Genomic DNA, 131,855 nt, shown 5'->3' with positions numbered 1-131,855 from the left:
TGTTGAAAGTCTTCTGATTCACATCTTATAGTCAAATCACACAGGTTAAAGGAGAATCTATAAACTTTGTTTTGAGTATAGCAACAAACTGGTAGGAAAAGTGAGTGTGCCTGGTTCTTCCAAGATCACTTTTCCACTATTAGAAGAGATAATAGCATACCATTTATTAAAGAAAGCTCTTCTATGTCTTTGAACATGTAAAATAATGTTATATTCACAATGTTCCTGGGTTTTAGTTACAAGGGGCTAAGTAGTTGGCATACATGGATTTGGAGGAAACTTTTTTCAAGTTTTCCCTCATTTTTCAAATAGGAAGGGCTTAGTGAAACATTTCCAAAAGCAAATGTTTGCCACTAGTAATTTTAGTGATCACTTTTCCATTTACTTGACTTTTTCCCATACTTACTTACTTGACTATTATTAATTTGTCATGCTCTAGAGATACAGGGATTAGATACAGACCTACCTGCCTCTTGGAGTTCCTAGAATCTAGCTGAAGGAGGCAACTGTATTAGCAGATAACATTAGAAGAAGAGCTAGTATTGAGTATAGCCAGAACATTGAAATAGTGAGTTACTTAAGAGGCTGGTTAAGGAGGTCCGATTCTACACAAATCCCAAAGAGGAGACAACAAAAAGCTTCAGGTAATTGTGGTTTTTTTGTTTCATTTGTTATGCTCATTTATTTTCCTCTTCACTGGAGGAAAACCTGTCAAAACACATAATTTCAGTTTTCTTTTCAGTTTGACAAATTTACTTAATAAGACCAACCATTTCTAATTTGCACCACATTGCTAAAAAGAAAGAAATGTAAGAAATTGCTTACTTGAAGATGAAAGCATTTCTAAAGAGATGTTTTCTAAAGTAATACTCATGTGGCTGCATAATTATATTGAGTTCCATACTTGTGTGCTTCTGTACATAACTATTTGCAAAAAGAAGCTTATCTATTGATCTACTGGCCTGTAACAAAGGGAAAGCTTTAATAAAAATCACTTTAATGGACAATCAAGATGCAGCAAAGCCTGTGAGCTTATCTTACAGGCTATCTGTATCTGTTAAGATACAAGCTTATCTTACAGAAGTTCTCTTCACATTAGTAGAGCTTATTAGATCCCTAAAACCTAGTCTCCAAAGTTAAGAAACTGATTTCTCACCTGTGGTGGGTCATATCTCTACCTGCCTGTGGGAAATTCGTGTAAGCATAAATGGTAGACTCGTTGGCCCTGACATTCAGACCTGAGTAAAGGCAATTTTAAGGTTGAACATGGGTATTCGTCCAGCATGATACCCAGTTCCTGAGCAGTTGATTTATACCATGCACAGATATCTAAGTTGTCTTGGAGTACTGACTCGACTAGAGATAGGAACAAGTTCACAGGCCTTAGGCTTCCCTAAGTTCAGGGAGATCTCACTCCGTGAATGCTACCAGGTCAGCAAGCTTGGCAACCTCTCTGAGAGAGGCAAGGGAATCCTGCACCCCCCCACCCACCCACATCAGGTCTCGTTTATGCCCTTTGCACTGCTTCTTTGCTGTTGGGGAAATAAACGCAAGTACTGGCACCCTGAATTATGTCCAAATCACTTCGACACTTACCCCGCAACTCGGAGCAGCTTCTTTAGCCTGGCTTTGCACCTACTTACTATATAGCTTTCTCTCAAAGTAAACATTCCAGACTGCTCAAGCAGCATATTTTCTTCAGATAACTTTGTTTCTTTAATTTAAAAATAATTATTGTTTAAATAAAAAGGAATTTGACAGTTTATAGAATGAGGAAAAATAAGACTGGACTTGTGGCTAAAAAAAAAAAAAAAAAAAAAAGCAGCCGGGCGCGGTGGCTCACGCCTGTAATCCCAGCACTTTGGGAGGCTGAGGTGGGTGGATCACGAGGTCAAGAGATCGAGACCATCCTGGTCAACATGGTGAAACCCCATCTCTACTAAAAATACAAAAAATTAGCTGGGCGTGGTGGCATGTGCCTGTAATCCCAGCTACTCAGGAGGCTGAGGCAGGAGAATTGCCTGAACCCAGGAGGCGGAGGTTGCGGTGAGCCGAGATCACGCCATTGCACTCCTGGCCTGGGTCACAAGAGCGAAACTCCTCCTCAAAAAAAAACCAAAAAGCTAGGATTTCACCACTGGGTCGCCTTTCTCCTGGTCACAAAGTAGCGGCATGTCCTAGCTTGTCCTGCTGTTTAATGCAGCCATGGAACCAGATTCTAGCCAAAGGTATATGAGCAGACAAACATATGTCACTTCTCTGTCCTACATCTCTTTCTCTCCCATCACCTGCTGGCTGGGTGCAGCATGTCCAGAGAGAGGCTCGGGCCTTAGGATTTGGAAGAACCCCAAGAGGGGTTGCCACTTGAAGGAGAAGTGTCTTCTGAGTTGCCACTTGAAGGAGAAATGCCCAAAAGAGCCATGGAATGCCTAGTTGGCCTCCACATTAGCAAAAACTACAACTTGTACAGTTAAGTCACTAAATTTGAGTCTGCTTGTTTGTTATGTCAGTTAGCCTACTTTGACCTTTCCAAGTATGCATATGACTAATTTATCCTCATAAGCATGGTTTCTACCTTTTCACTTTTTCCTATTTTTCTTTTCCTTGACCTTTTACCAAAATGTATATGTAATATACTATGTAATATTCTTTCCCAAGGTAAAAATCTGGTCTCCAATCAGTAATACAAATTTATTTTATTTTATTTTATTTTATTTTATTTTATTTTAGAGATAAAGTCTCATGTTGTTACCTAGGCTGGAGTACACTCATGTAATCATGGATCACTGCAGCCTCTACCTCTTGGACTCAAGAGATCCTCCCAACTCAGCCTGCTGAGTATCTGGGACAACAGGCACATGCCACCACACCTGGCTAATTATTTAGTAGAGACAGGGTCCCGCTACATTGCCCAGGCTGGTCTCAAACTTCTGGGCTCAAGCCATTCTCCTACCTCAAACTTCCAAAATGTTACTTACAGCCATGAGCCACTGCACCAGGCCCAAATTTACTTTAATTCTTGATCTTTATGAAGCTGATCTCATTTAACATTGTTGAATAATGGAGAGTAAGTCCTAAGAAGGATTTTCAAGCCCTGGCATCTTAAGTGGCCCCTTGCATAGCCCCTGTAGGTCAACTGACGGGTATTGTTAAGGTTTTTACTACCTCCCTGTTTCTGACTCTGAAAACCAAATACCTGAAACAGCCTTTTGCTTCCTGGACAAGTCTGCCCCAGGATTCTGCATCTCTTTTGTCCAATTGCCTCTCTTTGAGGAGCTCTGGACTGCAGTGAAGAAGAGACATGACTGACAGCCTCCAACACCCTCAGGCTGAGGCTGCTAAATATATTGAAGACACATAAACTCATATCTCTTCCCAGATCTGAGATACTAAGAAAAGTAGATAGGCTTATAAGAGGATAGCCTATCAATGAATGTGTACTTATTCATTAATTCATTCACCATTTAATAAGTATCTACCAGGATCTGTGAAGGCATAGGAAAGCAAGTGAGCCTAAGTCTCTACCTTCAGAGAATTTACACTCCAGTGGAAGGGGGTGGGAGGGAGAGACAGATGTGTATGTGGACAGCTAGAATCTTAATGAGAGTTGTGTTGCTGGAGGGATGCTAAAGGTGGGTATTTGCCAAAATTAATTGAGCTGTGCAAATTGAGAGTTTGTGCATCCTATTGTATGTAATATAAAACATTCCCAAAGTACGGTTTAAAAAGAAACCCATTAAACCTTTTTATTTTAATGGCATTTATTAGCCAGGTGCAGTGAATGGGGAGCACCTGTAGTCCCAGCTACTTGGGAGGCTAGGTGAGAGATCACTTAAGCCTAGGAGATCGAGTTCAGTCTGGGCAACATAGCGAGGCCCTTTCCCTTAAAAAAAAAAATAGCATTTGTTAATAGCCTTCCTCTTCCTCTTCTGTTGCAGGCAAAACTTTTCCTTTTGAGACGTTGCTTTGCTCTTGTTGCCAAGGTGCAATGGCGGGATCTCGGCTCTCCGCGACCTCCGCCTCCCAGGTTTCAGCGATTCTTCTGCCTTAGCATCCTAAATAGCTGGGATTGCAGGCATGTGTCACCACGCCTGGCTAATTTTGTATTTTCAATAGAGACGGGGTTCCTCCATGTTTGTCAGGCTGGTCCCAAACTCTCGATCTCAGGTGATCCACCTGCCTCGGCCTCCCAAAGTGCTGGGTTTACAGGTGTGAGCCACCGCGCCTGGTGGAACCCGTTTCTTTTTCATGCTGCATTTATTTAAATATTTGTACCTGTTATTTCTGATTTTTAGTTTGGGTCTTTCTTTCGGAAAATCAAGATGTTTACAGATCCTTTATAAACTAACCTAGTTTTGGGGTATTTTTGGCATTCTTATTTTACAAGCATAACACAAATTAAAATAGCCCTAAAATACTCTGAAAATATGAAGTACCATAGAAGTTCTAAATTATATCAGTGAAGGTGAGGGAAGAATTGCAGACAAATTTACCAATTTTGTGTACATTTTTCCTCCTGGGAGACAAACTAAGTTCCAGTTATTCATTTTAAGAACTTAGTTCTGAAAATAAGTTTCAAAATCAAACAGAACAGATAAAACTCCAATACCCCAAATGTCAAACAAAACCAAAGAAAAAAAAAGCAACAGTCTAAAACAAACTACCTACTCCAAATACTATAAATGGCAATAATGAAAACAGAACAATTTTAAATGAAAGTACAGAAAAATAAGCTATCAAATATGATCTTTGAAATCAACATTTGGAAGTGGTTTTCAAAAAGAAATAGTTCTAATTTTTAAGTGTCAAAATTCTGACACACTCAGTAAATACTTAATATGGTTTGGCTGTGTCCTCACCCAAAATCTCATCTTGAATTGTAATCCATATTACCCATAATCCCCACGTGTTAAGGGCAGGACCAGGTGGAGATTGGATCATGGGGTCAGTTTTCTGCATGCTGTTCTCATGATAGTGCGGGTCTTACAAGAGCTGATGCTTTCATAAGCATCTGGCATTTTTCCTGCTTGCAATAACTCCATCCAGTCACCCTGTGAAGTAGATGCCTTGCTTTCCCTTTGCCTTCTGCCATGATTATAAGTTTCCTGAGGCCTCCTCAGCCCTGCTGAACTGTGAGTCAATTAAACCTCTTTCCTTTATAAATTGCGCAGTCTTGGGTATTTCTTTATAGCAACATGAGAACGGACTAATACAATTTTAAGAGTAACATATGTAGTAGTAATTTATCTGGTGTTATGGCTGTCTGTAAGACATTCCTTAACAGTTTTAAAAATGGGAAGAAATATAATCAATGATTCCTTCAGCAGTGACTGTGCAGCTTCAGCCCTGACCAAGATAGCTTTTTATTGACTATGTTAAAGAAAGAATGGCTGAATAACCATAGTTTGTAATTGGCATAAGTCCCAGGAATAGCAATATAAACACTACAGAAGCTTAACCTGTGCACATTTCAGCAACAGAATAGCTATCTCAGTGGACAGTATTTATATTTCTGACTAGCCCTTAGAGATCTCCTCCCATGTCTCATTTATTCTAAGGCAATGCAGGTACAATTGCTTCAGCTAGAAGCCCCTCCTCATTCCACAAATAATCATTTGTTTACCCTTAATGAGAACCTAGTTGGACCTTCTCTTTTACAATTGAGGAAACTAAGACCCAAAGAGGTGTAGCTCTGGCCCAACATAACCCCATCGCCTCCATTGAAAAATGAAGCAACTGAAGCTCAAAGCAGTTGTATGTTGTGCTCAGGGTCACACAGCTAAAATTTAAGTCCTGGCGATTCTTCAGAGCCAGCGTTCTTAATCGCTACACTAAACTGCATGTTAGCTGTGGTGCTACAGAACACAAGGCTCGGTACTACCAAGAATTGTCAGCAGAGTTATTATTCAGTAACGTCAGCACATTAGTTTTTATGGCAAAACCTGCAATTACTTTTGCACCAACTTAGTACAATTAATTTGTCACATTTTAGGCACTCAAAAATATTGCTGAGCAAATCACTGAATGAAAACTCAATGCATGGAACATAATCCTCACAAACTGATCTGCAAACAATTTTCAGCAGCACATTTAAAAGAATGACTCCAACCATACAGTAGTTAGACATCAGTTTCACTTCCTTTCCAAATCACCTCACCATATAAATCACCATTTTAACAGAAAATAAAATATGACAGTTATGAGGGGAAATGTACATCACCTACAAAAAGGTTGTAACTTGAAAACAGAACATGGATGAATGACATATGTGTGTATATTGAAAAAATCAGAATAAGTATAAAGAGAAAATAACCAATGATAAAAACCATAACGTTCTTAAAAGAGTCAATACAATATCAACCTTTTGAAATGTATAGTGAAAGGATGATATATATGATCTGTATATACACATATGTTGTATATATATTTCCCTAAATGAGGGGTGATTATAAACCATTATATTGCTATCTGGTACTCTGTTAAGGTCTTCTTGTCATCTAGTAGGTATTGAGTAAGGGGTCAGCAAGGCAGACAAGAATCTACCATAATTTACCAAAACCAAATCTCACATTTTCTAGAATAATACTCACATAATGAATGTATTCTGCCCACAGTATTCATTATAAAACACTCTGAAATTTTATTATAAAACATTCTGAAATGTTCACATTTGACACCAATATGCCTTCTCCCAGATTTTCTCTCAAAGCCCCAAATGAATACATTCAACATCAGTTTATTTAACAAATATATACTGGCTGTCTATTATTTGCTAGACCCCTGGGATAAATGAGCATCAGTCCCACCTCTGGGTTCAAAAAAATAAGTAACTTTATGTCAACTTGATGGCAAATTGCACATTAATATTCAGTTGACCTTTAAACAAGGCGAAAACTGTCTCTTTCTGCTGGATATGTGATTACCAAGGAAACCTCCATTACAAACAGGTAAAAATAGCTTTTCATGCTTTATTTTAAATTCTTTTTAGTCTTTCAGACAGTAAAGGGTTTTTTAAAATGAGAGATAAAATAATTATAAGTTATGAGTTCTAAACAGAGTTCATGTCTATATAAAAAGAACTTACCCACGAATATTTGCATTTTAGTGTCAAAGTCAAATAATTCCTATAAGATACAGCATTCAGATATATTACTTGAATCCCATCATTTTTATCACCAACCCAATAATGTCCATAATTTTTGAAAAGTAATATTGACTCACTATATAAAATTTGAACTAAACATCCATCAAAACAGAGATGAATTAATAAATTATCACAGATTTGCACAATAGAACACTGTAATCAGTTAAAAAGAATAAACTAGAGTTTCAGGGATTAATGTAAATAAAATCTCAAAAATAGTATTGAGCAAAAAATAAAGATATGTATTTGCTTTAAAAATATTTTACTATTTATACATTATTTCTGTCTTAGTTGGGGCAGCCATAACTAAGTACCATAGATTAGGTGGTGTGTGTGTGTGTGTGTGTATATATATATATATATATATATATATATATATATATATACATACACACATGTATAGATGATGTGTGTGTACATGTGTGTGTGTGTATATATACATATATATGTATATATACACACATATATACACACATATATATACACACACATATATGCACACATGTATATATATGTGTATATGTGTGTACATGAGTGTGTGTGTATATATATACACACATACATATGCACACATATATATACACACACATACCACCTAATCTATGGTAGTTAGTTATGGTGACCCCAACTAAGTCAGAAATAATATGTAGATAGTAAAAGCATTTTTTTACAATATACATACACACACACAATATATATATATACACACACACATGTATAGTGTGTGATACCATTTTTATAAAAGTACTTTTTTAATAAAGTTATCATTTTTAAGATACTATTTATAAGATATCATTTATAAGATGCCATTTTTATAAAAGTACTTTTATGGACTGTTTGTGTTCCTCTGTCCATTCATATGTTTAAATTTTAACTCCGAGTGTGATGATATTAGGAGGTGGGGCCTTTGGGAGGTGACTAGTTCATGAAGGGGGAACCCTCATTAACAGGGTTAATGCCCTTATAAAAAGAACCGCAGAGAGCTTACTTTCTCTCCACCACATGAAGCTACAACAAGAATATGGAAGTCTGCAACCTGGAAGAGGGCCCTCGCCAGAAGCAACCATCCTCATTTTGGACTTCTAGCCTCCAAAACTATGAGAAATAAATTCTTGCAGTTTGTAAGTCACCTAATCTATGGTAGTTTGTTATGGCAGCCCCAGCTGACTAAGATAGAAATAATGTATAGATCTTAAAATTATTTTTAAAACTGTGTGGGTTGATTAAAAAAAACATACAGGAGAGTGGAGATGGAGAAAAAGACTAGAAATTGAATCAAGAAAGGGTATTCAAGGGAGGAAGATGTCAAATGTGTCTGTATCGCAGTCCGACAGTGATCGCCAGGCAGAAAGTACAGGTGATTCTAGTATTCACCTGCCTTTTCTAAAGATTCACAGTGCTAACAATCTTAGTCCAATGTCAGAAAATAATTGTTTCCTATAATTCAGCATTTTTAAAGTTAAGGTAAGAAAGTAACTACTGATTCTCTTACTTCCTTATGAAATGCAAATCTTACTGTACTCTTTTAATTTTGAAAAATAACCAATAAAAAAGGAAAAAGAAAAAATTCTGAAATTAACAGTAAATGTTGTTGATATTGGGCACTGTTGAGTTTTCAGTTCTGGGATATTTCTCATATTATACTTTATACATTTCTGTATTTTTAAATTATTTCACAATTTTAAAAGTCAATTTTTAAAAGTAGAAATAAGAAAAAATTAAAATTCTGACAAGCCAAAAAGAGAAAAAAATTCTCATTATTCTGCCACTCAGAAATAACCGCTTCTGTATTTCTTGTGTATTTTACAGTCGTATGGGGGAATATGAGATGATATTTCCTCTAACCATATTTAACAATTGTATTCTAAATATATTTTCATAATATTAAACATTTATCTTCACATATTTCCCAAATGAAATTTCATTTTACACCTGTAACATATTTTATTCAATTGTTCCTCCCTTCCTTGAATTTCTTAAAATATAGCCTATAAACTTTCAGGATCAAAAATTTTATGTAGTTTTTTTAGGTTTAAAGTATGTTTTGAAATTGCCAAATTTCAAATACTATAATCCAAAAAGATTACAGTAAATTCTACCAACAAAATATAAGAGAGCCCATACTTCAGAGTAGCATCTATTATTTAAAAAAATCTTTGGTAATTATACAAAATATATTCTTGCTTCATTTTTGGAAATTTCTCTTTCATGCCTTCCCCTGTATCTTAACTAGCTCTTTATCTTTTTTGTTTTTAACAATTCTTTAACATTTTTATACTAAGTATGTTAACTTTTTCTTAAGTATTGTGAATATTTCTTCTGGGTTCTGGTTTGCCTTTAAATTTAGTTTAGGATGTTTTTAATGTACTGAATTTTAAAAAATTAAATCTATTAACATTTTCTGCTTATATGTATAATCACTTATACATTCTTTAGCATTTCTCTTTCATTTTACATTTGGATATTCAACCCATATGGAGTTTATTTTTGTATATTTGGACATATGGTTCTAGAAACCTAATTTCATTTTTATTATGAATTATTACAAATAGTTGATCAGCTGTTTCAAAGGTGTTTATTGAATAATCCATAGAACCTATTACATTAATTTTTTTTCAACATTTAACTTTAAAAATATTTAGACTGACATATGACAACTGTAATATTATGTTTCCGTACATGTATTGTGTAATGATCAAAATGGTAATTAACATGTCTATCATCTTAAACGTTTAATATTTCTTTGTCATGAGAAGATTCTAAAACTTCTCTTCTAGGCTGGGCATGATGGCTCATACTTGTAACTTCAGCACTTTGGGAGGTCAAGTCAGGGTCACTTGAGACCAGGAGTTCAAGACCAGCAGGCCAGGAGTTTGAGACACAAAGTAAAACCTTGCCCCCCCCAATCAAAAACAAAACAAACAAACAAAAAACACCTGGGCATGGTGGCGCATGCCTGTAGTCCCTGTTCCTGCTACTCTGGAGGCTGAGGCAGGAGGATTGCTTGAGCCCAGGAGTTCAAGGTTACAGTGAGCTATGATGGCACCACTGCACTCCAGCCTGGACAACCCTATCTCCCAAAAATCAAACAAACAAGAAGCAAGACAAGCAGACAAAAACAAAACTTCTCACAACTATTTTGTAATAGACAGTATATTATTGTTAACTAGAAGTCATAGTACTATTCAATAATTAAAAAAATGCTTATTTTGATCTAAGTGAGGCTTCATACCCTTTGATTCATTTCTCACCATCTCCCCTTTCCTTACCCACCACATCCTCTGGTAAACACTATTCTACTCTCTATTTTTATGAGGACACTTTTTATATTCCACTTGTGAATGTGATCATATGGTATTTGCTTGGCTTATTTTACTTTACTTAATGTCCTCCACATTTATCGGCATCGTCACAAATGACAGCATTTCATTCTTTTTTATGGCCGAATAGTATTCCATTGTGTATTATGCTACATTTTCTTTCTTCATCTGTTGATAAATATTTAGAATGATTCCGTATCTTGGCTATTGTAAATAGTGCTGCAATAAACAGAGGCAGATATTTATTGAATGCACATTTTTCCCCACTTTGGATATATACTCAAAGGAATACTTGGATAGCCAGATTATATGGTTGTACTATTTTTAGTTTTTTAGGAAATATTCATACTGCTTTTTATAATAGATATACTAATTTGCATTCCCACCAGCAGTGTTTAAGGGTTCTCTTTTCTCCACAACCTCATCAACGCTAGTTATAATTTGATTTTTTTTATAGCAACCATTCTGACTGGAGTAAGGTGGTATCTCACTGTAATTTTGATTTGCATTTTCCTGATGATTCGTGATGTTGAGCATTTTTTCATAGACCTCTTGGTCATTTCTCTGTCTTCTTTTGAGAAATGTCTGTTCAGGTCCTTTTTAATTTTTCAAGTGGGTTGTTTTTTATTGTTATACAATAGTTTAAGTTTCTTATAGATTTTGGATATTGTTTACAAATATTCTATTCTCTTTCTAAACTCAAAAGAATTTTTCTACAAAAGTATATTTCTAGTACATTTTTAATAGATTTTAAGAATAAGTTTTCCTAGAGTTTACATTGTACTAAAAATTTCAATGCAATCTAATATGAGCTGTTGATTTTTCTTATTTTTGCTGCTCTTGAAATCCTAATCTACTTATGCCTAGTGAAGAAAAGCATCCTGGGACATGATATATTAATTCCTGTCATTTAAAATTATTTTACTCACAATTCTAGGAATTTGAATTTATAAGCAAAATAATTACATTATACCATGCACAAAGACTTAGCCAAATCTCACTGTTTGCTGGTTAAAATCTTAACAGGAAACCATGAGGCTGGAATGCATTATTTTTGACTTAAGCATCCAAGTTATTAAAATGTCAGTTTCATGTCTACATGTCTTATTCCTTCTTGGGTCAGTGAAAATGAATAAAAATTCAACAAAATCATAACTTATTCTTAGCCTCTTTCTCACCTATGTACAATGAATACTTGCATTTCTTACATCTCCTGTTCTCAAATTGCATGAAAAAACACTATTACTGCCATAGGAGAAAGGATATATGTAACATATGTCTTTATTAGATAAACCTCCTTTAGTCTTAAGACCTGCATTTGTAGCATTATTTAATTAATTGGGCTGTAAATATATGCAATACGAAGCTAATAGAAATTTATGGGTGATTTCGTTTAATTTTCCCCAAATAACATGTTTCAGCCCCTATCTTTTTAAGTCTTTAGAAAACTTAACAGCAACTTCACATTATAGGAATTATAATATGCACAAACGTGGAGAGAATAGTAGTAATGAACTAGCATGTGTCTATTGCTAACTTTCACTTACTATAATTATCCACATTTTACTGTCTTTGTCTCATCTCAATAGCCTTTGACGTGGTGGTCTCTTTACTTTTCTTCTGATAACACATTCTTCTTCTTAGTTTGCTTACTACCCTCTGTAGTCTCCTGTCTTTAAATTGTCATTTTCCCCTGGAACTCAACCACTGCCATGGCTTTATCTGCCATCTTTGGCCAACTTCTAAATCCACATGTACTGCTCAGATAGCTTTCCTGAGGAATATTAACCTCAATATGACCAAACAAGAATACATTATCTTTCATACTCTCTTCAACCCAGCTCCTCTTTCAGTATATCAAGAAATGGTCTATCATTCAATTTTTTATAGAGAAATAGCCACATGATCCTTGATGATCCTGTATTTCACAATAAATCATCAAATTAGTCAATTTAGTGTTCTAAACCCTTTTAAAATGTGCCTACTTCCTTCCATCTGTATTGTCAAACTCTGTATCAGCATTGTCCAATAAATATGATCTATACATGAGAGTAGCACATATAATCTTAAAGTTTCCAATAATTACATTTTAAAAAGTAACAAACAGGTAAAATCAAATTGAATAAGATATCTTATTAAGATATCAGTATATCCAAAATATGGTCATTTTAACACATTATCAATAAAAAAAGTAATTGGAGATTATACTTTTTTTCTTACTAAATCTTTGGAATCTGGTATGTATTTTGTACTTAAAGCACCACTTTATTTGGACAGGACACATTTTAAGGACTCAATAGCCACCCGTAGCAGTGTCTACCATATTGGACAGAGCGGCTCTAGTCCAAGTTGCAACCACCTCTTCTTGCTGTGTGTCTGTTAATGGGTTTCACACATGAACACCTGGTCCAGTTTCAATTCATTCTTCACAGACAGCTAGAGTAAATTTTTTTTTCTAATCCCAATGTGCTCTAATGGCTACCAGCTAAAATCTTTCAGTGATTTTTCACTTTTCTCTTTGGCTAAAGTCTGCACGTAACCTCTAACACCTTTCATGAGGTACTGCACTGTATCTCTCCAGTTTGTGTAATACACAAGGCTTATTCTCATATCACAGCTTTTGTACAAGCTTAAAATATTTTTGCTCCTGTCTATCCTTATTCTTAGCTTAAGTATCACTTAAAGAAATGCTTCCTTGAGATCCATTTCCACTTTTCTATCCCAGAGCAGGTTAGGATTCCAATTCCTTAGTATTACTGCATAGACTGCTTTTACTTTATAGGAGAAATTATTTGAGTTATTAATTATTTAATGTGGGCTTACCATTCCAGACTATATCACTCTTGTTCATTTGCACGGAGTACAGTGTTTGATAATAAATATTTACTGAATGTATAAATTTGGTCCTTTCAACATTATTCACATGAGAAAAAGCTAAGGTTACCAAGACAGGCATAGACCAATCATGAGTCATGGGACTGGGCTAGGCAGGGGACTCTATCTGTAAGCAAAAGCTACCTCATTCTTTAACAAAATTAATATTTTATTGGCAAGAAACATGGGGAAGAGGTGGCTATTGTGTAGGCCACTGATATTGTCTGCCAGTATTTCCAATTTATTATTGTGGTAGACTGCTTATCTCCTTTGACTTACATGAGCACCAAGAAAAGCAAGCCAGAGCCATCTGGAAATACACTTGTGGATGAAGGGAGTTTTGTTTTTAACTTTAAAAGTAAAGGAGAGGAAACATTATTAACCAAGATTCACAAACACTCCTATATCAACTCATTTGGTTCTCCCAAGAATTCTGGACAACCTCAATAAGTTGGTGTTATTATCATCACTCAAAATCAACAAAGGAGAAATCACATGGTTAAGTGATTTTGTCCAAAGGCACTTGGTAATCATATGTTAGGATTTGCAGAAGGACATACATGCGTTCTGATTTCCAAATCTAAACTCTTTTCCCTTCATAAGTGGTACTTAAAAGTATCAGCATCTGCCGGGTGCGGTGGCTCAAGCCTGTAATCCCAGCACTTTGGGAGGCCGAGGTGGGTGGATCATGAGGTCAACAGATCGAGAGCATCCTGGTCAACATGGTGAAATCCCGTCTCTACTAAAAATACAAAAAAATTAGCTGGGCATGGTGGCACGTGCCTGTAATCCCAGCTACTCAGGAGGCTGAGGCAGGAGAATTGCCTAAACCCAGGAGGCGGAGGTTGCAGTGAGCTGAGATCCCACCATTGCACTCCAGCCTGGGTAACGAGAGCAAAACTTCATCTCAAAAAAAAAAAAAAAAAAAGCAGTATCAGCATCACCTGGGAACTTGTTAGAGAAAAACAAACAATCTTAAATATATATGCACCCAATACAGGAGTACCTAGGTTCATAAGTTCTTAATGACCTCAAAGAGACTCAGACTCCCACACAATAATAGTGGGAGACTTTAACACTCCACTGTCAATATTAGACAGATCAGCAAGATAGAAAATTAACAAGGATATCCAGGACTTGAACCCAGATCTGGACCAAGCAGACCTAATAGACATCTACAGAAATCTCCACCCCAAATCCACAGAATATACATTCTTTTCAGCATCGCATGGTACCTACTTTAAAATTGACCACATAACTGGAAGTAAATCACTCCTCACTGAATGCAAAAGAACAGAAATCATAACATTCTTTCAGACCACAGTACAATCAAATTAGAACTCAGAATTCAGAAACTAACTCAGAACCGCACAACTTTATCGAAACTGAACAACTGGCTCCTGAATGTCAACTGATGAACAATGAAATGAAGGCAGAAGTAAAGATGTTCTTCAAAACCAACGAGAATGAAGAGACAATATACCAGAATCTCTGGGACACATTTAAAGCAGTGTCTAAGGGGAAATTTATAGCAATAAATGCCCACCAGAGAAGCAAGAAAAGATCGCAAATCGACACCCTATCATCAAAACTGAAAGAGCTAGAAGAGCAAGATCAAAAAAACTCAAAAGCTAGCAGAAGACAAGAAATAACTAAGATCAGAGCAGAACTGAAGGAGACAGAGACAGAAAAAAAATCCTTTGAAAAAAATTAACAAATCCAGGAGCTGGTTTTTTGAAATGATCAAAGAAATAGACTGCTAGCCAGATTAATAAAAAAGAAAAGAGAGAAGAATCGAATCGATGCAATAAAAAATGATAAATGGGATATCACCACTGATTCCACAGAAATACAAAGTACAATCAGAGACTACTACAAACAACTCTGTGCGCATAAACCAGTAAATCTGAAAGAAATGGACAAATTCCTGGACACTTGTACCCTTCCAAGCCTAAACCAGGAAGAAGTTGAAACCTTGAACAGACCAATAACAAGTGCTGAAGTTGAGGCTGCAATTAATAGCTTACCAACCAAAAAAAGTCCAGGTCCAGACAGGTTCACAGCTGAATTCTACCAGACGTACAAAGAGGAGCTGGTACCATTCGTTCTGAAACTATTCCAAACAACCCAAGAAGAGGGAATCCTTCCCAAATCATTTTATGAGACCAACATCATCCTGATACCAAAACCCAGCAGAGACTCAACAAAAAAAGAAAACTTCAGGTCAATATCCATGATGAACATAGATGCAAAAATCTTTAATAAAATACTGGCAAACCAATTGCAACAGCACATCAAAAGCTTATCCATCATGATCAAGTAGGATTCATTCTGGGGATGCCGGGCTGTTTCAACATATGCAAGTCTATAAACATAACAACAAACAATGGGGAAAGGATTTCTGTTTAATAAACAGTGTTGGGATAACTGACTAACCAGGTGCAGAAAGCAGAAACTGGACTTAAGCAAAAAGAACAAAGCTGGAGGCATCATGCCACCTGACTTTAAACTATACTACAAGGCTGCAGTAATCAAAACAGCATGGTACTGGTACCAAAACAGAGATACAGACCAATGGAACAGAACAGAGGCCTTGGAAGTAATGTCACACGTTCACAACCATCTGCTCTTTGACAAACCTGACAAAAACAAGCAATGGGGAAAGGTTTCCCTGTTTAATAAATGGTGTTGGGAAAACTGGCTAGCAGTGTGCAGAAGGCAGAAACTGGACCCTTTCCTGACACCTTACACTAAATTAACTCGAGATGGATTAAAGATTTAAACCTAACTAACCTAAGGATTAAAGATAAGACCTAACATGATAAAAACCCTAGAAGAAAGTCTAGGCAAAACCATTCAGGACATAGGCATAGGCAAGGACTTCATGACTAAAACACCAAAAGCATTGGCAACAAAAGCCAAAATAGAAAAATGGGACCTAATTAAACTCCAGAGCCTCTGTACAGCAAAAGAAACAATCATTTGAGTGAACCAGCAACCAACAGAATGGGAATAAATTTTTGCAATCTACCCATCTGACAAAGGGCTAATATCCAGAATCTACAAAGAACTAAAGCAGATTTATAAGAAACAAACAAACATGCCCATCCAAAAGTGGGAGATGGATATGAACACTTTTCAAAAGAAGACATATATGAGGCCAACAAACATATGGAAAAATGCTCATCATCACTGATTATTAGAGAAATGCCAATCAAAACCACATTGAGATACCATCTCACACCAGTTAGAATGGCAATCATTAAAAAATCTAAAGACAACAGATGCTGGAGAGGATGTGGAGAAATAGGAACACTTTTACACTGTTGGTAGGAGTGTAAACTAGTTTAACCATTGTGGAAGACAGTGTGGCACTTCCTCAAGGACCTAGAAATAGAAATTCCATTTGACCCAGCAATCCCATTACTGGGTATATACCCAAAGGATTATAAATCATTCTATTATAAGGACACATGCACGCATATATTCACAGTGGCACTGTTTATAATTGCAAAGACCTGAAACCAACCCAAATGCCCACTGAAGATAGACTGGACAAGGTAAATGTGGCACATATACACCATGGAATACTATGCAGCCATAAGAAACAAAGAGTTTGTGTCCTTTGTAGGGACATGGATGAATCTGGAAACCATCATTCTCAGCAAACTGACACAGAACAGAAAATCAAACACTGCATGTTCTCACTCATAGGTGGGTGTTGAACAATGAGAACACATGGACACAGGGACGGGAGCATCACACATGGGGTCTGATGGCAGGCGGCAAGGGAGGAACAGCCTGGGGGGCGGTGGGGAGGTTGGGGAGGGATAACATGGGGAGAAATACCAGACGTGGGTGATGAGGTAATGGAGGTAGCAAACCACATTGCCATGTATGTACCTATGCAACAATCCTGCATGATCTGCACATGTGCCCCAGAACTTAAAGTACAATTAAACAAAAGAAAAGAAAAGAAAAGAAAATTCTCAGGCACCACCTCACACTTAATAGATTAGACTCTCTGGGAGTTTGCACAGTAACCCGTATTTAGCAAGCTCTCTAGGTGATTCTTTTGCACACTAAAGCTTGAGAACTACTGCAATACACAGTCCTACCCACACTGCTTTTTGCTGAATTGATCACTTTTTTTTTCCTGGTTGTTATAATTCTGATTCAGCAGAAAAAGAAAAGTACTACATTTTGCTGAAGTTCAACTCAGGAGTCTCTTTTGGCCATTCGGGAACATTGTAAAAAGTCAAGGTTGTCTTTGCCTTACTTCCAGATTCAACGGGCTCTTGAATTTAGGGATCCATGCATTGGGCCCCATTTTAAGGTTACATTCTTGAATCAAATGAGCAGTGGCCAGTTACTCCTCTACACAGCCTGAGTACACAAAGGGAGAGAGGGTGAGTCTGCAACTCAAAGATCTATTTTCAAATACTTAACAATGAGTCCCACTGTACTGTCTCCTCTGCCAAAATGAGAGCCTTTTACACTCTATTTCTCATACACTTCTGTGATCCAAATGTTTTACTACAAAACCTTCGGTATTTTCTCCTTTCCGAACAAAGAAACAAAAATTTTAGTGACTAATAAACATCTCTGACAAAGATGCTCTCATTTTTAGCATAAAAATTTGTCTTCTTTCAAATGCGATTCTTTTACTACATTTTCAGTTCTACAATAATTCTAACCCATAAATAATGGGCCTATCCCTGCATACTGTCTATTTCCCACATTTCTGCCATCTTTGTGAGAATGAAAGGATTAATAGACTCAGGGTTCATTTCAGGCTGATACATCAGCAACATCTGTCTCTGCCAGTTTTGGGAACCTGGTGTTCTCAGTCAGGAACCATCTGGATAACCACAGGTGTTTGCTGCTTCTTGGTTTTCTCAGAGTTCGATAGTTACACTTTACCATATTGTTGCCCCCCCCCCCCAGCACATCTTACATTGGACACATTATTTCCTATTGAAATTTGCTTGCACAAAAGGAGGAAGCATTGTGCTGACTTTGAGGTCAGGCCAAACTCTATGGCTGATGACCTGAGCAAGCTGCTTACTGCTCTATTCAGTTCCCCAACTATAAAACAGGTATAATTCAGTGGCTGTCAAATTCTAGGGTGCATTGGCATTATTACCTGGAGATTAGGTAAAAAAAAAAAAAAGAAAGAAAGAAAGCAGACTGCTGGGCCCTCCCCAGAATTTCTGATTCAATGGGTCTATGGTGTGACCCAATAATTTGCATTTCTAGAAAGGTCTCAGGTGATGGCAGATGCTGCTTGTTTAGAGACCACATATTGAGAATTACTGACATAATGTTATTAGGATTAGAAACTCTATCTGCAACATTCCCAATTCGAAGTGTCCACCTAATAAATATTAGTCCTCTGTTATCCACTTCTATACCATGTCTCCTCAAGGGAAAGGAAATACGTGACAAAAATAAATTGATGACATTGGATTTAAATGTGACTGAGCTAAATGTAATTATAGTTGGACAAGACTTTCTGGAAGTAAACCAAAAAATATTTCTGAAGAAGTAAATGAAAGAAAATATTTTAGGTAAATGAACATTTAGAAGCTAATGACTGGTACTAGTAAAGGCATTAGGCAAAGGGAAGGTTTATATACGGTTACTAGAAAAATAAACACATACATCATTTTGGAGAGCAATTTGGTAGTACCCACCAAAATGTGACCCAGCAATTTCACTTCTAGAACTAGATTTTTGAGAAATAAACACAAATAAACAGGGATCTAGTACAACATATTTGCAAAGCATCTCCTAAACTCAAGATGTAAGAAATGTATAAGTCATAAGTTCATAAGTCAACTTGATTTATATGTATTTCAAGCCCATTGCACCAGGTGGTAAAAATAAATCTCATTTATTTCAGGATTCGTTCCCTGATATTTTTCTGCAGTTGCATCTGAAAACCAGTAGGCATATACAGAGCAGAGGGTGTGTGTGTGTGTGTGTGTGTGTGTGTGTGTGTGTATGCTCACGTATAGAGTGTTTGGCCTTATGTCTAATCCATTCATGCTGTCATCTACTGATTTGGCCATCATTCCATTGGTACTTGATAGATTTTATATGCAGATTGCTGCTGCCTCATTGCCTGATTTTTTCCTCGCAGTCCCATCCTGTCTGCTTCATCTTCATCATCTGCTGCTTCTATTGTCCCCATACTATCGTAGGCTGCCAGATACTATGGGAGGCTGAGACTCTGATTCATTTGACACTTTCAGATGCTCAGGATTATTCTGCCGTTTCCATGTCTTGTAAATTCTGAGCTTGTATGAAACGCTAATCAACGACATACATATTTATTTTAGTCCCACTAATAGGGCAGATCAATAAAGTTCAACTACTAGCTTTGAAAGTGTCACAGATTTCCATTTGGAACTTGTATTACTTTAGTTTTTATCAGATACTGAAGAAAAGAAAATAACCATTTTGATGGCAAAAAAAGTCCTGTTTTCAAGACAAGTCCCAGATGTAAGCTACTTCTTAATCAGTGACTCAGTGATTATAACTTAGCAACATGCAAGTCTGTGTTCACTATATATAGCGCTATTTTTGTATGCATTAAAATGAGCCTCTGATGGTCAAAATAGTTTTTTTTAATTTTCAAAATGATAGCAGCTGTTTATTCTTAATTTTGAGAATAATTTGGGGAGCTATGTACTTCACTTTTTGCCCAAAAAACAGAAATGACTTCATTGTTTAGATACAGGAAGAAATATGTTAAATCATCTAACCAATGCTGCTTGGAATAGGCTTCTTTAAAACATATTTTGATTGTGTAACTGTTCTGAACTAAACTTGGCTTCCTAAGTCTCTGGATGTTATGTAACCTCAGGGAAAATACAAAAATAAGAAATAAAGACAAAATTACACAAAAGACAATGAGGTTGAGGCATTTCAGTGTTCATTTTTTTTAAGAACCCATAATGTACCAGGTGTTGTGAATACAAAGATAGATGGGGCACAGCTCCTGTTGAGGTCTCCAGCAAGGTGGGGAGATAATCAAATAAAAGTGACAATGGCAAACACAAAGTACAGAGCCAGAGAGCATTTATTCTACCCAAAGAAAGGATTCATGGTGGAGGTAACATTAACCTGTGGTGAAAAGGGAAAGGAAACATATTCAAGATTCAGGGACAGAATTTACCATGAGACCCTGTTCATTAGACTATAAGCTTGGTGATAGAAGGAAGAATGTCCAATTGACCTTCTATGCACTTAGTGCCTAAAAGAATGCCTGATACATAAGAGGTAATAAATATATATTTGCTGAATGAGTGAAAGCATGATTTCAGGTAAAGGTGGGCAGTTCAAGGTTATTCTATCTGACTAAAACACGGAAAGATTGGGATTAACAGATGAGGAATGGTAGAAAGGTAAATAATGACCAAGTGCCATGACTGTTACCTTCTAAGAAATTAGGATTTTGTCTTGCAGTCTGTGGCATGTAATTAATAGCATTTGAATAGGGCAGAGACCCAGGTGAGTATTTAGTAAAATGTTCAGTGGATCTTTCCAAGTGCTTGGAACTAGGGTTTATAGGTAAAGACCAATGATAAGTACCTCATATTATGAAGAAAACACTCAATTATAAGGTCACAGGTTTTACCTTCACTTCCTCTGGACTCCCCCCACTGCCCTACACACACGCGCACGCGCGCGCGCGCACGCACACACACACACACACACACACACACACGGAGCCCTGTGGAATTATAAGATTCTTGGTGAGGTGAAATGTTCCTTCATTTAGCCAGGATGCCAGAACAACCCTGTAGCCTCTGCTCCCTAATCTCAATACCAATTCACAGGGAGCCATGTGTGTCAAAGTGGTCCTCTTCTTTTTTCCCTGAGGGCCACAGAACGTAGTGTGATCATTCCTCTCCCTCCCTTTGGCTTTTATTCACAGGCAAATTACAGAACAGTCCCTTTTGCTGGGCAAACTATTACAGCAAACCACCTGCCTTCATACTTTCCTAGAATAGAAGAAAGGACCAGTCTCCATGTTCCAGTTCAATAGCAACCTACAAGGTACACACATCAAGCATTCCCAATGATTCTCTCATCACACTCTCCACTGCAATTTCAAGCAGTGTGGTTCCAAGATTTTGCAACCTATCAAGCATTCATCCAGGGATAGAACCAAAATGCATCGCTTCCCCTCTTGCAGGGATCCTCAAGCTCCTGTTCCTGATCCCTAACCTTCAGGCGTCATCACTGGGCATGGTGGTGAATAGAAAGTAAACACAGATGAGTGAGCAGGAAAGCCTCTCTCCACAAACATTGTCCTGAAAAGTTATTGTTTTTTTGAATTAGGGATTGTAGATAGAATAATTCCTTACCTCTTAGTTTAGAGAGGTGGTAACCAAATCGCTGGCTGCCCTCTTTGGAATGTGGAGACAATGAGCACTTCTTATCTTCATCTATAGATCTGAGAAGTCAATTTCAGGGCAAAAAAAAATTTTTTTTCTCAACATTCAATATTGGTTTCCAACAGAAATAGAATGTTTGCCACATTATGCAATTAATTCCACATTATTTAGCAGCCACATTAAATAGGGTAAAATGAATCATGTAGAATTAATTTTAAAATATCCTTCAACCCAATGTAGCCAACTACATTTTAAGTAGTGATCAATATAAACATTATAAATGAGATAATTATGTTCTTTTTTGACACTAAATCTTCAAAATCTAGTATGTATTTTATACTCACAGCACATCTCAATTTGGACCAGCCTCATTTTAAGTGCTTAATAGATTTTTTTTTTTTTATAATAAAGAGGTAGACTAACTTGTGACCAAAGCTAGCAATGGTTCCTTACTGATCACAGGATACGTTTAAATTTCTATTAGAAATATATTTGTGTTTTAGTGGGTTGTCTTCAAGGGTGGTGGGGAGGTCACCTAATGCAGGTCTCTTCTTGTCATAGAAGACCACCCTATTTAATATGGCCTTATTTTCTAATTGATTATTTAGAAACTTGTTTTTAAAACTCTGAAAGGAAGATTTTTCCTGACTCAGGTCACTGCCTTATTAAATACAGACGAAATTATAGAATAACTTTTCTTTGAACTTTGCATCACCACTTTTTTAAACTGATGAAATTTTTCCTCTTAAAACACAAATCAAACTTCCCTTCCACAAAGGCAGTTCAACACAGCGCTTTGCAGATGGATGGGTCTACTTCAATGGCCTGATAACTGAACACTGGCTGGACGTGCCCCATCTGCTCTGTCTCAGATTTTTTTCTCCAGACTGAGCAAGAAAGAATCAAGATAGAATATATAGAATAAAAGAGTAGTCATCACTTTTAAATTTATTTATGATTTTTTTGGTTTGGCAAGTTGCCTCATTCCACTTATGAGGTGCTTATGTCTTATTTTTTGAAGGTGAGGTCTGTGATCTAATCTGTATTGCACGGGTTACTTAGCACATTGAGAATGCCCAATAAATATTAACCAGGAAGAGTTTATCAAACCACTAAACACCATACACTTCCTGGTTTATCTATTGTGCCAACTTCCAGTGCAGAACCATCATGAACAGACGAGTGGTTGGATAGATTAATGAGTGAATTTATTTGATAGTTTACTGCCAAAATATTGGTACTTATAATTAAATAATATTTCCTGATCTTCTCCTATGAATCCAAGGAAAATAGTCTCACATTAGAAACAATTGTGAGTTTAAACAAATATATGGTATCCATTTGTCTCTGGAAATTTTAAAGCAGAGGTTAAAGTCCAGTAGACCCTATTATCATCAATGCATAAAAGTAGAACCCCAAAATAACTTTCTGGCACCTAAAAATCAAAAAACTTTAATAATACCAGAATATGTAATAGTCATAATATTAACTCAGAATTATTCAAAATTGAACCATATTCAATACTATTTTAGTGCTAACTAGGTTTTGTTTCTTCAAAGCTATTCATTTATCAGAATCAATCATTTAAAAAGAAATTGAGTACAGTATAGAGCACCTACTACTTTCTAGGCTTTGGAAAACAGAAAAAAATGGAGCCTACATTCTATTGGAGTATTTATTTCAATAGTTACTCAAACAAAATATTTAATACATTTAATGTAATCAAATATTTTACTTTAATTCAAGCATTGAGTTTAATTCCATTTCTGTTTGATAGAAAATCCACAAAGTAGGTGTCGGAACTACAGCGCCCATCAAGGTCTTTTGATTATGAAATTTATGTTCTTTTCATAGTGGTGTGACAAGTACTTGTCTTTCAATTCAATTTGTTCAGGGTTAGTTTAGGAAAGCCACAAGATCCCTTCTAGCTCTAAAACTTTCTTCTTTCTGTTTTTGTAATATAATGTTCTAATCCAAAGATAACCTCTAGAAAATTGAGTCTCAATATGAAAATGAAGATAATAAGGCTAAAGATAGTACTGACAATGTAACTCTTTCCTAAAGAGCTCTACAAGGAAGGTTTATGAAAATCTTGAGAATAAAGATGCAGAATAATCATATCTTTATAGATGGTATCAAGATGAAGAAATTGTATGGTGAGTTGTTCTACTTGATATTCAAATATATTAACTGCCATTCTTTCAGACTTGCTCTGAAATACGTTTCTCAGGGTAATTAAGAGCTGCTTGTTAAAGGGCAGAACAGTGGTTATCAGCGGCTGGGGCGGGTGTTGAGGATATATTCGTTGAAGCATAACAAATTTCAGTTAGATAGGAAGACAGGCATGGAGATTATAGTTAGTAACAATGTGTTGTATTTTTGAAAATTGCTGAGAGCAGATTTTAAATATTCTTACCACAAAAAAGAGAAGTATGTAAAGTAATGTTTATGTTAATGAGCCCTATTTAGCCATTCCACAATGTATACATATTTCAGAACAACATGTACATGATAAATACATGCAATTTTTGTCAATTAAAAGCTTAAAAATAACTGCTTGTTTTCTTATAAGTTCCATATCATATATCTATATTATAAAAGCATTTTAACCTCATCAAATGATATGGTTTCCTTTCCCCTGGAAGCCTCTCACAGCGAAATTGCTTCATACATCTCTTGAATGCCAATTACTAATATATATATATATATATATATATATATATATATATATATATATAATGTTGACTAAAAGGGTGGTAAAGAGGGCATGTAATCTAGAAGAGAGGAAAGGGTCTGGGTGAAACAATCCCTTAAATCACTGGAAGCCATCCATTATTTTAAAAATTATTTGTTATAAAACTTCTAAACGAAATTTTATTGTTCCAGCTCCCTGCCCCATTTAAATAAAGGCTAGCTTCTAGCATGAATTTATCTTTGAAATTTGTATCATAACTTTTAAAAATTAATTAAATCCATCATCTCTTAAATCACCAATCAAGTTTGCTGTCTACTGAGGCAAGTCAAGGAGGCCCACTTGCAGGTGAAAGTGAGTACTCTCCAGGCCACAACATTCAGAGCCCCTAGGCCATCTTCTCAGTTGTACTCCACCTTTATAATTGCTTCCTAAATGTTGGTTTTTTCAGGAAGCTGCTGGTGCCTCAGAACCAAAATGATACCTACCAGTTCCCTTTCTGAACTTCCTGTGTCTCTTGATTACATACATTTCAGTAACATTTATTAAATAATTTTATGTGCCAGGTAGCCGGGTGCAGTGGCTCACACCTGTAATCCTAGCACTTGATGTCAAGAGTTCGAGACCAGCCTGGCCAACATGGTGAAACCCTGTCTCTACCAAAAATAGAAAAATTAGCCTGGAGTTGTGGTGGGCGCCTCTAATCCCAGCTACTCGGGAGGCTGAGGCACGAGCATCACTTGAACCTGGGAGGTAGAGGTTGCAGTGAGCCAAGATCACCCCACTGTACTCCAGCCTGGGCAACAGAGGGAGACTCATTCTCCAAAACAAACAAAAAAACAAAAATTATGTTCTAGGTGCCATTTCCCAGAAATGTAAAAACGAGTGTTATTGCCTGCTCTATATTTACTCACAATATATCAAAGAAGAGAGATACAAGAAAGAATGGGGTTGTTTACTGTGATAGAGACATGCATAGAGGCTAACAGAAGCATCCTAAAAGGATCTCTAACCCAGACTGAGAACTCAGAGCTTTCCTGGTGGATGTGCTACCCAAGACAATTCTAAAGAGAAATTTGGATTCCTCAGAGAGGGTGCAATGTGAAGGCAAATTGTCTCTTGTCTTTTCCTGGAATGCGTACCTATCATGAAGCTAATCAATTTTTTTTTTTTTTTTGAGACGGAGTTTCGCTCTTGTTACGCAGGCTGGAGTGCAATGGCGCGATTTCGGCTCACCACAACCTTTTTCGCCTCCTGGGTTCAGGCAATTCTCCTGCCTCAGCCTCCTGAGTAGCTGGGATTACAGGCACACGCCACCATGCCCCGCTAATTTTTTGTATTTTTAGTAGAGATGGGGTTTCACCATGTTGACCAGGATGGTCTCGATCTCTTGACCTCGTGATCCACCCGCCTTGGCCTCCCAAAGTGCTGGGATTACAGGCTTGAGCCACTGCGCCCGGCGAAGCTCATCATTATTATACCATATCCCATATACTTCATAGCTCCCATTCTAGATAGTGAATTCTGTAAGTCGAGGCCCATTTTTGATACAAATTTCTCTTTTGCACAGGATCTAGAAACTCTGAGTCAAGCAGGCTCCTTCTGCAAAATGCAGGTGACTTGGGATCAAGAGACCTACAAGTCTAGCATAAAAGTTTTTTCTAATTACACCAGAAATACATCATGCAAGAACTGAAATTTTTCTCATATTGAAGCAGATAAAGACATCTGCAACCTTTTAAGGAGTAGCTGAAAAACTCTCAACTTTTATTTGCTTACTAAAGCAAAGGCCATGAACAGCTCAAAGGGAATCATTTCCATTTTGTTCATCATGTGCATTTGTCAAACTTCACAAAGAACAGCGTAGATAACACAAGTGAATACTGAATGGTGCTAAAGAGGATAACTTTTCATACTGTATATCAAAGTGATAGCATTGAAAATTGGTGCAGGACAAAGCAATTTCAAGAGACTACATGGACTGAATTGTAGCTTCCTTTATCCCTCTCCTCCCGCCTCCGAGCTTAGTTTTAAGAGTTCACAGCAGTAATTTAAAAATATTGATAACGGCCGGGTGTGGTGGCTCAAGCCTGTAACCCTGGAACTTTGGGAGTCTGAGGCAAGTGAATCACGAGGTCAGGAGTTCAAAACCAGCCTGGCCAAGGTAGTGGAACCCCGTCTCTACTAAAAATATAAAAATTAGCTGGGCGTGATGGCGGGTGCTTGTAATCTCAGCTACTCAGGAGGCTGAGGCAGAGAATTGCTCGAACCTGGGAGGTGGAGATGGCAGTGAGCTAAGATTGCATCACTGCACTCCAGCCTGGGTGATAGAGTGAGACACTGCCTCAAAAACAAATTTGCAATACTCAGCGCTGGTATGTATGGAAAGACATGTACTCTAAAATACAGCTTGTAGAGGTATAAATTGATGTAACTTTTTAGAACAACATGAATATTACATATAATCCTAAAAATACATTTCTTTAATCCAGCAATTCTACTTCTAAAAACCTATATAAATATTAAAATTTTTATCATACAAATCTACAGTATTGGTATAAAAATACATCTAGAATACATTGCTATTTTTAAAAATCTGGGTTACACACAGGATATATCATATGACTCTATTTTTAGTAATTAATAAATGCACTGAAAATTCTGGTAAAATGTAGTCCTAAATGCTTATAGCAATTATATCTGATAAGAAATTTAAAAATATCACTTCTTTATTGCTTTTCTAAGCGTCCTCACGTAATAACTCTACCTCCTCATCCTCAAAAATCACCCAACTCTCCATACTACTTTCAAATATTTTGGAATAAATATGCATGACATTGATAATCAGAAGATCCGTTACACTATTAAAGTTCTAATTCTAGTCTTTCTCATGCTGTGTATGTGATGTGTGTCCTGGTGTGTCCTGCAAGTTTCTCTACACTCCCATTTGTCACATGTAGGGCATCCTCGTGACAAATTTTAGCTATAAAAGAAAGAGGATATTTGAAATTAGAATTGCTGGGAAAGGCATCTTGTAGTTTATTTGCACACAAGTACTTGCTGATATCTTTTTTTTATTACCACACCCACATTCTCTGAAAAGCCTGACTTTATGTGGAAATGTCTAAGCCACACAATTTGCATGCAGGCTTCCCAGCAAGCAATAGCTTCTCCTTTCTTTGACCTTCAAGTTAGGCAAAACAACCGTTACATAATATACAATTTTCTCTAGTTTGTGAATGTTACTTTAGACCATAAACTCTTTAAGAGAGGGCCTTTTTTTTGTACCCCCACAGAGATCAGACTGAAGCTGGTGAAGCAAAACACCCCATTTACTTCCTCAGTTGTGTGACAGAAAGCTGAGTACCCTGGGGAATTTGAAAATACTGTATTTTAAAAGATACCTTCTAAGTTCTTTTAAAAAATGGTCTAACAAAGCGTGTACATACAGTAGACATTTGGAAATCTTCATCACGATGAATGTGGTATTCATCAACCTATACTTCATCGTAAACAAAATGGTGATTAAGCATTTGCTGTTAATGTTGAAATTATGTCATAGAAACATAATAGACTATGTCTAAAACACAGAAATGTAAGAAAAGAAACAAAAATGCCCCTTCCTGAGTAGTTAATTTCAGCATTTTTGGTAAATCTTGGCTTGCTTACAAAGAATTGTTTCCTTTGGTGAAGTGAGAGGAACAATGTGTATTGTTTATCTGACAGGTCACTGTCTTGCAGGAAACAGAGCTACTGTAAGGCTGGATTTCCTAATGAATTTAAAAGATGATGCCATGACGTTTTGTAAGATGAGAGTTAATTAGTTCAGTGTCCTGAAAAGAATAAACCCATCAAGAGCAAGTCCTCACTTGCTCTCCTTGCTTTACAGCTGAATGGCATTGACATTACATTCTTCAAACAGCCGAGCCTCAAAGAACCTTGAGAACAAAGAAGTTAGAACCAGATTCCAAGCTCCAGGCATGGATGAAACAAACCAGGTGTGTCAACAGCAATTCTCGGTCCTATATACAGATGAAATGTTAAAGGAGTGTTCACTTTTCCAGAAACTTAAACCTAAGAAAAAGGCAAGGACTGACAGAACCACACAGCACTCAAAGATTTCAGCTTGAACACGCTTTTCTACCCTCTTGTGGCCTAGCTCTGACTGGGGCAGAAAGAAAACGGCAGTGCTTCTCAAATTTGAGTGTGTGCACCCATCACCTGGGGCTTGTCTCCCAGGGGATGCTGACACTGCTGGTTTTAGGACTGAGTAGCAAGTTTCAGAAGTACCATAGGCACCACGTTGTGTATTGAATCCGTAGTGGGAGTATCCAATCTTTTGGCTTCCCTGGGCTACAGTGGAAGAATCATCATCATCTTGGGCCACACATAAATGCACTAACACTAATAATAGCTGTTGAGCTTTAAAAAAAAAAAGAGAGAGAAAAAGAAAAAAAATCACAAAAAAATCCCATAATATTTTAAGAAAGTTTATCAATTTGTGTTGGGCCACATTAAAAGATATCCTGGGCTGCTTGATTCACAGGCCACAGGTTGAACAAGCTTGAATAGGGCTTCAAAGTATTGGGAAAAAATCCCTGTGCTGCTTCAGCTTTTTAAATTGGTAAAAGATGAGCAGGGTGTCAGCAGCCCCTGAGGTGGAGGGAAGTAAAAGGTGGCTTCAGGCCCGAATTAGGGCTCCATCCTCTTTGTGGGTATCTGGCACATGCTTGGGCCACATTTGATACAAGCGATGCTCAAAAAGAGGGCAGCTCTATCCCTTCTGTGGCTGAAGGCCAAGAGTTCCCAGAAGCACAGCTCAGATGGTGGAGCTCGAATTCATACCTTCCTGGCATAGCATCATGACCTATAAAGACTGTGTTCTTGCTTCAGGGAGAGCAAGGGGGAGAACAGGAGGGAGTCCTAACACCTTGCTTTTGTGGTTTCCTAGCATCTAACTCTCTACAAGACATCTGTTCCTTCCATTCCCACCTTCCTGTAGAAGGACAGATCAGACCCCTGACCATTGCCTCAGTTCATCATTGCATCTTTTGGATAGCTTTCCTAAGCATCCACCTGGGCCCAGAAAGGAAGCAGCTTCTGACCTGCAGTCTTTGACTATCCCCATCCCCATGCTATTTATGGCCTGACTGCACCTTTGTGCAAATTGGGAAAAGGTGACCCTTCTTGTGGGGATGGAGGACAAGGACAAACAGGGCATGATCTGGCCAGTGAAGGGGGACTGGACTGGCTCCTGGTGGGCTTTGGCAAGGTGTAACCTGCACCTTGCTAGTGAGCCATCACCTTGCTGAGAATCACTGAGCCTGGAGCTCCACTTTTGGCTGGGGATACTTCTTCCAGATCCCTGCCTATCCACCTGCAAGGCTTTCAGGAAGCCTAGAGAAGAACCAGGAAGGAGGCTGATGCTCCTACCTGTTTATGAGCAGCCAGTGTAGTAGGCTGATGCCTGAGAGTTTCTACCTTCTTCTGCATTCCTGGCTGAGAATCTACCCATGAGCCCCACAGAGCAAGAGCAGCCTGATTAATGCTCCTGCCTATGACATGGAAATTGTCAAAAATAGACCTGAATCCTTGCCTTGCCTCCCCATGATTTCTGTGTAGTGTGGCCTTAAATATAATAGATAAGTCAGAAACCTAAAATAGCTCAGCTCTTGGAATAACAGAATTTGGTCCCCTCTTGCTTCTGTAAGTTGAATTCTTAATTGCTAAATTTCAGGCTTTTTTGTTGTTTATAAAAGAATTTCAAGGCCACAGCTCCATATTTGAAGTAAAGTGCTCATAAAATCAGTTGCAAGGTAATTTGCCATTAATAAATACTCTGATTTCTACTTTGATCTAGTGGTTGTTAAGAAGAGTGGCTTTGGTTTTTTATTCACGATTTTGGTGTTGATTCCTACTTTTATTTGCTGTACTGGAGAAAATGATTTCTGTGGGCCTTTTTGAGGTATAGCACATGACTCACAGTCATATATGCTCTTATAACATAAGAAAATGACACATTCTCTGTTAGTAGAATACAAATACTTAAAATATATATGTTTTTAAATATTTGAAAAGGGGTCTTCTGATCCCATTATTAATGCATTGCATTCTCACTTGGTTAAATTACCTTTGTTCCGGGAGGATTTTGATATATATATATATTTGATGCTGCGTCCCTGCTGAATAAAATTATAAACTCCTTGGACTGCGGCTTTTATCAAGCATTTGTTGTACATTTTTATTCATCTTACATATGTTGATATTGTCAGTCCTCCTTACTTTTTAAAATTTGCATTTGACTTTATAATTCTGCACATCCTTTTCAACATTTGCCTTCATTTTTCAAGTGTGTCTCTTATAGACAGCACATCTACATTTTTTAAAAATCCAATTTGATATTCCTTGTTTCATAATAGGAAAATTTGGTTCATTTGAATTCATTGTGAAGATTAATATTTTGGTGGTATTCTCATTTTATTTGCTACTACTACTTTTTTTCTATTTTTACCTCATATTCTTGCTAATAATATTAAGCTTTCTAAGACTTAGAAATTCTCTAATAAAATAATAATAATATTAAGCTTTTTGCTAGTCCTGTCGTTTCTCTTTTTATCCCCTCATCCTGGTTTCTGAATTAACGTTATTTTATGATTTCCCATTGCCCTAACTATAAACTTGTTCTAACAATATAAACTATTCTAAGAATTATAATTTGTCTTTATAAACACATAAAAATTAATAAGTGTAGCCACTCAAGTATTTTATTTGCCCCTTTAAAAGGAGACATTCCCTCCATCCTGAGCAAACTCCCCACCTCCGCAGTAACCAACACTTGGGTTTACAGGAGTGGTTTTAGATTTTCAATGTTGCATATCCTGACTCACCTTTTTGAGATAATAATTTCTTCTTTTTAGCAATAAGTTCTTAAAATTTAAATATTTCCAGTCATAGCATTTTATTAATTCATTTTTTCCTCTATATCTTAAAATTGATGGCATCTCATGGTTCAACATTAGGAAATCCATCACCATGATTCAGTAAGTAAACAAATTCAAGGTGGCACATCATATTGCCTTTTTATGCTTTTGATTTTAGTAATATCCTTCCACATTCATAATGCACATAGAGAGATAAGCAAGATTTTATCCACCAACCCTCTTCTTTATTGCTCTTACAAATGGAAAAACGTAGCTGCCATTTTAGTCATCAGTTAAACTTTATTATAGAATATTTTTATGCCTTTTCTGCTAAAGTTACCTGCAACTCACATAGTGATGCTCAAATCCCATTTGGGAATTCGGTGAACTAGAGAAGGATATTCTAAAAGACTTGGATATTGATGTGTCCACACTTTCCATGTGAACTGACATTAAATACTTCACAAATACTATAACTTCCAGGAATTCACATTTTCTTTATTGAATGTAGAATTGTGAAATCTTTAAAAAATAAATGAATTATTATTTCTTGACTGTCTCCTGCCTGTTAAAGCAGAACTATGAAATAGCTAAGGGAATCAGTGAAAGATTGGTGTCCATTGTATTTAATAGCCTGCGTGTGTCCAAATCACAGATGAAAGAATGTGGGAAAATATAAATTAAAATTGAATGTTGCAGAAATGGCTGAAGAACTTCACCAAAATATATTAATGTACAAACAGAAAACTAATGAAAGCCAAGAGTTTGATCCTATATGCTTTAAAGGATAGGAGTAGTTTTATGGACATTTCTTCATTTTTCTCTTTCTGCTTTTCCAGACATCTAAAGAAAGATTTGCTAGGAGAAATAAAAAGATGTATAAATTTCAGTGATGCTGAAGGTGTGTGCGGACAAATTCTCCTTATTAATGATAAAGGTATACATTGGTATGGATTTTCTAGAAGACAATTTTTTTTTTTTGAGACGGAGTTTCGCTCTTGTTACCTAGACTGGAGTGCAATGGCGCGATCTCGGCTCACCACAACCTCCGCCTCCTGGGTTCAGGCAATTCTCCTGCCTCAGCCTCCAGAGTAACTAGGACTACAGGCACGCGCCACCATGCCCAGCTAATTTTTTGTATTTTTAGTAGAGACGGGGTTTCACCATGTTGACAAGGATGGTCTCGATCTCTTGACCTCGTGATCCACCCGCCTCGGCCTCCCAAAGTGCTGGGATAGAAAACAATTTAAAGGTACACACAGCAGGGCGCGGTGGCTCAAGCCTGTAATCCCAGCACTTTGGGAGGCCGAGGCGGGTGGATCACGAGGTCAAAAGATCGAGACCATCCTGGTCAACATGGTGAAACCCCGCTTCTACTAAAAATACAAAAAAAAAAAAAAAAAAAAAAATCAGCTGGGCATGGTGGCGCGTGCCTGTAATCCCAGCTACTCAGGAGGCTGAGGCAGGAGAATTGCCTGAACCCGGGAGGTGGAGGTTGCGGTGAGCCGAGATCGCGCCATTGCACTCCAACCTGGGTAACAAGAGCGAAACTCCGTCTCAAAAAAAAAAAAAAAGGTACACACTTGGTTTCTAAAAAATACATGTACTTTTAAATAATCTTTCAAGCCCAATTAATTTACAATTTATTTTAAGAAAATAGTTATGTAATTAGGCAAAGATGTATGTAAAGTAAGTTCACTAATTGTCCTCAATACAAAAAAGGGATAAAATTCCATAAACATCTATTAAGAAAGACCTGGTTAAATAATTTATTGTACTTCCATATGTTCTGTCATTAAAAATGGTCACTCAAATCTCTAGTGTGTTGACATCAAATAATGTCAACAATAAATTGAAAAAGCACAAACATATAGAAAAATATCCCTATGTCTACATAAGAATGTCTACAACATATCTGCTTATAAATACCTGGAAACACATCTGCAAGGATATGGTCTAAGACCAGATCGGTAGTGTTTCTTTGCAGTAGTGTGAAATTAATACAGTAGAAATATTTAACTCCTTCCAGTAAATAGGAAGGAGAGGAAGAGCTCACAAAAACAGAAAGCAAATATTTTGAAATTGTAAATGTAATCTCTTTTCTTCATTTTTCTGGCTATATACTGATTCAACACATATTAATAAGCAGGATGTTATATTCAATTAAAAAACTTCCATAATTTTCTGCATTGTTCCAATTTATTTATATAGAAACTATTCATTGTATCTCTATTAAACTAACATTTAGGATGTAAAACAGTTTTATTCTTGATATTAATAAATTAAAATATTAGTGACAAATATGAACTCTTGAGCTTTACAATAAGTTAACGATAAAGAAGACAGACAATATCAGATGGAGAAATGCTTCATCAAACCCACAGGTTAGAGAAAAATTGTTAGGCATTTAATACCTGATAGATCCTCAATATTTTGCTGCACAAAAACCAAAAGTGAAACCTCTTTTCAATGCATGTTCTCAGCATGCATTTCAAATCTCATTTTTGAAGTTTGTTAATTTATGATTACACAGGGGAAGAAGAAAATTCTTTGTTTTTCTATGTCTTAGGTCTGCTGCCTGGGGCTCTGCAATTGAGACTGACAAAAGGCAGATTAAACAAGAGAAAAAAAAAGGAAAGTTTATTAACATAGGCACAATACCTAAGAAAGGGAACTCTCACTAACAAACGACTCAGATGAGTGCTTAGACCTTAGGGTTATATAACAGTCTTAACAAGGAATAATAAATATGTTGAGAAGTGTCAGGACAAAGGAAAGGAGCTTTGGGCTTCTAGGGGTAGCAAACTGTGGGAAGGTAAATTTTGAGGAAAATAATGGAAGACGCTGGGCATGGTGTCTCACGCCTGTAATACCAGCACTTTGGGAGGCCGAGGGGGGTGGATCACCTGAGATCAGGAGCTCAAGACCACCCCAGCCAACATGGTGAAAGCCTGTCTCTATTAAAAGTACAAAATATTAACCAGACATGGTGGCATGCACCTGTATACTAGCTACTCCGGAGGCTGAGGCAGGAGAATTGCCTGAGAGGCAGAGGTTGCAGTGAGCCAACATCATACCACTGCACTCCAGCCTGGGTGACAGAGTGAGACTCTGTCTCAAAAAAAAAAAAAAAAAAAAAAGAAAGAAAGTTAACGGAAGATGAGGGCTAGTAGATAGTAGATTTGTTATATATGTTACATAGAGTCCTCTGGTGCCTTGCTTGGGCTGGTAGAATTTATAGCTGTTTCTGGTGATAAAGAAACATCCTGCCCTTCCTGATAAAGCAGGGAAAACTGAGTTTTTCTCATGTCTCTCTTTTTTTTAATTGCCTTTGACTCAAAATAATCCTTATGCCAGAGTGACATATTTTGTTGTGACATCCTCAGAACTTTTTCAAGTATAAGGTCTGCCTCCTTCTTTCTACTTCCTAACAAAGTCTTCTTTCTCTTCCAGGAATGTGACAATTCCTGCCTGAGTCACACAAGGCCCTCCCCTTCCGCTGTAGGTCAGGACACAATTGGTCTTTGAATTGAGCTGTTGTAGTAGCCAAGCTTTGGCGAGTGAGGTTTCCACCTTTCATTCTGTTTCTTAAATATTTAGTAAATGATGAGTGTATGGTGATTGTATAGCACAGAATTACTCTAATGTATTAGTTTAGCAATGAAGACAAGTAGATTTGATGTAGAATTCCTTGTCATAGGAAGCCAAAATATTTCTGGTGCTCTTAGGGTCTAAATATCGATTTATCAACCCACATTAAACATTTTTTTTAATAAGAGCTGGAGTTTTGCTATGTTGTTTAGGCTGGGCTTGAACTCCCAGATTCCTCAAGCAGTCCTCCTGCCTCAGCCGCCTGAGTAACTGGGATTACAGGTACATGCCACCATGCCCAGTTTACCCGAACTGAGCTTTAGCAAATCTCATCAATAGGTTTTCCTAAATTATTCTTTAATACAGTCATGTAAAATATATAACACTCAATTATGAAGTTTTAAAAAATTTGAAATTTAGGACATTTTGAATAAAAACAAATGAAACCTTTTTTTTTGAGACAGAGTCTCATTCTGTCACCCAGGTTGGAGAGCAGCCCCATGATCTCGGGTTCAAGGGATTCTCCTGCCTCAGCCTCCTAAGTAACACAGGATTACAGACCCCTGCCAGGAAATAGAGGCAATAAAAGGCATTGCTAATTACCTACTCTAGCTTTAAAAAGCTAAGCTAAACTTTTCAAGTATCTCTTTTCCCTGAAGCCTACATTTTGTTATTACTTTAGTTGGAAAACGACTCCAGTCAATGACTCACTCCTCAAGTTTCCTCACCATTCTGACATGCGTTCCAGCATCGCTTTGCCATTATTTCAGCAAGGGTAGATATAATATGCTATGGAAGAAAAGGAGTAGCAACCTGAACTTAAGAGTTGAATTCCTATTGTAAAATAAAGACATTCCTGAGACTGGGTTCCAAACAAATACATTTTTGTTTCACTACTGTCAGCCAGTGGTTTCTCACATGCCTGTCAGAGCTGAAGAGTCTATTCCTTGTCAATTCAGATGCGGAATAGAATACATCATTGGTTTAGAAGTGGAACAAACATCCTTTACTAACAAAACCAATCCAAAATGAAAAGGATGTATTACTGCTGACTGTGGTGGTGGTTGTCAGTAAAGATGTTTTCATAGCAACTTTTCCTTCAAAACACAATGAACATCTGCACTAGTCTTTTACCCAAATGACAAATACCTTTCCTACTAAATCATGTCTTTACAAAATTAGAAGGCTCTATTTTAAACCTTGAATTGCTTGACATTGAAAGTAATTCTAATTGCAATAAAATCTCCCACTTACATAATTATTAATTCAAATTTACACCTTTTTTCCTGAATTTTACCTGCTTAGAAATCTTTACAGTGCTAATGATGAACACAAGGATTAAGAATTTTGTTGCTGAAGTCTCTCTATGCCTCAGTTTAACCATGTTAAAAATTGATAATACCTAATTGATAGAAATTGTGATAACAAAATAGCACCACAAATGTGATTACAACAGAACATGGCAAAATAAATGCTAATTTTTTAAAATCATAGTTTAAGGGTATGATTTCTGTTACTTCAAATAATTGATAAATAGTTTTCTTGCTCTGACACTAATATTGAGTATTCATATTTCTGCATGTAGGAGAGGAAGGATGTGATACTTTCCACAACCCATCATAAGGGTCATGGCCAACGCTCCTATAACAAAAGACAGGCTAACAAGAGAAAAAGTATGACAAATTTATTGAATCATATTTTTTACATGACTTTACATGACAGAGACGCCTTCAGAAGAAAGGCTCAAAGAACCAGGGAAAACTGCCATCTTTATGCTTAGATTCAATGGAGTGGACAGCTGTGTAGAAATGTGATTGGACAAAGAATGAATCATCTAATAGTAATGGACTGAATGTAGAAACCCAGCAGGAACTGTCTATTCTGATTCTTCTTGGCCTCCTTATGTGGCATTTCTTCCTCCTGGGTATGAGGCAAGATTCCTTCTGGAATTAAGGTTTGATGACCTACTGAGGGGAGGTCAGATAATTTCTTTATGGCTATCTCCTAGATAGGAAGGCAGGACAAAGTTAGAGTAATAATTCTAGCTTTTATTTTTGCCTTTGAGGAAAAGCGGTAAGGTTTCTATGACCCACCTCAGGGAAGAGGAATTCTAGTTTCTATGGTTGCCTTGAGGGAGAATGAAGGGCAAGAGACAGGAGGGCAGGAGAAGTCAGGGAGAAACTGCTTTTGAGGCTGCATCTGAATCCTTCGCTTTGGGGTATCATTTCTGAGCCTCAATATGTAAAACTATGTTTAACTAGGGGTTTAATATGGCCTTTTGAGATACACAATTCCTATGCTGTAATTTCATAGGCAATGGCCTTTATTAAAATGTGTTGAGGTTGAAAAAAACAAAGCAGCAAAACAAATAAAAACCTGAAGAAATATTCCTCATTGAAGGTCCAGCTTATGTTAAAAAGGAAACTACAAGGCCGGGCACGGTGGCTCACGCCTATAATCCCAGCACTTTGGGAGGCTGAGGCAGGTGGATCACCAAGGTCAAGAGATCAAGACCATACTGGCTAACGTGGTGAAAGCCCGTCTCTACTAAAAATACAAAAATTAGCTGGGCATGGTGGTACATGCCTGTAATCCCAGCTACTTAGGAGGCTGAGGCAGGAGAATTGCCTGAACCCAGGAGGCGGAGGTTGCGGTGAGCCGAGATCGCGCCATTGCACTCCAGCCTGGGTAACAAGAGCAAAACTCCGTCTCAAAAAAAAAAAAGAAAGAAAGAAAGAAAAAAAGGAAACCACAGTAATTTACTCTCTTGAGAAGGGTTGTACAGCAAAGGAAAATTCTTGAATGTTCCATTTGCTTGCCCCATGCATCAATTCTATTGATATTAAAATAGGCCTAGCAAATGTACTTGCATTCTCACTGATTCAGTCTTTATAATTCACCACCAATTCTAAAAATAATTAGAAATTGTTTCAGCCAACAGCTCTTATAAGTGCTACATGCATAACAATATTTCAATATCAGAGACTTCTTTCCCATGAGAAGGTATTTTCAACCTGAAATTTATTATAAATGGCCTAACAAAGTACTAGTTTTTCAGTAATTGGCAATTATGGTCCAATCTGTTACACCCTCTTTATACTAGCAACTATCCTATATTTCCTTGTTGCCTACATAATATTGGTCATGAAAAGGTTAAACACTAAACCTCCTGAGTCCCACCAGTCAAGGGAAGACTACTGGTGTTACCCAGGAAGTGTCATGGCATTCTCATTTCTGTTCAATGAGGGAAATCTGCTTTCAATTCCAAATCCCAATAAGAAAGCTACTCTTCCAGACAAATTAAGCTAAATAATCCATCGTGACAGCTGAGAAGACAATGTGCAAAAGCTCAGTGGAGGCCAGTAAGAGAAAGGCAGAGATGGACTGTAAGAGCTACAGCAGGATGCAGATACTGAGAAAAGACATTCTGTTAATAAAGCTCTTAACTCCAGGCTTTTTTACAGAACATATTGGGAGTGAAGCAACACTTCCTTAGCAGTACTCTGATGCCTTCTCAGCAGGATAAGGTAGGGCAATTCACAGCAAAGGCAAGGGGTTAGGAAAGTCACAGCCCTAAAAATCAATGGAATGCTCACAGGGAAGAAGGTACAACAGATCTTGGAGAGTGCAGAAAAGAAGAGATGAGCAGTCTGTGTGGAACAGAAACCAATATATTAATTATATACATCTAGCGAAGTCGTTTCAGAAGTTCCTTAGTGAGTAGGCACCAAAAGCCAACTGTAAATACTATATACTTCTACATATGCGTGCTTATATTACTTATATTTTAAACAGACATACTCTCAGGCTGTATTATGAGCTCAGTCATTCTAAAAAGATGCTTCCATTGTCTTCTTGGTACTTACTCAGAAACCTCAGTTATCTTATTTACACCGTGTGCTTTCTGGTTGTCTTACAGATGAGGACAGGGGTCCTGTCTTACTCACCTCCACATCCCCAGGATATAGAATAGTGGTTGGCACACAGCAGGAACTCAATAAATAGTCATACTATTTTGAGTCCTTTAATCCTCATATCGTTACGTGATTTAGGGCCTATGATTATGTCCGCTTTACAGATGAGGAAAATGAGGGAGAGAGAAATTAAGTAACTTGCCCAAGTTATGTACGAATAAGTGGCAGAGTCAGGATTTGAAGCCAGGCAGTCAATCCCTAGCATTCACTCTCCAACGACTACTGCCTCTAGTGGTTACGTATGTGTTTATAAATGTATATATTTGCAGAAATAATTGAAACGTTTCTGCCTGGGTGCATGATATATTAAAGCATCACTAAATCCTTATGAATATAATTCAAAACTTCTTCCTACCATAGACAGAGTCATGGCCCATAACGGGCATAATGATTATCCCATCATACACCTTGTACTATATTAGTTTTCTTTGCAATCTCAATTACACTTACTTTTTTATTATCATGGTTTTATAAAACTTTATGACTGGAAAGTACCATATTCATAAAGAGTTGTGCTTCATATATGCTAGACATTCATGCATTTTTATAAGTAATTATAAGTTTTTATGCAGCAAGATAGCCCCGGGTTTATGATTCCACATCTTTTGTGTTGTATCTTTTGTAGCTAGTTCGTATTATAATGTTTGCTGACTTAATTCAGACACTTATTAATTTCTATAAACTAGAATTTAGGGGCCATTTCAATGGACTATGGAGAGAAAATAACTGAAAATTGGAAATTGAGGGCATCTGAGAAAATCCAAGGTGTTTGCACATCCTGGACATAACTCTCAGGAAGACTATCACTAAAACTAGTCAAACATTTAAACATTCAGACAATCAATTTAGTAGATGCTTCATTAAGTTTACTGAACTAACAGTTTTTTTTACCAACTACTGAATAATCACAGTTGAAAATGATCTATACATTGTATTACAAATGGGATTAAGCAGTTATGCTGCGGACAACCCCAGGTGTACCAAATAACCCCACCCCTTCCTCCAAGATAGTGGTCGAGAAACTAGACAGCGTCCGAGCATTGTGGGAACAAACATTGAAGCAAATGGATTCTAAATTCCTTTGAGTTCTAAAATGCTATAGGGATCTGAGAAGTTTATGAACTTATAACAGCAGGCAACATAGATAATGCTTAAAAAGCAACATACTTGATAAACTCCTTTTGTAGTTCATTTAATGCAAATAGGCCTTAGAGCTCAATTCACACTTCTGTCAATGAATTTTGCTACACATTGAACATATTTGATTCAATAGTTATGTTTTTGTCTGACATGAGTAAATTATAGAATGTATTAACCTTAACAATTTAATGACCATGTCCCAGTTGTAATCGCTCACTAGCTGGGTAGCCTTGGCCCAATTAATCACTCTAAACCACAGTTTCCTGATCTGTAAAATAGGAAGGAAAATAATAGCTCGTAGGGTTGTTAAGAGAAGTAAATTATGCATGTGCCCTGTCTGGCACACAGTAAGTGTGTATTAAATGTTTCTTAAGTACCAGTATTAGTAGCTGCCATATTTAGAGAGTCATCAATTCTGTCTTCCAGGAATTCCATTAGTGAGAATTGTGCTGCGTGTTTTTTTCCCCAATTGCATTGCCATATACAGGGATGTAAATTCTGTCTCTCAAACTGTTCAAATAATGAGCCAGGGAAAAACAGACTTAAGTCAAAAGAGTTTGACTAAACTGGCTGAGAACATTTAAGGTGGATAGAAATAGATGTACTTTGTATAAATATATTTTGGTCATGAGAAAGAAATAAAGAGGTTCTTCTCAAAAGAAAGCCTGGTTTAGCAGTCAGCAAACATTGGAAAGAGTCAGCAATTAACTTCCCCATTGTGTGGAAGAATCGGCCAGAAGCCCATCCAGAATTAGGTGTGTGGGAGGGAAGAACAGAGGCGAGGCAAACAAGAAGCTGTCACTATGCACCACTTCCACCCTGAATAACCTTTAATTGAAAAATAAAGTTGCCAAAACAAGGAGTAAAAGAAAAACTACTATTTTATTCCCTCCTTGAGATTGAATTAGAGGGAAACATATAGACTATAATAATCCCAAGGTTGGACTCACATGACGGTAAATGTCACTTAGTTTTGAAGCTCTAATTAGAAACAGGGCTGAAGTTTTAGCCAGCCACTGCTAATAGAAATAAAACATGAGGCAACAGCAACCCAGGCGCTGGACACTCCCGACAGTGAACTCTAAGTGCTCTCTGCGTGGGTTCAGTGTAAAGCTGACAGAGTCTAGAGAATTCATACTTGAACAAGTATTGGGAAAGAGTAAACTGGGTCAGTTACCACCTGTTTCTAGATTTTGTTTTTGTCTAGACTTCAACTGAGATTGTCTTTTATATTAATAAGAAGGATGAACATAATCTATTCCATCCATCTTCTATATTCCAGGCACAGTATCAACCATGTTATTATATTTTATTTTATATAATATTCACATTATTGGGTAGATTAATCAGCTTCTCCAAGCTCACACAACTGGTGACTCGCAGAAATGGGATTTGGACTTACTGATGCCAGGTGAGGTTTACACTTTAATATTTGAGAGTAACTTTTTATTTCATTATATTTTATGACTCTTAAAATACGTTTATTGTTTAAAAAAAAGGCAGAAAATACAGATAGGCAAAATAAAATGTGTCTTTTCATTAAAAGGCTTAATTTGCAAAAGAACACTTGTTATTTTAAAATCCTACTCAGTAGTTTTGTATATTTCTCTTCCTTTGGAGGGTTAATCTCATGAGGACTTTCTCTTATCCATCCACTGTTTGTAGGACAGTTCTTTGCACATAATGGGCACTCAAATGTATGTGGATCACATCAGTCCAAGAAAAAGCTGCTTGTTGTGGCTTCCAAGCCAGTTGTGGTAACACCTCACCTCAACCTTCATACCTGCAGTCACATTGTTTCTGGAATTAGGTGGTGATACTTGCCAGCTAGCCCAAGTTTCTGCATACGGACCTTTAATGCCTTCACAAGCACCCTTAGAAAATTTGGTTAAGACTGAACATGGAAATGCTTGCTCCATTTTTTTCCACTCTCAAAATATCCTTAAGCACTAACTTATTCATAGATAAGAAAAAACTCTTTCTCTTCAGTTGGTTCTTTTTTGAATATTCTTTGATTTTAGCAGAAATAGGCACTGTAAAAGAATAACGAATATAATAGACAAGGAACGAAATTTATCAAACTTAGAAAGTTCATGTTAGATAATTGTACTCTTTAGGAAGATCCTCATTTAAAGAATAATTAGAAAGGAGAAAGAAAACCAAAGATAAAAGTGTACAAATGAGATTTCCGATAAGTTGTTTCTTTTGATGGATAAGCTTTCAAAATGTGTTTGAATTACAATATTTATACATCAGGAATATGAAAGTTTTAATCATAAAAATTACATAACATTCCTTCCAACATTTTGATCTTGTCCTTTTCTTCATATCTATAGTGGAGAATTATCCCCTTGTATGAATGAAGAAGTCTTTATTCTCTTTGGAAGCTGCTTCTCTTGCATTCCAAAACACAGTTCTGATGGAAGCTGCCAATCACATTATCCCATTCCCAGAACAGGCATGATGCCAGACCTGGGGTCAATTATATACTCCACCTTCTTAGTCATGGAAAATTGCTTAGGGATACTTGTATGACTCAGGGCAGTTGAAGTAGTTTCATGGAATTTTTTAAACCAGAGTTGGCAGGAAGTGGCTCTGTTCCTTGTTAGCTGCAAATGCAATCAGCAATAAGCAGAGGTAGGGGTGTGTGTGTGTGTGTGTGTGTTGGAAAGAGAGAAAAACGTTACTACCTCAAACCAAATCCATTTCCAAGGTATGGTTTTAGAAGTAAATAAATTGCCAATTTCAGAGCAAAGTTGGATTTTTGTCATGTAACCAAAGGAGTCCTGACTAATAGCCAAAATTCAGGCTAAGTAAACATAATCTTTAAGAATCCATTTTCCAGCCTCCATTTCCCTTGACATCTTTCTGAAAGATGATTTATATAGGAAAGGCTGGTTTCTCTGGCAAGTGCATAATAATTATTGTATTCAACAAATTTATTATATGTCTCTTTGGGGCCAGGCATCTGGCTTGGCACTGTAAATGCTAGAGAGATTGGGGAAGAAAATACCTCATCTCCATGGAGGAGGCATACATAAAAGTCAATTGCTACAGAGCTGGGTAAGAAGTGCTTTAATCAAAGCCTGAAGAAAGCGTTGTGGAAACTCAACGGAACAAGCAAAGTGCTTCACATGAATGTTTGACATTTGAGTGAAAGAATCACAGGGTTTTCCAAGCAGAAAAGAAAGGAGAGGACATCATGGACAGTGGAAATAGCATGTTGCAAAGGCATGGTATGGAAAAAATACACGACAAATTTGTGGAATAACAGAACTTCTGATGTAATCACAGCATAATGTAGAGTTGGGTAACAGTGAGGGATTAGGTTAACTTGGCAGAATCCTGATAGAACTTTATCTTACAGGGTTTGAGAAGCCATCTGCAACTTTCAACCAGATGAGTGACACAATCAGATGTGTGCACACAGGTAGTTAATGAACATCCATGTAACCATCACCCTGAGTTAATAACTATCCCTTCAATTGGCCAGGCATTGTGGTTCACATCTGTAATCCTAACACTTTGGGATTACAGAGATCCAAGGTGGGTGGATCACTTGAGGTCAGAATTTCAAAACCAGCATGGCCAACATGATGAAACCCCATTTTTACTAAAAATACAAAAAAAAAAAAGAAATTAGCTGGGTACGGTAGCAGGTGCCTGCAATCCCAGCTACTCGGGAGGCTGAGGCAGGAGAATTGCTTGAACCTGGGAGGCAGAGGTTGCACTTGTGAGTGGAGACTGCACCACTGCCCTCTAGCCTGGGTGACAGAACAAGACTCCATCTCAGAAAAAAGAAAAATCCTTTTGTAAAATTATCAATTTTCTGCAGATCAATTCATTTTTACTATAGAGTTCTTGGCCTTTTTCTTCTCAATCTTTGAACTTCTCATGTTTTATGAATATATTAAGTATTAGTATAACTTTTCTGGCATAGTTTGCAAAATATTTGTTCCCATTCTACGATTTGTATTTTTTGCTTTGCTTATGGTATATTTTTCCCGTGAAAAAAATTTTTTAAATATATAATAAAATACATGTTTTTTCTCTTGTTTCTTCTAGATTTTGAATCATATTGAGGAATGTTTCCCCATTTTCAGACTGTAGAAGAATTCATAACTGCTTTTTAAAAATACATGCACAGTTCCTTTTTAAAGCCTTGATTTAAATATCTGATCCATTGGGAATTTATCCTGTCTGATGGTGTAAGAAATGGATCCAATTTTATCTTTCTCCATATGGCTGTCCAGTTATCTCAGCAATGTTTGTTTAACCGTCCATCTTCTATCCAGCAGTTTGAGATGCTACCTATAATGAATACTCAGTGCTCACATGTGATTGCATCTCTTTCTGAACTTTCTACCTTTTTCATTTTGTCTGCCAATTCATGTGCTAATATCAAGCTGTTTAAGTTATGAAGGTTTTATAGTACTTTTTTAAAAAATCCGATATAGATTTTCCTTCCAGCTCTTGTCCTAAACATTGCTTTTCTTTTTTAGAGTTTATCTAGTTATTCTTCTTTTTAAATTCCTAATGAACTTTATAATCAACTTGTTTTACCCCTAGAAAAAAGCCTAGAGACATTGAACTAAGATCAAATTAAATGCATTAAGTAAGTTAGGGGAACTAAAGTCTTTGATAATTTTCTTCTCTTTCTCCAAGATTATGGCATTACTTTTTATTTATTTGGGACTAGTTCTTCTTTCAAAAGCATTTTATAGTTTTGCTCTTCTAAGTATTAGTCACCTCTGATTAAGGTCATGCCAAGGGGCTTTCTTCTCTTTTCCCTGTTTTCTATCACAAATGATATCTATTATTCATTTATATATTCTCACTGTTTTTGTTTATATATATGTATATACATATATCCTTATATATGCTATTGATTTTATATGCCATTTTATGACATGTTATTTTATCGAATTCTCTTATTGTTTATTACATTTCCCCATGGGTTATTTTGAGCTTTCCAGATATATAGTCACATGTTCTTTTAATAAAGCTTTACCTCTGTTCCCCAATCTTATGGCAGTATCTGCTTTTTCATGTCAGATGGTAACATTGGTTAGTATACCAATGTACACTATGTGTAATGGACGCTATTACATTGGTTAATGTACCACTGAATGTTTGTGTCCTTCTGAAATTTATATATTGAAGCCCTAACCCTCAGTGTTGCTCTATTTGGAGTAAGGAAGTAACTAAGATTTAATGAAGCCATAAGAGCGCAGCCCAAATCCAATAAAATTAGTGTCTTTATGAGAAGAGACACCAGAGAAATATGCTATCTAGCTTCCTCCTTCACTCCACCGCAGACACACACACCCTTCTCTCTCTCCTCATGTACACAAAAATGAGGTCATGGAAACATACAATGAGATGGTCGCCACCTGCAACCCGAGGGGATAGATAGCTTTTACCAGACACCCACCCTGCTGGCACTTTGATCTTCCAGGATCCTGAACTGTGAGAAAATAAATTCCATCATTTAAGGACTCAGTCTAAGGCATTTTGTTATGGCAGCCCTCGTTTGGTAATATAGTTAGTACCTGCAATATGCTAAATGTTGTGGATATAGTAGGTATCTTTGCTTTGTTCCTGCCTTTCAAGAAGAAGCTTTATAATGTTAAATATTAAACATTAAAGTTTACAAAGCTTTTGGGGTTATGTAAATATATTGTAATATGCTAAGAAATTTTACTGATTATTTTTAACATGAATGGGCATTACATTTTGTCTAATGTGCCTACCACATGAATGGGGATAATCAAATACTTTTTTAGCTCTTTAATGAATTATAACAATGTATTTCCTAATATTAGGCAATCTTTGAATAACTTAATAACTTAAATAGATATGTTTTGAAACATATGCCTATTGTTTTAGAACTGAGCTGTTAGAGTATTTTGCATAGTATTTTAAGATTTAGATTTGGTTTTAAAGAGAAAATTCTGGCAATTTATGACAGATATGGTAGAAAGAAGAGAGAATGAAAAATAATGTTCATAATCTAGGTGAGGAATTGCTTAGGAGACAAATTAAGTCAAGAGTTATTTGCAGTTTTGCCATTTTACGCCAGCCTTCTTTCCAGTAGTCTATAAATCCAGGGAGAGCAGGGCCTCACTGTCTTCTTCATTAATATGTCTACAGATACCATTACAGTTGACAATGTGTTCATTCAATTAATGAATACATTTAAACAATCTTAAGGAACAGGAATTACTGAAGAAAATAAACCTAGTTGATATTTGCCAGGTAGAGTCAACAGCATGTAGGGACTAAATAAACGTGAGAGGTGAGAGAGACAAAATTACATACTATTGTCCCTAACTTGAGCAGGGAATTTAGGAAAGAGAACTGATTTGGGGATAGGTATATAAGGTATTGATTTAAAAGATTTCAATATATTATCTTCTGGTTTTTATAAGACATCTGAGTAGAGACGTCCGGTAGGCCTGGCTCTATTTTCTAAGAAAGAGCCCTACGTGTAATAATGTATTAGGTATTTACTTTTTGCCAGATACTGTGGTAAATACACTATGAAAATTGCTTTATTCTAACCTAACAACAAGGTAGCAGGACTATTAACATTCTCAAATTACAGGATAGTAAACTAAGACAATGGAGTTAAGTAATTTATCAAGGTCACCTAACGATTAAATGGTGGAACTGGCATTCAAACCCAGCCAGTCTAATGCCAGTGCCCAACTATAGCCATATAAACTCCTAGGATTTGAAGAGAGACCACTGTATTCACTGTACATGAAAGAATCAAATTATCCTTCAAGACTGCATACAGAAATAGTGAAGTGTGCGAAGCAAAAAAGCTGAGAAGAAAAGAATTTAAGAAACAGGCAGAAGAGGACCCTGAGGAACAGACTGAGAAGGAGCAGGTAGAAAGATAAAAGGAAAACCGAGGAGACAGCATGTCTCGGCATGTGTCTCAGGAGTGATGGAGAGTTCAGGGAGGAAATCTGGTTTATTTTCTGACCCTGATTCTTTAAGTTCCAAAATTTCTCCATGCCAATCCATTCCCATTATTTTAATTAATTTTTATCAACCTTCCCACACAAAAAGTTATCAGGTATGAAACACTGCAAGATATCCACAGCTACTTTAATAAACTTTTCACAAAATTGTCAAACAGCAAGAATGTTCTTAATTATTATTCAGAAAGATCATGCTTGTAATCCCAGCTACTTGAGAGGCTGAGGAGGGAAGACTGTTTGAACTCAAGAGTTAGAGGCTGCAGTGAGTTGTGATTATGCCACTGCACTGCAGCCTGAGTGACAGAGTGAGACCCTGTCTCTAAAAAAATGTAGAAGATCAGTACGTTTCTTGTTCTTTAGGGTATTTATAAACGTAAAAAGATTTCTACTTTACAAGCTGATGTTGCTTACTTGTTGCCATATGAGGAATAAGTAACCAACATTGTGATCAAATGAACAAACAATATGTCAACATTTTAAAAATGTAACATAACTAGTACAACATAGAAGTGAATACATTAGTTTTGCTCTTTGTTCTGTATGTCATTTCCTTCCTTGTAGGATATGAGATGCATTATTTGTAAGATGTGAGATCCATTTGGTCTTGGTTGAAAACATTACAGTGCAACTTTGCCATTCATCTTCACAGTCATTTGAATGCAATTTGTTATCCAGTTTTGTGATTCTACTTTATATTTTATGGAGTTGGTAAGACTCCAGAATTACTTTCAGAATTATCCATCTTATCTATAGGGGAAAGTTTTAATCCTTCTATCTCTAAACAAAGAAAACTGTCACAGAAATCAGGCTCCAAAATGAATTCTTCAAGACCAGGAAGGATGGAGAGGATGAATAAATAGAATACTTTTTTCTCTGCAACTTATTCTAAATGATCTTATAATCAGTTTTCTGTTGAGGATTTCTTGACTATGGTAACATCTGCCATCTAGTGGCTGACATGAGCTATTATATGATTAAACTAGAAAATTTTATTTTTGTGTGTATGGTAACACGGAGGTGGGCAAATCATTGTACCTCATCTCTCTCTCCCTATATGTGTATATATTTCATGTTGCAGACAAAGTAGGAAAATACAGATTTTTCTTTGACAAACTATTATTTTTAGCACCAGATTTGAGCTAATAATTCAATCCTTTTAGTGCAGGCATCTTTAAAGGAGAAAAATCAAAACAGAAAGAAAAGAAGAAAATGAGAAAGAAAAATAAAATAGTATGTTTACCTGCCACAAAAGAAGACATAAACAATGTATAATTTAATTATAGTTCTTAAATTATTTCAGTTCTAGGGTGATTGTTTTTTCACTGAACAAATGTTATTTGTACTTCAGATGTAGTTAGAATAAATAAAACCAATATCTTTAGGTAAAAGTGAATGTATAATACCTCCCCCCTTATTTTTTACTCAAGTTAAATTATGATGCACATATACTTTGCTGTCTAAGCTAATAGAATTAGCTTCATTAGTCTCCATACCAAAAAAAAATGATCAATTTTGAGTCCTTATATCACTCAACTCTTACCGGCATTTGGCACAGTTGACAGACCTTTTCCCCCATCTGGAAAGCAGTTTCTTCACTTTCTGGACACCATACTCTTCTTGTAGGTCATAGTTTGTGGGGCTGGGCACAGGATGAGAATATGGGGCTCCCTTGTGCAAAAAGTGAGAAACAAAATATCCTTAAGGTACATATAACTTATGTGAATTACACAATTAATATTTTGTAGCTCAGACTTGCATATGTACTTCATTCTTCCCACAAGAGTGGAAATATTGCCCAAAACTAACTCAACTATTTTATTTCATTTCTTGATACAATACATATTGTGAAAGGAGAGAGGAAGAATGAGGATTGGATGGAAGAATTTCCATTTCTCAGTTATTTATTTATTATTTACTTCCATGTGTCTGGCATCTAAATTATTATTTTAAAGTTAGATTAATTTTGCTAACATCCTTGTATTTAAGTTTTTAAAAATATATCTTGTTAGTCTTCTAACGTGGTTAAAAATTGCTTTTATTGGAGACTAGTAGGATTAGGACTTAATTGCAAGATTTTTTCTTCTTGCTCTTTTACTTCTACCTTTGATTTACTACAAGACCACACAGAGAAAATATATTTAATTCTCTATTTAGTCATAATAATGTCACAGACAAAAGTCAAAATGAGATTTGAATTGTACTTTGTTGACAGATAACTGCCCCATAAATATCTAAGTCACATTTCATTGTCTTTTTTGATAAATATGACATCATACTCTGTCTATCATGCATGAAAATTGATAAGATCTAATTATTACAACTTTTGAAAAATAAGCACTTAGAAGATCTCTTTAAGTGCAACAAAACAATATTACATCTTAATAAAACTTACTCTGTACTAACAGATGCCCAGGAAATAAACTGAGTAAATTTGAATTTGCAAGTGTTTTTCACTTATAATTCTGAATATACACATTTAATGAAATAGCCCTCTTATGACAATTAAGCTCCAAGAGCTGGAAAGGAAATACAAGAACTAAAGATAGATGAGTTAATTAGCAGATATAGTTAAATGGATGTAGTTATTTAGAAATTTGTTTTTACTTATTTATGTTATAGCAATGTTTTTCTGGCCTACCACTTCACATTGAATCATAGACCTTCAGGAATAGTTGTCTCCTTTTGGGTTAATTCAATAAATATTTATTAAATAGCTCAGATCTACGGTAAGTTCTATGCTAAGACTTGGGAATATAATAATGAACATTTGTTGTCTTCTGAGGCCCACAGCCTATTGGGAAAACTAATGAATAAACTATTATTTCAATGAAATTACAATAGAGATACAATGAAGATAAGCACAAAACAATAAGGCAGCAATGTGGTCTGATTATCTTGAACCAAAAAGACTAGTGAGGTGAAGAGTTAAAGTGTGGAAAGAGTTACAGAGAGGGGAAACAGAATGAGACAAGACAACGTGTTTTGGAAATTGCATTCTGATTTCTGCATCAATATCATTACATTTGCTCTTACAAGATCACTAGAGACAGTCACCTCATATTAATGCTTCCTGCAGCTTTTGATGCTTTCCTATAACACTCCTCCTCTGGTATCTGAGGCTTATTTATGGCTCTTTTTCTTCCTCTCCTCCTTATCTGCTGAAAGTTAGTATTTCTTACAATTTGGTCCTGACCTCTCCTCTTTCCTTACTGTTCACATTTTCTACAAGCAAACTGATTCAGTCCCATGGTTTCAATTTCCAAAAAATCTTTTGAAACCTCTAAAACATCTGTCTCTAACTTCTCTTGCTCTCCCTTCTGGGTTCCAAACACATACTACAGTATATTTGCCTGATAGTTCTATGTGGGTGTTCCTGAGGGTCCTCAAACCCAACATGAAAATTAATAAAATCTAAAGCGATGGTTTTCCCGCCCCATGGTGGTGCATGATATTACCATTTCCTTAGTCATCAATGTCAGAAATCTGAAGTGACATCTTTGATTTTTTTCCTCCCCCTTATTCTCCATGTCCAATCAGTTATGCCAGTAATAACTTTTAAAGAGTCTCTCAAATTCCCCTATGCTGTATCTTCTTGGTATAATTATTAGACTTTTGCAAGACTCTCCTAAGTTGCTCCAGCCTCCTGTTCTCCTCCCTTCAATCCATTTTTCACAATGCAGTCAGGTGATCTTGTTAAAACCTAACTTTGATCATACCATTCATTATTCTTATTAAAACTCCCTAGTAGTTCTCATTTATATAAAAATCAAGTTAAACTTATTCATAAAGTCAGGTGAATACGTATCTCGGTTTGCCTGAGACAATTACGTTTATGATTTTAGCTCCAGGATCTTGTCTGCTAGCGCCCCCTTAACTCTCAAAATGGTCTTGGTTCACCTGATAATGTATATGGTCACCCTGTACATAAAATCTTATAAAATCATGTAAAATCTTCGTAGATTTCTCCTTGTGTCTTCAGCCTCATCTCTGTTATTTTTTATTCTAAGTGCTAGGCACCCTAAACTACTAAAGATACTCAAATCGCAATGCTCTCTTTCCCCTCCAGCCTTTGCCTTTTGCCTGTATTGTCCTTTCTCCTGTTCCCCTTTCTTTGCCTGTCTGACTCCTGCTTAACCTCCAGATGTCAGACCGGATGACAGTTCTTCTGTAAAGACTTCTCTGATTCTCTTCCACCACAGATGATCAAGTGTCCCTTCTAAGGGATTCCTTGCTATTCTAATTGCTTTTATTGTAATACTTTCCATGCTAATTAATAATTTCCTACTGTTTCTTTCACCTTCAGAATACTTCTTCCTTGAATAAATCTGACCTGTTCACTATTGTTTTTCTGCCACTTAGCACAGTGCCTAGCACACACAGTAGAAGCTGAAATGCTAAAAGGCCTATCAATGGTGATAGAATTTTTAATCAACCTGAACATAGTTTTATTTAGATTGAGATCAAAGCTCTTTACAAAATTGATTAATCTTATAATTTACTAAGCAATGACCATTCGGTATTTTGGCCTCATTCATCATATTTATGTTGTCAAATATTGCCATTGGAAAACAGCACGAACAATGAACCTTGTGATTCATCGAAGAAAACAAATTATTTAAACACAATTTTGGGTTTTTGTTTAGTATTTATCATGATGATCTTTTTTATTCACTTCTTTTAGAGCTGCCAGGCTACATGGTAGTTTCAGGTAATTAAAATGATTTTAGATTCAGTGAAATTACTTGTTTGCCTTTAGATTGATTTCTATTAGTCTAGATAGCACACATTAAAACAAAGCAGGCAAGTAGTTTAAAGAACGTCCAATCCAAATAAGTCAGAAATGGAGTCTCATTCTTAGGGATTATCAATAAGCACTTAGCAGTGATTTTTCTTATAAGGGCAGGTTAACTGACTTCAAAAAGGAAAGTAACAAAAACAGGGTAAATTTCTAGGAATAAGATGCTGTTTGAAGGTTGATGTGATACAGGCAAACATCCGTATTATTGACCAGAATTTGGAGATTCAAACTAGAGTGCAATAAAAGCAGCCCAGAGTACAGAGCCGCTTCATTACATGTTGAACATTTATTAAGCTCCCTGCCTGTATAGAAGGCTGGGAAGCGTCAGTCATTTTAACAGCCTTTGGTAAAACAAAGTGGAACCCTTAGCACATATTATATCATATTTTTTGCAAATAAAAAATTTTAAAAAGTGAGTTTTGTTGGCATTTGGCTAGCCGCTACTTCCATTGTAGACTGCAATATCTTTAGAATTCATCAATTAGCCTGTGTTAGGCTAAACAAAATGATATCCTACAAGAAAAATTTTAATATTCCAAGAATCAGCAGTGCTGTAACATCAGATTTGGGCAACCCGAAAAATCCTTTGGTTTATTCTCCTGCACCTTTTAACAAAAACCATTCTGTATACACATTTTAAGTCTCTATAGTAGACCTGTTGTTAATTGATGCCATCATTTATCTGAAAGCAAGAAAACTGTTTTTCCTATCTCACATAAATCCCTCAGGTACCCATGGTGTTATCACACCACAACACTGAGTTACACTAGGATGATGTGCCCTTTTCCCTCTGCGGGTTTCAAGGATGATAAATCTGCTACATAGAATGTTCCTATACTCCACGGCCTGTTCCTTTTCTAGAACGGACTCCAGAGCTGTGACTCCCAAAGCCCCAAAGGCTGGTCCACAAGTTAGCATTGGCAAACCAAGCGAGAACAAGGAACACAAGGAAAACACAGTTGAGTTTCATAGTGAGACATTATTTACTTTACAAGATTAGCCTTTAAGGTAGTGTTTTTTTAATCTGGATTACCTGATGTATCTTTTCATTTTAGAAATGGATAATGAAATATATTTCTATTATAGTTTTAGTTACCTTATTTGAAAAGTAAGAAATCATAAATTTGATGTCAGTTTTCTAAAATTTTGCTTATTTATAAAATACTCAAATTGTAAACTACTTCTACAGTATATTTGTAATAAGTTGAGTTAAATTTTGTAAAATCTGACTCTATGTTACATATGCATACACATGCAAATATATGTATATATAATTATTTATGTTAGAAAATTTCATATAAAGGAAGGATATTAATAAATGTAAAATGACAAAAGCTTGGTCCATCTCATACTTTCTAGCAGTTTTTATAACCTCGTATCAATTACCTAGTAACAATGTTTACTTAATAATAATTCATGATTACCTAACAATTTCTTCCAGTTTGAGTTTTGAGTTCTCTTAGCTGGCTTTTTAATGAGTGTCACTGAAGCCCTTAGTCTGCCTGCTTACCCTTGGTAAGAGCTTATTCTCCCCTGATTAGAAAAGTCAATCTCTCCGAGCATTCTGCTTCACTGGTTTCACTCTACCGCTGAACGGCCACTGTCTGCCAAGCCTTGGGTACTCAAAACTCTGTTAGACCAAGAACATAACTATTCACACCCTGGGGGGAAAGGGAAGAACCTTAATTTGTCTCCAATTTAATCTACCAGTAAGAAAAATGAAAGCTTTTTCCTTGGTTATTTTCTCCCCAAAGAATGGAATATAAGGCAGGATCCATACATCTGTTACGAATATACCATGGAATTTTTCTCAGTTTGTGTCTTGTTTTCCAACCAGTTATTCTTCATACTGTTACAGGAAAATCTACACTTCTAAAGCTGCCAGGTCAATTTTGGGGGGAAGTGAGATAAATTTCCACTGAAAGAAACCTCTTGAAATGTTTTTCATAAGCAACTCACATGGAAGCACATAAACATTTCCCAGTAGTTATTCTGTGTATTGTTCTCAGCTGTGAAGTGTTTCCATTCTCCATGTCAGCATAATGACTTTAGGTATTTGTACTTTTACTCACTTATTTAACTAATACTTCGTTTAAGCTTATCATATACCAGACCCTGTGTTTGGCATGAGAGGTACCAAGTGCTGAACAATATAGGCAGGGAACCTATTGTGGCGGTTAGTTGCCTGGTAGTAGGTAATGACCAATTTGAAGAAAGAGTGGAATAAAAATTAACTATTCATTTGTTTGGAGAAGTCATTTCTTAAACTTCTAAATTAGATTAGACCCTTTTCCCTGCAATAAGCTCTTAAATAAACACCCTTTATGCCTACATCATAATATACATAACAGCTTTAATCAATCAGTTGTGAATTTGATGAAAGTTAGCATTAGATGCCTGATCTCTACATAGTGCCATGAAGATACAGGTGCTTCTGTGTGTTCTCCACTCTGTTCTCAGGACCAACGCAATGTCTCTGGTACCTTGCAGTTACTCAGTAGATGTATATTAAGTTAATGGTAAACATCTTAGTCCCAGGACAAGAATATTTGGTTTCTTCTATAGCACCTTTACTACCATCTCCCCAGTTATGATAAGTAGGAATTGTTTTACTATTATCAGGGTCTCAAAACAGACTGAGACTTGGAATTGGGAGAAAACAGGAAGTTGAACATTTCAGAGCACCTGGCATCCTTCAAACCCAAGCTGTTGTCTAATTAATCTGGTTGGCATAAAACTAGGTTTGCCACTGCTATATAAAACTATTTTATTTCAAATAGATTACAGAAACAGCAGGTAACGATCACAGAAATGTTGGAAAGTTTAGAAAATTATTTATCATATGCATTTAAGATTTTGGTAGAGGTATTTATGGCCACCTCTGTAAACTTGCTTTGTAGGTACCCATTATTGAGCGCCATCTCATAGCCTCTTTATGCATGCTTCACTTCCCCAGTGCCCCTTGCTTCTCTCCACCCTATGGTTCTACAAATCAATCTGCCCTTTTTAGATACTATGTTCTGAATGTTCCCTTCCCACACCCCCACCTCCCTCAGTTTCCTTTTCCATGGGAATTACTAATGACTAACAGGCTTTTGTCAATCTAACTCTTATGCAGAAACCCACCTACAAAGCTCATAAAAGCATAACTCTGTCTGAAGTGTTGAGGGGGTCTGGGAGCCTTGATGAAAGGCATTTTCTTGCCTTTTCCAGCTTCTAGAGGTTGCCTGCATTCCTTGGCTCATGGCCTCCTTCCCTCTTAAAGCCAGCAATGACCAGTTGAGTCTTCCTCTGACACTGACTCTTCTTTCTCTTTTTCACACATTTAAGGACACTTGTGATTACACTGGGCCCACCTGGATAATTCAGGAAAATTTTCCTATTTTAAAGTAAGCTGATTAGCAGCTCTAATTCCATTGGCTTCCTCATTTCTCATTTGTTGTATAAGGTAACATAGTCATAGTTTCCAGGTATTAATATGTGGGCATCTTTGGGGAGCCATTATCCTGGCTAAAACAGGAGTTTGGTGAGTCCTCTAATTTAGTTTATTCTATTTGCTTTACAAGACCTTAAGATTTTCCTTTCTCTTCTTTTCCTCTTCACCTCTAAATTAGGCAGGGTTCTCAAGATACAGAATCAATGGGATACGTACATATACATGAGTAGATACAGATACATAAAAGGTGATGTGTTAGGATAATCGGCTTAAGAAATTATGGAAGCTAGGAAGTCCCACAACTAGCTACCGGCAATCTGGTGACAAATGGGATGCAGGTAGCCTTGCTTAGTCCAAGTCTAAATGCCACGGAATTGGGGAGGCCAATGGTGTAATTCTCAGTCCTGGGCCAAAGACCTGAGAATGCATGGAACCACTGGCTAAGTAAGTCCTGGACTCCAAAGGCTGAAGAGCCTGGAGTTCTGATGTCCATGGGTAGGAGAACAGTATACCCACTTAAAGCAAGACAGAGGCCGGGCGTGGTGGCTCAAGCCTGTAATCCCAGCACTTTGGGAGGCCGAGGCAGGTGGATCACGAGGTCAACAGATCGAGACCATCCTGGTCAACGTGGTGAAATCCCGTCTCTACTAAAAATACAAAAAAATTAGCTGGGCATGGTGGCGCATGCCTGTAATCCCAGCTACTCAGGAGGCTGAGGCAGGAGAATTGCCTGAACCCAGGAGGTGGAGGTTGAGGTGAGCCGAGATTGCGCCATTGCACTCCAGCCTGGGTAACAAGAGCGAAACTCCATCTCAAAAAAAAAAGCAAGACAGAATTTGCCTTTGCGTTCTATCTGGAACTCCGGCTGATTGGACGGTGCCCATCACATTCAGGGTGGATCTTCCCGACTTAGTCTATCAGCTCACATGCCCATCTTCTCTGGACCCTTACAGACACACCCAGACGTAAGAAATTACCCGCTCTCTAAATATTCCTTAATCCAGTCAAGTCGACCCCTAAAATTAACCATCAAAGCCTCCCAGTTGCCAGGTCAAGGTGGCAGTGAGCTGAGATTGCACCACTGCATGCCAGACTGGCTGACAAAGTGAGACCCCATCTCAAAAAAATGAAAAATAACGAAAAAAAAAAAAAAAAGCCTCCCAGTTGCCAAAGGGTATGTCTCACAATTTTTTTTTTTTACTTTATTCTCTCCCAAAAGCTGTTTCAAAAAAGGCCCCTTTATAACAAGCCCGTCCTTTTACATCTTGCATACTTTGAAGTCTCTTCCCTGTAGCTCATGCTCTGCTTTGCCTGAAGACTTTCATGGTACTTTCTGATGGTTTTAGATCGACTTTCGGCCCTTGCTTTCCTGTCCTCCCCACAGTTTTCCTTGGTTTGCCCTAGCCTTTCTGTGGGATGAGGCTGAAGCTGGTGCGTGAGAGACAGACCAAACTTTTAAATTCATGGTTATTTTGAAGTTTTACTAGTCTCTGTTCTCAAGAACTAGTGAGTGCATGGTTTTTCAGTAGACGTACTTTTCCTTTCTTTCTCGTTTTGTATGATTTCTGAAGGTAGTATAATATTAGGGGACTGCTCGGTAGACCATGTCCATTGTCTCAAGCTACCCACAGGTTCTACATTTTGATTTGATTTCACAATATTAAGAACATACTCCACAAGAGGTATTTGTAAATGGTAGCTTTTTTTTTTTTAAACAGCCCATGTTCCAAATTCCTTATTTTAACAGGTCCTAAGACCTAAGAGAAACAAAAAAAAAGTATTTTTTAAGTTAATTGTCTCACAACATGTACCAACTGCTTAGCTTTTCTTAACTGATGTTAGTCAACTTTGAAATTGTACAAGAACTGTAGTCAATTTAAACCTTGATTGTTTTGTGGTTGTTTCAATAGTAGCTTACAGTTTTGAGATAGAGATGTATTTTCTTATAAGTCAGACACATTGGTGCTTTGTAGTCCATCGTAGGGATACTGTTCTTTCTTTGCGTGATGGGGTATCATTGAAGTATTTTGATCAGAAGAGTGACCTGCATTTAACAGAATCACTGCAAGTGCTTTGCTGGAGTGTAGACTGTAGGGAGGAATGGCCTGAAGCAGTAGACCAGTAAAGCAGCAGTTGTAATGATGCCAACAAATGTAGGGGTCTCATCACAGGTTAGCCATGGAGGGAGGGAAGGTCATACAATTCTGAATATGTTTTGAAGGTAGAGCTCATAGGATATCATGAGGGATTGAACATGGGATTTGACAGAAAGAATAGTTAAGGATCATTGCAAGATTTTTGGCTTGAATAGACAGAAGATATGAAAGCAGCTGAGGTTTAAAGGTATATTTCTGGAAGATTAAGATTGAGATGCATCTAAGAGGAATTTCAAGTAGGCAGGTAAATATATGAGTTTGAGATTCAAGAGAGAAAACCTAGGATGGAGTTATAAATTTTGGAGTCATTAGCATCTAGATGGTTTTTAAGGCCCTGAGACTGGATAAGATCATAATGAACTGAGTTGAGAGAGAAAGGGGCTTAGAGGCTGAACTCTGGGCATACTGAGGTTAGGAGAGGTGGGGGATGAGTAGAGAACAGCAAAAGAGACGACGAAGTGAAAAGACAGCTGATGAAGTACAGAGTCACAGGAGCCAAATGAAGAAAGTGCTGAAAGGAGAGAGTAACTGTACTTTTTAAGTAAAGGAAATAAGGACTAGGAATTGACCACTGAATTTAGTAACCTGAAAAGCATTAATGACCTTGCCAACTGTAATTTCAGTGGAGCAATGAACTGAAGACATTCGAGTGGGAAGAAGAATTGGAGGCAGCAAGCAGAAACAGCACTTTTCATTGTTTTCTCATATGCTGTAAGATAGGTAAAGCGATCCATCGGGATGGAAGCTGAAAGGAGAAGTGGGACAGAGAGGGTATCTTTTGGTTATTTTTTCAATGGGAAAAGTTACAGCAGACTTATATGCCATGGGAATGATGCTGTAAAGAAGGGATATTAGTGATGGAGTAGGAAGAAGCTTTCTGGATTCATGACTTTGAGTAGAGATAAAGTGATAGACTCCAGTTCACAGATGAAGATGGAAGCGCTGACAAGGCCTACTTGATAAAGATGGGAAAGTAGAGTAAGCGGAGAGGCAGATGTGAGTCGATGAATAAATGCATGAGAGTACCCTGTGAAAATCCTTTCCTGATTGTTTAGGTGAGAGTAGGATGGAGGCAGAAATAAGGGAAATCAGAAAAAAAGGAAGAGCCAGTAAAAACCATCTACTAGACTGGGTGAGATGGAGGCAGCCTGGAAAATGGTTCTGGCAATTTAGTGTTACTGCCAGAAAACGCCTTGAGGCGAGGGGTTTTACATTTTAGAGTGAGAGCAGTCAGCATGATGGTGTGTTTTTCTTGAACCACATTTTTGCTACACAGAAGTAGGTACGGATAAGTGAGGAGTTGAGAGTGTATAATAGGAACACTTTAAATATTATAAATGACTTGGCCTCACCCACTTTCAGATATTTGTTTAGTTGAAGGGCTGGGCCACTGGTTAAAGCACCCAAGATAATTCTAAGTGAAGTCAGAGTTAAGTTGCTGGAGTTTTACATAGCTTTTGCCTGAAGTAGTTAGGAGTATGGACAAATTGTTGTGGATTATAAAGCTAAAGGGTAAGTTTAATTGTGATTTATTCATTTTTGGATAATCCTGGTCTAGAATTTTTGGACTGGGGGAAGTTCCCAAGATGCTTAAAAAAGATGAGAGTAAAGAAAATGTCTGACATTTGCTCTGTGGCTTACAGGTGTGTGTGTACACACACACACACACACTCACACATATACACACATACACACACATACACATACACTCACACACACACACATACACTCACACATACACACACTCACACACATACACATACACACATACACTAACACACTCACACATACACAACATACACTAACACACACACGGACACACACACATACACACAAACACTAACACACACATACACAACATACACTCACACATACACTCACACACATATACACACATACACTCACACACAAACACACGCTCACACACATACACTCACACATACACAAACACACACACTCACATGCACACACATACACACACATACACACACATATCCACATGCACACACACACACATTCACACATACACACTCACAGAAAGAAAAAGAAAAGAAAATGTCTCATATTTGTCATCTCTGCCCCTATCATGGGAAAAGTATCCAGAAAGTTTAGATGTAATATTTTAGGCATTTGAAAATTTTTAAACACTGTACTAACTTGGGCTGAGCGTGGTGGCTCATGCCTGTAATCCCAGGACTTTGGGAGGCCGAGGCAAGTGGATCACCTGAGGTCAGGAGTTCAAGATCAGTGGCCAACATGGTTAAACCCCATCTCTACTAAAATACAAAAATAAAAAATAAAAAGCCAGGCCTAGTGGTGGGGACTGGTAATCTCACCTACTTGGGAAGCTGAGGCAGGAGAATTGCTTGATCCCGGGAGGTGGAGGTTGCAGTGAGCTGAGATTGTGCCACTGTATTCCAGCCTGGGCAAAAAGAGTGGAATTCCATTAAAAAAAAAGTTATACTAAGTTGGATAGAAACAAATCAGCTTATGAATCTTAAAAAATATAATTTAACATATTTGCTAAACATAGAAGATTTTTACGCTGTTTCAGCCTGAAGCATTTTGTGTGTAAAATTGAAGTCCTGACAGTAACAAAGCAGAGAATATATTTTCAAATTTTGATATGAAACACATTAATAAGGTTATTGAAACATTTTTAGTCTACAGATGGATTACTATAATCCATCAGAAAAAAAAGAAACACGATGCTTTTTCCAAGACATGCAAATTATCTTGCTTTGAACCTAGATTTTGAATAAAATGGTTTCCTGAGTATCTTTTGCTCTGAAGCAGTAAAGACTATGGGAGAGTTTACTGTGATTTTGACAAACTGCGACTTCTTAGTACACAAAACACAGCGAATATTTTGTATTTTTTGGAAAGGAGACATAAAACTTTCAAGTTTAGAGATTCATTTTATCAGCTCAGGAAGTTAAAAATTAACGATGCTACCTATGTACACAGCAGACATTCAGAGCAAAATAGGTGGGCCAATAAGCGAGTATGCGTATACTCCTTTTTGTAAAAAGTTATTGAAAACTTGCTTTGAAATAAATATCTATTATTTATTTCTTGTTATGAATAAGGCAGAATTCTGTGTCTTCAGGTCACAGGAGTTTTATCTGAGCAAATTTCCAGCAAGAATAAGGTATCTTCCATTTTATTCCTTTTTCTACAGAAGAGATGCAAGAAACCAAATACTTGTGACTTGAAGTCACAAGTGTGACTTCAAGAAACCCAAGCCAGTGCAAACAATTCAAAAAATAATGGAACCGACGACAGCAAACCTTTCAGGACTACTATGGACATTTATTCCCTCTGCTGTCATTTATGTTTCTGTAGCCAAGATTCAGTTAGACCGCAGTGGAGACAACTCCCTAGAAACAATTATCCCTGCTAAAGCTGCTCTAGGAGCACAGGAATTCCTTTGATGAGCTCTAAGAGATTGGAAACAATACCTCCTGAAGGGCCATGTTGCTAGGTAACAGCTTGTTTCCTTGGTCACGGTGAATCCATGGAAGACCTCCAGAAGAGGCTGCACATTCTTGGTGGACAGCTCTGGTATCCCATCCAGGGAACATGATGAAAAATGTCTTCAGAAAAATAGCTTTATGAAGGCAAGAGGAATTTTTGCAACTGCAAGACATGTCTGAAAGGTAGGAAAATTAAATTAAAAGTAATCATCGTCATTAGAGGAGAGAGGGAAAAAAAGCCAAACGAATGTAGATAGTGTTACCAGATTAAATTTCCTTTAGAGACGGAAGTCATGCAGCCTGTGTTACTGATTATGGTTATCTTCAGAGAGAAGCAAACTCAACTGCCACTCTCTCCCCTAATACCATGTCACTGGTTACAAATGCAATGCAGTTTCTGTGCTTATTGTTGTGATGGAGACAGGTGGGCTTACTCTTTTAGTAACGGTATGTCTAAGAGACATGGGACGCTTCAAGAAAGCATTTGTGATTTTCATGAGAAAAATGGGCAAGATAGCTGAAAGGTAATATTTATTAGTGTTTCCATTTACATGAAATTACTATAATAAAAACAGGACTTATGCCAGCTCATTAAAGTCATAAATTAGATTAAGTACAGGCCAAAACCCAATATTTGTTTTCTCACTCCTAAATTTCACAGCTGTTTCATAAGTGTTTCTCAAACATGCTGAAAATTAAACAATATATAATTAGAGGGTTTGCAGTTTTCTTGAATTGTTTGTTTTTACATTAGTATAAAACCTGGCTCTCCCATTTTAAAAATGATATTTGCATCTTCAATTTTCAAGATTAAGTATATCGTGGTTTCATAAAAGTGTATGAAACTTTATAGCTTCCATTTACCGCCTATAATGGAGAAATGAATTGTGTTTATGTGAGGGATTGGAATAGCAAACGTGTCACAGAAGTTCTGTTTGTTTACTCAACTCTGCATATCTCAAACAGTGTCAAGGTACTTGATTTTAATGTTAAAAGTTAAATGTGTATTAATTTGGAGAAATTAGCACACAAAACAATAGTTTAAAATGGATAGTCGTTCTGTGCAGAATTGTAAACTTCGTTTTTTCTGTTTGCTAAAACTCCTTTAGTACACTATAACAAAAGAAAGTTTATTTGTTCGGTATAAAATAATCTTTACTATCGATATTGTTGTTTCTCAACTAGGACATCTTTATAAAATGATTGTAGAGACAGCCTAAAAAGTGATACCCAGGATGCAATTTATTTTATTTTTTATTTTTGGATACACAGTTTCAGTCTATTACCCAGGTTGGAGTGCAGTGGCACAATCTCAGCTCATTGCAACCTTTGTCTCCCAGGTTCAAGCTATTCTTGTGCCTCAGCCTTCCGAGTAACTGGGACTACAGGCCTGTGGGACCACACCTGGCTCATTTTTGTATTTTTAGTAGATACAGCATTTCACCAAGTTGTCAGGCCATTCTCAACCTCGTGAGTTCAGGCAATCCATCCACCTGAGCCTCCCAAAGTGCTGGGATTACAGACATGAGTCACCACACCCAGCCTACACTCAGGATACAACTTAAACTTTAATCTTCAATTTGTGAAAGGCAAAAGAAAAGATGAAAGGAAGGAAGGGAAAAAAAGGAGAGAGTGAGAGAGAGAGGGAAGGAGAAAAAAGTTTCTTTGATGCCAGTATTTCTTCAACCACATTTCTGCACATCATGAAACAAGAATCTTATTCATCCCACCTTCCTAAAACACGGTCAATTTCCTTTGGCATTTTAGTTTTATTTCTGCTAGCAAGATCTACCTCAGTCACATATTGTCTTTTCGTATCTATATTCTTCTAGCTCATATTGTATGTGGTTAAATTTTCAAAGCTGTAACAACATAGGGAGTAGTAGATATTCCTCAAGCATTGAAAACCACCTAAGCAACAGCTATAAATGTTGTTACAATAAAACTCTAAAAATTTCTAAATATAATTTCATGGAGGGAACATAGAGATAGCTCAGTCTATCTTCACTGGTTCTTTGAGTACATCTTTCGCTTCTATAAATGTCAGTGAACCCACATGTCGCCATTGAAGTTTACAAGTTTTCCCTCTAGAGAAGTATTATAGGTGTTTGTTCTTTTACTTTTGTTGTACCTTAATTTGGGGGCCTACAAATGTTTATAAGAATGTGTGGGGGGCTAAAATAGGGACTTGCAAAATTTATAAGAATAAAAATTGAGTCACATAAAATCTGACTCATTCAGACTGAGGAACAGAAAAAGCAATTGCAATTGTGAATTTTTCAAAATAGAAATTTATTGTTGTATGCCTTTAGAATCTACAATCTAAATCATTTAGATTAAAATTCCAGACTTTGGGTTAACAAATATTTTTAGAATATCTCTAAAACACCTAGCTTTTCAGAATAGTTTATTGATAAATATTTACTCAATTTACGTGTTTAGTTCCAGAAACTTAATTTAAAGCCATCAGTAGGTAGTAATAATCTTCAAATTAAAACATCTAGCAAATTTGCCAGTCTAGAAATTAACCACTTGGCATATCACATTTCTTCCTGATTTTGTGATAACCTCATTCAGAGTACTTTCAGTTATCTCCTTATCATGTCTGGCATGTAAAGTACAATCATTACCCATTTTACAAACAAAATACAAGCATAGAGAGGACAGAAACTCTGGGTTTTTTAAAAGAAAAAAATGGTCTAAGAAATCAAAGAGGCTGAATTTATCTTTCTTTTCATCCAAATGTAATGCTATAGTGTTCCCTGTAATTCTCTTCTAGCCCATGCTTCAGAAGTACCTGACTTCACTGACTTTGAGACTCTGGCTCAGTATTTTTTTTGGAGGAGAGAAGGAGGCTGAGAGATTGGAAAGAGTAGTGCCCTTTGCCAACTGAAACGCTTTGCTAACTGCAAAATAAAGTTCAACATGCTTTCCTTCCTTCTTTCCTAAATACAAAGCTGTCATGCTGAAGCAATGAATATAAATGGAACATTTAGAAACTGGGTTGTATTCTATACTGTTCTGACAATCCTACATGTCTTAAAGGAGCTCCATGGCCTGTGTATGATGTGTGCTCAACACATCTTTATGCGACTAAAGAGCTCAACTTCACCTTAGAAACAGGGCCGTTTGTCATGTCCTCCTTCACTTGCCTTACAAAGTTACATAATCATCAACTTGGCATTTTAATTAAACAGATAGCAACAGTTGCTACAGACAATTTATGAGGCTTATAAATTTGTGATTGTAAAGAACATTGCACTCCTCTGATGAAAGGGCTCATGAATTGATAAGTTTTATTATTGTTGTTCATTCAGCAGGCTCAGCTCACCTGATTCCTTTTTGTTAGCCATTCCACACTTTTTTTCAACCAAGACTAGATGGCCAATTCAGATAATGCCAGCTATTTTAAAGACACTATAAATCATGGCTGACAAATGCTGTACAGTTTTAGCCATGGCACCCTCTCCATGGCAGCTTTATATTGGAACATTAATAAAATTAATTCCTCTTTCATAAAGGTTTAGATTTGTAATTTATGATAACTGTTTGTTCACTGCAGGAAGAAAGATTAAAACTGAGTAAACCAATATAACAACGAAACTGCATTTGTCTGGTTTTATTTTTGGGGGGAAAGAGGGGCGGGAACATTTAAAAAACAGCTTGATGTTATCTGGAATAATGTTCTCATAGGTTCTACTACTGAAGGCTTAACTTTTGTGTTCAGTAAGTAATAACTGCTTGAATTTACATGTTCTATTAACTAGTACAATTATTTATATGTGTTTAAGTGATTAAAATAAGAAAAATCAATGTTAATGATTTTTCTTAACACCTGCACCCTAATAGTGATAGATCTCCACAGTTATTTAAGGAATCACAGTAGTTATCTGCATCTTCTATGAATTCTAGTGGTTAAGATGACTGGTTAATTATTAACGTAACTTGGGCAAGCTACCCTGTCTCTCTGTGCCTACATTTCCGCATCTATAAAGTTGAAATGTTATTTATTTCATTAGGTGATTGGAATGATTGAGTTAATTCATGTAAATCTCTCAGTATAGTGCCTACCATATAGCAAATGTCAATAAATAAAAACTATGAAAGTATAATTTTAGTAATAGCAGTACTTGCCATTATAGCAGTAATATTATAAAACAAAACACCCTGTCCCTGAGGCACAGTCCACATTGTCATTGAATATTAAAGATACAGAACTGAGGATCGGAGATGATGCTAAGTGCCTTGACCAGGGTGTGGTGCCTGGAGTAATGTAAGAATGTGAGAAAAGGAATCCAGACTTCGGGGCCTACAAGTAGATTTCATACTCAAAGACAATCAGACTAGTCATCTATTGGTTGGAATTTTCTTAGCTGAAACACAATCATTCTTCAATTCATTCTGAAAAATAATGAAATGCATTGAGAGAGAGAGGAAGAGAGGGAAGGAAGGAGAGAGAGGGAGAAAACTGGTAAGGGTGTTAGTGAACTACTTACTTGTATTACTAAAGTTTTAATTACCTTCTATTATTAATAAATGCCTGGTCATTACTGGGATGTCATAAAAATTTCTAGTTTAAACCAGAACGAAATCTAATATAAACTAAGATAATGAGATAATTTTCACTTATACTTTTAAACTTAATTTCACTTAAGGTTGTTATGCTTAATCTTGCAAAACTACACAAAAAGCTATAATAAAATCCCAATCAAATAAATCTTTATCAGATCTTGTAATTATGTGAACTTTATTTTCCTTGTGTCCTACTTTAAGGAGATTGTATAAACACGATAATGCCACATCTCATACTTCAGATTAAAACACAAGAGGGAGGGAGACGTCCAGGTTATTCTATTAACACAACCCCTCATTTTTTAACTGTCACTGGAGTTTATAATCACAAGACACAAGTCACTGAACGAAGATTTATCCATATCCAGTGTCCTTATTTTTCTTATTTTATTTTGGCATAAATAGGCTAGCATATTTTAGTAAAGACAAATGAACCCAAAAGTCAGTTAAACTTTCACTCCTGTTAATCCTGATTTATTATTCTATTTTCCCTCAAGTTTTTTCTCATAATTATCGGCTAAAAATCCAGTTTTAGATGGCAGGATTTATCTGCTTCAGAAATAATAAAATTCAGAAATTGTGTTTTTCTTATGTTTGTTAATTTGTGTTTATGACACGATGCTTTTTGATAATTTAAAAAAGCAGTATCTAAACTGTTAAAAGAATTGCTCAAGTGAGAAAAAAATGAAATACATATATATATTTTTACATAATTAAGACCAAATTTTTGACTTTTGAATTTAGTGGCAGATAGAGAAATAATTTTCTCCTTGATCATAAGTCATTTAAAAAAATTTAATGGCTCAGTAATGATATTTTAGAATATGATGCTGTTTAAAAGAATGATCCTGTTTTAGAATATAATGGTTGTGCTCTTCTATTGTACAAGCTCAGTTAAGAAGTGAAAAAATGAAATATGTTTCTACATTGTACTCCATGAAGGCAGCCTTAATAAACAAGTTGTGTGTAGTTTCCTATCAGTAAAATTGCTATTAGGGTCATTATTAATGTACTAATATAGAATCTTTCTCTTAAGATTTTTAGAGATTGAAAAATAATCTACTGAGAGGAAAAAAGAGGCCATAAATATAAAAATATGTGATCCCTAGGTTCAATTTACACACAAAAGTATTTAGATCAAAACATTTTAAAATTATTGGCTCAACAGCATGTACAGCATCAATTACAGAAAGAGAAACATCACTATTTCCAAGGAGAAAGGGAAAGATCTCAGAATAACAATGAATATTAAACCAGAGAATTGGTATAAAAGAGCAGAAAATATTATTTTACATCTCAGTGGTATAAATATAGGAATACAAGGAGAATTAGAGTGTTGTTATATGAAAGGTTGAGTGGCATTCCTAAGTAAGTAAAATTGATTAAAGAACCTGATTTTTAAGTTGTTTGCCACTAACTGAGGAAATATAACAGACTTAGGGAAAATATCAGGGAAAATTTAAGTTCCAGAATCCGGGGGAGACCAATAGAGATTTTAAGGGTGCTTGTACTTGCCAAATCTGTAGCTGTAGCTCTACTAGGCAAGATGTTCCAGTATGAGAGCTGTCCTGCTTGGTATCTTATAAGCCTATGTGTATGCGTGTATGTGTGTGCGTGCGCATGTGTTTTCATATATACTATTAGATGATTTTTCTAAGACACACAGTCTATGTCGACACCCTTATCTTTGAGAAGAATGTCTCAAGTGACCATTAGCCATAAAAATTTGGTTAGAACTATGAAAAGAGGTAAAAGTCCTTCTAAAATCTATGGTTTTATCTTTCTCTCAAGGGAAATCTTTATGTTTATTTCGTTGGTTTTGTTTTTTGGTTATTGGTTTTAATTTTTTAATTTTTATTTTTTGAGGGAATCGCTGTCTCCCAGGTTGGAGTGTAGTGGCATGATCTCAGCTCACTGCAACCTCTGCCTTTCTGGTTCAAGTGATTCTTCTGCCTCAGCCTCCTGAGTAGCTGACATTACAAGCCCAGCCACCACAGCCAGCTAATTTTTGAATTTTTAGTAGAGACGGGGTTTCACCATGTTGGCCAGTCTGGTCTTGAACTGCTGACCTAGTGATGTGACTGCCTCAGCCTCCCAGAGTGTTGGGATTACAGGCCTGAGTCACTGTGCCCAGTCTGTTACTGTTTTAAACTAGAATATTTACATTTTAAAACTTTAAAACAGACATATGAACACTTTAAGCATTTTCTTTTCTCAGCTCCTCAAGTCAAAATACAAGTGGTCAAGAGCTTTGTCCATCTAATTCCTCATGCTACTCTGATCCAAGTGAGACCCACATTGGGTCAGCTCCATCAAGCAGAGGAATATTTCACCTGCGTTTGGATTCTGGAATATCATCCTTGGTAAATATTTTAAATTAACTCTTTACCTGATAAGTTTATAAAACATTTTATTTGATATTCAACATTTTAAAGTAAGTGTATTAGCTGTTCACCCCTACATTTGTAATTGTGAGAGGAGAAATGAAAGGTTGATACTCTCAGTCCCAATTAAGAGAGACAAAAAAAAAAAAAAGAAGTTGGAGTAGAGGAAGGAAGATCAAAGAGGAGGAGGAAATGAGTAGAAAAGATAATGATGGCTGGGCACTGTGTCTCAAGCCTGTAATCCCAGCACTTTGGGAGACCGAGGCAGGCGGATCACCAGGTCAAGAGATCGAGACCATCCTGGCCAACATGGTGATACCCTGTCTCTACTAAAAATACAAAAATTAGCTGGGTGTGGTGGCATGCACCTGTAGTCCCAGCTACTTGGGAGGCTGAGGCAGGAGAATTGCTTGAACCTGGGAGGCAGAGGTTGCAGTGAGCCGAGATTGTGCCACTGCACTCCAGTCTGGCAACAGAGCAAGACTCTGCCTCAAAAAAAAAGAAAAGAAAAGATAATGACTCTTAAACCAAAATGGCACTCCTTCCTTTCTCCTGCTGAGTGCAAATTCTCTCCAGTCTGAGATTTACTTTCCTTTCTTTCTGGAATTTCCTTTGTCTGTGAGATACATTTTTCTTTTCTCCCAGACTCACCACTTGTAAGACATTCTCTCTAAGCCATCTAACTGGAATCACACATGCCTTTTCTCCCTTCCCTTTATACGTAATTATTCCAGGCATCCCACTGAATTAAGATGAGTTATTAATATGTCTACCTCCCAAATTATAGAAAGTTAGTTTTTCAAGCACAACTATTGTGTTTTATTCAACGTTGTAACCCCAGTGTCTAACAGAGGGCCTGACATATAATGTGGTAAAATATATGTTTTTTGAATAAAATGAAATGAAGCATGCTAGCATTAAACATATTTATTGAACAATACATTAATCAATTGGCCTATCAGAATTTAAAAAAAGAAAGAAAAAACTACAGGACAAGACACAAATATTCAGTTTCTTTAGGAAGGAACAACTGTCACACATCTGCACCCCTCTGAAAACCTTACACAGAAAAATAAAAACCTGCAGCAGCTCATTTTCCTACAATGTCAGAAATTTCAAAATCAACCATTTAGCTCCTTTAAAAAACAAACAGGCTTTTTGTACGAAAGTAGATGTCTAGTGAAAAATACAAAGTTTCCTCTTGAATACAGCTTTAGCTTAGAACAATTTTTCTTTTCCCAGCACAAGCCTCATAAGATAGCACAGAGGCAGTGGGTGTGGCAATCCTAGGAAACTTAACTTCCAAGAAATTTTTATTCTATAATAGAAACAAGAAAACAAAAATTCCAAAAGCATATAACATGTTGGGAAAGAGGCTTTCGTAACCATATAAACTGAACAGCCAAGAGTAGGCTGTGGGCTATATTCCTTTATAATCTAAAATGTTTTGTGTTTATTGTTTTCCTAAAGGAATAGTACAAGAAGATGAGTAATTCCTTGAAAGCAAATCCTCAAACTATCTCTAAGAACTGCTCAAGCATAAGTTAACTTTTCAGTGTTGCTATTAATAAGGGAGACAGCTTTTGTTACTGTACTATTTTTTAAATGGAGATACTAGGATATTTACTGAAGCAATCAAGGTTATTTAGTGAGTAAGTAATGTAGCTAACATATCAAAGTTAAATTATTATCAAAAAACCAACTCTTTTCAACTTATTTTGGGGCAGCACTTTCCCAAAATTCTGCTCTAAAGAATATTTGTTCCAAACACTTAATATTTTTTAAACTAAATATTCTGAATTTGTTTTTACACATGTATAACTTTGGCTAAAAGAATGAATGAATGAATCTGTTGTAAAATTTAACATAATATTATTTTCAAGTAATATGCCTTTTGTTTGTGTTAACCCTGAAATGATCACAAGTTATATAAAATACTGAAGTTTGGATCTATTACAACCTCAATGTTAGTAAACAACTAAAATGGTCCCAAATGTGATCCTGGTACTTGTTCCATTCAGTAATATACTGTCTAGAACAAGATAGCTATACCTGAAATATTTCATTCAGTTTGAACTACACATTTTAAGAGCAATGTCAATACGTTGAAACTCTTCCCAAGAATAACCACCAAAATGTTTACTAATTTATAAATCATTATCTATGATTAATAAATGTCTTAGAAAGAGAATAACAACTATTACTAAACATTTAAAACAGTAATAATACGTGGAGGGATTCTCTGTGGAGCCTTAAAAAATGTAACTTGAACAATTGGAGCAAGTTAGAAGGAGTATATAATCAACAGAAGACATCTTAACAATTAGAACTGTTATAAATGGAATGAGACTGCTCATGAGATAGTCAATAAATATTAAAGGACAATTTATACAAATTGGCCTAAAGGGGATCATGAAAGGGCACCTATATTTACTCATGATGACATTTGCCATCAAATGTAAATCAGCTGCAGGTGTTGGGGACGCAAAGTTGAATAAGAACACATAATTTAGATTGGACTAAGATGATTTCCATGAGCACACCATTAGATATTTGTAGTTCAGTTTGGCTAAGTGTTTGGCATGGATTCGCATTACTTTTACACTCGGAAGTAAGTGAACTACATATTGCCAGATGTTACATATTTCTCTTCTCTCTTATTTTAAAGCTTCCTTCAGATTCTTGTAAGTACCTCAGTAGGCACAAGGTAGAACAATATGGCATTCAAGGAAGTCAACTGCGTTGCCCAACAGTAAGAGAAGGTAAAAGAATAAATGTGTGCCTTTTTTGTGTACATCCTCTGAGTAGAATTTTTTGTGGATTAAAATACATTATTTGAAGAAAGAAAAAGACATCATCTGGAGATAAAATTTTCCTTTTTCAAGACTATAGAACTGTTGATATGTGAAGCCACCTTTGAAAGCATATTCTTATAACTGATTATGTAAATAACATTCAGCATTATTGGAAAAAATTAAAGAACCTATAACTGACTATCCAGAATAACTACTCTGACTTTTGTTTCCATTTACTCTTTTGTTGTAAAATATATACATACATATATATGTAGACACACATGTAATTTTTTCACTTAAAATAAGCATTTCTTTCATTCCATTAAACATTACCCAAATCATACTTTTTAAAGCTTACATAATTTTCTATATCATTAAATGTATTTAACCAATAATCTTTGTTGAAAATTTAGTTTATTTTTTATAACAATGTTATTCACAATATATATATTCCTCTCAATATGTACATCTGTATATTTATATCTACATATTGAGATATATAGATATAGATATATATATATAGAGAGAGATCTCTAAGTAGTTAGAGACTTATTATAGGAATCACATGATTACAGAGACTGAAGTCCTGCAGTATGCCTTCTGTAAGCTGGAGAAACAGGGAAGCCAGTGCTATAATTTGGTCTGTGTCTGAAGATCTGAAAATCAGGAGGCTGACAGGGACACTCAATCAGGGTCTATCAGAGCCCACATTGGTGAGGGCAAATCTTTGCTCAGATTGCTGATTCAAATGCCCATCTCTTCCAGATATGCCCTCACAGATGGATAATTTTAGGTGTCAACTTGATTGCATTAGAGGATAAGTAGATAAACTGGTAAGGCATTATTTCTGGGATTGTCTGCCATAGATTGGCAGTTTCTGAGGGTGTTTCTGCCATAGATTGGTATTTGAACCAATGGATTGAATAAGGAAGATCTGCCCTCACTGAGTGTGGGTGGGCACTCTCTAAGTGGTTGAGGACCCAGGGAGAACAAAAATGCACAGAAACAATGAATTTTCTTTCTCTTTTGGAGTTGGGACAATGATCTCCTGCCCTTGGTCGCGAGAACTCAAAGGTCTTTGGCTTTTGGACTCTGGGACCTGGATCAGCAGGCCGTCAGACTCTCAGGCATTCCCAGCTCTTTATCCTCACACTCAGTGACACCATCAGCTCTCCCACTTCTTAGGCCTTTAGACTCAGACTGCTACACCACTGGCTTCATGGGTTCTCCAGCCTGCAGACAGCATACTGTGGGACATCTCAGCCTCCATCACTATGTAATCCAATTCCTATAATGACCCCCCTTTCATATCTTTCTCTCTCATATTGGTTCTGCTTCTCAGGAGAACCCTGACTAATAGACATACCCAGGGACACTGTCTCACTTGTTATCTGGGTATTCCTTAATTCAGTCAAGTTGATATCTAAAATTAACCATCACGCTAAATAAATCAGGTAGTCTCTTTTTACATTTTCACACGGCAGTTTAAATTTGATAGAATAACTGTTTTTGCTATTACTGTTTTATTCTATCAGATTGTATAAGGGTAATAGTATAACAGTATGAATAATTGCTCTCTGCAGTCATTGATATACCTAATGTTTGATTTCAAGTGGCTTTCAATAGATTATAAATTCCTAAGAACAGAAGCCATGTGTCTTTTTTTGCATCCACAAAAGCCAATGAAATATTAGACATAATTCCTGCTTCAATGAGTGTTTAGTCTCTAGGAAACAAATATCTTGGCTATCTTCCATCTATATTATTGGACTTGTAGTAATATTGTATATTGTATAATTTTACTGATTTAGGAAAAGTGGCTTTAGATTCACTTATCTGCCCATTTCCCCTCTCAGAGGATCCCCACTTGATGCTTGTCTTCTTTCGTTCAAACTCAGTTGGCAAAGGAAGGGGAGAACTAAAACAGCATAATTTTCTTATACTTTGAGTAAAATATGTTCTTATGCTTTAACTCTGTCAGCTCTATTTGCAGCCAAGCACTGCCTCCTATTTTTAAAATGTGAGTAGATAGTACTACTAGGGATAAATTAGAGTCGTCCTTTGGGTACCTTAGAATTTTTTTTCCCCCAAGAGTGAGAAATTGTGAGGAATTAGAAGAGAACAACACCAAGAGAAGTGGTGGCTCAGTGTGTCGCATGTGTAAGGAGTCCTCCAGCAAAAGGAAAAAAGAGCTATGTCACAGATTAAAGCAGCAAGGATTTAATTTAGTCCCTCAGCTTCAGTGCATGAACAAATCATCTTGAGGTGTATGAAAAGTCAGATTCCTGGGTCCTACTCCCAAAGAATCTGCTGTAGTTAGTAAGGCACAGAGCCCAGAATCCAGATTTGTGAAAAAATGTCACAGGGAATTCTGTTGTAGATGATTTGAAGGCCATCGTATGAGAAACACTGTTTAAGAGGTATGAGGAAAGGAAGAGGATAAGGAAATCTGAATAGAAAGTGAAAAGACTGATGAGTAAAAATGCTGACATGAGTGTGTGTATGCAGGGGCAGGTGGTTGATAATTGTGGCTGTCACAGAGAGGCAAAAAGAGATTGTATTCTGAGCACAAGTGCTGGGTTGAGGTTTAGAGAGAACTGCAGAAATTGGATATGACGAGAAAATAAAACGTGAGAGTAAATTGAAAATGAGCTTGTGCAGAGAATGTCCAAAGGTCTCCTTCTCTCCCTGACATAAGTGACCAGGTTATGTGCTGAGGTCATCACTCAGCAAAACCAATCCCACGTAATGACCATGTGGCCATTCATGCAGAAGACATCATTGCTCTGCAGAGATGAAAGTGCATTTTCCTTCTATAGATCATTAACGACACCCAATCTCTTGTAAGTCACTGGTCATAAAAGGACCAGAACATGATCATGGGGATGGAAAACACTCGAAAAATCCTATCACCTCAAACCAGGGTGAAAATAGATGTCCCTCCTTCATTGCTCTCAATTTTGTTTAAGTTTGTTTTGTGGCATGGAGAACAAGTGCTTTTCAAAAGCATTTTGAGAAGAATTACCCTGTTTCCAGATTAGATCTTGAAACACCCATCAAGGCTACTTCAGTTGATCTCAATTGCCTCAATTGTACATTCAGGAAGAGTTCATAAAAAAGGAAAGGTTATCTGGTGTGTGATAAACAGCGATCGCTGAAAGCTTCGATTGCCAGATCAAGGCAGACTTAAGTTTTCACAATTAAATAAAGCAAAAGAATAAACTGCTGGCAGAATTCTTGTAAAGAACAGATTCTTTCCCTTCAAAAATATCCCAGAAAGTTAATTCAATGACTGCTATTTTGTGTTACAAATCCAGTAAGGACACAAAGAACAGGCTGAGAGGGAGCAAGCGAAAGCCAGCATCCCTGAACTGTCAGATTTTCCAGACTGTAGTTCAGCTGCTAAGATATATCTTAAATTACCATCATGCTCGAGGGAAAAAAAAATCAATTTAATTCAACTCCTTACAGTGGAAGTGAACTTTGGCCTCCAACTTCAAAGAAAACTTTGAAAGCTACTTTAAAAAGAAATAATTAAAAGAGCAGAAGATCAATAACACTCAAACAATACAGGGAAGAGTTTAATAACTCTGGGTTATCTGGTGCACAGAGAAAGCCACCAAATTTGAAGTGGGGGTGGGAAAAGATAATACAGCCTGAAGGTCTCCCTGGTCAATTAGGTGATCATTCCAGTTTTCCACTTCTGTGATTTTTTAAATCCAATCACCCTCATCAATGAAGAAGAACATTTCCTAACACAAGGATATTTTATTTGTAAGTTGAGATACTGCCTCATTCAGGGTCAAAGGATTTCCTGGGTGATAATAGCAGAGTTCATTATTAGAGAAATGACTGAAAGGGAAGGCTACGCTCTGACCTCCACGTGCCCCTGAGGGTAAGAACCGATGTTTGTGCCAAAATAAGGAAATATCGGACTTTCTCTTTTTGCCTTCCATAAAGTCTTCACAGATGAACTTATTACTTTTTATCTTTTTTGAGACAGAGTTTGGCTCTTGTTACCCAGGCTGGAGTGCAATGGCACGATCTCAGCTCACCGCAACCTCCGCCTCCTGGGTTCAGGCAATTCTCCTGCCTCAGCCTCCAGAGCAGCTGGGATTACAGGCACGTGCCACTATGCCCAGCTAATTTTTTGTATTTTTAGTAGAGACGGGGTTTCACCATGTTAACCAGGATGGTCTCGATCTCTTGACCTCGTGATCCACCTGCCTCTGCCTCCCAAAGTGCTGGGATTACAGGCTTGAGCAAAGTTTGTTTTTGATGTCCTCAGTGTCCTTTTTTTTTTTTTTTTAATTATTCTTTTACCTTTGAAATGAGGGGAGTCACGCATTCCAGAAAAGCAGAGTAGGGAAAGTGCATGCAAATGGTGCCAGGTGTGACTCATAGAAATACACCATGATCGAGCTGGTAGGAAACTGAAGTAATTTAGCGTGGGGTTGCTTTTAGGGGCCTGGTTGTCATCATATCTGAATGAAGTTTGCTGGGGAAGCACACTAGAGAGTGTCGGGGACTATGGCAATAAAAAAGCCTATATTGGCCTTGAAGTACTGGAAATCAGTATTTTTATAAAGCACCATGAATGTCAAACATGTTTTCTCACCAAATTCAGTTCTTGGTCAGCCCTTGATTCAGGCCTTCCCCCTATTTTTTTGCCGACATGGAAAACTAAAGATCAGGAAATTAAAATTAGTCATCTGGAGTCCCACATTTACCTACCAACCAATTTTAGACTGGAAACAGGACATTCTTTCCCTATCCCTGAAAGTTTTGTGAAAACCTTACTTGGAGGATGATAATGTTGGAAAATAGTGAGAAGTGAGTTCAGAAATGGAAATTGAGGTAAGATTATGGAAAGCCTTATATGACAAACTAGGATTTGTAGGCAAGAAGGAATTTCCGAAGTGTTTTGAGTAGCAAGTCCTATGATAGAAGCTATGTTTTAGCAAGGTTGTATGGTAATGTGTGCCATTTATATCAGAGGAGAGAACATTGCAAGCAAGAAGTTTCAAGAGAAAGTAATTACACTTTAAGTAGGAAGACATGAGAACCTAGACATTGAAAAGGAAGGGACTAATTCTCAAACGGAAAACTGCTAGGATAAGGTGACTTATTGAATTGAGAGACAAAAGAGAAAGAAAATAAGGAGTGACTTTGCAATCCCCAAAGAGAAAATTATATGAAGATTAAATCACTGTACTAGTAATTGTTCTCACTTGACTGGGCTAGAAATATTTATGTAGGGTTAAAAGTCAATTCTACATGTTGACTTTTTTTTCCTACCATTAATAGAAGCAACTCCCCTCTCCTTTTAATGGTCCTAGAAAGAAATTATCTGTGAACCTTGAAATATATGCCCAGAATTTAAGGCAGGTATATAAAAAAGGGATATTTTATATTTTAATTAGTGATGTGCTAAATCATATTTTAAAATAATCTATGAGTGAAATTTTAAGCCAAAGACAACTCAGTCATCTGCAGAAACAGACCATGGATAATATAAAAAAGAACAATTTAAATCTAAATCTATAACCCCAGTTTTTCAAAACTATATTTTCATTTTTTAAAAAATGCTTTTTAAAAAGCAAAGCAGATGAAAAAGAAAGTTGATGATTTGTTTCATATTTCCTCTTTTTTGTGTCACTCATCTTGTTCTAAGAGGGCTGGGTAGTAAGCCTCTCATGCACAGCCACAGGCTCCTGCAGCAGAAGGATAATGAGAAAACTGAGTGGTTTAGATATTTAATAGTCATCTTTTGATTAATTTATTATTGTCATAACTGTGAATCTGGTTTCGTGTTGTCAAATTAAAGGTTTAGCTCGATCTTCCTTAGAAGATAGAAAAGTTATTTGGCAAAAGTTTTTTTAAAAAATGACTTTCAACCATTAGGAAATGAAAAACATGGTGGAGTCCTGGATCCTTCCTCCAACCAGGTTAGGGAGACAGGAGTGGGCTAAATCACTTTGTACTGCTCACACTATGTGGGTCAAATCATGTTTCCACCAGACCCGATATCTAGTGGGAGTTTCGAATAACTGGCCAAACATGAAGTGAAGATGCCGGTCCTGCCCCCTAACCATACTTCCAAAATCTCACCTTGTGGTTCTTATCTAGGACCTTCTGAAGAAGAACACCTTTTCAGACAGCTAGAGTGTAACTTGCCCCCAAGGAAAAGAGTTCTTGAAAAAAATGGGAAACATGGCTACAAGAAAACTGGGAAGACTGTAAGGTGAGAACTTTAAAAAAAAAAAAAGCTTATTTTTTCACTGACTTTTTTTAAGGTATACATAACAAAACTTTTAGCATCTCTTCAGAGCTTTCTCTAAAACTCAGTGTTTGGGCTTCTCTATTACTTCTTCCTCCCTTCTTTTCATCATGTTATGCCACATATTTTCTAACCTTTATTTTAACCTGATATTGCTAAAATTTGACAAAAAGTTTAAAATACTTGAGAATAAAATTGTTAATTTTTTTTTAAAAAAAGGCAAATGTTGGACAATCCATATCAATGAGTTTATGATGCAATCTGGAATCCTTTGAACGATGCATCAGGATGAAACTTTTGAGCAGCCAGCTCAAACAAATCTATCCTGGAACAAATCAAATTTTTTCACCAGTGAGGGAGCCGGATTGTTATTTCCAGGTGCTGAAAATCACCCTGCTGACTGAGCCACAAGCACTGAAACATCCCCTCCAGTTAGTCAACCTGACCAGTAAAAAGTTGTGGCGCTGTCACTACTTCAAGCTTTTTTTTTTTTTTTTTTTTTTTTTGAGAGGTAGTTTCGCTCTTGTTACCCAGGCTGGAGTGCAATGGTACGATCTTGGCTCACTGCAACCTCCGCCTCCTGGGTTCAAGCAATTTTCCTGCCTCAGCCTCCCGAGTATCTGGGATTACAGGCACGCACCACCATGCCCAGCTAAGTTTTGTATTTTTAGTAGAGAGGGGGTTTCACCATGTTGACCAGGATGGTCCCAATCTCTTCTTGACCTAGTGATCCACCCGCCTCGGCCTCCCAAAGTGCTGGGATTACAGGCGTGAGCCACCGCTAATTCCAGCTGGATCAAATCATGCTTAGGGAGAGGACTGAAGAGTTAACTGGGAAAGACAGGTGTTGCTGGCAGTTAAAAGAATAAGTCAACTATTTTGCAACAGAGTGAGAGGCTGATATTTTTGTATCAAGGGATAGAATTATACTTGAAAAGTTTAAGAAGCTTTCCAGAAACGAAACAGTTTAAAACTCTTTGTTGGCAGACTCCATGTTTGGATCCCCTTCAACCAACACTCCCTTGGTAGAAGCCGTTTTTCCCTCTCCTGGATTTCCCCTCTGGGGTCCCCTTCCACACACTCTCATGGAAGCCTGTCTTTCCCTCCTAAACTCCATCTCTCTTTATTCCCTTCCACTCAGTGTGGAAGCTGCTTTCCTCTCCTGGATGCCATCTTTGTGGATTCTCTCGCTCAGTGTGAGAGTCAGCGGTTTCTCTCTCCTTCTCCTTTTTCTCCCCCAAACGACTTTCTACAAAAACAAACAAACAAACAAAAAACAAAATAAACAAAAAAAACTCTTCGTTGAGGACTCTTGATGCCTCCTTTGCTTCACAGACTGATATACCATAGAATTATAAAATTAGGGGATAAGAAGGAGCTTTAGAGAGGGTCTGGTTTAAATTTCTTGTTTTTAGAAAGGAAAAGGAAATCCAGAAAGAAAACTGTCTTGCCCAAAGTTACATAATTTTTCAGGGAATGGGGAAAAAAATGGAATACCATATCCCAGTATGGTTCTGTCTTTTCAAATTAAATTAAGTTATTCATATGTAATGAAGAGATACAATCTAATAAAAATGTAAACAACGCATCTACTTATTTAAAAAACTTAAACAACATACCTAAGGCCCCGACTCTATTCCTAGACTCTCTTTAGGAGAGGTCATTTTGGTGTTTATCGAGGCCAGCTCGGTCATAGGAATCCCCATCCAGGCAGCACTGAAGGTATTGAGAAACAGACATAGAGACAGAGTGCAAAGTGGGACGTTTAGAGCACTACTAACCTTCCGAACTGACAGCCTCAGGAGCTAACAGCCTCGAGCAGATGCTGACCCACGTAGTTATTTTCTCTCAACAGGTGATTATTATTAACAAGCAGGTTTTCTGTGTTTTCTCATAGACCCAAGATAAATTAGGCAGGCAGCTGGTACCTGCCTACCACTGATCAAAGGCAAACCAGAAAGCATTCTCCATGAGGGAGCCACGGGGGCAGCGTCACATATCCTGTGCTTAAAGAACTAGTTTAACTGGTGTATGATATAAATATACTGTTTACTACTTTAGAATGCCCTAAGCAGTTTTCCACTTGGGGGGCTGGCTCAGTTTTCCTTGCCATCGTTCTCAGTAAACAATATAATTCATCACACATGTTAGGACTTGTCCCAGCAGGGGTTTATATGCATTCCTTCATTATACTTGCAATTTAAACCTTGGGTATACTTTAAGGTAAATGGAGCCTTGCCAATAAATTCATAGAAAAATTAATTGTCCTTTCAATAACCATACTCTAAGAGAATGGCTAAATAAACTCTAACCCATCATAGAAAACTTAGTTGGGAAATAGTGATAAATTAAAAAAAAAGTTTCTGAGGAGATGATTTTAATGTATAGGTAATACACAAAAACTTTTATCATTTTTCAAGTTTTATTTTAAAATAAAGACCTTCATAATCTTTCTAAAAATAATGTCTGTATTTCCTTAAAAACAGCAATTGTTTGACTCAAATTTTTTAAAAAAAGGATTGTCATTCTATTCAATAATTATTGACAGAAATTGATGGTATAATATGGGAAAAAATTTAAGTTGACTTTTAGGAATGCATTTTACAAGAGCAATGCAACCACTGAGAGCGGTAGCAATGTGTTTTATACCAAAGTTTCTGATGTTAAAAGTGAAAATAAAATATTCACTATCTTTGAAGCACACCAAATCATTTTAAAGTACGTGTCTCTAGTTAATTTAAACAAAATCACAGTTTTCCTTTTTCAAATGATGTTATCTTACTCTGAAAGTTTTATAAATGTGATTTCTGAGATTTTCAAGTGAGGCTAATGATTACTGATCGTGTAAAGCAGTCAGAAGTTCATCTCTTCCACTCTACACCCACAGAACATCTCAGAATCTGCTTGAGAATCCTGTTCTTCCTCCATACACCCTGGGAACCCTCCCAAACCCTGTATGCTGCTCAGTAATGCTGATCAAGATATTCCCCCTCCCTGTCTTGAGAATTGCTACAACATAATTGTGTTTGGATGTATAAGTACTCTGGAGGACCAAAAAAAAAAAAAAAGGTTTAAAAACTACTGGTATAATTAATATGTACAATACATTTTAAATGAATAAAGTTGACAAAAAAAACCTTATATTTTTCTTTTTATTGGTTTTTCCTCAGAACTTGAACATTTTATTTCAGGATCTGCGGGATCCTTACCAAGTTGAAAATTTTAACAGAATTCTTAGAAGACTAATTCGAGTTGTAACCCTCTGGTTAGTGGATAATTCACTGGTGGACTTAAGTGCCGTAAGATTGCCAAGGTATCTGCTCTGTAGCACGTGCGGTTACAAGGTTAAAGTCTTTGCTATTTAGATGCATGTGATCGTTGGCTGTACATACTGCACCTGGACTGCAGGGTCCAGCCGTGCTGAGTCTAGAGGGTATTCTCTGCAGGTGCGGAGATGAGAGACTGTAGAAATAAAGACACGATGCGCCGAAATCAAGAGAAAAGGAGTTGGGCCCAGGGGACCATTACCACCAGTACACGGAGACTAGTAGTGGCCCCGGTGCCTGGACACTCTGACTTTTAATGGGTACAAAACAGGGGGCAGGGTAGGTAGAGTGAGTCTATTGAGAGGGTCAAGCAAATCACGTGTCTAAGGAACGGGGGCCCAGGGCTTGCAAGTAGCCGAAGCAGCGGGCAGCGAAATGCAGTTTATGTTATACCAGTCAAGTAAGAACAAAGGCTTCAAGAATTATGCTCCTTCTTGCTATCTACAAAAGAAGAACAGGTGCAGAAGCAGGGCGTGAAAGCAGACACAGGTGTAACCAATACAGCACAGCACCACATAGAGACAAGCCCCAGGGTAGCTGCGGGTTGGGCTGAGAGGTATCAGTCCTCCCACAAGAGCGTGGGGAGTGGAGCGTTCTCCGACTCTCCCAAGCACAGGGAAGTTCTCTTCCAAGGTCAGCTGAGCAGCGGGTGCTTCCCCAAGCACTGGCGCTACCGCAGAGATTTTAGATGCCCTCCAGCAACCCTTATGCGGGTGTGACAGAGGGCTTGGTTTCACATTCAACAGGTTGTCCCTGCTGATGGCCGCCAGTCCATGTTGGACAGGTATTAATGCTCTTGCCTCGTGGCCACATTCCATAGTGTCCCCTATCAGTCCCTGACCACAGCAACTCGAAGTTCCTAGATAATCATGCTTAAAGTACAAGAAGGCTTTAATCAAGGCTTAATGCTCAATAAGATTAACATCTAATCACTCTTGCTGCTTCTTCCTAAACAGAAACTGGCCGAGGCTTAGTCTCCTGCTTTGGCACCTATGAGACTTTCCATCCACACTGGACCTATGTGGTCAGGTCTAAAGGTGACACTTTGCACTACAGTGGCACCTTTGGCAAGGCAAAAAGAGAAATTTATGTATCAAAATGTCCTACTTTAGACGGAAACATCTATTTTTTCAAATTAATATTTTATTACTAAATTTTAGGAAAGTTATTTGAGCAGAAAAGTTTACCATTTTCCTTGTGTTATAAACTGGAAAATGCAATTACATTACATATACATTATGGTTGTAAGATGGTAATATTTAGTCATATTTTTTTGAACACCTATGGGGAAAGACTTTAGAAGGTAGTTAAGAATAGTAGGCATCAGGGTAACATTCTGTTATTGGAGTGGAGGCTGGTTATCAGATTAAGGACAGAAATAAACTAAAACTAAATATATATGTCTATAGACTCTTTGGTCTCTCAAGGATTCCAAACTCATATTGTTAAAAATAATCTCTTTCTGCTCAGGGATTGCTTGAGAATCCTTATTACAGAGAGCTGCTATTTGCTTCAGCAGGCAGAATGGGTAGGTGGGGTGAGCTTTGGCGGCAATGAGAAGAGCCAACAGAGGTCCTCAGGAATGAATTAGATGAAGGAAATTGAGCATCCACAAAAAAGAAGGGTAATTTCTAGAGCAGGTTAAGCTACAATTCTGACCATTGGCTGAGAGGTCACAGAACGAGGCCATTACAGCTGTACACAAGGGGCAGCAGACAGGAAGTGCCAGGACATGCAATGTGCCTGCATTTCCTCACCTTCAGTCATTTTCAAAGCCCCTTTGAAACTTTAGACACACTTACATAGCATTTGAATTTACTTCTGCTCTTTTTAAATAACCAATATAAAAATACCCAAATAAAATTTATCAAAAGAAACTTTATATTACTACCATAAATTTAAAAATCAGTATCACTGATATTCATTTATTCAGTATTTCTTTTTTCTTTCTTTCTTTTTTTGGCTAGACTCACTTCTAGGTATTGGGGATACAATAGTGATGCATTACTTATGTTTTGATAATGCATATTTAAATACACATTATAACATTTAAACACATAACAAAAATATATTATTAGTCACAAGTGCCCATAGTATATTTTAGGAACATTGAACTAGAAGATTATTTACCTGTAATATTTGAAGTTCCTTTGATCCAGATCAATAAGCTTTTCAAATTTTTACTATTTTATTTAAAAAAGAAAAATCACAATCATTAAAAGACTTGACCCAGTTTCAATGTTCTCTAGATGCATTTCTTGGTTATTCTTTTCTTTAGAGGTAAGATTTATAATATAAAATTATACAATTGCAAATCAAACTTTACAACTGCCAAATCAACTTATTAGGGAAGAAAAAATCATGGATGCATGTATATTCAAAGCCTCCTTTCCTTATCTCCAGAGAAAGTTGTGCCACCACCCACTTGCTTTGCCCTGCTTCTCTCCCCTAACATTTCCTATTGACTGGGCAATCTATGATGTGGTGAATCTGAGACACTGAAAGGATAAAAGGATACCCATCAAAAAGTGAGAGCATGGCTGGTGAACAAGAAAATAGCAGATTGCAGAGGAGAATGGGGAGAGAGGCAGCGGGGCAAGAACTTCTTGGACTGGGTTTTCAATGAGAAATTGTCATAGTACTGAAGTGTTCCTGAAGTCTATATGAAGTCTGGAAATAAGCAGAAGTCAAAAGTTATCAAAGGTCAGATGAGATCTATATAAAATATACATATGGAGCGGGACTGAAAAGAAACAAGAAAAATAAAAGTAATAGATACAAAAAATTACAATGACATCTGAGTGGTTCAAAGGGATTTTTTTCCCCTAATCCCTGTGTATTGCAATCCTCTCTTTACAGAACCATCTTTCCCATTAGCAATGACCATTTACCAAGCGTCTTTATGGGGCCCAAGACAAATAAATATGTACCCTGTATTTACCTCATGATATTAAATCCTAACTTATACAGTGTCAGTGACAGATTTTGAATTATTTTCTCTATTTGCACAGTCTTGTACAGTTATAGTTTTAAGGCAAAAATATTGAGAAGCAATATCTATCAGGAAAATGTATTAGGTTTAAATGCCTAACACACCACTTTTTAAGAAATTTTTGGTTTTCTTTTATATTAAAAATGCCTCATCTGATTTAAAATGCTGGTTTCTCAGTATAGACTTTTTTTTAATTACAGAAAATTTAAAAAGTTCTCACTACTTAGAGACAGTATTCTTCACAAGGTATTATTTTTGTGTGTGTCTACTTTTGTATTGCTGGGATGATATGCAGCTATTCATCCTTTTCATCAGGATATATCAAGAATCCACCATGGGCCAAGTCAAGTCCCAAGCATATTCATTAGAAAAGAAAGCAGATTCCTATGCTCCACAAGTTAATGGTCTCATGTATCTTGCTTATTTTCTCTTAATATTCTACTATAAATATTTCTCCTCTTTTTGCAAACCATATTTGTCACACAGTTTGCATGTGACCATCATGTCAGTAACATCATTGTTACTCCATTGAGGAGTTATTGTCTAGAGGAGGCATGCTAGTCCTGTGTTGGGTTTGGTAGTAACCATTCTCTTTAGGAGACAAGTAACAAGATGTTTATGTTTTGTATCCAGCTGCAGAATTTTAAACATGAGCAAAAACCATCTCACATCTTTCAAACAATTGCCAAGGATACCTCAGATACAGCATTTATTCTTGGCCAAAAACCACATTGAGACTCTAACTGGACTCTCCAGTTTACGGTGCACTCCACTGGAATCCCTTATTCTCAAGAGGAACCCCTGTGAGTTCCACCAAAATTACAGGAAGCGGTAAGGCCCCAAACACCCTAAGTCACCTTTTGCACCTCATTGAATATTATATTTTTAACTATATTTTAAAATATTGTTTCTCTGCTGCTCGAATTTACCCAGCAAACAGTTATAGAATCTACTCTACGTTGAACACTTCATGCTTCTGATCTCATCTAAAGACTTTTGAACTAACCTTTCTTTATCTTTTAAAAATTTTATCTTAATACACTCTTTTTTCTTGGTTAATTAATAGTTGCTGTAAGATTTTTAGGCTCCTTCTGAAATGACTTTACCTATACAAAGATGCTTAATTTTAGACTTTCAAATTCCACACATTTTGTCCCACATGCTTAATAGATACTTTGTCTTTTAAAGAATTATACATATATATGTATATTTTATTAAGTTCTCTGTGACAATTTTATAAATTGTTAATTCTCTGGTTTTACTTTCACTCTTCGGCCCCCAAGGGCAACATTAAGTGAATACAAAGAATTCAGTTTACTCCAGTGGTTGAAAGAGCTCAAAAACCTGCCAAGAAGAAACCATTTTTATTACTTTGTCACAACTGGGAACATTCCTAATGATAATAATGGAATCTAAACCTTGAAGTGTGCACCCAGTAATATGCCCACCTATTTATCTCCAGCTAATTCCCAGCACCACTAATTAGTGTACTTAGGGGAATTAAAAGGATAAAAAGAAGCAACTGAATTCTACAACTTGTATTTGCACCCATATGACTGCAGGTCATCTCCCCTCACAGTTGAATCTGTCAAACAAAGAGTTAGATCATCTCCAGGGTCGATTTCTATTCTATGATAACAATCATTTGTTTACTTCCATTTCAGTAAAAGACATAGTTTTCACCATCTTGTTTTCTCACACTGCTCTTTTCCCATGAACAGCAACTATATTCCAGAAGCCTATGTGGTGTTAGACTTCACCGCCTGATGTACGAGGAACACTTGTCAAAATAGAAATTCTAATCTCTGTTGTTACATGAATCTCATTACTGCGATTGTCTCCCCTATGACTGTAGTCAGGAAGCAAAATTTCATGTCTGTGATAATAAATTCTTAAACTGCTTTCACATAACAGTGAAAAGTAGCAGCACAGTTGCTACAATATTGAGCTAATATTTAACCATAATAATATTTGGAGGTTTAAAATTATATTTTCTATAATCAGAGGAGGTTAAGCTGGACATTTCAACAATCATTCATAAGAAAGCACATTCCTAGTCATAAAAATAATTTAATAGTATTGTATTTCAGTTTTGTTAATTCATATGTGGGGTTTTATAAAGCATTTTGTTCCCAGCTCAGCCACTTGCCTCTCTTCAAAGAATGCCTTACAATAACAGTATTAAAATGAATTGTCTGAAATCTGATATGCCCTGAGGTCTTACTGTAATTCTGTCTACAAAATTCATGATGTGGTGTAGAGTTATGAAGGAATGAGGAATATAATGAGGTTCTTCTGTTTTTACAGTATTAACTCTATTGGATTAAGTCCAAGGTGTATATAGTTGACTTTGAAGTTATACAAAGCCAGGTTATATTGACTTAGGTAGGGCAGGATTGTGTTGAACAGAAAGATGGGGTCATTTTAAAGTATGAGGAAAAGGTTTAAGCATCCACTCCTGCTAAGGAACTGAGCTGAAGTCAGAAGTTCATTCAAGTATGAGTTCAGTTACCAAGCCAAAAATCCATACCGTGAAGACGGTAACAGCATTCATTCTGTCACTGGGTATCTGTGTGGAGGATTTGGGCCAGAGTGTCGGGTGACTCTTTTTACACACCATGCTCAGAATTATTTGAAGCATAAGCTTTTCTTGATCATCATCACTTAGAATTGTGACTGCTTTCCCCTCCTCCTTTGTTTCAGATCCTCCAATAAGAAGACAGCACAATTCAAAAGAGAAAGGACTTAATGATAGAGCTGATAGTGTAAGTCCCAGTAGGTTAGAAGGTGGCCACATTCCTGGGACACCTACAGGCAAACTTCTCTAACATTCTCCAGAAGTCAAACATGATATTAGTTCATTATAGCTTGACTTAAAAAAAAAATCAGTGGCTAGAAATTCTTGCCAGCTTAGTCTGAATTTTGACTAGATTTTAATATTTGCTTTGTCATCTAGAGGCTTTATGATTTTGAATAAGTTACTTAAAATGAGGGATAAAAACCAATCTGACAGAGTTGTTGTGAGGATTAAAAGAGATGCATAAGAAGTGATTAATGTTAAGAAAATCATGCAGCCAATGGGAACTTTCAAGGAGGTCAGCACCTTCATTAGTTGACTTAGCATATCTGCTAGGAGGTTTCAGTATCTTTCATGCAGGCAAATGCAAATGCCATAGATTTCCCCCAGCCTGAGCTCTCAGAATTCCCAGATCTAGAAAAGCTTTTCATTCTAAAGAAAATGCTGCTTTTTAACACTGCTATATATATGACCACTGTTAACTGGATTGACCTGAAGGATCTCTTTCTGAACATAGAAGTGACTCCCTAAATTTGAAATATGAGCTTTAAAAGTTCTCTCTTTCAGGATAAAATAAAGCACAATATTATTTCCCACTCCCACTTTGATATTTACCAGCCAGAATTCTTCTTTAACTACCACTGAATATCATGGGCTTGCTTTACTTTCTCTCTCTTTCTAAACTTTTAACTTTATAATGAGCACATATATCATGATCTTATTTTTTCTTTTATGGTTAGTTGGCTAAATCCACTTACTGATTTTTTTTTCCTTATAAGATTGTAAAAACTGGAATGAAATTCTCTTATAAAATCAGACTGTAGGCAGTTCCACTTCTCTGGTCAATATTTACCACTTGCTGAAAGATATATTAGATCCCTGAAAGGGCAAGCTATGACAGGGTCATCAGTTCAATTGACTGAATAATACTTCATTTTAGCTCCACTGCAAAGATAAGCAACACAGAATGAAGTGATTGCCATTCATCTTCCTTATAACAATAGGCAAAATCCATTCACATATAAAGAGAATACGTGAAATAAAATGCTTTTGTTCAATATAGTTTTTTTGTTTTTTTTTTTTGACTTTTGCTTTAGAGTATTCTCCTGTTTGCCAAACTTAAAAATGCTGGATGGAATCTTGAAGCTACAAGAAGATTGCTCATCACCAGAAACCAATATTTTTTCCAAAATATGTGTTGTATCCTAATGCAGTCTGTATAGAAAGAAAGTAATCATCACTGTCGCTAAAAGCTAATAAATACAGGAAATGCATGATTAAATATTGCAATTTATTTTATATGTATATCTTTTTGCTTTTCTAAATCAAAGTAGGAAAATGTTTTCTGAAAAGGACCAGATGGTAAATATTCAGGCTTTCTGGCCCATATGGCCTGTGTCAACTATTCAACCCTGCCATGTAGTGCAAAAGCAGCCATTGATGATATGTAAATGTATGGACGTATCTGTGTCTCAATAAAACTTTATTTACAAAATGATGTGGCAGGCTGTAGTTTACTGAGCTCTGTTCTAAATTTTAATGTCACATGGTTGATTGCACTATTCACCAATATTCACATGCCTTCCTTGGAAGAGGGGTATGATTCCTTCACTACTGAAGTTAGATATGTCAAGAGACTTGCTTTACTGGTAAAATATAAATGAATGCGTTATAGTTCACTTTCAGGCAGAAAATTTTGAGAAATAGTTTATGCTTTGTCACACTTTCCTTCATTGTGTCATACCAGTGGGCAAATTTCCAGATCAAGGCCTGTTTCTCCAGCTAGGTCCTGAGGTAAACCTGGCGCGGAGCAGAGCCACAGCCATTCTATAAAAGATGGATATTTAGAGGTAAACCTTTGTTATCATTTGATGTTGCACCATAGCCTACCCTCTCCCTGCTAACACAGCTCCTTAAATTTAGGGACTGCAACATAACTCATTCAATGATGTGTTTTTCCCCTGAAATAGGATAACAGGCACTCAAAATGTTGAATGAATGAATAAATGTCTATTATAGGAAATCATTAATGAGTGGCAGAATTACCAGGTGGGATACAACTTCAAAAGTTTAGGTAAAATGAATACCACATGTCTTATTTATAAGTTGGAGATAAACATTGGGTCTCATAGACATAAAGTTGTCATCAACAGACACTGGGGACTACTATGGGTTGGAGGAAGAGAAGGGGAAAAGGACTCAAAAACTAGCTATTGGGTACTACACTCGGTACCTGGGTGACAGAATCATTCAAACCTCAGCGTCATGCAATATACCCAGGTAACTAACTTATACATGTACTCCCTGAATCTAAAATAAAAGTTTAAAAGAAAGCTTAGGTGAAATATATTAAAAACTTTAATTAGGGCAACAGTGTTGGAAATAGAAACAAGTTATAAGGGCATAGGAAATTTGACAGTTATTATAGCCAACAAATTATTTGATTGTTTAAGCTACTTTATGTTGGGTTATCTGTTTCTTGCAGGCAAAACATTCTAACTGACAAGAAAATCATGGGTTTTATACATAGAGGATAACAAGTGCTGAGTTACTTGGCTATGAGGAAGGCTAGGCTCACTGGTAAGGGTCTTAAGATGTCTATCACGCTGCTTCGAAGATATGTGTTGATGTTGCAATCTGATGTTCTGCAAGGCTGTATGAGCAGTGTAGCCGAAGTTGGTGATACCTGTCTATGCCATAGGAGAACTGATTAGGAGACCTGTGAACTAACTAACATCAAACCCCAAAGTTGAGTTTGTCTACTCACGGTAATGGTGGTCATTCTACCAGTCATCAGTGGTGACCCATAATGACATATCCAATAATGGCATTGCTGTAGTTTCTAGTATGTCTGCTCACTTGACCTTTGTAGTACTTTCTTGCACCGTCTATAATGCACAGAGGTCTAAGCCACTCTCTCCATGGTTTTAGCACACCAGAAGATGTACAGTGCTGGAGAATGCAGGAATTTTTTTATAAATCCGCAATCAAGCTGTATTTGTGGAAATTTTGTGCATAGGTGCCAAAGATGGCTGGCTTCTGACCAACTCTATTTAACTCGACTGAACTACACCAAGCTCTCATCCTAAAACTTATAGTTACATCCACCCTTCTGAAGTATTTAACTACTCTCCAATACACAGGAGGTAATAGGTATAAAAGGAATGTGCATGTGTAACTTAGCATCTCGTATCTAATTTTATGTCCCAAGTTCATTTTTCTCCTGAATGGCCCATGTGTACCAGGTGCAGGATTATCCGGATGGCTCAGTTCAAAACAGTTTCAGGGAATAAGCTGTGTAGGGGATACAATTTTCTGAAAGAGCAACATAATGTGAACAACTCCTTTGTTAGAAAATAATTTCTGTGACAGAAAGCCTTTCCGTTCATGAAGAAAACTTATAAATCAACAAGCCTAGCTCCTCACCAGCTCCAATGAATTCTTGCATCAATTAGCTCTGCAATATCCAATAAAGGACTTTCCAATTGTCCTTTGAATAAAGTGAGGTATTAGAAATAGATCTAAGGAAACTACTTTTAATTCTTCCTAATCTTCAGGGAGTTCTTCCTAATATTGAGCTGGTATCTACCTTCTGCAACTTTCGACTAATTATTCACATCTCTCAAGTGATTATAATTAATTCCATCGTATAGGGATTTTTTTTATCAGCTTCCAGGTTTTTGAAAATACCCAGATATTTTCTCTTATATTCCAATGAAAATGCAAATGGGTAAAGTAGGAGTCTGTGGGGTGAAGAGGTGGTGGAAGGGTAGGGGAAAGCTAATGAGAAATAACCAAAGCAAGAAAAAAGAATTTTATTTTCTTCAAGTTCTTTATACATCTGAAGTGGAAGATTACTACAATAAATTCCCCATAGCAAATTTTAAAAATTAAGTTAGCAAGCTTGCTTTTTAATTTCTTTAGAGGCCAACTACTTTTAATTATTATTTCTTTCCAGAATAGAATTATCACTAATTGTCATTATAATACTAAACTATGTTAATAAATGCCTACTTTTTTAAAGGCTAATTGCAATCATGAAACCAAATATCTAATTAGTTTTAGAGCTTTGGAGCAGATGTATTAATATTTGAATCATTCAGGTGTATATTTACTTATCTGCTTTTTTTTTCTCTTCAAAATAAGTATTGTATGTGTTCTGTTTATAATTTCTAAATGGTCATTTCAAAACTGATTATTGTACTTTACTCAAATCCTAGTGAAATTTGTTGCTTAAAACAATCTTCATTTTCCTATAAACTCTCATTGTCGTTGAGCTATATATATTTTATGGCAATTTTTACTTCACACTTTATATGCTAGTTATTTTTGGCAGTGACTACTACAATGCAAGTTTTTTCAAGGGCAGATTCATCTTAGTTCTTTATACTCCTCAAAAAATCAGTGTTTTTCTCAATGAGTATTGAGTAGATGAGTGAAATTTGAGTGTATAACTTCTTGAAATTATATTTCTGGAGCTGGACAACTTTTTAAAAATACATATCATGAGTCTAAAAACATAAGTTACATGGCTAAAAAAATATTTCGTGAAAACCAAACCTCTCATGGAATCATGAACTTATCTATGGGACACAGGTTAGCCTTAGGGTTGCTCTGGTCTTCTTTTTTCCTCCTTCTCATGACCAAATCAGCTCAATAGTCAGCAGTTCTGTCCTTCCTCTCCTTCTTCCATCCAAGAAGCTAGAGCTGAACTGCTTCACTGCTTGGCCACTGATTGTTGACATGCTGAGTTTTCCACAGGTGGAGTTTTCAAGAGGGCTTTGATTTTGCTTTTCCCAGGTTTCCTTCCTCCACACGTGAAAAGTGGTAAGAGTATCAGCTTTCTCTCTATCTCTGCCTCTGCCTCTGTCTCTCTCTCTCTCTGTGTGTCTCTGTTTCTGTCTCTGTCTCTCTCTGTCTCTCCCTCTCTCTCTCTCTCTCTCTCTCTCTCTCTCTCTCTCTCTCTCACAGACACACACACACACACACACACACACACACACACACACACACACATTCTTTTTTCTTCCACGTTCCTGCACGCAGGAGACCTTGCCTTAATCTTGGAAAGTCTACAGCAAGTGGTCTAGGCTGACTCACTGCTAGGCAAATGGAGCAAAAATTCTTTTCTGCTTTTTTGTCTCCATGTCTTCCGGAGCTGGCAGATACAGCTTTTGTTCTATAGGAGTGACTCTTTCTAATGTCAGCTCACCAGGATGATGGTGGCTCTTGCATATTCTTTAGATATGAGTTCTATTGAATTTCAGCACAATTTACCAGACTTTGTCAGTGGCTTTTGGAGCAGCAAAGACTTAATTTTTAATAAAGTGTTATTTTGTTTAACTGGTCATTGTCATCTTCATTTATCTCTTTCCAGAAAATTGTGAGAGGTATTTTTCTAGGGAAAGATTTTGGTATTCCCAAGTCCTGTGGCTAAAATGTCATGCTCATCTCACCTTCTCTTAATATTAGAATATGTGGTTACATATAAAATACAAATATGCTGATAGTTTCAAATTGAACATTCTATCTTATTTAACTTAAATCAAAACCTACTATTAACCATCAAAACAATATATTGAATAAGTCTCATAGATTCCAGTCATCTGGATTCTCAATCTATTGCCAGTCTGGTCTTAGATAGGTTAAAGATCCCCTATGCGTATTGCATTACACAGAAAACTAACAATATAGCAATTCCTTGTTGCCCAAATGAAGAATTAAAATAAGGAACAAATATAAATGTATCTTTACTGTCACACAGAGCTACAAAATGCAAGCAACTGAATATTGGTCTGTATTATTCAGAGTAATTATAGTCTCTTCTTTTGGCTTTCTAAAATAAAAACAAAGACACAGTAAGTGACCACTGAGTAAAAGATCTAAGATGGCTTTCAAATGAATTTGTATTAAGTATCCACAGAGTATATTGTCCATTATATTTTAGAAGTAAAACCCATTTTGATGAAGAATTGTTTTAAAACGTTATTTCGTTTTTGCAAGTAAATCACCTGTTCAATGATTACAGATATTTTCTCTGCTATTAAAATCATTATCCATCCATAACACATTTTAAGAAATCTTTATGTCTTTTTCTCTCAGTAAATTACCATGCATAAACACAAAATAACTCTCTGGTGAAAGAACATAAATGTGTATGGAGAAAATTAATTTTATTATGTGTTATTGTTTTAATATTCAAAACTTTGGGGGATAGTGTTCGGTAGAAAGTCCCGCCATCTTTCCCCCAGGTTTCTTGCCCCCACCCTCCCCCCAGGCTTCCTGCTGCCCTGAGAAAAGCCCGCCAAGCCTCGGCCTATCCTGAACCGACACGTAACCCTTTGAGCCACCTCAGCAGTCTGCCCAGAGACGGACAGCCTATCCTAAGCTCCTACGACACTCCGCCAGCCCTGTGTCCATGCCCCGTCCACCCCCCTATAAAACCCTCCTACCCTAGCTGCGCAGTCACAGCCAGCCCCGATCTCCTTCCTTTCCTGGCCTGCCCGCTGGTCCCAATAAACCTGAACTCGGCTTCCAACTCTCGCTCGAGCTGTTACTTGGGATCGGGTACCGGGCAGGGGTCTACAAGGGGGTCGCACAGATAGTATCTGCACATCTCTGCCCACACTCTGCCATATTGAACTCTCCCTAGCTCTTCCATCTACACAAGAGACACTACGTAATATAGCTCTGATTGAAAAAGCTGTAGCAGCAGGCGAGCTGTTAGATATGAATCAGATACTTTATTTTTTACAGATATCTATATTTTCATAGATAAATATTTTCCAAGGGCAACTAACATTTCGTTAGCAGCTACAATATTCAAGATGCTGGGCTAATCTTTTTAGATCCTGTGCTATTCTCTATGTAACTTCTCTCCCTACTTAAAAAAAATTCTAACAGTAAATAAAGCTTTCGGATGAGTGGACCCTCGTGTTTTCCCTCTGGTATACAAAGTTTTCTCCTATAAATCATTTTGCACTTCGACACTAAAATCCACCTGGGAGCAGATATTCTTCTTCCTTGAATTTTGGCTGGCACACAACAGAAAAGAGAGAGTAGGAGGTAGGCTTGGCAGAAGTGTGACAGTTAGGTAGCTAGCAGTATGAGTGGGCCAGGAAAGGCCTCCCTCCACCCCACCAGGAATGTCAGGCAACCATCAGCTGATGGTGAGGTGGCAGGCGATTGTCACACTACCTCTCTAAAATAATAATTGGTTGTAGCCAGTGCCAGGGCAAGGCAGTTTCCCAACAGATAAAAATACCTGTTACTAGTGATCAGCAGCTTCCCAATAAGATCTCAGGAACTGGGTGAGTGGGCTCGAGCATGTGCATTAAGAGGCAACATGGTGGTATTTAACTAGTACACGACCTTCCAGGGCATTTCACTGGAAGAGGGAAGAACACCTTAGGGGACTACGTGTACAGCTCCAGTAAACACACTGCTCATGCTCACCTCTCAAGTACTACCAGGCTGCCGTGTATGCAAACAGCTTATGGCATGGGAAGAATAAAAGGAAATGGGATGTAAGACACTGGAAGTATGCCAGCATATAAAACCGCAAGTCAAAAGCTCAAATTCCACACTTGACCACCAAGATGCCCACTTGGCCTTCTTTCAATTCTACTTTAGTTTCTTTTTATTCTTGTTCTTTAGCTTTTTAATAAACTCCCACTCCTGCTCTAAAACTTGCCTCCATCTCTTCTTCTGCCTTATGCCCCTCAGTTGAATTCTTTCTTCTGAGGAGGCAAGAACTGTGGTTGCTGCAAACCCATATGGATTTGCCACACGTAACAGAAGCGCCACTGGGCATATACTAGGTGTGATGGTTAATTTTATGTATCAACTTGATAGCGCAACTATACCCAGAAATTTGATCAAACATTATTCTGAATGTTTCTGTGAGGATGTTTTTTTGGATGCAGGTTACGTTTAAATTGGTGAGCTTTGAGTAAAACAGATTGCTCTATGTAATGTAGGTAAGCCTCATCCAATCAGTTAAAGGCCTGAAGGAATAATACTTCCCCTGCACCCTCTTCCTCCTGTATGAATAAACTTTTCTTAGAAGCTGGCCTTTGGACCGAACTGCAACATTGGCTCTTCCCTGGGTCTCCTCTGCCCACTGACCCTGTAGATTTGGGATTTGCTAGCCTCCATAATCGCATGTGCCAATTCCTTAAAAACTTGTCTCTCCCACTCTCTCTTCTCTCTTCCCTATTGCTTCTGTTTCTCTGGGGAAAACTAACTAATACATCAGGTAGCCAGCCTACGACACGCATCTTTTGTTTGCTTCCAGTATTCTCTAAGAAAGTAGTCATATTAATGTTTTACCCTCATTTCTGTGTAGTTGGAGATTCCTCTTTCAACACAGCCTGATATTTTCCTCTTCTGTGGCTCACTTATACTCCATGTTTGAGGCCAACAGCTTTTGACTTTTGATACTAGAAAGAAAGATTTTGGAATTTAGAAAAGCCTTTTCTCTCTCAAGAGCCTTGCCCTTGCCATTGAAAGTCTAGCTTTCAAATTCTTTTTGCTAAACACTTTTTAAAGTCTATTTTGAAAATCAAAGGTGAACAATGACTTTTTTGCCCTTGGTTTTTTCTCTATCATACCCTAAGGCGATGGATGCTTCAGCACCGTCACTTAGAGAGCAAAGGCGAAAAAACCGGAATCCATTAGCTAATATTTGTAAATATTTTTACTCTGCAAGAGAGGGGCATAAAATGCAATTCTCAGCCCTGGCTTCATATTAGAATCATCTGAGTAGCTTTTAAAAGTATCAATGCCCGGCCGGGAGCGGTGGCTCAAGCCTGTAATCCCAGCACTTTGGGAGGCCGACGTGGGTGGAACACCATCCTGGTCAACATGGTGAAACACCATCTCTACTAAAAATACAAAAAATTAGCTGGGCATGGTGGTGCGTGCCTGTAATCCCAGCTACTCAGGAGGCTGAGGCAGGAGAATTGCCTGAACCCAGGAGGCGGAGGTTGCGGTGAGCCGAGATCGCGCCATTGCACTCCAGCCTGGGTAACAAGAGTGAAACTCTGTCTCAAAAAAAAAAAAAAAAAAGTATCAATGCCCTACCCACACTCCAGAGATTCTGATTTAATTGGTCTAGAGTGAGGCTCAAGTGTTACTATTTTGCTAAGCCTTTCAGGTGATTTTTGTGTGTGTGTGTGTGGGGGTGGGAGATGGAGTCTTGCTCTGTCACCCAGGCCAGAGTACAGTGGTGTGATCTCGGCTGACTGCAACCTCTGCATCCCGGATTCAAGCAATTCTTCTGCTTCAGCCACCTAAGTAGCTGAGACTACAGGTCTGCACCACCATGCCTGTCTAATTTTCGTATTTTTTAGAGACAGGTTTCATCATATTAGCCAGGCTGGTCTCGAACTCCTGACCTCGTGATCTTCCTGCCTCAGCCTCCTAAAGTGCTGGGATTACAGGCTGGCCCCTTCAGGTGATTCTAACGTGCAACCAGGTGAGGGAACCACTGGTGTAGAGGGAAAGACACTGAACAGGCTCTAGTGCCTCGTGTTGCCATGAAGTAGCAGAGAGAGTCAGAGGCATTGGCTTCATCTATCTGTATTCAGTTTGCTCATATAGAAAACATAAAGTTTGGATTCAAGGTTTTCCAATAAGCTTTGTAACATTAACATTCTGTAAGTCAATTATTGTGACAATTAAAAGAGTGACTTTGTTCAGTGACTGATTTGAATATCAAAAAAAAAAAAAAGAATTAGTCTAGATACACAGATAAGATCTCTACTTTGCTGTAAAGAAATATATGGTGACTAAAAGAACCCAGTGTTCCTTTTAATGTGATGGTCATTCCCTGTTTCAGACTGTTGGACTGTTTAGGCACCAATTTAGAACCACTGCCATGTGTAGTTCCACATCTTTAGCTGCTCAGCTATCCTCAGTGAGAAGAGCCCCAAGTATTTTCTAAGTTGAAAATATGTGTCTCTAAAAAGAGTGGAAAAATTGGCCAGCTCTCACTAGTAGAGCATTTTGCAAAATGTGGACTGTGTACAGGGAATTTCAAGTAGTGCATTAAATAACACCAAATCAAGTGAGTAGAACTTTCCCCTTTTTAATTGATTTCCTTTGGTGAGTCAAGAATAGTCTTTAGTGCTGAGATATCTTCATTACATTGTTAAAACAAATGTACTTTAAGAGAGAGTAAATTTCAGACTAAAAGGCTCAAGCAGGCAATGGTATTTAGCTAATATTTAAAACCAATGTTTTACTTTCATTCTATTTAAGATATCGTACATAGCTAGAAAGATTTATATGAAGGCAAGATGTTTCACAAGCAAAACCATTATGACTCACCGAGGCTCAGATAATTGTTCCCAATTTTTTGCAATAAAGTATTTTTAAATTGAGGTGTGCATTTTTTAGACATAATGCTACTGCATACTTAATAGACTAGTATGGTATAAACATGACTTATATGCACTGGGAAACAAAATATTCATGTGATTTGTTTTACAGTGATAAGCACTTTGTTGTGGTGGTCTGGAAGGAAGCCCGCAGTATCTCTGAGGTATGGCCTGTAAAACCACAGAAAAAGATGTGATATGCAGGCAAGGACCAAATCAGAGCTGGAGTGACTATACTGGGTATCTGGAAAACAGACAAATTGTTACTGGAAACAAAGAATGATATTTTATAATGATAAGCAGCTAGTATTGATATTAAAAGGAGGTTTTCTGTTGTTTTTTTTTTCTGAATTGTACTTTAGGTTCTGGGGTACATGTACAGATTACGCAGGATTGTTGTGTAGGTACATACAAGGCAAGGTGGTTTGCGGCCTCCATTCCTCCATCACCTATATCTGGCATTTCTCCCCATGTTATCCCTCCTCAACCTCCCTATCCACCGCTGTCCCTCCCCAGCACCCCCCAACAGACCCCAGTGTGTGATGCTCCCCTCCCTGTGTCCATGTGTTCTCTTTGTTCAATACCTGCCTATGAGTGAGAACGTGTGGTGTTTGGTTTTCTGTTCTTGTGTCAGTTTGCTGAGAATGATGGTTTCTAGATTCATCCATGTCCCTACAAAGGACATGAACTCATTAAAGGAGGGTTTTTGTTTGTTTGTTTTTTGAGGAGTTACACGTTCTGATGCTGCTTATCTAGTTATATGTAATGTTTTTAAAGCAATTCAGTTATTCTTACTCAAATTATTTATAGTGAATGGAAGGGCTTAAGTAAGGTTGTGATAGTTTGGTATAAGGAGTTTATTGGCATATTCATCAGGGTCTAGGCACAATCTCTGATTTACACACAGCCCAGGAGGCTCACAGAAGACAATCTGAATCTAGTTTGAACTGAGTTACAAGAGACAATAGACTAGAGAGAGTCCCAGTGGGGACGCTGAGAGAACAATCCACATACTTGAGAAAAAAGCCTGGTATGACAGGTCAGGTTTAGCAATATAGTCTGTGTCAGATAAAACCACAGTAGGTGGAAGTGGGGGGTGAGACAGCTGGTACATGAGGGGAAAGCTGGAGAGGATTGTATGAAAACTCGCTCAGGAGAGATCTAAACTCCTCCAGCAGGAGACCTTGTCTGTCTTTCCTGAAAGAAGGATGTAAAAAGTATAGTATTTTCTAACCAGCTGGCGAGAAAGAGGTAAATTAGACCCAGAGACAGGCCAAGTGAGGGAAGAGAGCAGATTCCTCAAGGGGCATCAGAGGACAGGTGGGGATCAGGGCCATGTTGAAACGTGTGAGTGAAGCCTGAGCCTGGGCAGCCTGAAGCTGTGTACATAAGCAGCCAGCTCACAGTGAGGGCAGACTCCTGAGCAGGGTAAAGGCAGACTCACTGGAAAGCATTCAAACTCAATGTGAAACGAGTCTCCTTGGAGAAGATGAAAAAGAGATTCAAGAAAATTTTAGAAATGTCAGGAAAGGTCTAGAAAATCATATGAAGTTCAAATAAGGCCTTTTCCTATTGAAAGCTACTGATTGATCCAGCAGACTTAGGGGTAAATTAGAAGATAAATGTGTGAGTATAATTTAGAGGACCTATTACTGTGCAGTTATGTATTTGTATATGATGTGTAAAATTTCTTCTTGCATTATTGCAGGTAACTGTCAAAACATATCCATGAAGTGAAATTTTTCCATTATATGGTTCAGGAAACAGACTCAGAGAGGTTAGAGGGACTTCCCTGAGATCATCCAGCTAGTGAGTGTTGGAGCTAGCTCAATCTCAAGTCTTATGACTACAGAACAAGAGATCCAGCTCTACACATCTAGTTTTCACAGCTTTCAGTATGAATCTATCGTGCCCCTATTAAAGTCATTCTCCAGAAGCCCAAACTGCATTTTCATCAGTCGGGGTGGACACAACAGACCCAGTAGGTAGCCTGTCACATGCTGCTGGTAAGGCAAGAGTATTGCCCAAAATAGTCTCTTTCACTGTGCCCGAGGCCTTAGACAAAGTCATCAATTTCATCCCAGATATAGAAAGCCCTGACAGTGCCATTTCCTACTTGTATCATCTCAATAGTCAAAGTCTTTTAAGCCTATAAAAGTGCAAATACCTGGAGAGATGCATCACAGACCAGGGCAACTAGAGGGAGGCAGGAGAGCAAGAAGCGACAACTGTGTGTGGTGCTGACTCAAGATAAAATGCGGAGCTAGACCCTGTTATTCTCCAACTACAGGACTCAACAAACACTTGCAACTATTACTTGCTTCACATTCAGTAAATATTACTATTTCTGATATGTTTAGAACAGATTATTAAGCTGGAATCAGAACGGGTGACTATTTCTTCTTTATTCCAAAAAGCAAGGACTAGAGAGAGCCACATTTATTGGCAGTATAATCCTCCAAAGGTTTATACAGGTTTGCTAAACGAGTAAATGAATCGGTTTTTTTTTTTTTTTTCTGCAAGTCTCAGGTTGGAGAATAAGAAAAGTAAAAAGTGGTAATTTGGGACAGTAATTTGTACATAACTGTAGCTGTTGATGAGCCAGAACATCTTTCTCCACTAAAATACCATTTTAAAAGCTTTTGTGGCATTATACCAAGATATCTCAAAAGATTAAATGCCTCACTTCCAGTGACAGAGTCAAATGGTGCACTTGAATGTCAAGTTTACTGGTCCAGGAAAAGGACAAAAGAGACGCATATTTTACATTTTTAAATTAGAGGGATCTACATCAGTAACATAAACATCATCATCCTCATTGCCATCACCATCATGATCATCAAGGATTCTAGGCACATACAGCAGAATGGAAGAAAATTGGGTTTACAGGCTGGATGCGGTGGCTCACGCCTGTAATCCCAGCATTTTGGGAGGCCAAGGCAGGTGGATCACCTGAGGTCAGGAGTTTGAGACCAGTCTGGCCAATATGGTGAAACCCCATCTCTACTAAAAATACAAAACAATTAGCCAGGCATGGTGGCGGGCACCTAATCCCAGCTACTTGGAAGGCTGAGGCAAGAGGATTGCTTGAACCCGGGAGGCAGAGGTTGCAGTGAGATGATATCATGCCACTGCACTCCCGCCTGGGCAACAGAGTGAGACTCCATCTCAAAAAAAGAAAGAAAGGAAGAAAGGAAGAAAAAGAAAGGAAGGAAGGAAGGAAGGAAGGAAGGAAGGAAGGAAGGAAGGAAGGAAGGAAGGAAGGAAGGAAGGAAGGAAGGAAGGAAGGAAAAAAGAAAGAGAAAAGAAAAGAAGGAAAGAAAGAAAATTGGATTTACCAAAAAAGAATGCAAAAAAAGGAATGCTTTTAGTAGAGAAAAATAATTAATACTCAAGCTACATATGCTTTCCTCATGCTATCTTTAATCTTTTGAGAAATTAAACAGGGGAGCCAGGTAAGGCAGAACAAACCACAGTAGTAATTGCCTATGTCATAGATGCATATCCGTATCATAAAGCAAACGCACCCCTTGCCTTTCTTTAAAAATAACCTATGGGAATTTCATCTATTTGATGTGCTTCATCAAGGTCACCTGCTTCATAGATAATTGATCAATTAATCTTGTTGAAAATCTTTTAAAAGTTGAGAACAAACTGTTTTTCAACATATTAGAGGCTGGGTGTGGTGGCTCACACCAGCACTTTGGGAGGTTGAGACGGAAGGATTGATTCAGCCCAGGTGTTCAAGATGCTTGGGCAACATGGAGAATCTCCTGTCTTTGTCTTTACAAAAATTACACACAAAAAAAAATTTAGCCAGGCATGGTGGCATGTACCTGTAGTCCAAGCTACTTGTGGGGCTGAAGTGGGAGGATGGCTTGTGCCTGGGAGGTCAAGGTTGCAATGAACCAATGAGCTGTGATCACACCACTGCACTCCAGCCTGGGTGACAAAGAGAGATGCCGTCTCAAAAATAACAAATAAACAAACAAACAAAATCCAGCATATTGTAAAAATATAAAGAGATAAAGAGTTTGTTCTAGATAGAGTTTTTCCTCTTGATAACCATCTATGTCAGCAGGCCTAGTTCTTGTTTACAACCAGTTCTTTATTACCCTATGAAAAAGGAAATATTTCTAAATTTATAGTATTTGCCTTTATATAATTCATAATTTTTACTACTTATCTTGCTATTCAGTTTAGCTTACTTTTTCTCCCCTTTTTTTCCCTAAAGGCAAGAGTTTATCAATGTTGGAAACAGTGAATCTACATGTTGGGACAAGCTCCTTGATCTGGGTAGCCACTCTGGATTATTTTCCTGCCACTATGACTATACCGTCAGAATTCATTCCCATACTAAAGTTAAACTTAAACTCTGGTCCACATTTGTTGACAGCATAATCGCCATCATATTTAAATCACACACCTATGAAAGAATTGTCATGTTAGCAATATCTGTGCATTTATCACATAGCAATGAAAAACACTTTGCTAGCTTTCTTTATTCTGATTTGGTTTTCCATATTGTTCACCGGTTCCTGAATACATCAAGTTGTGATAACATTGTAAGGTACTTAAGCTCCCTTCTCTGCTGTACAATCTCCCGAAGTTTCCAAGCAAAAATCTTTTATACATTCTTTTGTTTAAGATTCAGCAATTGTGTGTATTATTATATTACAGGTAACCTATAAAGCACTAATGTTTACGTGTGAAATAGTGAACATCTACTTCTGCTGGATTTTTATTTCAGTATATTTTCTTTCAAAGAATTCTTTTAGATTTGAATGTTTATGCTATGAATGCAAATTCTGCTTAAGTGTTCATAATGTTATTTACTTCATTAGCCAGTGTATCTCCAGAAGTATCACACTGAGAAATTAGCACATTTCTCCATCAACAGCAACCACAAAACTAAACTCCCTCCATAAGACCAGATTTCCGGCTAAAACCAGGATGAATTATTTTGGTCTTCCATTCTTGGAATCACACATTTAATTGCCATACTCAGAAAGAAGTGTTTTTTTTCTTCCTCCCGATTGAAAAACAAAAACAAAAAACAAATGAACTATACTTAGTAAAAGGCCATATGCAAATTGGAATAAATACAAATAATATAAATTTTACAATGTAACATTGTTGGCTTTGTTCTGAAACATAGCTGAACTAACAATGTTACATTGTAAAATTTTAAATTTTGAATAAAAAGTAAAATAACAAGTTACAAATATTTACTGCTTATCTGTTCTCAGATTTTAAAATAGTTGTGGGTTCTAACTGACAGACTAACTTTAAAATATCACACATGACTAGTACACAGGTGAACCACACACAAATCCCCTCACAAATGCAAGTTCAACCATATCCATACTGATCTCTCCTATCAAACATGACGAGTTCATTGATCATGAGCTTGGATATCATGGTATAAAAATCGTGATACTGGTTTCTAAATGCTTACCCTCATTTTCTATACTTTTTTGGTATTATCTTGTCATAAGCTGCTAACCAACAGTTTGCACACTGGCACCAAATGCAAAACCCACTTTGACAGCTAATCATACCTTCATTTCAAATGTAATACGTCAAGTGTATGAGTTGGGGTTCTCCAGAGAAATTGAACCAATATAATCTATCTATCTATCTACCTACCCATCAGTCTATCTATAGAGATTGAGAGAAAAATTACCTTAAGGAATTGTCTCACTCAAATGATTATTGTAGGGGCTGCAGAGTTTGAAATATGCAGGACAAGTCAGGAGGCTAGAGATTCAGGTAAGGGTTGATGTTGCAGTCTTGAGTCCAAAGTTCTGGAAACTCAGGCAGAATTTTTATGTCGTAGCCTGGAGGAAGAATTCCTTCCTCTCTGAGAAACCTCACTCTTTGCTCTTAAGTCCTTGAAATGATTGGATGAGGCCCTCTCACATTATGGAGGGTAATCTTCTCTACTGATTGTAGATGCTAACTTTGTCTTTAAAAAAACACCGTTATAGGAACATCTAAACTAGTGTTTAACCTAACAGCTGGTCACTATAGTCTAGCCAAGTCGACACATAAAATTATCCATCACATTGAGTCAAAGGACAATCTTGAAACAAGTATGTGGGAGCTCTATTTTTTTTTCCAGTTTTATTTTAATTGCATTTTAGGTTTTGGGGTACATGGGCAGATCATGCAAGATAGTTGTATAGGTACACACATGGCAGTGTGTTTTGCTGCCATCTTCCCCTTCACCCACAGTTGGCATTTCTCCCCAGGCTATGCCCCCCCGCTGTCCCTCCCCTATTCCCCCCAGTAGACCCCAGTGTGTAGTACTCCCTTCCCTGTGTCCATGGGTTCTCATTTTTCATCACCCGCCTATAAGCGAGAATATGCGGTATTTCATTTTCTGTTCTTGGGTCAGTTTGCTGAGAATGATGATCTCAAAATTCATCCATGTCCCTACAAACGACACAAACTCATCCTTTTTGATGCTGCATAATATTCCATGGTGTATATGTGCCACATTTTCCCTGTCCAGTCTATCGTGGATGGGCATTTGGGTTGGTTCCAGGTCTTTGCTATTGTAAACAGTGCTGCAATGAACATTCGTGTACATGTGTCCTTATAGTAGAATGATTTATAGTTTTTTGGATATATACCCAGTAATGGGATTGCTGGGTCAAATGGAATTTCTATTTCTAAAGCCTTGAGGAATCGCCACACTGTCTTCCACAATGGTTGAACTAATCTACACTCCCACCAACAGTGTAAAAGTGTTCCTATTTCTCCACATCCTCACCAGCGTCTGTTGTCTCCAGATTTTTTAATGATCGCCATTCTAACTGGCGTGAGATGGTATCTCAATGTGGTTTTGATTTGCATCTCTCTAATGACCAGTGATGATGAGCATTTTTTCATATGTTTGTTGGCCTCATGTATGTCTTCTTTTGAAAAGTATCTGTTCATATCCTTTGCCCATATTTGAATGGGCTTGTTTGTTTTTTTCTTGTAAATTTGTTTGAGTTCTTTGTAAATTCTGGATATCAGCCCTTTGTCAGATGGGTAAACTGCAAAAATTTTTTCCCATTCTGTTGGTTGCTGATTCACTCTAGTGACTGTTTCTTTTGCCGTGCAGAAGCTGTGGAGTTTGATTAGGTCCCATTTGTCTATTTTGGCTTTTGTTGCCAATGCTTTTGGTGTTTTGGTCATGAAGTCCTTGCCTACTCCTATGTCCTGGATGGTTTTGCCTAGATTTTCCTCTAGGGTTTTTATGGTGCCAGGTCTTATATTTAGGTCTTTAATCCATCTGGAGTTAATTTTAGTGTAAGGTGTCAGGAAGGGGTCCAGTTTCTGCTTTCTGCATATGGTTAGCCAGTTATCCCAACACCATTTGTTAAACAGGGAGTCCTTTCCCCATTGCTTGTTTTTGTCAGATTTATCAAATATTGTATGATTGTAGATATGTTGTGTTGCCTCCGATGCCTCTGTTCTGTTCCATTGGTCTATATCTCTGTTTTGGTACCAGTACCATGCTGTTTTGATTACTGTAGCCTTGTAGTATAGTTTGAAGTCTGGTAGTGTGATGCCTCCCGCTGTGTTCTTTTTGCTTAGAATTGACTTGGCTATGCGGGCTCTCTTTTGGTTCCATATGAAGTTCATGGTGGTTTTTTCCAGTTCTGTGAAGAAAGACAATGGTAGTTTGATGGGGTTAGCATTGAATCTGTAAATTACTTTGGGCAGTATAGCCATTTTCATGATATTGATTCTTCCTAACCCTGAACATGGAATGTTTCTCCATCTGTTTGTGTCCTCTCTTATTTCGTTGAGCAGTGGTTTGTAGTTTTCCTTGAAGAGATCTCTTACGTTCCTTGTGAGTTGTATTCCTAGGTATTTTATTCTTTTTGTAGCAATTGTGAATGGCAGTTTGTCCTTGATTTGGCTTTCTTTAAGTCTGTTATTAGTGTATAGGAATGCTTGTGATTTTTGCACATTGATTTTGTATCCTAAGACTTTGCTGAAGTCGTTTATCAGTTTCAGGAGTTTTTGGGCTGAGGCGATGGGGTCTTCTAGATATACTATCATGTCGTCTGCAAATAGAGATAATTTGGCTTCCTCCTTTGCTATTTGAATACCCTTTATTTCTTTTTCTTGCCTGATTGCTCTGGCTAGAACTTCCAGTACTATATTGAATAGGTGAAAGAGGGCATCCTTGTATAGTGCCATATTTCAAAGGGAATGCTTCCAGTTTTTGCCCATTCAGTATGATATTGGCTGTTGGTTTGTCGTACATAGCTTTTATTACTTTGAGATATGTTCCATCAATACCGAGATTATTGAGGGTTTTTAGCATAAAGGACTGTTGAATTTTGTCAAAGGCCTTCTCTGCGTCAATTGAGATAATCATGTGGTTTTTGTTTTTGGTTCTGTTTATGTGGTGAATTACATTTATAGACTTCCGTATGTTGAACCAGCCTTGCATCCCCAGGATGAATCCTACTTGATCATGATGTTTAAGTTTTTTGATGTGCTGTTGCAATCGGCTTGCCAGTATTTTATTGAAGATTGTGGCATCTATGTTCATCATGGATATTGGCCTGCAGTTTTCTTTTCTTGTTGAGTCTCTGCCGGGTTTTGGTATCAGGATGATGTTGGACTCATAAAGTGATTTGGGAAGGATTCCCTCTTTTTGGATTATTTGGAATAGTTTCAGAAGGAATGGTACCAGCTCCTCTTTGTGTGTCTGGTAGAAATCGGCTGTGAACTCATCTGGACCTGGGCTTTTTTTGTGTGGTAGGCTCTTAATTGCTGCCTCGACTTCAGACCTTGTTATTGGTCTATTCATAGTTTCAGCTTCCTCCTGGTTTAGGCTTGGGAGGACACAGGAGTCCAGGAATTTATCCATTTCTTCCAGGTTTACTAGTTTATGTGCATAGAGTTGTTTGTAATATTCTCTGATGATGGTTTGAATTTCTGTGGAGTCTGTGGTCATTTCCCCTTTATCATTTTTTATTGCATCTATTTGGTTGTTCTCTCTTTTCTTTTTTATCAGTCTGGCTAGTGGTCTATTTTGTTGATCTTTAAAAAAAAACAGCTCTTGGATTTATTGATTTTTTGAAGGGTTTTTTATGTCTCTATCTCCTTCAGCTCTGCTCTGATCTTAGTTATTTCTTGCCTTCTGCTAGGTTTTGAATTTTTTTTTATCTTGGTCCTTTAGCTCTTTCAATTTTGATGTTAGGGTGTCAATTTTGGATCTCTCCACTCTTCTCATATGGGCATTTATTGCTATATATTTTCCTCTGGAGTCTGCTTTAAATGAGTCCCAGAGATTCTGGTATGTTGTGTCTTCGTTCTCCTTGGTTTTGAAGAACTTCTTTATTTCTGCCTTCATTTCATTCTTTATCCATTCAACATTCAAGAGCCAGTTGTTCAGTTTCCATGAAGCTGTGCGGTTTTGAGTTAGTTTCAGAATTCTCAGTTCTAACTTGATTGCGCTATGGTCTGAGAGACTGTTTGTTATTATGTCAGTTGCTTTACATTTGCTGAGGAGTGCTTTACTTCCAATTATGTGGTCAATTTTAGAGTAGGTGTGATGTGGCTCTGAGAAGAATGTATATTCTTTGGATTTGGGGTGGAGAGTTCTGTAAATGTCTATCAGGTTTGCTTGTTCCAGGTCTGAGTTCAAGTCCTGGATATCCTTGTTAATTTTCTGTCTGGTTGATCTGTCTAATATTGACAGTGGAGTGTTAAAGTCTCCCATTATTATTGTGTGGGAGTCTAAGTCTCTTTGTAGGTCATTAAGAACTTGCCTTATATATCTGTGTGCTCCTGTATTGGGTCCACATATATTTAGGATCATTAGCTCTTCTTGTTGTATCGATCCTTTTACCATTATGTAATGACCTTCTTTGTCTCTTTTGATCTTTGTTGCTTTAAAGTCTATTTTATCAGAGACGAAAATTGCAACTCCTGCTTTTTTTTTTTTTTTTTTTTTTTCTCTCCATTTGCTTGGTATATCTTCCTCCATCCTTTTATTTTGAGCCTTTGTGTATCCTTGCATGTGAGATGGGTTTCCTGGATACAGAACACCAATCAGTTTTGGCTTTTTATCCAATTTGCCAGTCTGTGTCTTTTTATTGGTGCATTTAGCCCATTTACATTTAGGGTTAATATTGTTATGTGTGAATTTGATACTGCCATTTTGATGCTAGCTGGCTGTTTTGCCTGTTAGTTGGTGCAGATTCTTCATTTTTTTTTGATGCTCTTTAGCATTTGGTATGTTTTTGGAAAGGCTGGTACTGGTTGTTCCTTTCTATGTGTAGTGCCTCTTTCAGGAGCTCTTGTAAAGCAGGCCTGGTGGTGACAAAATCCTTGAGTACTTGCTTGTCTGCAAAGGATTTTATTTTTCCTTCACTTGTGAAGCTCAGTTTGGCTGGATATGAAATTCTGGGTTGAAAGTTCTTTTCTTTAAGAATGTTGAATATTGGCCCCCACTCTCTTCTGGCTTGTAGAGTTTCTGCTGAGAGATCTGCTGTGAGTCTGATGGGCTTCCCCTTGGGGGTGACCCGACCTTTTTCTCTGGCTGCCCTTAGTATTTTCTCCTTCATTTCAACCCTGTTTAATCTGATGATTATGTGCCTTGGGGTTGCTCCTCTTGTGGAATATCTTTGTGGTGTTCTCTGTATTTCCTGGACTTGAATATTGGCCTGGCTTGCTAGGTTGGGGAAATTTTCCTGGATAATATCCTGAAGAGTATTTTCCAGCTTGAATTCATTCTCTTCATCACATTCTGGTACACCTATCAAACGTAGGTTAGGTCTCTTCACATAATCCCACATTTCTTGGAGACTTTGTTCATTCCTTTTTGCGCTTTTTTCTCTAATCTTGGTTTCTCGTTTTATTTCATTGAGTTGATCTTCGACTTCTGATATTCTTTCTTCTGCCTGGTCAATCCGGCTGTTGAAGCTTGTGCATGCTTTGTGAAGTTCTCATGTTGTGTTTTTCAGCTCCTTCAATTCGTTAATATTCCTCTCTAAGCTGTCCATTCTTGTTATCATTTCCTCGAATCTTTTTTCAAATCTTTATTCAAGGTTCTTAGTTTTTTTTTTGCATTATTTAGAACATGTTCTTTTAGCTCACGGAAGTTTCTCATTATCCACCTTCTGAAGTCTGATTCCATCATTTCATCACCCTCATTCTCCGTCCAGCTTTGTTCCCTTGCTGGCGAGGAGTTTTGGTCCTTTGTAGGAGGCGAGGTGTTTTGGTTTCGGGTGTTTTCCTCCATTTTGCGTTGGTTTCTTTCCATCTTTGTGGGCTTATCCTCCTGTGGTCTGGGTAGTTGCTGACTTTTCGGTTGGTTCTCTGAGTGGACGCCCAGATTGTTGATGGTGAAGTATTTCTGTTGCTTAGTTTTCCTTCTAACAGTCTAACCCCTCTGCTGTATGACTGCTGAGGTCCACTTCAGGCCCTGCTTCTCTGGGGTACACCTATAGCAGCTGTGGAACAGTGAGGGATGCTACCAGTTTCTTCTTCTGCTATCTTTGTCCCAGAATGATGCCCACCAAATGTCAGTCTGATCAGTCCTTTTTGAGGTGACTCTTTGGATATTCAGGGGTCAGGGAGCTGCTTGAGGAGATGGTCTGTACTTTATAGGAGTTCGAGTGCTGAGCTGTGAGCTCCGTTTTTCATTGAGGACTGTTTGGCAGATACTTTTAAGTCTGCTGCAGCAGAACTCATTAAACCCTTTTTTTCCCCCTCAGATGCTCTCTGTTGGGGCATTAGGGCTTTCTTTATGAGTATCCATTGTACTTTCCTGCCCAGCTAGGGGGAAGTCTAGTCACTATTTGCCTGCCGAGGCTCCGCCTTGTTGGTGTTGGTTCCACCCGACTGTGGTGGGCTCTGCTCTGTTGCCTTGGGCTTCACCCTGTTACTGAGGGCTCCGCCCTGCTGTCGTGTGCTCTGCTCTGTTGCCTGTGTATTGGCAGAGTCTCTCTGTTATGGTGGGTTTCCTCGTCAACGGCAGGCTGCTACAGCAATGGGAGTATACTTCCATAGGGGCGGATTCCCTCGGCAATGGGGGATGCCCCTCCCCCACTGAGCTGTGCCATCTGGGGCTCAGTTGCTTCCGCAGTGAAACTCTCAATCCCAGGCGTATAGACTCGCCGCCTTGCTTGTCCCTGTTGGGGTGGGACCTGCCGAGCCTGGTCGCCTGGCTCGCCACCTCAGAGCCCCTCTTTTTCTCTTTCCTAAGTTGAAAGGTTGACTCTCTCCCAGGTATTTCAGTCACCCGCTGATTGGGGACCAGGATCCCTGCGATTTCCCATGCAGCGACCCACTGTGCCAGTTCAAATGTTGCCTCCTGGGAATCTCCTGGTCTGGGTCACTGTCCAAGTCCCATTCAATCAGATGGAGATGCTAATCTGCCCTCCCAAATTTCAGATTGCCGGTTTAACAGGGCATCCAGACCAGCCGGGGTGGCGCTCCGTGTCTCTCCACCACCTGGGAATCCCCCCGTTCTGTGGGCAACAAAGGTCCATCTGAAAATGTGGCTTGAACTCACCCTCTGAGCCTTCACTGAGAGCCACAACCCCAAGCTGCTGCAACCCAGAGCTGCTCCTACCCCGCCATCTTGAAGAGTCCGTGGCAGCTCTATTTGTAATAGTCAAGCCAGGCACCTCTGGAGTAAGAGTCTGTGATGTAATCTATTCTGCTATTTAGTTGGTATGTGATCTTGGGCAAGTTTTTTCATCAATAATTGTACCTTCTCATAAAGAATTTGGAAGATTAAGTGGGAAAATAATTATGGAGCACTCAGGTGTCTTCCACAGAGTACACACTATATAAGAATTACTATTAATCATTATTCATTCAGACTGAGTTCAATGACTGCAACAAGAATAAAATGAAGACTGCGAATTTGTAATGAATTGGGAAATGGCTGAATATACAGATGTTAAAACAAAAAGTCCACCAAGAGTATAAACTTTCTCTATTGCATTTCATATTTTAGAGTATTCTAAAAAAAAAGACTTGTGGATGTAATTGTAAAAAGTATTTCCTATTTGCACATGATCTAGCAAATTATTAACCTTAAAACAATTTACTAATATTTTTTCCCATTAAAATACATTTGCTTTCATGCTACAAGTACCTGGTTTTCTGCTACAATTTAATTTTTGTCAGCATTATTATCTCTCATTTTGTGTTTTCTCAAAAATTCTTTGTATAAATTAGATTTGTTACACCATTATTATTATTTAAAACCTAATATTGCCTGGGCACGGAGGTTAATACCTGTACCACAGCACGCTGGTAGGCTTAGGCAGCACTGCTTGAAGCCAGGTGTTTAAGTCCAGCCTGGGCAACAAAGTGAGACCCAGTCTCTACAAAAGTTAGTTTTTAAAAACTAGCTAGTTGTGATAGCATGTGCCTGTAGTCCTCTATACGTGGGAGGCTACGGCAGGAGAATTGCTTGAGCCCGAGTTTGAGGCTGCAGGGAGCTATCGACAGGCCACTGCAGTCAAGCTATGTGACACAGGGAGACCCTGTCTCTTAAAACAAATAAGCCAACAATGACAAAAAACCCTAATGTTCTTTTTTATTTGAAGAAGTTTGCCCTTGTAGACTTTTCATTTATTTCCTAACAAAGCCACTAAACTCTTCTCACAACTATCCAGTAGTAAAATTCACTACGAAAATTATGTCTTAGGTTTTGGTTATGTGTTTAAACATATATTTAAAAAATATTTTCTTTAAAAATGTTTTTTCAAAGAGCGAAGCTCACTGTTTCAGCATCTTTTTCTCAGTCTGCATGAGAGAGACCAACATTACCTTTTTAAAGACTTTCAAGCAGAGATTACGATGGATTCTTTCAAAGAAGAAAAGCTAGTAGCAGTCCTTGGGAGAAACAGAGTCCCTGGATTCCAAATGGGAAGGTAATTACAGGTTTTGTGAGAATTAGGAATTCATTTCCCATTCCCTTGCTAACACCATGGAGAGCAGCAAGGCTGCAGGAAGCACAATGCCATGATGAACCTAGGAAGCTGAGACTCAAGACTGAGAAGGCTCCGAGACTTGGCAAGGACTCTGCTTATCAAACCTTGGCAGAGATGCAGAAGAGCAGCTTGCCTCCACGGCAACATGCAAGTGTATCAGTGATCATGCCAGGGGAAAGAAACCATAGGGCCTTTGCTGAATTTTCTGGGCCTCATTAGCTTCCCAGGACCTGTACACAGCCCTGACAAAGGACAAAGTGGCCAGTGATGAATAATATTGAGTTACCTCCCATTTTGTTGATCAAATAGGACCTTCGTGCAAGAATATGACTTAGAGAAATAAAGAACTATAGAATTTGCAAGTAACACTAACTACACATTCAACTTTCTAAAGAATAACAACTGGTAAAAACAATTCACAGTCAGGGGATTTATGAAAGGTTTTTGCTGCTACTAGCTTTGTAACAAGCAATTTCAACACACCCAGCTTCTAGACAAATCTTTATAGTATTTATCCAATTATTTGCACATTCACCAAAAGTATATTGAATTTCTTCTATGTACTGGGAACTGTTCTAGATACTGTGGATACAGCAGAGAATGAAAGAGACAATAGCAGCTGCCTCCATGAAATTTCTATTTTAGTGGAAGGAGAGAGACCATAAAGTCAGGAAGCGTAGTTCATAGCATGTTAGAGAGTAAGTCCTAATGACAAAAATAAAGCACAAAACTGGAATCTGGGTTGTTGTATACAAGTTTCAATTTTAAGTGGGGGATCAGGGAAGGAGTCTATTAGAAGACATTTGAACAAAGCCCTGAAGTAGGTAAGGAAGCATGCAATATGAATATCTGAAGGGAAAGTGACCCATGCACAGAGAACAGCAAGTATACTAGCCCTTATGTGGGGAGATTTCCACAATGTTGGAGGAAATGCAAAGAGGCTACTGTGGGGAGCAGAGTGAATATGGTAAGAACTGAAGATCAAACCCCATGGGCAATGGAGGGCCAGATTATGCAGGGTCTTGTAAGCCACTCCAATGATTCTGACTTTCATTCTGAGTAAGGTAGAAGCAATTGGAGGGTTTTGCACAGAAGAGTGACATGATTTGACTTATGTTTTAAAAGGTTACTGTGGCTGCTGGGTTGTGAAGACACCGCAAAAAGTATTTTTCTCCAACAAGGTCCAGCTACATGGGAGTAAAGTAATCACACAATAAAAGGAAGTTTAATGACTTAATTCCTTTTCTTCCATATTATTTATTAAGTAAATAATTAATGTATATTTAATAAATATTCACTACAATTCTGCATTCATTTCTTTCTTTTTCCTTTTTGATCCACCAACACTGACGTTATTGCCACTACCACCCAGATACAAACGTCATCATCTGGAAAGAGGACAAAAGTGACCAATGGAAGACTTCCTAAAGAGCTCTCTTTAATTGGTGTTACAGAGACCTGGCTCTAAAATAACTGCTTCTGCAAGATAATGATAATACCAGAAGCATGCTGGAAAAAACTCTATGCTCTAGGTTGTGGTGCTGTCAGTGCTGATGGATGTGTGAGTAATACTGCTCACTGATTCCTTTTCTCTTTTATCAGTAAGTTATTAACCACAGTGAACAGGCTATTCAGGTGAATATGATATTTTTTTTCTTCCTCTTTTTATAATTGGAGTCACAAATGTCAAATATTAATTTAATTTCTCAAGATTGAGTGTGGGAGGCAGCTAAAGCAGCACTAGAGGGAAATTTGTAGAGTTCAATGCTTGTATTAAACAGGAAAATATCTAAAATCAATAATCTAAGTCTCTTCCTCAGGAAGCTAGAAAAATAAGAGCAAGTTAAACATAAGAAAAGTAGAAGAGAGATTTTAGATTCAAGATGGCACTGTAGGAGCAGCTCAGGATTGCAGTTCCCAGTGAAAGCGCAGAGGGTGAGTGGACGCCGCATTTCCAGACAGATCTTTATTGCCCACAGACCAGGAGATTCCCAGGCGGAGGAGCCCCATGGGTCGCCAGCGCGGCTGTTTTGGCTGGCGCAGCTGTTTCAGCTGGTGCTGCAGTGCAGCAGCTCTCCGTACAAAATACACTGGTCTGGTTGCCCTCTTAAACTGGCAATTGGAGATCCGGGAAGGCAGATTAGCACATTCATCTGATTAAACGGGACTGAAACAGGAGATTCCCGGGCAGCAACGTTGTTTCAGCTGGTGCAGTGGGTCGCCACATGGGAAATCACACAGATCCTGGCGCCCTTTCAGCAAGCGACTGGAACACCTGGGAGAGAGACAACTGTTCAACTTAAAAAAAAAAAAGGGCTCTGATGCAGGGAGCCAGGTGATCAGGCTTGGTGGGTCCCACACCCACAAAAACAAACAAACAAACAAAAACAGCAATTGGAAATGCTCGGGGTTGAGGGTTTCATGGCAACCACAGCTACACCCAGGAGGGTCCAGCTTTGTGGGGGAGGGCCTTTGCTATTACCAAGGCACACCACCGCTACGAAGGTAGTCTGCCATTGCTGAAGCAGCCTGCCGTGGCTGAGGCAACCCGCCATAACAGAGAGAGTCCGCCATTACAGAAGCAGGCCACCATTGCCAAGGCAGTTCTAACCACACCCATATAAACAGGACTGCAGGGAAATACACATAGCAGCAGGGTGGAACCCACAGCAGCAGGGCAGACCCCAAAGCAGCTCAGCAAAGCCTCTGTAAGGCAGACAGTGACTAGGCTGCCTCCTTGCTGGGCAGGACAGCCCTGAAAAAAAAAAAATGGCAGCAGCACAACAGATAGTCATAAATAAATCCCTAACTCCCAGGGACAGAGCACCTGGGGAAAAAAAGAGGGTTTATGATTTCTGCTGCAGCAGACTTAAATGTACCTGCCTAGCAGCTCTGAATGAACAATGGAGCTCACAGCTCAGCACTTGAGCTCCTATAAAGAACAGACTATCTCCTCAAGCAGCTCCCTGACCCCTGTATATCCAAAGAGTCACCTCACAAAGGACTGATCAGACTGACATTTGGTGGGCATCATTTTGGGACAAAGATAGCAGGAGAAGAAACTGGTAGCAACCCTTACTGTGCTGCAGCTGCTGCAGGTGATCCCCAGGCAAGCAGGGCCTGGAGTGGACCTCAGCAGTCCTATAGCAGAGGGGCCAGACTGTTAGAAGGAAAACTAAGACAGAAATAACTTCATCGTCAACAATCTGGACGTCCACTCAGAGACCCAATTATAAAATCAGCAACTACACAGAAGACAGGTGGATAAATCCACAAAGATGGGAAGAAACCAGCACAAAAAGGAGGAAAACACCTGAAACCAGAACACCTCGCCTCCTACAAGGGATCACAACTCCTCACCAGCAAGGGAACAAAGCTGGATAGACAATGAATGTGATGAAATGACAGAATCAGACTTTGAAAGGTGGGTAATGAGAAACTTCCGTGAGCTAAAAGAACATGTTCTAACTCAATGCAAAGAAACTAAGAAGCTTGAAAAAAGATTTGATGAAATGAAAACAAGAATGGACAACTTAGAGAGGAATAGGAGTGAATTGATGGAGCTGAAAAACACGAGAACTTCGTGAAGCATGCATAAGTTTCAACAGCCAAATTGACCAAGCAGAAGAAAGAATATCAGAAGTCAAAGATCAACTCAATGAAATAAAATGAGAAGGCAAGATTAGAGAAAAAAGCGCAAAAAGGAATGAACAAAGTCTCCAAGAAATGTGGAACTATGTGAAGCGACCTAACCTATGTTTGATAGGTGTAACAGAATGTAACAAAGAGAATGAATCCAAGCTGGAAAATACTCTTCAGGACATTTTCCAGGAAAACTTCCCCAACCTAGCAAGGCAGGCCAATATTCAAGTCCAGGAAATACAGAGAACACCACAAAGATATTTCGCAAGAAGAGCAAACCCAAGGCACATAATCGTCAGATTCAACAGGGTTGAAATGAAGGAGAAAATGCTATGGGCAGCCAGAGAGAAAGGTCGGGTCACCCACAAAGGGAAGCCCATCAGACTCACAGCAGATCTCTCGGCAGAAACTCTACAAGCCAGAAGAGAGTGGGGGCCAATATTCAACATTCTTAAAGAAAAGAACTTTCAACCCAGAATTTCATATCCAGCCAAACTGAGCTTCATAAGTGAAGGAAAAATAAAATCCTTTGTGAACAAGCAAGTATTCAGAGATTTTGTCACCACCAGGCCTGCTTTCAGGAGCTCCTGAAAGAGGCACTACACATAGAAAGGAAAAACCAGTACCAGCCACTCCAAAAACATGCCAAATGCTAAAGAGCATCAATAAAATGAAGAATCTGCACCAACTAATGGGCAAAACAGCCAGCTAGCATCAAAATGGCAGTACCAAATTCACACATAACAATATTAACCCTAAATGTAAATGGGCTAAATGCACCAATAAAAAGACACAGACTGGCAAATTGGATAAAAAGCCAAAACTGATTGGTGTTCTGTATCCAGGAAACCCATCTCACATGCAAGGATACACAAAGGCTCATAATAAAGGGATGGAGGAAGATTTACCAAGCAAATGGAGAGCAAAAAAGAAAAAAAAGCAGGAGTTGCAATTCTCATCTCTGATAAAATAGACTTTAAAGCCACAAAGATCAAAAGAGACAAAGAAGGACATTACATAATGATAAAAGGATTGGTACAACAAGAAGAGTTAATGATGCTAAATATATACGAACCCAATACAGGAGCACCCAGATATATAAGGCAAGTTCTTAATGACTTACAAAGAGAATTAGACTCCCACACAATAATAGTGGGAGACTTTAACACTCCACTGTCAATATTAGACAGATCAACCAGACAGAAAATTAACAAGGATATCCAGGACTTGAACTCAGACCTGGAACAAGCAAACCTGATAGACATTTACAGAACTCTCCACCCCAAATCCACAGAATAGACATTCTTCTCAGCACCACATCACACCTACTCTAAAATTGATCACATAATTGGAAGTAAATCACTCCTCAGCAAATACAAAAGAACTGAAATCATAACAGTCTCTCAGACCATAGTGAAATCAAGTTAGAACTCAGAATTCTGAAACTAACTCTGAACCGCACAGCTTCATGGAAACTGAACAACTGGCTCTTGAATGCTGACTGGATAAACAATGAAATGAAATCAGAAATAAACAAGTTCTTCGAAATCAACGAGAACGAAGACACAACATACCAGAATCTCTGGGATGCATTTAAAGCAGTCTCTAGAGGAAAATATATAGCAATAAGTGCCCACATGAGAAGAGTGGAGAGATCTAAAATTGATACCCTATCGTCAAAAATGAAAGAGCTAGAGAAGCAAAATTAAAAAAACTCAGAACCTAGCAGAAGACAAGAAATAACTAAGATCAGAGATGAACAGAAGGAGATAGAGACACAAAAAAACCTTCAAAAAATCAATAAATCCAAGAGCTGGTTTTTTGAAAAGATCAACAAAATAGACAGACCACTAGCCAGACTGATAAAAAAGAAAAGAGAGGATAACCAAATAGATAAAATAAAAAACAATAAATGGGAAATCACCACAGATTCCACAGAAATTCAAACCATCACAGAGAATATTACAGACAACTCTATGCACATAAACTAGTAAACCTGGAAGAAATGGATAAATTCTTGGACACTTGTGTCCTCCCAAGCCTAAACCAGGAAGAATTTGAAACTATGAATAGACCAATAACAAGATCTGAAGTTGAGGCAGCAATTAAGAGCCTACCACACAAAAAAAGCCCAGGTCCAGATAGGTTCAGAGCCAAATTCTACCAGACACACAAAGAGGAACTGTTACCATTCCTTCTGAAACTATTCCAAATAATCCAAAAAGAGGGAATCCTTCCCAAATCATTTTATGAGTCCAACATCATCCTGATACCAAAACCCGGCAGAGACTCAACAAGAAAAGAAAACTGCAGGCCAATATCCATGATGAACATAGATGCCACAATCTTCAATAAAATACTGGCAAGCTGATAGCAACAGCACATCAAAAAGCTTATCCACCATGATCAAGTAAGATTCATCCCGGGGATGCAAGGCTGGTTCAACATACGGAAGTCTATAAATGTAATTCACCACATAAACAGAACCAAAAACAAAAACCACATGATTATCTCAATTGACGCAGAGAAGGCCTTTGACAAAATTCAACAGCCCTTTATGCTAAAAACCCTCAATAAAGTCGGTATTGACGGAACGTATGTCAAAATAATAAAAGCTATTTACAACAAACCAACAGCCATTGTCATACTGAATGGGCAAAAACTGGAAGCATTCCCTTTGAAATCCGGCACTAGACAAGCATGCCCTCTCTCACCACTCCTATTCAATATAGTACTGGAAGTTCTAGCCAGAGCAATCAGGCAAGAAAAAGAAATAAAGGTACTCAAATAGGAAAGGAGGAAGCCAAATTGTCTCTATTTGCAGACGACATGATAGTATATCTAGAAGAATGCATCATCTCAGCCCAAAAACTCATGAAATTGATAAGCAACTTCAGCAAAGTCTCAGGATATAAAATCAATGTGCAAAAATCACAAGCATTCCTATACACCAATAACAGACTTAAAGAAAGCCAAATCAAGAATGAACTGCCATTCACAATTGCTACAAAGAGAATAAAATACCTAGAAATACAACTAACAAGGAACTTAAAGGACCTCTTCAAGGAGAACTACAAACCACTGCTCAACGAAATAAGAGAGGACACAAACAGATGAAGAAACATTCCATGTTCATGGTTAGGAAGAATCAATATCGTGAAAATGGCCATACTGCCCAAAGTAATTTACAGATTCAACACTATCCCGATCAAGCTACCATTGACTTTCTTCACAGAACTGGAAAAAACCACCTTAAACTTTATATGGAACCAAAGGAGAGCCCGCATATCCAAGTTAATTCTAAGTAAAAAGAACACAGCAGGAGGCATCACACTACCGGACTTCAAACTATACTACAAGGCTACAGTAATCAAAACAGCATGGTACTGGTACCAAAACAGAGATATAGACCAATGGAACAAAACAAAGGCATTGGAGGTAACACAACATATCTACAACCATACAATCTTTGATAAACCAGACAAAAATAAACAATGGGGAAAGGATTCCCTGTTTAATAAATAGTGTTGGGAAAACTGGCTAGCCATGTGCAGAAAGCAGAAACTAGACCCCTTCCTGACACCTTACACTAAAATTAACTCCACATGGATTAAAGACTTAAACATAAGACCCAACAGCATAAAAACCCTAGAAGAAAATCTAGGCAAAACCATTCAGGACATAGGAGTAGCAAGGACTTCATGACCAAAACACCAAAAGTGTTGGCAACAAAAGCCAAAATAGACAAATAGGACCTAATCAAACTCCACAGCTTCTGCACGGCAAAAGAAACAGTCACTAGAGTGAATCGGCAACCAACAGAATGGGAAAAAATTTTTGCAGTTTACCCATCTGACAAAGGGCTGATATCCAGAATTTACAAAGAACTAAAACAGATTTACAAGAAAAAACAAGCCTATACAAAAATGGGCAAAGGATGAACAGACACTTTACAAAAGAAGACATACATGAGGCCAACAAACATATGAAAAAATGCTCATCATCACTGGTCATTAGAGAGATGCAAATCAAAACTACATTGAGATACCATCTCATGCCAGTTAGAATGGCAATCATTGAAAAATCTGGGGACAGCAGATGCTGGAGAGAATGTGGAGACATATGAACACTTTTACACTGCTGGTGGGAGTGTAAATTATTTCAACCATTGTGGAAGACAGTGTGGCAATTCCTCAAGGACCTAGAAATAGAAATCCCATTTGACCCAGCAATCCCATTACTGGGTATATATCCAAAGGACTATAAAGCATTCTACTATAAGGACATATTCACACGAATGTTCATTGAAGCACTGTTTACAATAGCAAAGACCTGGAACCAACCCAAATGCCCATTGATGATAGACTGGACTGGGAAAATATGGCACATATACACCATGGAATATTATGCAGCAATAAAAAATGATGACTTCATGTCCTTTGCAGGGACATGGATGAACCTGGAGAACATCATTCTCAGCAAACTGACACAAGAACAGAAAATGAAATACTGCATGTTCTGACTCATAGGCAGGTGATGAACAATGAGAACACATGGGTACAGGGAGCGGAGCACTACACACTGGGGTCTATTGGGGGGAATAGGGGAGGGACAGCAAGGGGTGGGGAGTTGGGGAGGGATAGCATGGGGAGAAATACCAGATATAGGTGAAGGGGAGGAAGGCGGCAAATCGCACTGCCATGTGTGTACCTATGCAACTATCTTGCATGTTCTTCACATGTACCCCAAAACCTAAAATGCAATAAAAAAAAGAAAGGTAGAAGAGAACAAATGTATTTAATATATGTGTGTATATAATATACATAGAGTATATATAATTTACATAGAGTATATATAATATACATTGAGTATATATAATGTGTATATGTATTATATATGTGTGTGTGTATAATATACACGGAATATGTGTGTGTGCAGTGCGAGCTGTAGGGGTGTGTACACACACACACACACACACACACATATATGCTATCAGTCTGTTCCTCTGGAGAACCCAGACTAACAATCATGATTACATATAGATTATGCAAATATGTATGTAATATATAGTTATATAATATATAAATATATCATTTATCTATCATGCAAATATGATGAGAAGGCTCATGATCTGCAACCAGCAAGCTGGAGACCCAGGAGAGCCAATGTTATAGTTCTAGTCTAGTCCAAAGGCCTGAGAACCAGGAAAAGCACTGTTGTAAGTCCCAGTGTGAGCCTGACTGAGTTCAAAGGCAGGAGAAGACTTATGTTTCAGCTCCAAGACAGTCAGGCAGAGAGAGTGAATTCTCTCTTACTCAGCATTTTTATTATATTCAGGCCTCCAACACATTGGATGAAGCCTACACACAATGTAGAGGGCAATCTGCTCTAGTTAGTCTACCAATTCAAATGTTAGCCTTTTCAGAAATACCCGAATAAACATACTCAGAATAATGTTCACCCAAATATCTGGGCATCTCCATGGCTCAGCCAAGTTGAAACAAAATTAACCATTAAATCATGTTTTATTGAACAATCTGCCCACACGGGTAAATGAAATAATAGTCATTCAACAAATTTGATAAGTATTTAGTAGATTTTATTATGGATGTGTTCCCAGTGTTGGCTCTGGGTTTGGAGTAGTCATTAATGTGAATAAAACCCCTGCCCTCATGGAGGTGACATTAAGACATGTAGTTCATATTTCAGAGGCAATGGCCTTCCTTCAGTCTACTGAAGAATCTCTAGGCTACTGCAAAGTTGTCTCAATGCACAGTATCCAAGTATTCTAGAAATTTAGTCAATTAGTCAACCATTACTTGCTGAATGAATGAATGTCAGCCATGTTCTTTTCTCATTTCTGAGGCCTGTGTTGTATCTGTGCAGCCACATAAAAGTGCCTTACATCTGTGAACATCCAAGGCTCAAAGCTGAACCAGCTCTTGATGGTCACTACTGCCATCCTCACCAGACACCACCACTGTCTAAGATCCTTAAAATGCCAAAGGGATCTTGGTTCCCTAGAGTCCTCAGATTAGGAAAGACATTCTCTATTTCATGCAGAGTGGAGACAGGTAGGCAGAGTTTGAGTGTACACCAACCAATTCTCACTCTTTGATGTTATGCTATGAAATATGGATAAATAGAAAGAGCTCTTTCCAAATAATTTAAAGAGCTGTTATTACAGGTTTATGACAAAATTATTTATAATACCTGAATTAGTCAGTGCTCTCCAGAAAAGATAACCAATAGGATGGATGGATAGATAAATAGATAGATAGGCAGATAGACAGATAGATAGGTAGGTAGATGATAGAGAGATAGATAGATAGATAGATGAGAGGGGATTTATTATGAGAATTGGCTCATGCAATTGTGGAAGCTAAAAATTCTCACAATATGCCATCTGCAAGTTGGAGAACCTGGGAAGCCAGTGGCATAGCTAACTCTGAGTCTGAAGGTCTGAGAGCCTGGGGTGCTGCCGGTGTAACTCTTAGTTTCAGGCTGAAGGCTAGAGAACCTGGAGTTCTGGTGTCCAAGGGCAGGAGAAGAAGAGAACCACAGCTATAGAAGGGAGATACAAAGAATTTGCCTTTTTTCTGCTTTCTTGTTCTGGGTCTTCAACTGAATGGATGATGCCCACCCACACTGGGTAAGGGTGGATATTCCTTACTCAGACCACGGATTCAAATGCCAATCTCTTCTAGAAACACCCTCACAGACATGCCCAGAAATAATGCTTTATCAGATATCTGGGTATTTCTTAACCTTGTCAAGTTGACACCTAAAACTATCACAATTCCTAAAACTTACACGAATTACAGAAAATTGGAAGTTGGGAGGCTGAGAATCTAAGTAACATACACCATGCTATCCTCAAAATTACCTGTCAGGTGACTTAGTCTTTGCCACTGAACCAGCCCCACACATCTGGCTCCTCTTCCCTTTAGGATGAGTTATGTCCTGGGAGGTGTTTCACTCCTAATATAAATAGGTTTCTGGTGAACCAGTCCCACTTGTCCCCCAGACATCCTTTAGCTCCAGCAGGGCACTCAGCTACAGCCCATCCTGGCACCCCCACTACACACATAACTCACTTGAATTTGCACTACTACCTCCTTGAACAAATCAATAATAAACTTGTTTTCTCTCCCTGAGGTTTTAAGACAAATACGTTCAGTGTCTTGACATATGAGTACAAAATTCAATCTTGTGAGTCATAAAGGATCTGAAAAGTTGATTTCCTTAGAGGCCTTTAATTCTAAGAAGTCTATGATTTGAAAATGTCCTCTGAAAATTTCTGCATCAAGTTTCCTATATGACTAAAATCTAAAAATTATATTTCTTGAATTTGCTTTGTCTTCTTTTACTGAGCCATACCCTGGCAGTATTTAAAGGCCCAAACAAAGAGAAAAGTTTCAAACTTGATATCTCTTTTTCTGCCCATCACACAAAATCTGACTTGCAAAGCTCATCACACAGAATCTCCTAATGAATGATGCAAAAGAAATGTGATCTATCAGCCTCCTTTCTGGCTTAAGCAAACTGCTGAAACTGTCCCTTCTGCCTTTTGGTTATAGATGCTCCATTTGTGATAAGCTAACTCAGCACTTCCAGGTTTGTAACATGTTTCTCAAATTCTTCACTTGCTAATGAATTAAACCCTTCTAGTTATTTTGTGCTTCCACGATCAGTTTTACTGTGTTTTGTCTTTATATTGAATTATCAGCAACTGTCATTAATGAGAGCTAGGCATGGTTCTAAGACAGTTTCTCTGATCTGCATACTAACCTGCAAGGCAAATGTTATTCTCCTTTAACTGTAGCTAAACCATAACTCCACTCGCTTTCCCAAGGTCACCCAACGAGAGGCTATAAAAACATCTCATAGTCCCCGTATGTCTGTAATACTTGATGCAATAATGCATGATGTCATTGCAGCCTAACTGTGGTCGGAAAGAAAGAGTGAAATGTTGTGGTTTAGTTAGCGCTCCGGAAAAATATTTTTAAACCAGCCTCCACCCAGTTTCCTGTGTTCAACTGGCTGATATTGTTATTTTTGTCTTAGTGATCCTTTTAAATACATTTTGTACAGAGTGCATAGCCCTTTAGTCCACTTTTATTCTCTAAGCAGTCTCATTTTGGCATTTAAAGAGTCAGTATCAATTATTCCTAAAATTCTACCTCTTTACCTAATATAGTGTTCCTCTTTCCCTTTTCCCCTTTGGAGGCTATCTAGCTCTCACGTGACTTTGAAAAGAGGCATCGTCTGCTCACATGTCCTCCTCCAGCTTCCTTGTGGTTTCCCCACCCGCTCTGGTATTAGGCAGGACGAAGGTGGCGGGGGAGTCATTCATGATGGCTCCGAGACAGCTGAAAGCCCTCATTTGTTCTTTATTACTGTTTCTTGACACTGTCCTGCCAGCTGATTTCCATGAGTCTGGTTTCTAAATATTGGCTTTATCACGGGGCACACGCTTCCTACTTCCCTTCCCTGTTCTAGGTTTTCCAGCCAATTTGATATCTTCCTCTGTCCCTGCTGTTCATTCTGCAATCTATTGCGGATGTGGTCTGAAAAAGTGGCTCTCTAGGATGGGAGAACTATCATGGAATTAATCAAGTCCATGATATTTTGGTGTCCACTTCCTACAAAGTACCTCATTAAAACGACTATTATAAAATGACAATCAGGAAAACAACAACTAGAACTTTTTTTTTTTTGAGATGGAGTCTCACTCTCTTGCCAGGCTGGAGGGCAGTGGCAGGATCTCTGCTCACTGCAACCTCCACCTCCTGGGTCCAAGCAATTCTTCTGCCTCAGCCTCTCGAGTAGCTTGGACCGCAAGCATGCGCCACCACACTCAGCTGATTTTTGTATTTTTAGTAGAGACGAGGTTTCACCATGGACAACTAGAACATTTTAAAAGACATACATTTCCAAGAGAAAGAGACAGGACAGGAAACAACAATAGAAAAAGATGGCAACAAATTTTCCAAGAAACAAGGTAATTCAATCTGACTTGGAGTCCTCTGTCCGACGGGAAGCGTTCAGAGTGGGGCTAAAAACAGGTGGATGTGTGGGAAGCATTTAGATGTGGCACTTGGCCCTTCACATCAAACCTACATACTGCATAACCAGGCATATACCCTCTTCCTTTCCTTGGCAGCAAATTCAAAGTTCAGCCTTATAGAGATAAGACAACAGATCCCAGAACATGGTGTGCAATCAAGGTAACATATGAGGCATGAAAACACTATATTAAAAAGAGTGGTACTAAGAGAAAGACATAGACATACACTGTGTTAGTCTGCTCCGGCTGCCATTAAGAAAAAAACCACCACAGAGTAGGTGACTTAAATAACAGAAATTAGTTTTCTTACAGTTTTGGAGGCTAGAAGTCCAAGATCAAAGTTCAGAAGGGTTGATTTCTGTTGAGTGCTCTTTGGCAAATAGCCAACTTTTCTTTTCTTTTCTTTTTTTTTTTTTTTTTTTAAAATACAGATGGGGTTTCACCATGTTGGTCAGACTGGTCTTGAACTCCTGACCTCAGGTGATCTGCCCACCTTGGCCTCCAAAGTGCTTGGATTACAGGCATGAGCCACCACATCCAGCCCAATGGCCAACTTTTCAATGTGTCCTCACATGGGAGAGAGAGAGCAAGAGTGTGAGCAATTGCTGTCTGGTGTCTCTTCTTATAAGGACACTAATCCTCTTAGATCAGTGTCCCAACCTTATGACCCTGTTCAATCTAATAACCTCATAAAGGCCTTTCAAATACAGCCATATTAGAAGGATGAACATGTGAATTTAGAGGAGACACAAGCATTCAGTCCATGACACCCTCTAACCCTTTTCATTTGTATGGCTCTCAAAATACTGGAAAGAAGCCTCATCCCCAAGAGCAAAGCAAGAAAGATTCCCTTCTGGGGAAACTGAGTAGCCTATCAGAAAAGACCTATAAATACTCACTTTTGGAGAGCTCCTAATGCACCTGACAGTAAGCTCAGCAGTTGGTAAGTCCCACCTATACATGCAGAATTTCTGATCAATATTATAGTGATTCTTTCTTAAATATGAGCAGACATTAAAGGCTCATCCAGTATTTATGCCTCTGATGCAAAATAAAAACGCCAAAACAAACAATGAAATTCTAGAAGAAAGAGACAATTCAGGGAATAGAATAAAATATAAAAGGAAAAATATGTCTTTAACTTCCACAGAGACATAAAATATAGTGTTTATAAAATAAGAGCAACAAGCTACCAAAAAGAGATATTGAGAAAATAATAAAAGAGCTTTAGAAATGAAAAACATGCATATATAAAAATCTGTATTAGTTTGGGTTCTTCAAAGAAACCAATAGGACACACACACACACACACACACACACACACACATGCAGTCACACATATGAAGAGATTTACTATAAGAAATTGGCACACACAGTTACAAAGGCTGAAAGGCCGAGAATTTTGAAGATCTACGGTTGGCAAGCTGGAGACCTAGGAAAGCCAATAGTATAGGCCCAGTTCAAATCAAAGGCCCAAGAACCAGGAGAGCTGATGGTGTAAGTTTTGGCTCAAGTCCAAGTTTGAAGGTAGAAGACGAATGTCTCAGCTCACGCCCAGTTAGGCAGAGAGAGCAAATTCTCTCTTACTTAACATTTTACTCTATTCAGGCCTTCCACAAATTGGATAAGGCCCACTTACACCAGGGACGACAATCTGCTTAACTCAGTATATTAATTTGAAAATTAATCTCATCAACAAATACCCTTATGGATAACCCAGAAATAATATTTAACTAAATACCTGGCCAACCAATGGCTCAATCAATTTGACATATATAATTAACCAAATATATACACATAAATAAAAGTTTTAATACAAATTCTGAAAGATATAATTAAGGAAATTTCATAGGATCTAGCTTTTTTAAAAAAAGAATAAAACTATGGAGAAAATTGAAAATTAGAGTATGAGTACAAAAGTCTAATGTTCAAAACAGCAATACTCAGAAATAGAAAACGTAACACAAAATTTCCACATAGAATGCATCTCCTGAGTTTCCAACATAGCGAAAAAAGATCCACACAAAGTAGAGACTTAAGAAGTCCCAGAATACCCAGAGCAAAGAAGTAAACATAAAAGCCCTACAGAAAAAAATCATTACTTTATTAAAAAGGTTAGAAATCAGCCTTGCATTGGCCTTAATTAACAACAACATAAGAAGGGAGAGGAAAATGGAAAACACCCCCTCAAAAGTCCAAGAGGAAAAAGATACGAAACTTAGAATTCTTTACCCAGCCCAGATTAATCAGAAATGAGGGTAAAATAAAGACATTTTCAGATCCGAGGTATCAAAAATGGTACTATGCATATGTCCTTTCACAGAAAACTATTGGTGAATTTAATGATGATCCCCACCAAAATAAGAATATAAATCAAGAAAAAAGATAAATGGCATATTTGTCTAACTGAGATCTTACACTCACAGAGATCTTACAAACTGGGTGAAGATGTAAGTTTGATAAAGGGAGGATGATAGGGTAGCCTGAGGCTAGCAACTGTAGGAAGCTGTTACAATCACTAGACCTAAAGAAACAGAAACAGGAGCAATTACCAAAGACAAGAGTTTTCCAGGAGCGTCTACCTGGCAAGAGATGTGGCCTTTAGCATAAAACACAGCCAACCTGCAGCCACCTCTTAAGGCACAAGCTAGAATAATAAGTCCCTCAAACTTACTCTTTTCCAAGCTGCCAGCTCCAGTCAGTACCCATCATTGACAGAGCCAAACAAGAAACCATAGAGGTCAGTACCCTGTGCAAAAGGAAGACTGAGAAAGGTTTGAAAATAGACCCAAGGGGAAAAATAGAAAATATCTCACATATATGGTACCAAGAAACAGTGAATCAAACAATAAAGACTTCCCAGAAAATGGTGAAGAACAGTCCCAGGCTGGTCTGCTTTAAAATGAGTGCAGTCTGAGACAAAAGCATATTTAACCCTCACAGCTGCACCCCAACTCACAAGTCCAATATTCATCCAATAATGTGTTCCATTTCCTGCCCCAACACACAGCTGCTACTCATTGGCCATCCTTAAATAAATACATACAAATGGCACAGTCTATGCGCACAAAAAAAGGACTTGGAGAAAAGAATTACTCAGGCCACAGATGCCAACTTGAGGCCCCTTGGGCAGCATCTTATTCCATTTTCTGTTGCTGTAACTATATATCACAGACTGGGTAACTCATAAAGAAAAGACGTTTATTTAGCTTATGGTTCTGGATCTGGGACATCCAAGTACCTGGTGCCAGCATCTGGTGAGGCTCCTCTGGCTGCATAATAAAATGGTGAAGGGCATCACATGGCAAGGAGACAAGAAAAAGAGAGCCAAAGAAAGCTTGCTTTTATAATCAAGACACTCCTTCAATAATGAATCTACTCCCAAGATAGCCTAATTCATTTACAAGGGCGGAGAGATTAAGTTTCCAACACATGAACTATTGAAGGACACATTCAAACCACTGGGTTGCAAATTCCGGGGTCCTTCAGATTCAGAACATGGCTTAGAAGATGGCACATTAGTTCTAGGTGGCAATGTTCCTTTGGTTAACTGCACAGATTTTTCTCTCTTGGGGAGGACCTAGTAGATAGGGTTAGAGGTTCTCCAAAGTACAGGGCAGGGATCTTGGTTGTTCAGGTCTAAGATTGGTACTGGCCCCAAAGGAACACACGTGTAAAAGCCCTGGTGAGCAAATGGTGCTTATTGGAATAGGAAGACAATGACTGTTTGTGGGGTTGCCACCAAGAAAAAAAAATGTGTTAGTTTCCTTAGTGCGACTGAGTCTGTTGAAACTAAACATACGGTTCAGTCAAAGAGTTTGGCATTGAACTTAGGAACTGATATATAGTATATCTTAGTAACAGACATATATAAATACAAAAAAAAATCCAGAAAAGGTGGGGAAAAGTACTAACTGTAAAGAAAATAAGTTTTTTTGTAAAAAAATAAATATAACAATACTATTCCTTGTGGCTCAGCTAAATGTTCATAATATTTTCAACAACATATATTGAGGCAGTGAAAAGAAACGATTTAATGATGTTATCAGAAAGAAGGAGAGAAAGTCTAGTGGTATAAAAGAGTGAAATAGTTTCCCACAGTGGGAAAGCTATAGATAATATCTGATTTTTTCTTTCTTTCTTTCTTTCCTTCCTTCTTTCTTTCTTTCTTTCTTTCTTTCTTTCTTTCTTTCTTTCTTTCTTTCTTTCTTTCTTTCTTTCCTTCGTCTTTCTTCTTTCTTTCTTTCTTTCTTTTTCTTTTTTTTTTGTGCGATGGAGTCTTGCTCTGTTGCCAGGCTGGAGTAAAGTGTCATGATCTCAGCCTACTGCAATCTCCAGCTCCTGGGTTTAAGTGAGTCTCCTGCCTCAGCCTCCCGAGTAGCTGGGACTACAGGCATGTGCCACCACGCCCAGCCAATTTTCGTATTTTTAGTAGACACATGGTTTCACTGTGTTGGCCAGGATGATCTCGATCTCTGGACCTTGTGATCCACCCACCTCGCCCTCCCAAAGTGCTGGGATTCTAGGTATGAGCCACTGTACCCGGTCCTGAATTTTTTTTACATCAAGAAGAAAGAGTATTAGCATGGAAATAAGTACCAGCTTTTTAAAAAAAACAGCTAGAGAAGAGGCCAGACGCGGTGGCTCTCGCCTGTAATCCTAGCACTTTGGAAGGCGGGGGTAGACTGATTATAATGTCAGGAAATCGAGACCATCCTTGTGAACACGGTGGAACCCCATCTCTACTAAAAATACAAAAAATTAGCCAGGCATCGAGCCCGTAGTCCCGGCTACTACCGAGACTGAGGCAGGAGAATCGCTTGAACCCAGGAGTTGGAGGTGGCGGTGAGCCAAGTTGGCACCATTGCACTCCAGCCTTGGCAACAGAGCAAGACTCCACCTGAAAAAAAAAAAAAGTGAAAGAATTGAAAGTACCTATCTTTGAAGGAACTGTGGGTGGGAATAAAGTACTGGGACTGGGGATCCTTTCAAAGCCCTCATGGGTTTTCCTTCTCCACTTTCTCTTTCTTCTTCTTCTCTTCAGAAATGTTTATTGGTTATTTGTTGCTCCCTTCTCTTGTGGAGTCTTGGGCCAGCAAGTCCTGTGGAATCAGGTCCAATGTGAAAAGAATGTGAGCCAAAATGAACCCTGTAATGTTGCATTGTAATTGGAAAAATCAACGTAAACTTATTCTTTATATAGATGTAAGTGTCCGTGCATATGTGTGTCTGTGAAGATACATCTTTTTCTCATCTCTCCCTTCAGAGAGGTCTAGAAGTAATGATACCTTAGTAGCAATGAGAATATCTAGTACTTAGATCTTCGTTTGTAAATAAAATTCTTTATAGAATGATTCAGCATTCCTTCGGGAAATGGCTGAAATAAAAAAAGTGCACGACAAGCCTAGAAGATCTTTTTGTGTTAGAAAGTACTAAAAAAAGAAATAGTTGAAGCAATATTGTGAAAAGGTCATAGGAGCTAGCATGAAGAGGTTCCCACTAGCTGAAAATGCAATAAACTCTTTTTTCTTGAGACAGGGTCTTGATCAGTCAGCCTCCCAAATACTGAGACTACAGGTGCACACCACCATGCCTAGCTAATTTTTTTATTTTTATTTTTTGTAGAGACAGGGTCTCACTATGTTGCCAAGGCTGTTCTCAAATTCCTGGGCTCAAGCAAGCCTCCCACCTTGGCCTCCAAGAATGTTGGGATTATAGGCTTGTGCCACTGTGCTCAGCTGGAAAATGAAATAATTTTAGTATTAAAAGAAATAATGATTAGTAATAGATTATAACCCATTGAATAAGAAAGGATTCCATGATTTCATGGTGATACACAAAAAGTGAGCTTTTTTTTTTTTCTTTGAGACGGAGTTTCGCTCTTGTTACCCAGGCTGAAGTGCAATGGCGCAATCTCGGCTCACCGCAACCTCCGCCTCCTGGGTTCAGGCAATTCTCCTCCCTCAGCCTCCCGAGTAGCTGGGATTACAGGCACGCACCACCATGCCCAGCTAATTTTTTGTATTTTCAGTAGAGACGGGGTTTCATCATGTTGACCAGGATGGTCTCGATCTCTCGACCTCGTGATCCACCAGTCTCGGCCTCCCAAAGTGCTGGGATTACAGGCTTGAGCCACCACACCCAGCCAAAAAGTGAGCTTTTAAGTGGAGAAGAGAAATCTGAACATTAAAATAAAAGGCCAACCAGTATAATTGGAAGGAATGATAACTAAAAGAATCACCATTTAGTAACTATCAGAGTAATAATGTACTAAGAAATGAATGATAGTTCTGCTTTTAACTTTTTAAGGAATTGCCGTACTGCTTTCCACAATGGCTGAGCAAACTAACACAGGAACAGAAAACCAAGTACCACATGTTCTCACAAATACATGGGAGCTAAATGATGAGAACTCATGAACACAGAAGGAAACAACAGACATTGGGACCTACTTGAGGGTAAAGAGTGGGAGGAGGAAGAGGAGCAGAAAATATAACTATTGGGTACTAGGCTTAATACCTGGTGATGAAATAATCTGTACAGCAAACTCCTATGTAACACAAGTTTACCTATATAACAAACCTTCATGTGTACCTCCAAACCTAAAATAAAAGTCAAAAAAAAAGAAAAGAAATAAATCATCAAAAAATGCTAAATCAAGTGGGTCAAAATTTGTTAGACACCTGGATACATATTTATATTTATAAACTATATAGTGAAGAAACTGCATAGGTATCACTCTACAAAAATGATAAAAATTCACACCACCAGTAATGTAGAAAAGCAGTATCATGTGCCTCACTGAGAACACTAAATCATTTTCACAAAATTTTTACCACAAAATGTTACCTGATTTTAGGATTTTTTTTTTCTAGTTCTGTAAAGAACGATGGTGGTATTTTTATGGGAATTGCATTGAATTTAAAGATTGCTTTTGGCAATCTTTCACAGTATTGATTCTAACTATCCATGATCATGGGAGGTGTTTCCATTTGTCTGTGTCATCTGTGATTTCTTTTAGCAGTGTTTTGTAGTTCTCCTTGTGGAGGTCTTTCACCTCCATGGTTAGGTATATTCTTAAGTGTGTGTGTGTGTGTGTGTGTGTGTGTGTGTGTGTGTATGTAACTATTGTAAAGGGAGTTGAGTTCTTGATTTATCGGCTTTGTCACTGTTGGTGTATAGGAGAGCTACTGATTTGTGTATATTAATTTTGCATCTGGAAACTCTGCTGAATTCTTTAATCAGTTCTGGGAGTTTCTGGAGGAGTTTTTAGAGTTTTCTAGGTGTCCTATCATATCATCAGCAAACAGCTACAGTCTGACTTACTCTTTACCAATTTGAACGCCCTTTCTTTCTTTCTCTTGCCTGATTGCTCTGGCTAGCGCTTCCAGTACTACATTAAAGAGAAGTGGTGAGAGAGGGTATCCTTCCGTTTTTCCAGTTCTCAGAGGGAATGTTTTCAACTTTTCCCCATTCAATATTATGTTAGCTGTGGGTTTGTCACAGTTAGATTTTATTACATTGAGGTATGTTCCTTGTATGCCGATTTTGCTGAGGGAAAACAGTGATAGCATTGACTGATTAGAATTACTATCAAAATTTTAAAAACTGATTATATTTATTTAACCACAAGCCAGTCTTACTTAAAGAAGGACTCCCCAACAAAAATATCCTGTCAGTCATTCGTGGTCTGGATTCTGGTATATGAGACCAGTTACTTTATGGTACACATAAAAAGAGTCATGAGACATTTCTTTTTTTTTGTAATAGGTAAGGCAGTGACCAATTATTACTTATCAGTAACTTTTTTGAGATAGGCTTCAAGTCTACCCTTTCTGTCTTCTTAATGCCAGCAAAGATCATTTTTGTTCCAGAGATGTACTTCCTTGGAATTCTCCAAATACTCTGTCAGTGTCTCCTCTCCCCAGCTGATGTTGGCTTTTGTTGGCATCTGTGTGAGAGAACGTAGCAGCCTGACCTGTTTTCTGTGCAGAAACCATGGAGATATGGCCCAGTCTTGTTCATGTCCCTCTTTTCCATGATGTGACACTAGGGACACTTCTAAACAAAAACCTTCTTGCCTTCCTCAGCATCACTATATTTAATTCTGTCTTTTGATGCTCATATTACAAAGGTTCCTGCTCAGAGCCAAATATCTTTCTCTCTCTTTTATTTTGAATCCTAAAAAATGTAACATTATTGAAACATTACTAATTTTTGGAGGGAAGTTTATTCATTATCTTTACAAAATGCTTTAGCTTATCATCAAAAAGAATGCCTGCTTACAAGGTTATCTTATATATTTAATTTATATCTTAATTATTTATATGTACATCTTACTCAAAACATATTGCTAGTTGGCAGAATGGCATATCAATAAATGAAATCCAAACCAAATCCTAATATCTGAACACTGATATAGGGCACATCTCCCCATATCAAAACAGAGTGGGGTGGAGGGAAGATTTCTTACATTAAAAGATTCAAAATGACTTAACTACTTAAACCATTTGGTCAAGGCTCGTTCTCTAGCATTGGGGTTTTCACAAAGATTTTCTTGTCTGTGGATAGTTGCTAGATAAACTTTCTGTTGGGAGGAAGTAGTGAAGTCTAAGACTTCCTATTCTGCCATCTTGTGCAAGTTTAATTTTCTTGGTATAGCATCTTTACAGAGTAATAGGCAGTATCTATGAATAGATATTTACATTTTTTTTAAATTAAAAA

General features: G+C 37.7%; 1 protein-coding gene and 1 long non-coding RNA gene across 9 annotated transcripts; one reads left to right on the top strand and one right to left on the bottom strand.

The window, feature by feature from the left end:
• Positions 1–21,248: 21,248 nt before the first annotated feature.
• LOC118148842 (uncharacterized) lies at positions 21,249–61,040 on the bottom strand. The gene is made up of 4 exons (XR_004735858.3): positions 60,907–61,040; positions 59,786–59,867; positions 48,596–48,723; positions 21,249–21,805 (listed from the first exon to the last, which is right to left on the bottom strand). It is a non-coding gene; the product is annotated as an uncharacterized LOC118148842 (long non-coding RNA).
• LOC103788723 (uncharacterized) lies at positions 60,957–90,621 on the top strand. 8 transcript variants are annotated; one of them, XR_013528441.1, is made up of 8 exons: positions 60,957–61,104; positions 67,712–67,856; positions 70,546–70,639; positions 76,802–76,916; positions 80,123–80,265; positions 83,904–84,101; positions 85,974–86,035; positions 87,165–87,562. XR_013528441.1 is itself a non-coding variant. In XM_008983509.6 (7 exons), the coding sequence occupies exons 1-6, from the start codon at positions 61,094–61,096 to the stop codon at positions 86,017–86,019; spliced, it is 609 nt and encodes a 202-aa protein (XP_008981757.1). In that variant the 5' UTR covers positions 60,957–61,093; the 3' UTR covers positions 86,020–86,035; positions 87,165–87,562. The 8 variants fall into 8 exon arrangements, 4 of the variants coding, with proteins under 4 accessions (XP_008981757.1, XP_008981756.1, XP_035133873.1 ...); XR_614712.6 differs by lacking the exons at positions 83,904–84,101; positions 85,974–86,035; positions 87,165–87,562 and adding exons at positions 88,553–88,647; positions 88,999–90,621; XR_013528443.1 differs by lacking the exon at positions 70,546–70,639.
• The last annotated feature ends 41,234 nt before the right edge of the window (positions 90,622–131,855 follow it).

The sequence above is a fragment of the Callithrix jacchus genome, chromosome 17, assembly GCF_049354715.1.
Source record: "Callithrix jacchus isolate 240 chromosome 17, calJac240_pri, whole genome shotgun sequence".
In the NCBI taxonomy this organism is placed as follows: domain Eukaryota; kingdom Metazoa; phylum Chordata; class Mammalia; order Primates; family Cebidae; genus Callithrix; species Callithrix jacchus.
The sequence above is the reverse complement of the archived record's forward strand: the minus strand, read 5'-3'. Positions and strand labels throughout refer to the sequence as shown.

Coding starts and splice junctions, on each gene's coding strand:
- LOC103788723 (XM_008983508.6), top strand. Junction 76,917..83,903: donor AAAACTGGGAAGACTGTAAG/GTGAGAACTTTA, acceptor TTTTGTATCCAG/CTGCAGAATTTTAAACATGA. Junction 84,102..87,164: donor CACCAAAATTACAGGAAGCG/GTAAGGCCCCAA, acceptor CTTTTGCTTTAG/AGTATTCTCCTGTTTGCCAA.